The sequence below is a fragment of the Apteryx mantelli genome, chromosome 15, assembly GCF_036417845.1.
Source record: "Apteryx mantelli isolate bAptMan1 chromosome 15, bAptMan1.hap1, whole genome shotgun sequence".
Taxonomy (NCBI): Eukaryota; Metazoa; Chordata; class Aves; order Apterygiformes; family Apterygidae; genus Apteryx; species Apteryx mantelli.
Window position 1 is genome coordinate 19,839,327 of NC_089992.1, and position 144,179 is coordinate 19,983,505.

Consider the following 144,179-nt stretch of genomic DNA (forward strand, 5'->3'; position numbering starts at 1 on the left):
ATGTTTCAAATCCTAAACTAATACTTTTCTGGTTGGTTTCCAATGCAGATTAGAATTTGTCAATAAAAGAATGCAATCTAAGACAGATTTGCAACTCGATATCCATACATTTATATATATACTCCTCTGAGATAGGATTGATTTACTTGCTTGAAGTGAAACACACAGGTGTGACACTTCAAAAGGATTTGCCTTTATTTGCCAGACAAAATTACAGACACATCACATTTGCAGTAGTGGCCCTGATTCCACTTTATGTGAGATATGTTGTCCCTTTGTTTGCTGCTGACAAGCGTAAAGAGCCACTTTCACTGAGGATAATAATGGTTAATTTATCACACAGAGCAGTGCCTGACCTCTGTGCGTCCCTGGCCCTCCATCACCTTCACACCTGCTCAAGCTAATTGTTAGAGCCAAGTGTAAATGAAAATCAACTGGGCTAATAATGAATGGAGGCCATTACTCGCAACAGCACGTTGCTTTACAAAGGTTTATCAAGCTACGTTGTAACTAGTTTCTTAGTCACAGCGCCCTGTTTTATAAATGAGGAGGATCAGGCAAACACTTCAAGTCAGGAAAGAAAATGAGACAGTAAGGCAAACCCCCTATATTTGGCACTGTTTTTGTAGAACCTGAGCACAGGAAATAACACACAGACATTAGAAAATGCAAATTCGAACCCTAGTTCATAACACAACAATAATATAACAATTCTGGAACAGGGGAAAGAATAAAGTCCTTTACCCACTTCACACGATGCTAGTCTGCTAAGATTCATGGGAGCAAGTATACTAATTAATGAACAGGCAAATACATGTGAAAATCCAACCCGTAAGTCCTACATAAATCATAGCAGAGACTTTCCCTGTAAACAGCACAAGGCAACCTAGTACTTTACAAGCTACAATTTCAAGAAACCTTATCTTGCACAGCAATCTTGATCCGACTATCTCAAAACAGAACCTAAAACTCCAAAATGACTTGCTACCTTTTAGCAAATCCAGCCTCCCACATTTCCATCCATTTATCTTGCTACAATAGGAAAAGATAATTACCAAAGTATCCAACCATTTGGTCTCATAAATCAAAATAAATAAAGTAGAAATCAGGGAGGAGGCTGTATATAACTTTTACACTGAGAAATATTTATGCAAGAGCTCCTAGAGTCTCTTTAGTAAAGTCCCACTTCTGTAGGTGTTTGCTCATACAAGAATTGCCAGGATATCAATGGACTTATTTCTCTCCTCCTTCTCCATCAAGAGAAGAGAGAAAATAGTTATACTCAAGGTCATTCAACAGATTAACAAATAAAACACTACTTCCAACTTTTCATCCATGTTCAGATTGCTTTTCAAGCAAAAAAACTCAGGAGCTACAGAAAGTGAACACTGCATAACAAGCTTTAAATACATCTAAACTGGGTACTTCAGTGATTTACTGGAAGAAAAAAAATAGATCTTTTCGTAAGACTCGCCTTATTTTTCTGCACACAACACCACAATTTTGATTTTCACCCACTGCAAGAAATGAAAATCATCTATTAAAATTGACCATAATCTGGTAAAATAATTGTATATACCTAAATGAACAAGTTTTATTAAGGGCAAACTCATATTAGTTCTTCCTGCAGTGTTATTAAAGCTGATCAATTCAAAAGCACTTTACCATAAAAAGTTAATAAAGAGAACTATAATAAGCATAATACCTTCTACCACGCATACTGAATTAAGAATTTACTAGATGCCTTCAAACTAGTTTAAAAAAAAAAGTTTGTTCTTTGCTTGCATGGATCTGCAGACAGAATCAAACATCAATAAAAATAAATAAAAGAGCAGTCAAGAGTTACTGATTACTTGTTGCAGGGCAAAGGCTATGGAAAAATAGAAATGAAGAATTTGAAAGTATGATATTTGAACTGGGGACAGTATTTCAAAACCCAGCAAGGTCAGTAATACTGTTGAAACTGCATGCACACTATTCTGAGAGAAAGCTGTCTGTATTTATACACATTTTACAGGTTCACACAGTTATCCAGATTCTCCAGATTTATTTAGGAAATTTGCTTGATTTGCAATTTTGCTCCCTATTATGAATGTATGTAGTGCAGTACTTCAGCGGAGCTGTACCCCTTTACACTGGAACATACGTGTGTGTGCGCGTGTGTGTGCGTGTATGTGTACTGAAGAAGTGGTGACCTATCTTCAGACCTATCCTTTTAGTTAAAGACTAAAGAAATTTAAGCACATGAACCATTACTGGTTAACAGTGAAGCTCCTATGCCATTTCATATTCCTTTAGAATGGGAGGGTTATGCAGAGCCATCTTATCTGCTTCCTGTGTCACAGAAAGAGGTAATTATCCATTATAGTACTCTAATAAGTGATATTGGATTGTTATCCAGTCTACTCTAAATATTCTCCAGTCTACTCTAAATATTCTTTTTCAGCCTACTTAGAAACCTCATTCCTTTCCCATATTACCACTGTAAGATAAGCTCTCACTGAAACCTCTAACATACACTTTCCATAACAGAGCTTAAGCCCAGTGTTCTTTGTTCAGTGTTAGCTGCCTATTGAAAACAATTTGCTATAGAAAGGCCGAAGGAAAAAAAGAGAACAATCCTGCAGAAAGTTACCAACAAACTTTATCCCAAGCAAACAGTGCATAAGGCCCCATCATCACTGTGACTAGGCCTAAGGTTTCCCCGCATGTAGAAAGCGCTCAATCAAGAGGTAAAGCAAACTCACTCTGTGCAAATAATGGACACGCACAAGGTCATTCCCATACATTTCAAATATGTAAATCCCTAAATATTTTTCAGAGTAAGAACAGACCCACATAAAGAGAATTTAAGCCTTCTGATAATAGACTTGATTCTCTTGGTTACTTTTTGTGGCTCTTTAGAAGTAAATCCATGGACCCTTATTAGCCTACAAACCACATGTTGCAAACTCTGGACTTCAGTTCATCACTATTTTCTCTGTAGTAGTCAAACTAAAGACCTGTTTGGGAACGAGGCAGTGTACCTTCTTGCTCCTCCTCAAGATGCATATATTTGTCTGGAAGGCTGTTCTGATAAACAAAGAGCTTGAGGCCATCTCATCGTCCCTATCTCCACTCACTTCCTCCTCATTTCAATTAAAAATCATGGTCTCTTCTCAGTATTCTGCATCTCCTCTGCTCATACTCTGGCAGCAACGCTGAACATTGAGGCAAATTCTCAGTTCATCTGTGGAAGTAATTTTTCAGACATTTTTCCAGGATAACACACAGGCCAGAGGAGGACCTGCGAGTAGCGTGGAAAAACTCTTCTATACAAGCACTCAGGGCACTGCAGGTGTTACAGCAAGCACTCTAGCTATCAAGGGCTTAAGAAAGAAAAAGACAGGTGCCAGCACTAAGGAATCTGATAAAGCAACTACTACGCTCATATTAATTAACATTTTATATTATATTCCAAAAGCAAGATAATTCTGAATATATAATCTGATTATATTCATAACTTCCCTATTAAAACTTCAAAGTATTTTATGAACAGAAAATTTACCCCATATGTCCCAGTAAGCTGTGCTAAACCTTTGGAGAACTAAGCATACCACTAAAGAGAATTCTTTCCCTTTCACTAATGTGCAGAAAAGTAGAGAGCTTGATTGTGACAGCAAAAATAAGTTTTAGTTGCCTAAAAGAGGAAAAGCAATCAAAAAAAATCCAAGCTTGAGCAGCTATTTTCCTATATAATTAAATTACAAAATAAAGCTTAGAACAAAATCCTATTTAAAGTGTTGTATACTTGTATAATAATGTATAATAGTGTTGTATACTTGTGTAAGGTCATTGTTAGTGAAAAACGAACACTTGCAAGAGGGAATCAAAATGATCATTCAGATTACATATTTCCTGGAGAGATCTATTCATTAACGATTGGGATATTCAGTAAAGCCAAGTCAAGGAAAGCAGCAAAAAACAGTTGATGCAATCAGGAAACTCTACCCATCTATTAGACAGCATTCAAGAAAATTTACAAGCACCAACATTAACTAGCATTCTCAGCCTTTACAATTTGTACAGTAAACTCAGCCTTCCACAGACAGAGTAACTATGCTAATAAAAGAAAAACTTTCAAAAAAAAAAAACAAAAAAACAGGCAAATCTAAGAGACCTGTCAATGCCAGTGTCACCAGTGGAGTGATAACTAGTAAAGAGCGGATATCAAAGGCTGTCTTTTTCTTCCTCTCCATGCTCTGTTCTGTTTGAGCCCATGGTGGTCACAGCTCCTTTAACAATATTTATAATGAAGGAACAACGTTGGAGATGTCAACCCTGATTATTCATAAAGGCTCCTCCTGCCCAGCTCTCCCCTTAGGCTAACTGTAAAAGTACCTGATTCCCAATTCTCAAACACAAAAGAGCACAGAGCTTGAAAGCATAGCTGACTAATAAAGTTTGCATATCCCTAAGAACAAGAGCACACAATGAAGAAGAAAAGGAATGGCAAGATTAAACAAAAACAGTAAGCTTGGATGGGAAATAATAAAAATTTAAAGAGGCAAGAACTTAGATGCCTCCCCCACTCCTGTTCATTTACATTTCAGTATGTCCTAAGAAGCACCCGTTTTATCTCCTGACTGCTGTATCAAGGTGTAATATACACCACAAAACTTAAATCAGATTTTGGAGCTGGAATGATAGGAGGTCATGAGCAATATAACTCCTAGTTCATTGAACTTCAACTCAGGAGGAATCTAGAACAAGGGATAAGATGGATGCAACAAACATTTCTGGCTTACAGTTTCACTTTGGGGCCTTTATTGATATTTAAAATATACATAAATATGGGAAATGCCTTCAAAAAAACAGGAAATTTGGCTTACAATAGGACCCTGAGTAGGATTTTGCTGCTGTAGAGCTTCTATGCATCTCTGAGTACCTGACAAACAATAGGGGCTTGGGACTAGACTGTGACAGATTTTTCTTAATCACACAGGGGAGTAAAACAGAACAAGGCCTTCTTTGTCCCTCTGCTCTGCCTTGCTTACATTATGACTGCTTCCCGGAAAGGGTAGAGCCACCTGCACAGTACAAGCAAGTGGGTAGGAAGGAAATAACAGGAAAGAGTCCCTGCTAGTTGAAGCAGCTAGCTAGCTGCAGAAAGATAAGCCATCTCACAGTTTCTCTGTTTTGGTCCTTTCTTGAGGCTGACTAATGCTACAGTCTCACCTTCCATTTTGAGAGGCCTGTATAGTTAAGAGAGATATAAGAATCATATAAGCTACCACCTCCTTGGAAGAAATATGGAGCTGTTTGCACATAGCAAACTGCTTAAGGCAGGAAGCAATAATGACAAATACTGCAGCTCACTGAAGCTAAGGGGGATTAAAAGAGGAATAATGAAGTTCAGAATCAGTCAGTCTGGAGTTTGATCAAGACAGTGGGATGAACTTTCTAAATCTGGAGGAACTCCCACCTCTAAAGTTTCCTAACTCACATTTATTTCCATGATAGAATGGTTTCAGGGCTCAGAAGTCATGAACTCCCAACATGTGCATGTCAGAACTGCTGACACACACACTTGGGCAGCGGGGCTGCAAGTTATCAACATCCGGGTCCATGTGTCACTTGAAAAAAGAACCCAGTGGACTACACACTTCTCTAACCTCCCTGTCTGCAACTGCTAACTAAGGAAAATGTATCTGCAAAGAATGAGGAGGAACAACATTTATTCTATTCCATCTTTAATAAAAATAGACTTTGTTTTGCCTTACTTAGTTTATTCCCAACATCTATGACTATTTCAATATTAGCAGAATAGCATTTTCAAGAGGCCTATAAAACTAATATCTAAAATATCAACAAAATGGAAACAATGAAGTACAAGTATTTCAGAAAATATATTACAGGATAACATTTTAAAGCAACTGTACCTTGCCACACTGAGATAGAGTGGCAAATACACTGCTCTAACAGAGCTTTTTTTTTTTTTTTGAAACACAAATGCACAAGACAACCTTTTAAACAGCAGTGACACAGAACTAGTGTAGGTACTTCAGCATAGAAGGTAACCACAGTTATATACAAAAGGGGATGGGGTACAATTGATCATATATATGCTTCAGTGCATTAAGAACCAGCTATCCACTCAGTAAAGACAGTCTATATTTGGAGACAAGCTAGGGTAACTGATCTATACATAGACATGTCATCCCAGGGGGTGTGGCAGAATATACAAATTACCACCAACCAGTTTACGCATTGCTGAGAAAAGTGACTTAGCTTTATAAATTAATAAAACAGACAGCTGTGACAATGTAGTCTGAGTTAAAGTTTGTCGCAGCTGTGTAGACTCTCTATATAATTCTAGACAGACAAAAAACCCCAACATTTTTTACAAGAATAAATTCACTTTGTCCATGACAACTGCTGGAGACCAGACTGGAATAGTCTTTTTCTAACAAACAGGGGCAACAACAGACGTTATATCTTCTTAATACAACTGCTGCCACTTCTCCCTATTGTGCAAATTTCCTCTATACTATGAAAGGAAAGAGGGCAGGCCTATCACACCAGATTCTGCCAACAGGCACATGTACCCCTACATGTCTTTCATTGGAAGGAGAAAAAACGGCTAAAATTTCAGACTACCTTAGTCTAGTCTAAGTCTTTTGTTACCCTTGTAGCTCAGGTTATCCCACTTCAGATGACAGGAAAGTCATAATGCTGTCTTTGGGACAAAGAAGTTTTGTCTTTATGCCACAGCTGTGCTGCTTCTATTATTGTAATCACACAACAAGGACAAGCATGCTGCTGTGGGTGGTTTACCTGCAGAGAGCATATCCTGGACACACAGGTTAGCCTTGCAGAAAGGCCAAAGAGAGCCTTCCTTTGAAATCTGGTGCATTTAATTCATTGTTTGAAAATGTGTCAGAAAAAAATTGGTTTTATCTCCAACATATTTGAAAGTTTTGTGCCTTAGAAACATTATTAATAGCTGCTAATTTCAGCCCTTCAAAATCTCCCTGTTGACTCCACCTACGCATGGTGGAAGATGAAGACCAGCAACTCATTCTCAATATAATACTTCTTCTATCAATCACAACAACGCTAACCTAACCTACACAAGAGGTGACCACAGGAATAGCTTAAGCACTGAAAGTCCCTAGAATTTAAAACTGGTGAAACATATTATTTGTACATCTTCCAAATGAAAACATTCCTGTTTGGGTATCAAAATGACCAAAATCCCCAGTTGCTGTTTCTTTTCAACAGTTTTTCCTGAATTACAAGGGCCAGACACCTCCAATTCCTGCAGAAGGTATGGACCTTCGTCTAGCTTGCTAAACAGCTGCCTCATTACTCTAACCTGCATGTACTTCCACTGTCACTGTCCTCCAGAAGAGTTACCACTGCTCAGTTTTATCCAGACATCTTTATCATTTGGTAACATCACAGGACACTTTCATTTCTACTGCCATTCTAGCGACCTCCATGTATTTCTACCAGGGATGCGTTTAGCTCAGTACTCATAATCCGTATCTCCCACCTCAGGCAAGAAGGCAGTGCATGGAGTGGCAAGGGAGACGAGGAACAATACCTGACTCGGATCACTAGCCATGGAGGCATGGTCTTTTTACCGATCAGCATAATTTCAAAAATAATTGGCCTTCTGGACTATGCCACAGTACATCAAAATGAAGTTGAGTGTAAGGAAAGCACAGTAAACTCATTACTGTTTACTCATTCACTGCCAAATTGTTAAAAGAGGTTATTTAAAAGGTCACAAATGATATTAAACTAAATGAGAGCTTTAATCTAAACATATAAGAACAGACAGCAACCTAATTATGAAACTAGAATTAATAGGGATATAGCACAGAACAATACAGTCTGAGAGATGAGTAATTAACCAAAATATTCAAATGTCTTGGGACTAGTCAGCCTTACCTTTCTAGCCATTGCACCATACAGTACATTGATTAAACAAGCTTATTTGCAGATTTGGTAGTGTACCTCACTAGTCCACTAGCCACTCACCAGATTGCTATCTGAATATGTTCACTATTTTCAGTTTCTGCAGCCCAGATGCAGATAAGGGCACTAAACCTCTTTTGAGGTTCTGAGGCACCCGATCTCCTGTCTTCTGTAGTGTAATACGAACTGGTGGTCCAGCTCTCCTGACCTGCCTCTTTAGACTCCCTCCATAGCTCAAAACACTCCTTCACAAAATAGTCCTGAGCTTTTGATATGCAAATGAACTCTTCTGCAAACTCATGGTAGATGTAAGCACCCCATCCTTGCCCATGTTTCTAAACACAAGAAATTATAAATCTTTAGAAAAACTAATTTCCTGGCAAGGACCCCTCACTCTAGGTTGCTTTTGCCTAGGAAGATCCACAAGCCCAACTTTTGTTTATCAAATAGACTTACAAATTTCTTGCTCTCTTACAACCTTCCACTCCCCCTATCCTTAATAAAGCACCATCCAGTGAACACAGGAACGGCCTTTCTTGAGTAGGAGTCAGCTGATTTTCCAGGTGGTTTGTACTTGAACAGACAGCCTATTTAACGTTAACAATCTATTCAACAACCCTTCAGTATTAAATCTGCACCCACCTCAGCTGCTTTTGCAGAATCACAGAATGATTGAGTTTGCAAGAGCCCTTTAGAGATCATCTAGTCCAACTCCTCTGCTCAAGCAGGGTCACCTAGAGAAGGTTGCCCAAGACCCTGTCCAAACAGCTTTTGAACATCTCCGAGGATAGAGACTCCACAACCTCTCTGCTTTGTCTCCATTCCCTCTGAAGTTCAAAGGTAGAAAGTATAATGTCTATGCCCTCAGTAAGAGTTTGCAGCTCAGTAAAGACGTATACAGAAAGTTCAGACATCCTATGAAGTTTTATAGGATTTTCAATCTGTCATTTCATGAAAGTTCTAGAGCTTGTGAACCAAACTCATCTGCAACTTATGACCTTATTCAGTATATTTGACAATGCATCTAGTAAGAATACAAGTGTAAGATAAGCTCAATCTCTCTGGTAAATCTTCCCTGTAAAGATACTATGTCTTACAAGAAATTGGAAGGGAGGGAAAATCATGCAAGAAAAAAATAAAAACCTCATGCAAAGCCTTTAACTTCTCTCTTATAAGCTCCTTGTCCTAGCTGTCAGGAATTATTACCTGTCTTCAACCATCACAACAAAGCAGACGCTTTTTTTGCAAGAGCACTCACTAACTATTACAAGCTTCAACTCCCATTCTGCCAAGATCCAAGTGCTTCTTTGCAGCTGACTACCTAGACCATTTAATCACACCCCTCACTGGTAGCTCAGGACAGAGCAACAAACTGAGAACAAGCTTCATAGTGGGGAAATGAAGTAGCTTTTTTTTTAATCATGAATTTCCTGTCAAATCACTGTTGGGTTATCTTAGCTTCATAGCATCTGCAGCAAAGCATGCAGACATATGTGACTGGAGGAGTCAGCTCTCCATTTTCTAAACCAGGCATTCAATTTAGATTTAATAAGACAGTAATTGCACATTAAGTATTCATTGATTACCTAAAATATATTTATTAAGAAATAACAGCTATGTCACACATCTCTGTTAGATATTCACGTATCTATTACAAAGCTGTTAAACAGCAATAAATGTTTATCTAGAAAATTAGCATTCAGCTGACATAAAATACACATCCTATTAAATCTAAGTGAAATACATGCTGAAGACAATTAGAGCTTCTGTCTGCTTGCCTCAATTTTTCTGAGCAATGCTGTTTTCTCCATGTCTGAAGTCACAGCACCAAACTTCTGAATAGCAGTCTTTTCTACTGCCTTTCAAGAAATCTCTCCTAGAGCCTCTTTTGGTTGGTGACAGCACATCAGCCTTCACAGCTCTTGTATAGACAGGCTCCCAGGCAACTTGCTTCCACAGGCAGCAGGGCTGTGTTCCATTCCAATCTTGAGATTGTTTTATTTTGTGTAAGGACTGCCTAACATAAAAAAACGTAAGTAATCTTTGGGACAGGGAATTCCACCCCCTCTCCCAAAGAAGTGCCCTAACCACAGACTCCTGCCTTGTGGGCAGCATGCAGAGCCTGAAACGCCAAAGGTGGCAGCTTTAAAGGCAAGTGGAAAAGTAGCTGCAGAATTGACAGCAGCTGAGCCGAGGCTCTCAGAATGCTAACTTTGGGTGGAAAAGGAATTTGTGTTGTATTACATCTCTATTTAAGCATCAAGATTAATAAAGAACACACATGACTAGGCTGGGTACAAACCAATGAGAAAAATGCAAATGGAGGTGATATTCAATAAAATGAATAAAATCCCATTTCTAGGAATGAATTTTACAGAAATAAAAATGCTTCAGACCTGTCCAGCCTGGACCAAAGACAATATAGACATCTGACCACAATAGAAACCAAGAGTTGGCAGCAGTCTGAGGAAGGACGCTGAGACAAGCTCCAAAAAGGAAGAGACTGAAAATGGAGTGGAAGGACCCCAGTGAGAAGAGCTCTACACAAATAAGAAATACCAAACTAACACACATACAAAACAGAGACTTCACTCTCAACATTTTCTTTAGGCACATAGAATTGCTTTTTAGATACAAAAGAGCTACTGGAATGAAATGAGGTACATTCTATCCAATGGGCGCTCCCTGAAATCACATCTGAGGCACCTATGTAGGGCAGCATAATGAAACATCTATTTCTGCTGCTCCCAATTTATCAATTTTCTGGGTAAGCCCGAAACTCCTACAGACTCACTGGCCTCCTGCTGCAGCAATTAATTCACTTTTCCTACTAAGCTATTAATTAATTTTAAAAAGCCCTTGTTGTTCTGTAATGCATATACATCATTAACATCAGAGAATTCTTTTACTGCATTATTGTTTACTAAAACACAAACTCAGAAAAAGGAAATTGGAAAGAGTGAAGGTTATAAAGGAAAAAAAAAAGAGATGTGTCTGGAACATAGGCATACTCAGTCATGGAAATTCTGTTTGAAGCCTCACTGTCTGTTTTATTATGGATTCCATAGGCAGCTTCTAATTTAGTGCAGCTGTTAACACTCCTGCTACATCAAAAATTCTCTCTGCTGAACTTTTGTAGAGGTTTTTGTGTTACACAAGTACGAGTTCCAATTTCACAGTTTCCTAATTATAGTATTGCAGTTCTCATTTGTACTGTAAACCTGATCAGATAAAAAAATAGTAGTCATTTATAATTTTTGGTAGTACTGTTTTTATTAGCTACTGCATTTACGCAATGTGACATAAAAGATGTGGAATAGCTGGTCAATATCCAGCTCTGCAAATTGTTTCTAGGCGTATTGCTGTGAAATGCTGTATATTATAGCACCTTCTGTGACAAACCACTCTGTAAAAGCTTTGATATTCAATTGCCATTCAAAGTGTTTATACTCATTTCCTTCAACCACATACTTTAAGAAAATTAAGATAAACAAATACCTCAATTACCAACTAATGAAGGGTAAAAACCTACAAGAAGAATTAACCCACTAAATGAACACTTAAAGATTTTAATAGAAAACTAACCCCAAGTAATTAAGAAAAGGCTTATCGATGAAACATCTCTGATAAAAAGACAGATTTGTTTTTCTTGTATGTTTACAACAGCCACTTTTCCTTTCAACTACATCCACAGTAGCGTTTCCCCTTCCTTTAACATACCTCATTTATTTTAAACAAGACAATTCATACCTTCTTTCAGTGGTTCAGGGCCCCTCTGAAACATTTGCTCTGCAAAGTGACATATTGTGACAAATCCAATGATAATGGGGGAATGGGGGGAATCTGATAGAAATATTTTACGCCTCGTTTTCAATAACGAGAATAAAATAATAAGAGAGACACCTAACAAAAACTGCACTAAGCAATTTATTTGGGTTGAAACACAAGCAGTGCTTTTTCCTTCCCTGTTCCCCCTGCTCTTACTTTTGCTTAGAGCAGGCTTTTTATTTTTTTCTTCATTTTGCTTTATATTGTCAACCAAGAACAGAGTTCCTGAGGAGACAAACAGGGGGTAAAGAAGACAAATCTGTCTCCTTTGTGTGAGAGCTGTAGGCCAGAGTTATCAGCTCCTCTGCTATTCAAGACAGATTTGCATATCCAAGGCCACCCGAGGCAGAGAAGGCATTTGGAGTCTGATTTTTCCACAAGAACACATCAGGGAGCAAAGCAAAATAAGGAAACTCCAAAAAAGATCCAAGTAACTACTCAAAAAAACCCACAAAACTTTGTGGAGGGGAAAAAACTCCCATTCAAAAATTTCTTTCTCAAAAAAGACATTTTATACACAGAATGTCCAAATATCCTTATTAAAGAAACTTCAGGGACAGCAACTTGGCACAAGAACTTCCGATTGGCATCCATGCTGTTTCTGTCTGTATCTTAATACGACACTATTTCTCTGGACACAGGAAACAAGGATGATGGAGTAGCCAGTCTGCAGAACAGGCTGGTTTACTTTGCCAGCTTTCTTGTATCTTAACTACAGTTTGGTGACAGGAAAAAAAAAAAAATCTGAAAACACGGATATAAAGCCAGTACAGTGTATACCTTATGTGTCCACTGTACCATCAATATTTTCTACTCCAAAATACTGGGGAAACATCAATGGTAGGAGGTAGGAGTCCAATAAAGTATTACTGGAGTTCAACATTAGCCAGTATTATCCAATATTCCTATTTACAATACCTGCCTTCCTACAGACATAAGTATAATACTGGAATTAACTGATCACATAAGGTCAGCAAAGTAATTAGTTAAATTACTTTTATATGTGCTCTTAGAAAAGTCACAATTAACACAAATTAAGTTAAAGCTAACCTTTCACTGGGAATATGTATATGACACACATGATGCTACGGAGACATCACATACATCCAGTACTTTTATTGACTAATAAGAATTAGTGGCTAATTAGCTGCTAATCTCTTCTCCTGCCATACAACCCATTTTTCACACACACACACTTGCTTTAACCTAACACAAGGCTGCTCCTAGTCTTGACTTTGTTATATTTCCTCAGAGAAGCATTTTTTTTTTTTTTAATGTAAAAAGCTGTCTCCTAGAATGCCAGAGGAGTACTCTGCCAATCCTGGTACTATTAAACCTGGATAAAGGTAGCAGAATCTAATTCCACAATACACAGTCCAAATATAGGTCTTGATTCTCTTCCATTATGCATAATGAACAGCTCTTATAAAATCTCCTCCTTGATTTCAACATAAGGTAATGTATCATAATTGGTTCCCAATCTATTTAATATTATCTACAGCTATCTACAGACCTGAAATACCACTCAACTGTCCAAAGACAAACAAAAAAGCCTCTTAACATATCATGAAACAGCATACTATGGAATAATACTTAGCAAAAAAGTAATATACAAAACTGAAATTTGTTTCAGCAATTAAAAATAGAAGTTCTGAGACTACAGCTTTTTAACTTGTGAGCTTTGGGGTTAAAAAAAAAAAAAAAAAAAAAGGCTGTGGATGTAACCAATTTCCCTTAACCTAAGCAGTAGCTTCAGAAATTAAACACCTCATAGAAACCATTAGACTTAGTCTTATCCCTATAACTCTCCATGTTGTACGGTAGCAAAATCATATTCCATTAATTTAATAATTTATTTACATATATTTCCCAAAGGAAATGAGGAATTTAAATTTGCTAAAGTGGAAACTGAATTTAATATCTTTACCCATGCTGCCAACATTTCCCATGGATTTAGAAATCCAGCAGTTCAAGTGGAGGATTCATGAGGCATATCAACTGCTTCCTGAAATCTAGAACATTTCCACTCACACCAGCAAGATCTGTGAAGTACTTCACATTAAGCCATATTTGCACACTCACCTGCAAACACTGCCTGCACAATGAAATCACAGCAGGGGTCAAGTTGGTGATGGTTGTGTGTTTGAGCTAAATGATAGTAGGCAGGTACAAAATCTATTAAAAAAACTGTTTCCTGTGAGTTGTTAGTGCCCATTACTACATATGAAGGAGAATATTGCACCTTCAAAATACTTACAGAAAGCTAGAAAAATCAGCTGCTAGAAGTTTTTACTTCTAGTCTTTCAGTTCAACCCAATGAGTCAATCTATCTGTCCTGGGTTTTTTTCAGTTTTAGAGGGTATGCAAAGCATTTTCCTTGTGCTTTCTCTGTACACAATTATTTTCAGGCTTAAGTAGACATAAATAACACACACAAAAAGAATCTCACTTATCTGAGGCAATTTTGCCCAACTCTCTCTTTCAGGAACTGTCCAAATTAAAAGTATCATACTAAGTCTCTGCATTTGATACAATAGATTTTACTTTAGTGTAACATTTAAGGTAGATTACTATCTGTTTGCAACATGTAGTAACAGAATATCGGCTTGCTATTAATATACAAACTTTGCACATAAGTGTTGATTCCAAACTGCCAGCATTAAATTTATCCTTAACAATAACAAAATAAAAAAATCTAAAATTAAAGGCCACAGCATAATTGGAGCAAACATGGATTAAATTACCAAACTTGAACAAAGAAGTTACCATGGTGAACAACAGGATCTGGGTCAGAGAAGCACAAGGTATGCACTACAGTTCAAAAGCTGTAATAGTAGAGTGATGTGAGCCTATTCACAAATAAGCCTGACTTAAAACAAAAAAAAATCTTTTTAAAAACAAATACATTTGTTTCTGTTCATCTGCATTTTGGATTTTAGGTTTTAGTAGACTCTTGAGTCAAAATTTTCAAGTATTTCTCTATAACGAATGAGTTATGAAACATCATTAAAAATAGCCATACATGATAAAGAAAAAGAAAACTATGAGTCTCACAAAATCACTGATCTGCGTGTGACAGAAACTGAAGAAAACAAAGAAAAATACAACAAAATACTCAGAGAACCATGAAAATAAATGCCCTAAGTTTTCACAGTCTGACACAATTTCCATGGTTTCCTATAATCAAAGAAATATTAATGCTGCTAGCTTAGTAACAAATATTCATGTCAATGTAAGATGACAGGTTTGCTGTATGATATACATTGGCTAGTAACAAATGAAGAAAAGGCAGTAGATCTACTGTCTGTAATCTTTCCATTGCCTGTTGCCACAAGGGTAAAAGGCTAGGAAACACGTGCAAGAGGATGAGAAACAGCAGCAGAACAGTGTAGAAACTTCAACCAGCTCAAGCCTTTCCTCACTTTACAACACATTTGCTCTCATAATGGCATTTCACACATGGCACATTAACTATTAACATAGGACTAAAATTAGACCCATTCTCTCTTAGAAGCGCCATAGAGTTGATGTGACTGAAGCCAGATTCCTCCCTGGGTACCCAGACTGGATTCCCCTAACGTGTTTCCTGTCCTCAGGATAGCAATTGCTAGAGAAGCTGTACATGGCCTATAGCTCCTACAACTAGTCAGAGGGCAGGGTAGAAACTGAAATCTAATGTGGGCATTACTTTGCAACCCTACAATGCATTCAAGAGCAGCAAAACAAAAAATCATGTAATTATCATAACTGGTTTTTAAACCTGCAAAATGACTTCAAAGTATCTTCTAGGTCATCAGGGAAACTCTAAGCTCTAATCTCACTCCATCCATTTAATAAGCATTATGACTTTCTGGTTATTACAAGACTCATTATAAATGGCAGAGAGAAAATTCAGCAGCAAATCTTTAACAAAAACAATCAAGCTCCAAATAGGTTGTTTTGCAGGAAAAAAAAGAAACAAAGAACATACATATAACATTTGTTCCATAGATATTAGCACTTGTTTAGGACAAAGGATAGATCACAGTGCCAGATGGTAAAATTGCTCAAGTGCCACTAGCCATACCCTCAGAAGTACTCAAGACTCTCACAAAACAGACAATATTTTGAGGCAATTTGGCACAGTTACAAGCAACCTAGTTCTTGCTATAAATTAAAACAAACTACTTTGTAGGTATAATAATGCAATCTTACTGGTTTTGTCTCTGTTTACTATGCTTAACTTTCAGTGCATCTGATTATATAGCCCAGGACTTCATCAGTGGATTGGTTCCATTCCAGGAAGTCTTCTGTGCTGGAGCTGGAGGAGAAGTTGCAGGAGAATGTGGATCCTGAAAGGCAATATGTGTCTTGGCTTGCTATCAGTGTCACTCTTACGGCTTTTCCAGCCTATCCTTCAAGGAAGAGAAAAGCAATTACTCATCCTTCCTGGCCAAGGGCAACCTATAGTGATTAAGGCAGTCAGTGGCTTAGCAGCTACAGGAAACCATGCAAAACATCAATCAACTATAATGTTTAATTCTTCTTTGAAAATGGGGCTGTGGAGTACAGTTGTGGATGGCTATATGTCATAGGGCGTATCTGCAGAAGTACTAATTCTTATTTTTCTAGAGCCTTTTGAAAAATGAAACTCTGGCTGCTAAATCATTGAAGAGGCTTTTGAAAAACGTTACTAGAAAGCAATACTAACCACCTGAGCTACAAAAGAGTGTACATAATGGACAGTTAAGTCTGATGATAACTGTCTGTTCAGGCTAACTTGAGTTAATCCTTTTCTCTCTGTGTTCAATACTGAATGGATTTCCTTCTGTACAGCCTGTAATTTCTAGAATTGGTCAGTTTTGTGATACCTTTTAAATATCACCAATCAAGTTCCTAAACTAAATACCACTCTTCTCAATGAAAGGAAGTCAAATAATTGGCCATGCCATCATACAATAACGGACAGTTTTTCAGCCAACGTAAATCAATATGCTCTGTTGTGACACACTTTTACACCTATCCTGGATTTAGCCTAATAATTTGTTTGCTAGAATATTCTCCTGTAATATTTGCCAAGTGCTTTTAAACACATTATCTCACCTAGACCAGCAAGCAAGAACTTGGATAGAAAACTGACATGGTGCCTGGAGGTTCTAAAATTCAGTCAAGAAGTTATCTTGTTCAAGAATCAGTGAAATGGTACCATTTTCCCTCCCAGATGCCCTTTTAGAATATAAAAATGCAGGAATTTAATCACTGCTTAATACAGTTTGGATATATATAAAATATTCTTTTCAAGCTAATGCAAACATGCAGTTTCCCTATTTCTTCTCCCCTTTTTTGATTTCTTCCCTTTGTTGAGCCTTGCTCAACAGCAGCACTTGAACATAGTATGGGGAGAGCTTCATGAGAGTTTGAAGATTTGTGTAAAATTAAAATCATTCAGTTGTAATGTTGTTTCAAACATTAAAATGTTTAAAGATATTACAGAGAAGAAAAAAATAATATTTTTTAAGTCATGTCTTTTCTAAGCTCAAATGGATTAGCAGCAGATTTGAGGTAATTAATTATAATTACAAGTTTCCAAGGGAAATAAGGCATAATAGACTCATTAACTGAAATGTTACATTTGTTCTATGTTTGATTCTCAGATTACTGTAGGACAGTAAAACGTTTGTTAAAAATTTTTTGGGGCCAGACACCTTTACTTATGTTGAACAGTTGCTCTCTCCATAAGTAGCTCCAACTAACTTCAAAGAAAACCCCCTTGAGCCCTTAATTAGACATTTTCAGCCCATGGAGGTAAAATTCCTTGCTTCTCGGACAAATTCTGTGGTCTCTATTGAACTTAAGCCAGTGGGAGCTTTTCTCTGGGAACGGCCATAGAATTTGGCCTCACAGTTACTTCCTGATATTCTCTTGACTCCTGAACAAAAGATTTACCACCTAACTGAATACCCAGCTAAATAGCATATATTATTTAAGAATGCACAGTTTTGCAATAGTTATTAAGGGCCTAAATTATGTTTTTAATTTTTCAACTATATTCTATTTGATGCTATTGCTAAGCACAGGAATATTTTACGTCCTCATTTCATTATGGAGACATAAATGTCATTGAACTCCTTATGAACCGAATACACAGAGAACTCACTGTAGCCATTAATATATCGAATACATAGAGAACTCCACATAGCTATTAATAAAACTCTTCACACAAACCTCAGCACTCACACTCTGGAAACACAAAACCTGTCTTTTGGTGCATGCAGAAGATGATACCTGCTCCCCACTTTGATATAGTTGTATCATTGTTCTCCGTTTGAAAATCAAGAGAAACTGAAGATGCAGGTGTGAAAAAAAGTAGCTGCAAAAATGAGGACCTGGCTAATTAAAAAGGGAATGACTATTTTATGGTCCCTTGAGCACTCAGGAAGTTCTGATGCACCGAAAAAGAAATTAAATAACTTTTCACTTTGTCTCTATGCTATAAGAACAATGCCCAGTAAGATTACAGATAGGAGAGTGATAGGTCCAGCAGGAATTTCTACCAATTAAGCTTCTACACTCTGGGGTGCTAGAGGTGATTCTGAACCATGAGTTATTTTTGCACACTCCATGGGCTGCCACAAAAGGACTATATTACGAGCAATACTGCAGGCTTGGCTCAGAAATACCATGCTTTCCTGCAACTCCAAACCTTTAAGAAGATTTCAGTGAGAGAATCGAGAATGCTCAGTTCTATAATACTCTTCTATCAGAAAGACGATAGGAGTGCTTTAACGTACCCAACCTTTATATTTTCTGCAGTCAAGGAGGAGAGCAAAAAAGAGTACAATGTGCAATTAACAACAGATACAGCTCTATGGTGCTAGATTCTGTTCCACTGTATAATCACTGTTTTCTCCTACATGCCACCTAGCGTCCCAAGAAGCTTCAACTCACTATCTGTTAAAAATACCTATAGCTAAAATTCAGCTTTCAGATCACTTTTTTAACTCAAAGGCACTGGTTGTATCTGTACTGCATACAAATAACTATAGTAATTGGGGTGTCTGTATTATACATCTCACTTCCAGTAACATCAGTTCCCCTAATACAGTAAACTAATTTTGATTCTGTATTGGATAGTATTATGAATATCCCATTTTGTAGATTGACAATTCAAACACAGTCATATGCAGATGCAGACAGGTTTCAGCAAAGATTGTTTTCATTGGATAGTTCTACAGGTCTATCAGATTCCACTCCAAGTATCAGTTTATGTACCCACAGACAGAAAGATATAAATTAACCAAGTGTGGCACTTACCTTGAATATTCCAGCTCATCTTCAGAGGACTAGGATCATGAGGCAATTATCTTACTTTTTTTCTTGTAGGGAGCAAAGGCCTGTATTTGCTACAGCAACATTTTGGCTTAAGTTTTAAGCATATTCTGAAGCTCACCTCTTCAGCAAGAAAGTGTAATTCATGATAATATAAAAGCTTGCTATTACAAGCATGAGCTTAAATTATTTTTAGAATCTGGTGTTACATACAAGACCAAAGCGCAATGTCAGTTATTCAGCTTACCAAAAAGGGAAAGACTAATGGAAAAAAAACCAAAAAAGACAAAAACTAAAGCTGCTTTGATGCAAAACTATTTAAAGATGAGAATATTTTCTGTCAAGAGACTACTAATATTGAAGCAAAAAATATACTCAAGATCATAAGATAGATTCAGATAGCTGCCTTTATTGCAAATTTCTATTAGGAAAGGAGGCATGGAATCAGGTATCTGGAAGGAAGCTGAAGGGATCAAGCCAACCAGCCTGTAACTGTCACGTTTTTATCACAAAATACAATTTCAAAATACATGAAAGCATTTATGAATAAAATCATTCCTAAGTTATGCAGAAGAGAGAAAATAATTTTAACCATTCATGCACATTAGTCAGTTATAATTTCCACCTCTCAAAAATGCATCCAAATTAGGATCAATTTAGAAAAAAAGGAGAATCAAACAGAATGTGTCTAAATTTTCCATTTTCCACAGTGTTTTCTAGCTTTATTTTCTCTTTTTTAATGTTAATTGAAATCTTAAAGAGTAATTTAGTCTGTTGCTCAGCCTAAGAATCATTGTCAGGTAAAAACATGCCAAAACCCTACTACCACTAATTCTGGTGTTTTTCCTATTTTCTTTTATTCATATTGAATATTCATATGTAGGCACACCCCTTTTTGCTGTATAATATGATCCTTAAAGCTGGTAAGAGGAATCTGCAGATCTGCTGGCATTCATGTATGGCTTGCTGCCCGAAGAACAAAAGCTACTTCAGTTAGTTTCAGCTCAGGGCACTTTTACTAAGTTGATGCATAAAACTAGGCTTTCCTCCAGTTAAACAACAATAATTTGTTTTAGTTTGATAGGTCCTTCTAAATAATGGTGTCATCAGTAAACATCTGGCTTCTTCCTAGCAGATTAGGCCTCCAGTGAGGAAAGTGTGTTTATAATTCTAATTTGAAACATAGCACATTAATATGCTGATTCTCATAATGTTTGCCTTAACCTGTTTGGAAAAATTATGACTACAAATATCTTGTACACAACACCTCTAAACTACCAGCTTGTACAAACAACACAAGAGCCGATGCAGTCTCATACAGATGATTAGAACCACTTCAGAGGCAATCATGATTAGCGCTTTGGCTTGAAGCCATATTTTACACATAAACAAAGCATCTGTTTCCGAGTTCCTGTCCCAAGCTAATAGACCCACCTCCACTATTACTAATAAGCACATTCAAGAGAGCCAGATGGCCTGTATGAAACAGCCGTGGCTTTTTCCTGAGCTAGGCAAACCAGAGCCATGGAACCAGAGTTGGCTCCAAATCATATTTCCTTGGGCTCTAGGAGCCAATAAGATGACACATAAACTGGCTCCACAAAAGAAGAATATAAATACTGGTGCCATCCATTATTTAGAATTGGTGTGAGGCCAACATCTGTCCCTCCAGATGATCCTTTCATGTAGGCACAAGGAAGGAAGATGAAAAGTACAGTGCACTTCTGCAGAAGCTGGTGTATTGCAATGCAGACTGTCACGATTCCTTGTGGGATTTTTTTGCAGACTTCGCAAATCCCTGCCTGCAGCCAAGCAGTACTGCTCAGCTGTCTTTGCTGTGCGTTGTATGTATTTGACAATTGGGTGGTTTTACATATTTAATAAAAGTGTCATATTTCATTAGTGGAACTGGCATTTAAAACGGATCTTGTGCTCCTTAGTAGCAACTGAAAATGTTGAGAATCAAACAGAGCAGCACTTGGGTGGCTCAGTTCTAAGATCTCTTTCCTCTCCTGTGACCCAAGTTCACATTTAACCAGTGCAGTTTCTAAGTAGATTAGAATCAAGACACTCCACAAACCAAGGAGTTAATGCTGCAGGGAAACCCGTAATTGACCTGACCTAGGAAGACTATTAGAAATCTCTTTATACTTTCTTTAGAAGCAAACAGACAGGTGGCAGTTAGTGACAGGGAGAGAAGGCCATTTAGGTTGCCTGCCCCATCAAACCACATGTATAAAGAGAACTTCAATTTCCCCCTTCCACTATGATGCATAGGGTGCTTTGTTCCACTAAGCTGATGATTGAATTTCAGCAGAATGTATGTTTGCATGAACTATCAAAGACAATTCACTACACCAGGAGCAAATCAACTTCACTCTAAGAGCAGTAGCAGGTCACATCACCCCTGCAGAAGCAAGGAAGTTTGGCAGAGATAAAGGGACTCCATAGGGCTCAGACCCCCTCAGAACAGTGCAGCCGCAGCGAGCATGCTTCTTGTGTCCTACTATCCCTCAGCTACAGACAAAAAAAATTCTTTACTTCTGCCTCATGGGGATACCAGTAGATGTGCAAAGAGATAAACCTCTTCAAATACAGCTATCTTCCCCCCATCCAGCCATCACACACAGAGAAATGAATCACTGTAAGAGGGGGGAAAAAAAAATCACTGAAATGTGCTGAAACAATTGAGGCCTGTCACTCCTCATCATTAAAAGCAGGTTCCACTGTAGTTACTGAAGCTCTCTGGGATTTCTTGTGATAAAAGAATAGAAATGTGTAAAATATTGTTCTTAATATATTTTCCCCATACTGCCAGTCCTGTGAGCTACACATGCAGGACATTCCTTCATTTTAAGGGAAAGCCCTGAAGTACAGTCAAATTTCACACACCAAATCAAGTGCAATCCCGAATCTGTGTCACTGTCCACATTATTGGCTGAGAACTCAGCTAGACATTCCTTCAGAGCATAACTGAATTAGAGGAAAGTGCTTAACAAGTGTTTTCCTGCTACTGCTAGGATTTCAGCTGTTTTCTTTGCTTGAAGGCATTATGTTAGTAAGGGTAAGCAGGAATATAAAACTTGAATCAAAAAAATCCCTTTCTGCATTCCTAGAAATGTAAGAATGGACCACCTTATACATATGGAAGGAATGACAGACATAAGCAATTTCAGGTAGTATTTTTTTCCACTTAATATTTTGAATTTCAAGTACGTGAGTTCTTGCACAACACTAGGGATTTTGTAGGGGGTGAAATGGAGCTTTTGTTTGTTTTTCCTACTAAAGGGTAGAAAGAAGGAGCCAAGGAGAAAAAGGAAGAGGAGAAAAGTGACATGAAGGAAAAATGAACCTCTGATTTCAAGAGGCAAAACAGTTTCCTAGTCCTCGCACAGTTCATATAATTAATAAAATAAAACATATAGCACTGACACCAAGCACTATCTACCTAGACATTATTAAGACTGACATATTCATGGAGCCTTTGCCCAAATAATTTATTTGGAATAATCTTTGGGCTGAATTCTACCCTCTGAGAAAGTTGCTTTAACAGGACAGTTTGGGACAAAGCCTTAATCCAACAAACATTGCCTTTTCCGAAAGATACCAATAGAATTACCAAAGTTCTTGCAATAACACACAGCTACAAGCTTACCTGAATCTGCTACTCATGGAAAGCAAACTGTTCATTTCCATGGAGGATAAAATTCTCTGTGCCCCTACTGGACAATTAGGGTGCAACAAAGATGCTGCCCTCACAGGCCTCTGCCACTGTCCCCTACTCTACCAAAGAGAGGCCCCCTCCTGGTGCCACATTCAGTCCTCATTTCCTCCGAGACTGATCATGGGAACTTACCAGGTTCATTGACAGCATGTGAATTATCCATTTAATGACAAACGGACTCATGTGCCAAACGCAATGCATTGCCGTTTTTTAGAGAGGCCTTCAAACTTTGTTTATTTACCCTATTAATACTTTGGAACAAGAGCACACTAAATATATTCTGAAATAGGGCAGCACCAGGCATTATCTCTCCTTTTTAATTTAACAGTCAAGACCTCCCTATTTGTTTATTATTCCCCACCAAATGCTAATGCACAATTTATTTAATGCCTCAGTTCCGTGTGCGTTAGCTCGCAACACAGCTGAGTGTCCCTTGTGAGCAAGTGCCCCATTTGCACATGTCAAGCATCCTATTCTATTTAGTCCTATCTCAACTGCTTAATGTCTGAAACAGAATCATCCACTATGTTCTTATCTAAACAGCTAATTTAATACCTTCGGACAAAAGGGGCCTGGTGTTTTGGTGAGCTCCCATGGGCCTAACTACCACAAAGAGGGGCTTGTTGAATACACACATAAAAAAGGAAGAGATAGAAGGTAGGCGGTCTGATCTTTATGACCCACTGATTATTCTATCAGTAAGTAGAAGCATAAATCTAGCTCCTGACCTAACAAAATACTATTTTACTTCCCCTTACTCTATATTTTTTCTTTTATAGCCAATAAAACATTAAACATTACAAAAGGTTATGTTCTCACCAATATTTTCATTAAATGACAATAAATTTTGAGTTGAGTTAAGCAGAGGTTTCAGCAGTAGCTACCCTGACAGTTGTTTGACACTCTTCCTGCAATTCACTCTGAATACGCTAGTGCCACTAATACCAAGAAAGCCCATCTGGAAAATGTGACACAATTTGAATCAGTCTAATGACCCTCTTAATGTCCTAATGGCAAATCTATACACTAATGCAAAGCTGAGCTCTTTTTCAATGATCTGGTATAGTATTGGTTGTGGAAGGTAAAATTGCTTCCCCAACCCCTCCTTTCTAAACATCTTATCCCAAAATACCAAAATCAGTTATTAGCCTTCTTGGCCAACTTCCCTGGGTTTTGGACCAGGGCTCTAAAGAGTTGCCCTGATTTTTATTCTACATGAGTTAAGGAGGGAAAAATTAGAAGAATCGGGGGGGGGGGGGCGAGATGAAGGTATTTCAAAAAGATCAGAAAGGCAGCAGAGACTAAGTCTTTTGCCCACTGCAAAGCTAAGGTCTCCATCTACCATGCTATATGTGTATGAAAGACAAGCACGGTGGACAATGGGTCTAAAAAAAATCTACAAATTTTATGGTCCATCAATTTGGGGAAGAATGGCAGAGCGTGCAATTGTTTTGCATCAGATCCATAGATAATCACCCAGAACCACTGACAGCAGACTTGCCAAAGCTTGCAGACAGGACAAAGAGCCCTGTCGGGACAGACATTGCAGGCCAGATCTCCCATCACAACACAAACTTTCCCCAAATGTTCCAGGCTAGAGAGCTCACTCAGTCACCAGCCATTCTGTTCATCCCATCAAGCACTGCAGCTTGAACTGCTCACTCTCAGGTGCCAGGTCTCGAGTTTTCAGAGATACATACTGTCCTAGTACAACACAAATCCAAGATCTGCAGCTCAGACAACTGTAAAAGTACTGGGCCACATGGGAAAATAAGTTCAAATAAATAGGCTATGAAAACTGGATCAAGGCTTCAAAACACATTTCCTAGGCAGCATCTGACCTGAAACACAATCATTAATGGCCATCAGCCATGATGAACTCAACTTGGGAACAGAAAATATTAAGGAAAACAGCTCATTGCCTATTTTAATAGGTTTGATATATCAAGATTTACTTAAGAGATATGTTTTTTTAATACATGAAGAAGAAAATCATCTCTAATTTGAAAGGGAAACTGAGGCACAGGTAAGCTAAATGACTTATCCAATGTCACACAGTAGAGGAAGGACAATGGGGGAACTGCAATCAGCAAGTTCTGTCCCACAGAGTTTTCCTTCTAACAGTAAGTCCAAATTAATTAATTTAAACTCAGAGAACAGCATATCCTAGTAAGACTGCTTTACAAAATGCAATCATGACTACACCTGGAAAACGTAGAAAATGTTAGCTAGCATTATAATTTTGTTGAATTGGGGGGGGGGGAAGACAGCTATATTTATAAACACATTAACTACTGGATTAATCCCAAATCAATGAGCATTTTTAAATGCAATTCATGTCTATTTATAATTGGTGAGGAATCACATGATCCTTTTAGTTATTTTTTCTGAAACAAGGCTTTGTAGTGGCATAGGAATACGTGAAGACAAAGATGAACCTAGCAGACAGAAAATCTGGGATCAAACATTTGACACATCTGCAGGCCAAGTTTCTGTCCTGTTTTAGAGGAGCTCTGGACTGATCAACAAGTTGCATTTGACTATACGTTATAATTTTTCAAGGTGCTAACCCTAAAACTGGAATGTTAATTCATCCTTCAGAGAAATGAGAATAAGCAATATGACATAGAAATACCGTAGAAGCGCATAGTCTAGGTTAGAGCCCGCCCCAAAAAGGATCATAGCTGGTCACAGAGCTGGGAGTGAGCTGGGAGTTGACCATTTTTATTTGCAAATCTGTTTTGTACTATTTCACACTTGATTTTGTAGATGGCAATCCACTGTAGCAGACATTTTAGACGAGAATGTATTCAATCTGCAGTGAAGTTTAGAGACTAGAGGTAAGGGGAAAGTAATTATTTTCTTGTTTATCAAGTATCACAAAAAATCATAGCAGGAACAGTTAATGTGGTTCCTCAATTCATGGTAGTTATAAAAAGGTCTTTAACCTGCCAGCAATGAAAGAAAGCAACCCTTGTTTCTGAATGAGAGACAATTGCTAAAAGGACAGAAGAAGTGCCTGTTAACAGTGAGCATGTCAGCCTGTTTCAGCTGCTTCAAAGATAGCTACCCTTGGGTCTGATTCTGCACGCGCTTTCAGGAGACATTCTTGGAGTCGCCAGTGACATCAATGGGATTAGAAGTAATAAAAAGTATTGCACAGAGTAGTTGAGAGGTAGTTCTACATAAGATTTGCACACCTGTATTTAGCCTGTGAAAATCCTTGTGAGAGCACATTTTGGTTTAAGAGTATTTTCTTCTGGTTTAACCCCTGCATACATCAAAATGAGGTCAATGGAGTACTGTCCTGGCTAAAGGGCCTGCAGAACTTTGAAACACAGTAAAGACCTGGTTAGGAGGCAGTCATACCCTATGAGACTCAGATATCCAAAGGTATGTAGACACCTAATTCCCATTGCTAAAAATTACAGGTCTAGATCTTCAAAGATTTTGAAGTGCCTAATACTCTGCACTGAAGACAGAAAATCGAGACCTGAATTTATAGATGACCCAAGCCAAGCATCTCACATACTTAGACAGCTCAGGCAGGCTGTTACAGCTTAACAGACACATCACACCGAGGACCACAGTATTACTCTTCCACCTCATAAATTTCATTTGTTTGATAAATTACACACAAAATTCCCTTCTTTTCTTTCTAGTATTTAATTATGTCATTTCATATATGTGAATTGTCTGCTACTTTTCTAGTTTTAGGTCCTCTTAAAATTAATTTCTTACAGACAATCAACAGACATATCTCTGCAGTTCATTTATCGAATGCCAAGGTGTTTTCTAAGCTTTGACCTATACTAATCCAAAACACATGTAACATGGACCATTCAAAAAGAGAGAGAGGAAAGCTAAATGCAGCTTCCCTTCATCTGTTCTGTGCTGCTGAGTGTGAGCTCTTGCCTCATGTACACATGGGCAGCTTCTGAGTATTTTGTCAGTTCATCAGTTAGTTTATTGTAGTTCATTATTTTGAGCCTTTTGGCTCTTACTCAGTTGCAATAACTTGTTTTAAAACACTACATTAGTATCATTACCAATTATGTATACAGCAGCTTAATTCTGAAATAACTGCTCTTCTGGTTTCTCTTCGCAATCCTGTCTTTTGTGTACAGCAATACAAATGGGGGGGGGGGGGGGAGAGAACAAGTAAAAAGCCAAATCCTTAATAGGTTTTTATTTTCTTCCACATGACACACACAAAATAATACAGCTTATCATCCATGCAGGTCCTGAACTGACAGGCCAACCCCATTCTCTTGGCAAAATAAAATAAATTAGCTCAAGACAGAAGAGGAACAGAAAAAGGAAAAAAACTGTCCCATCCACTCACTTGAAATGTTTAGCGTGAGATACCTGAATGCAATCAGAAAACAAAAGACAGTTGTTTTGGTGAGATTTTTTTCCCCTTAAAACACACACACACACACACACACACACTCTTCCTCTGCCCCAGATATAATTATAACTTACATCAGCCTCTTCTCAGCTTGATTTATCCCAAAGCCTTTATTAAAGAAAATCCTTTAATATAAAAGACCAACATATTAAAAATTTATAATTCTAAACACATTTACAATTCGCAAGTTTGAAAAGGGCCAGAGAAAAACCCACCTGTAATCCACTATTTGCAACAACATTATGATTTATACATGGCCCAGAACTACTATACAATAAAACCTATTTTCCTACTCACAAGAAAAAAACCTTTCTGCAGTAAGGATGGAAATTCAGAATCTACAGTTCACATTAAAAACTGTAACAGACCTAAAATGCTCCTAATAGCATTTTGGGGAATGGGAAGGAAAGAGAAAAGTGGAAAAGAATTTAGATTCCCTTATATTGTACAATGGCAATTGCTGCTTTACTGATCTATTTAAGGGCACTACTATTAAATATATTTGCAATAAGTTAACTGCAGTACTGTTTCAGAAATAAAAATTTATTGAACTATGGAATCATAGAAAGCTCACAAAGTAATACTCATATTATTATAAAATCTTTTACAAGATATTTTCCAAAATACATTTAGTGCTTTCTAAAACTAAAGGATTTTAGAAAAATTGTTTGCATTTATTTTAAAATCAAACAGTAGTAGAGTTACTTTAAGTAAGCCTTTCTATGTCATGTAGCATCATTTCAAAAACATTTCCTAAGAAAATTCAACAAGACCATTTTAGAGCAGATAATTCATCCTGATTTATTCACTTAAAAGTGACACAAGATATTTAAAAAGTATTCTTTCAATAATAATAAAGCAAATTTTCTTGCAATAGTTAAGATGTTCTGTATATGTTTAGAAACATTCTCACAAGTCGTCCTAAAACTTATTTTCACCTTACAAGTAAACCATTATCTCAAAATAAATAGGTATGGAACATCCTGGTAAGAAGACTTAGCAGAGGGGAGTGGAGGATTGGCCAAATTATTTAATAGCTATTACATCAGGAATTCACAAGCAATATACTCTGTTCCACAATTAACATAGCCGTATATATTCTTTCCAATCAGTCTTCTTAAGTAACGAGACATGAATTTTCTATTAAGCATTAAACAGGTTCTTAAATAAGCCATACTAAGAAAAGAAGCCACACAATGAGTGTCTTTTTTTTTTTCATTATGACACTAAAAATATATAACCTGAACATAAGCAGGTCATTTCACCTAATTAAACAAATTCTTTCTCTATCAAAAAGTTGAAAACCTTCCCTGAGTGTAAACATGTCAGGCTGAGTGAGAAGGAAAAGAACCTTTGTACACATAAACAACTGTAAATATCTCCCTCAGAAAAGCTACTTTGATGGCACATGTGTTTTATTATCAGTAAAGACAGTGGAAATGCAAAGGGTGTGCAACTACTAGGAATTAAATTCCAAAGTGCTAACATGAATATAGCAAAAGATATAGGAATGTATTTAATTTTACACAGAGAAAACGAGAATGAGTAACTTTTCTGAATAACTCTTTTAAATCAGGAAGCAGCAGATAATTTCACAATTAAAACTACTTCATGTTAAAGAAAGGGGAGAGAATTCTTTTATAGTTATTGTCATTAATCACCCATTCTGCAGAAGGTTATTTATAAAACCCGTTTTCTTTTTGAAAATTCATAATATGGTTATCATATAAGGAATTATTTGGGTTTCCTCGGCCAAAAATTTACCATCAGAGAGCAATTATCATGTATTCCAGAGAACATAGCCTATTTACAGATCCAGGAAAAAATACTGAAAATGAAACTGCATTTTTGACATGAAGGTTTAGAATTCTCTGATTGTAAAGGGAATGTAAATGTTTGGAGAGAGCAGAGTTCAAGATATACATATATATATATATATATACACACACACACATATATATATATAAAATTTTTTTTAACTGTAGGAATACTTGAAGCTTTCTCTGAGCTCCCTCTTGTGAGTAGTTGGTGACAGTGCACAAGCATCACCAACAGCGGAACCTGAATAACAGATGAGTTGAAATTCCATATTAAGTTATTTGTTTGTTAATGCACCATGCCCCAAAGAGCCTTGAAAATACCAAGCTTTGGTGCCAAAGATATTATTCATACACGGTTACCTGTCTGTAGAAGGAACAGAATATGAATAAAAAAAAAAAAACAAATCTGCTTCTGTCTGGTGCTTCTGTAGGGCTCATCACTCCTCACTGCAGTGAGGAAAAATTACACTTGAGGAACAGGCTTTAGAGACAGCCATAGCAGTGTGCTGAGAGCAGAAAACCTGGCCCTTCACTAGCATTACTCATTCTGTAAGTAAAACATTACATACTTTTTTTCCATATTAATGAAAAGGTATTTTAAAATCAAGCACTCAAAAAAAGGTTTTACCTTGAAAGAAATTTTCTTTTACTGGAATGTAAATATTGGCTTGATTCTTGACTGAATTATCGTTACTTTTAATTAATCCATTCTAAATCTCAGTTTCTCACTTGCAAAACAGCTTGCATTTCTCTACATCAATGCACTGCAATAATGAAGCATTTGTTTTTGTAAGATGTTTAGATGCTATGCAAATTGAGTCAAAATCAGAAATAAGTTTCTTTGCATCAAGGATCTAACACAGCCTAGTGCAGGTCTGACAGATATTCTGTATTTGCCAGCATTTAGTGATTTTTCTCTGAATTAGACATGCACAAGGAATGAAATTCTGTATAAAAAAGAGTAAAGCCCCCCATATGCATAGCACTAGATACCACACTGAAAAACATCTACGGCCATGCTAGAAACATCACTACCTTCTCAGTAGATGCTTAGGTCCATACTTGCCAAAAGTGTACTTCTTCAGGGCTATTCCAATGTCTGTGTTATACAGCAGGTCTGATAAAGGGAACAGTATGAATCTAGTTAAATCCTACTACTTCTACTACTTTGTTGTGTAATTTGGGATATTCAAAGAAACTGTGCTAATGAAGTGCAAAATACCATTGGAAAACTGCAAAACCATTTGTTGTCTCATGTGTCACTGGAATGGGATTTTCAAAAAGCAAACACAGTAGACTAAACCAAGAACTGACCAAAACCAACCAACCAAAAACCAGACCCTTTCTTCACACACTCGTGAGACAGCAAAGATCCATAGAGGTATATTTTAGATACATATTTTCTTCTTCTTAAGGTAAACAGGTAGAATGACAGTGTAAATCATGTCATTATCAACAGAAACTTTGCTTTTTTTCTTTTTATCATATATTTGTCTTGCCAGGTAGAGAAATACTAGTAAAATGTTCTAACACTGGTAAGCATCTTTATTCCAGGTATTCCTGACTTTCAAAGTCCAGAAGACCTGATTCTTGCAATACATTTACATGGACAGAGATCTGCTTTGCATATTAGTGAGCCTGCAACCAAATAACAGGATCAACACCAGAGCTTACAGATTTGTCCCAGTCTGGAACATCAATAAGACATTACCATAAAAAGGAGAATGGTTTAAAAAAGAAAAAAACGAAAGAAAAAAAAAAAAAAGCTTGAATCACATAAACATGTTTGGAGTAGACACATTCCAGGTCTTTCAAAAGAAAAAAAAAACTTCTATAGATTCCATGGGAACTAATCTGCTTTCTACTCCACATTTAGAGAAAATGGTTCTAGGCTTTGATATCATGCAGGTTTATTCAACTTTGCTTTTAACCACTTACATAGAAATCCCCAAGAAGGAGTGCCTGCAATTCTGAATATGCTGTAGCAGTGAGGCAGAGCATGCTAGCCATCAAATTCTAGTTGTTCATTCCACTGACTGGAAAAATGCCTGCCATTTGATTTCTTTTATAGGGCCACATTTAAGCAAGCAAAGTTTATAGAGATGACTTACCTAATTAGATTCAAAGAGTGATTTGCTATCTCAGCAATAGTTTTTAAATGTACAAATCTAGACAGAGAGGCATTTGGTAAACAGGTGTGAATGACACTGCTCTATCAGGCATTAAATTGGAGCTGCTCCTGAAAAATAGTATCATTTGTGCATTTAAGTTACGGACATTTTATCAACTGCAGTGTTTCCACACCAAGTACTCTTTGCTGTGTAAAGCCAATGATACTTCAGCAAGATACCTCTCCTCTTTAATAGCAACATGAAACAGGCTACTGTTTGCTTCTCATTTCTTTTCAGAAGGGTTGATTAAAAGTCTTACAATCATCTCCTAGGAGTAGATTGGCCTTTGAAACAGGGCTACAAATCAAGTAATGTCTAAGGGAAAACAGCTGACATTTACTGGGGGTCCTGTATTTCCAAAGAAACAACAGCTAGGAAGTGAGGAAATTAGTTTCTCTTATTACAAATATTTAATACTTGTATTACAGTAGTGCCCAAGGCCTATCTGCTAGGCAGTGTATGTACACATGAACACCCAAAGAGCATCCAGGTTTGGGCTTTGCACAGGGACAGTTGCTCCCCTTGCACTTCACACGTGAGGGCCCAAAGGCAACATTCATGGCAGAAAAGTTTGCTCTTCATAACTTTTCCCTCAGTTTGGGTATGACTTTTTAACAGCAGAAGATACTGCTACAGTAAGACAAGCGTGCTTTATACTGGGTGAGCGCACTTTGCTGTGGATACACTTAAAGATTGAAATACTGGTCACCACACAGGCAAAAGAGGTCCCTGAGTACCCCAACACGGTGACAATGGTACGAAGGGTACCTACAGCCTCTGTACTGCTCTCAGCTGCGTTTTGGACAGTTCAAAGTCCCCTTACCTGGGCAAGGGTCAGCACCAGCGCCAGGACGCCAAAGGAGCTGCCTAGAGCAGCACCACAGACGCTGGCCGGCAGCAGCCTGCAGAACCTTCCAGAAGCCGCCTCAGCCCCACCGCCACCACCCTCCCCGCCTCAGCCCAACTGCCGCCTCGCCGCCCCGCCTCAGCCCAACCACCACCCCGCCGCCCCGCCTCAGCCCTCCCCGCCTCAGCCCAACCGCCGCCCCGCCTCAGCCCTCCCCGCCTCAGCCCAACCACCGCCCTGCCTCAGCCCAACCGCCGCCCCGCTCCCCCGCCTCAGCCCTCCCCGCCTCAGCCCAACCGCCGCCTCAGCCCTCCCCGCCTCAGCCCTCCCCACCTCAGCCCAACCGCCGCCCCGCCCCCCCGCCTCAGCCCTCCCCGCCTCAGCCCAACCGCCGCCTCAGCCCTCCCCGCCTCAGCCCAACCGCCGCCCCGCCTCAGCCCAACCGCCGCCCCGCCCCCCCGCCTCAGCCCTCCCCGCCTCAGCCCAACCGCCGCCTCAGCCCTCCCCGCCTCAGCCCAACCGCCGCCCCGCCTCAGCCCTCCCCGCCTCAGCCCAACCGCCGCCCCGCCTCAGCCCTCCCCGCCTCAGCCCAACCGCCGCCCCGCCCCCCCGCCTCAGCCCTCCCCACCTCAGCCCAACCGCCGCCCCGCCTCAGCCCTCCCCGCCTCAGCCCAACCGCCGCCCCGCCCCCCCGCCTCAGCCCTCCCCGCCTCAGCCCAACCGCCGCCTCAGCCCTCCCCGCTTCAGCCCAACCGCCGCCCCGCCCCCCCGCCTCAGCCCTCCTCAAGCAGCAGCTGGGGCCGGGCCCGCTGAGTCCGCACCCTGCTGCCCGGCGAGGGGAGGGGAGGGGAGGCAAAGGCCCTGTTTTCCCCGCCTGCACACCTGCTCTCAAGCAGGGGGAGAAGACGCCCAGAGGGGGAGGGAGTGGAGAAGGAAGGCGGGGAATTCCCCCCTCACGAAAAGGGGCAGCTGCTGTGGCCGCCTTTTCCAGTCCAGTGTGACACGTCCATGCAGTGTGCCACGGCAGCAGGCTTTCTGAAGGAAACACTTATTTTACAGACCGGCTGTTGGAAATGTTTAAGAAAGATTCTGAACTATTCCCTATGACGATTTTCCACTGTAAGACAGTGCATAGGGCCCAGAGAACTTCCTCAGGCGAGGGGCTCTCCGGAAAGCCCCATGTTGAGGGCTGTCGTCACAGCGAGGCCGCGGCGCATGGAGCTGTGCGGAGCTGTACAGCGCTGTGCGGAGCTGCGCCCCCCCGGGAATGGGGAATAGCTGCTCGCAGGGCTGCCGGGCGCCGGGGACCGCCCCAGCACAGAGAGATGCCAGTCTTCAAGCAGCAGCTCTGACCTGGCAGCGAGCGTGGCTCTGCCTTGACTGCTGCGCGACGCTAACCCGGCTGGCGACAACTAACTATGAAAAAAAATTATGATTATTAAAAACTCATTCAAGTTATGTATGTGCATGCTCACACGCATGCTCCTCCTCATCCTACACAGGCAGAGCAAATACAGGTGAGGCTCAGGTTATACTGTCACTTATTTAGAAAAACCAAGATGATGGTTTTGCATCTCATGAGAAACTGGATCATTAAATAGGGGAAGGGTCTCAAGATATGGTTTCAGCCAAGAGTAGTGAATCCTGGGAAGGAAAAAAAGCCACAGAAAATGGACAGTGAAGGCTAAATACATATCAATTGTTTGCACAGTTTTTAAATTAAAGATCTGAAAAAGATCTGTCTTCTTAAAGTAAAAATTCAGTTTTATTTATATATTATTAGAAACATTACACAAAGAGGCGGAGTCTTTCACCAACACTTCAAACCTCTTGTATCTTTGGAATGCAAATTTCTCTGGCTTCATGCTGTTAAGGACTTTGGTAAAGCCAAGCAGAGCACTGCTACTGAGAGAAGTACAAACAGCACCCGAAAGCATACAATATCAGTGGTCTTGTAGATATAGAGGCAAGTCAAGTCAGGGTTAGCTAGGCAAGCCAAATTTTTATAGGATTACAGTAAAATGAAAAGCAAAAAGCATGTCTCTGGATTTGGATTTCTTCCATCACAGTTTTCAGTCCTCTCCACCACACAGGTTCAGCAGTGCCCTCTGGTAATCACCTTTTGTGTCTTGCTGTAAAGCAAGGGGAGAAAAAAAATGCAAAATACATATAAGAGACACAAAATACGAAGGCATATGCATTATATTTTAAACTTGTGAGACAGACTACATTTCATAGTTGGAAGCCTTGTGAGCCTGAAGGAGACTATTAGACAGCTTTACTTACGTGTGAATTGAAATTCTTTATAATTCTTGTGATATAAATGCAAAGCTAAGAAGGGAAATGTTGGTATGAAAACAGTAACATGACAAAGGAAAGCTGAAGGACTTGACTCAGTTCCTTTTCACTGATGACCACAAAAATCAGTAAGTTCACTGCCAACATGGTGTAGATTTGAATAAGTGACAGCACTGAAAAGGTTTCTGTAGGTATTCTATCATCCATCAGCCTCAACACAAAATAGAACTCTAATTTAAAAGTCAAAGGACTTGCAATTGCAATTGCACAGCTCAGTCTTTTCAAAAAATACTGTATTTGTATTCCAAATCAGGCTTGAGCTGCACACACACATTTAAGATGGCCCTTGCCTGTTGTATCTTCCTGTCTCAGAAGCCAAGACCAATACAGGAAAGCAGAAAGGAGGTATTATTCCCAATCCCTAGATGGAGAAGAGAGACACGGGGAAATCAAGTGACCTGCCCAAGGTCACCCAATAAATCTGATGCAGAACTGGCACAGACTAACGCTGATCTGGACTATATTACTGGACTGACTCAGGCAATTATTGACCCATGAGAACTGAAATAAAATGCTATGGTGAGGGTATCATAACGAGGAACATAGCCGTGCGTGTCAAAATTAATAACTGAACAGTGGTTAAAAGTTTTATGGGAAACGAATTAACAGAAAGCTCTGTTTTGTTGCTAACATAATACAGTTTCTAGTACTCCCCAATACACGCTTTTTTTTTTATTTAATCATTTGTGTAGATATAGTAAGTATACAGTATATAGCCTAAATAGGATATTTAGATTAAATGAAATATATTTGCCAAAACAACAGGGAAATTCTACTAGTATATGAAGAGCTGCAGTCAGCTTCTGCCACATTTCTTCCTATGATGCAGAGAAAACCGAGTTAGATGTTGAATGATGCACGACCTAAAACTAATCCCTGTGTCTGCTTGCACCGGCGTTCCAAGCATGGAGCCTGCTCTCAGGTGCCATCCCCAAGGTAGCTAGCACTCGTACTGATTTCAGCTCTACATTTTCTGAGGGACAGTCCAAAAGACTAGCAAATACTTGAAAATGCAAGAACACACCAAGGACAAAGAGAGACAGTCAATTGTTGTATAACAAGAACCATTTTGAAAACTTACTCAAAACCTCAAATTGACATTTTATTTCAGAGTTCATACAGGAGGAAAAGATTTGGGCCTAAGATTTCAGTGCAACTACATCTCCAATAGGAAGAGTGGGGAATGTATTACATGCTGATGTGAGCGTGGGTAGAGCCCACTTTTTGATCAGATGTGTAAGCCCTTTACCTATACCCAATATTAAATAAAACCTAACACTTGTATTTCCTGCCCAATCAAGGAAAATGGACAAAATCACTCTAGCTAAAAAGGTTATTTGTTGACCACTGGCATTGAAGGGAGCAGCAAATTAGATGATCCATTTTCATTCAGCAATCGCATAACAGATCTGCTTTTTTCCTCTTCTGTTCTGGGCATAGAGGCAGGAGAAGAGATTTTTCCTTCATAACACATCAACCTATTGCACAAAACCTGCATATTCAGTCAAACAGCTGCCTAGAATTGCACTGGCTGTAGCCTGCAAAGTTAAGAACAGGCTTTTCAATAGTGCTTACTAATGATCTACTATTCTCACTGCAGCATCTAAAAAAATCTTCCACGAATTCTAATGGTGCAATTAGTTCAAGGAAGAGCACTGTGAAGGTCATACAATTGATATCAAAAGAAACCTGAAAACTTACCTGGATGAAATAATAGAGGGATTTTCCATATTTCCTCTTGAATTCACTCTTAATTTTCAGCATGTCAACCTCACAGCGGGAGACCATAATCCTGATCAGAACCTTGTCCCGGGTTCCCTTGCCCTACAAGCAGATTCACACATAGAACTACAATAGCTGAAATGCATAAAAAGGCCACTGTATCTGATGGAAAGACAGCAAACTACAGGCAACTCAGCTGCAGCAATACAGGGTGCAATGAATTCAACCTTCTAACTAAGGCCATTGTTGTGATCTAGGAGTTTGAGCACAAACATCTCTCTCCCATCATCAGAATTTGATCAACTTCTGGTCACAAATCTAGCTACCTAGACTGTAAAAGCAGCAGTCCTGATTCACAAGGAAGTCTTCCTGGTATTGCCTAATGCCAGTCCCTGAGTGTTTCTCTTTAAAACCCTTCCTCAAGAAGATATTTTGTGGCTAATTTAGTGTCTTATTTTGACTCTTCAACAGACAGATTTTCTCCTATCAGCTTTTGGTCACCTGCAAAGAGATGTGCCTGACTTTGCTAATTATAATCAACTGATTATTATGGTGAGCCCTTTCCCGATAAACCTGAACTAACTATACCTTTAGACAATCAGGGCTATTACTATTTTAAAAGGGAACATTTAAAGTTATCTCTGAATAAATATGAAACCTGAACTATTAACAGGAAGACAATCTAACAGCTCCAGTTCTGAAAGTCCTATGTTAACACTAGCTTAAAATGGCCTATCATAAACTATGTTGGTGTACTTGGAAAGTTTCATGCATCCTTTATCAGATAACGTAATTTTTATAGCTTTTTTGTAAAAAGTAATCATGCACTTTTAATGATTCTTGTTTCACCCTCCTCATCTTACTTCTTATCCACATGCTGTTTTTTGGCAGCACCACAAAATCAGAATCTAAAGGTGTGCTACAGTAGGACAACAGTACATCAAGAATGTTTTTTGTCTGTGCTTCCATACTCCTTCAGGCTGCAGGATTGTGTTTTTCCTGCTATTTAGCCCACATTCTTCTGCAACCTTTCATTTTTCTGTTAAGTATTTAATTTTAAATCTACACTATGTATCTTGTCTTCTGACAACTTTCAACCTTCAGGTCAAACGTCTTTCACTTAAATATGAACTCCACTGGCTATAAACTTACATGTAAAACCTAAGCTTGACATTTCAGGAACTATCCACCCATTCATAATCCCAGACTATACAACAATGATAGTATTAACTTCTTTCTCACTAATATTAACTATAATTTAACCCAGAACCCCAAAATAAGTTTCCTCTGAATAAAGCAAACAGTAGTGATTCAGCAAGGGGTATGGTCCAAAAGGAAACCTGAGAGGAAGGTGTGGCAAAACTGACTGATGAACATTACTTCTCTAACTTTGAAAATAAAAGTAGATTTGAAATAAAATCTGCAGAGAAATTTTGCTGTTACAGTTCTGCTTTACTTCTGTACATACCCCACTTACACCAGTAGCAGTCAACTACCTTGCTATGCTTGTATTTTGACCTTATCCAGACAATAATCAGATGTACTAGAATAGATTGTTTATACCTGTAACTTTTAAAGAATGCTTTTGAACAATATGCAGCCATTGTTAATTTCTTCCCCTGTCAATTAAACATTTTATGAGTAAAAGTGTCTAAGGAATAAAAATTTGATAAAAACATGTAGAGAAAAAAAAAACAATAGAAGAAAGAACAGTCTTCGTTACCTTCATAGAATCATACAGCCTGTCTGCAAAATACAGCTGCTTGTTCTGAATGCACTGGACTGAAGAGACAGAGAGATATGAACAGTTAAACATCCTGCCCACACTTGGATTAACAGAACACTGAATCCTGGAGTCTTTTTAAAGACATGATAAGTAGTCAGAAAAAAAGTTTGCAGCAAAAGTTTCTCCAAAAGGGAACACAGAGAAATGATTTTTACCTGATGCATTTGTAACCTACAAGCTGTTTTGGGAAGCTTGTGAACAACTGGTATTTCCCTCACAGCTAGTATCTTTTCAGAATGCTAGCCCTCCTCCACACACACTAGAATTCATTCTTATGTCCATCTTTCACATATAAACCACCTTTTTTTCTGAAAACATTCATTGTATGCTGATCCCTGAGAAATCCCCCTTCAAAGCTGAGCTTTCTTTGTTGTCCACTTGCCTGAAACACCCCTCGGTTCTCCCTTAGCCTGAAACAGATTTTCCTCTTATAGAATTTCCTCTGAAACCTGGGACATCCTAATCATCTTCATCTCATGCCACAGTAGCAGCTTCATATATACCTATTTCAGATAATTTGGTGCCAAATCAGCTATTTTTATTAGCCTCCAGCATCCTCCACAGCCTGTTTTCTCCTCTCACACACACTGTTCTCTCTCTAGCCTACGTCCATATTTAATACTGCATGTGCCTAGTTAGAGGTCCAACCTCATTTTGTTTGTTTGTTTATAATAAAAGCAAACAGGAATCAAAGATTAAACCTCTGTAACAGACAAAAGTGGAACTAACAACAGATAACAAACCATGTGTACATCTCCTTTGGGAAGCCAGCAATGCAGAAGAAGCTGCATTCTCATCACAGTACACTGCCAGAGCACTGAAAAGATTCTATCTATAGGTACTCTTTACCTCAGGGTAACTCACCGAGATTAAGGAAGGCATTCTCCAGGTCTCCCTTAACTTCCTTCTTGATGCTCTCCAACATATCATATGGGCTGTAGCTCTTGTACCTCTCAAACACTATCATAAGAAAGAAAGGAAGTGAAAACAAAACCAAAGCAAGAACCAGTAAAAGTAACCACCTAAGTCAAAAATGCAGAGTGCAGTGCGGACACATATGATGAAAAAGTATCAGTCCAAGTCCTTCTGAAAACTTTTATTTTCAGTACAGACTAAGCTTGTCAGCTGATGGTAAAGTTCTGATGCTATGGCCTTTTCCTTTTTCTCGAATACCTCAAACATCCGGTAAAATACCATCCTGCGGTTAACATTTTTTGAAACAACTGGATTGTTCAAAGCTAAACAAATTTAGCTCCTGAAAAGAAAATTCTCCAAAATGGCTTTCCCATGTGCTTCTTACAGCAATACCAGAGCCTCTCTTGAGCTACCTCAATATCCAATTTAAGCACATGGCATAGCTGATCTACTCTAGCACAGAGGAAAAAGCTAAAGGAACTCTCAAGGTCTCCTGCAGCCAGTTTTCTAGATTTGTAACATTTTCATTCTCAGTGTAGGTGAAATACCATTGAGTGATTGTTGCACCTGTGTAAAAAAGAGCTATATGCACATTAAAGTTGTGAGATTAACACATTCACAGAAATAAGTGCATTAAAAAAAAGACAGCTTGGTTATGAATTAAGATTTCCATGTTTTATAGCTTTTCACACTCACTCTAATCACATCTGAGATGAAATAATTACCACTTGGGTCTATTTTCCTTCTGTAGGAAAAAAAAAAACCACAACACAAAACTGTCTCTTGAATAGTACCTTTTTGGAGGTGGGGAACACTTCTTTCAGTCATAATGTTGATCCACTTTGGCACATCAGTTCCCTTTCTCTTCACACCAGCATCATAGAGTTCCTGGGGTTAGAATGAAAAGCAAAATCATGGGTTATACAAGAAGCCATCTCAAACATACACAATTTCTTTACTGGAAACCAAGCACTACTGTGTCAGTGGCAGAAACACAAAAGGACACACTGTTGGCCAGACCACCAAGGACAAGATCCATGAATGTAATCTGAAACTGAGCCAGGTTTTACCCTGTATTTACTTCTGTTTACAGGTTTTACTCTGTATTTAGCTGCATTTACCTCAGCAGAGCTGCTCTTGACAAGTACAGATGTAATAAACAAGCAAATCAGCCAGTAAGTTCAGTGATATCTAACTCTTCATCTTTTGGAATTACTCGGCTGCCACCACCAGTCTTTGCAATGCTTCAGTGCTTGCTTTTGTTAAAGCATCTCTCTTTCAATATGCCTAAGGAAAATACCAGAGAGCTACTGTGCAAGTGCTAGTGGGTAAGCAGCCCATGAAAATAGATAATTGAAGATGTCAAGATTACAAGTGGTAGATACCTCGACAGCATGCAAACATTGCTATGCAGGACAATTTGAAATACACATACCTACTTTTATAAATGCTTTTCACATGCACAACATTTGTACTCTAACTGAATATCCCCCAAAATTCATTCAACTTAAGAATATTTAATGGTCATTACTAGCACTTACCCTAGCATCTTGGTCAATCAGCTCATAATCAATCACAGAAGTATCTTCACACCTTTTGCCCTTCAAACAAGGATAGCGGTATTTAGAAGAGGTTTAACAGATAGCAAGCAGTTTGCTGTACACATATTTTTTCTCTTTGGTTTGTTAATCAGTATTTGCTATATGAATAATCATTACAGTATGTTTCATCCCCATTATTAAGCTGCTGCTATGAATGCTGTGCCCCTGTCAAGATACTTTGCCCTTCAACATTTGAATTATTATTTTTTTTTTCAAAAGACAGTAGAAGTACAAGGAAATTCAAAGTTGAATCAGAAATCCAATTGTTTTATTAAAAGGTATCAGTCAACTACCAAAGGGCAGGCACATTAGGAAAAGTAGAAAAATATGGACAGCCATACCTTGGCCAAGGCAACCATTAGCTTGCGAAAGTCACCAGATGTGTCTGATACAATGTCCTTTTCCAGTTCTGTCTTGTACACTAGAAAACAGAAAATTCTTTTCTATTTAATGATGTTCTACAAATTCTCATTTACAAGCACAACAGCTAATCACTGTGTGATTATGTACAAAAGCAACCAGCTACCATCTAAGTCATCTAATTAAAACACACTTGCATACAACAACAACAACATTGCTGCCACCTAGTCATGATAATGGTAGCACGAGTTCCCATGCAGTCAAAGCCTGTCTGCCAAATATGGAAAGATAGTAAGAAAGCCTGAGAACACTAAAAGGAAGAGAATATTGTTTTAAGCTGAATATCCTGCCAGTTCATTTTTCGCTACCAATGACTATTTGCTTGTTTCCCAAACATAGAATTTAGGCCTTCACCACTCATGGACAACTACAATTACAAGTTCAACGCAGAAGACGATAGCTGTTTTGATTAAGCATAAGAATGCTTTGTGCAATCCCGGTGTGGCATCTCAACATTTTCATTGTTTTCTAAGCAGCCATACTCTGCATTGCTACAGAACTGCACACTCTCTTGAGTTCAGCAGCAACCTAGCCAGAGCAGCAGCATTTTACCATTCTTTTTATCGATACATTATTTTGTTCAATATATGCTATTAAGAGTACATTGATTTTGCTTGTCCTTTATGATTCAGACAGTATCCTAAAAGAACTGCTTGACAGCTATTAAACATTAACACACAGCAATTCTCTCCATTTAAGTCTGTTTCTGGTGAAGCTGAAAGTTCAGAGAAACAGGCACTGGACAGCTGCACAACTGATTGTGATGAACCTAACCAGAAAGGCCAATACAAAAATAGCAGGAATATTAAAGGAAAAGGAATATTTCCAAGGGTGAATCTTAGACCTCTTTTATATCTAGTTACAATCAACTAAGAATGATAGCTTAAATCAGATAACATGCTTTAGAAAAGTTGAAAAAGAGACTATATGCTTTTATGGTGTTTTGTTTTTTGTCTTTTCTGGCAGGTCTATCAAATAAGCTCATAAGAATGCTTTGTTAGATTTCAGATTCAACTGCTTATTACATAATTGATCCTGGAATCGCTAAATCTAGTATCATTAATTCTGTCACTATGCACAGAATGCATGTAACATAGAGAACAAACCTACTTAGACACAACTTAGATGACTAGCAAATGCCTTCCAATTTGTTTATTATCAAGCAACGGATGAAACTCTATAGATGCACACTAATATGCGGTATGCCAATACAAAGTAATTTCTTCTGCCCGGCTACCAGGGAATCAAAGCAGATGTGGGGCAAGTGACTCTACCAATCAAACTGACACCGGGGCGAACTTATCCGGGTAAGGCTGTGGACAAGCACAGTACATTGCAACCTTCAGTGTAAACTTACTTTCCCGGTAGACTCTGTTAATTTCATAAAGCTCCTGATTAGTCCGTGAGCAGATGATTTCAATGAGCGTGTCTTCATCAGTTCCCAGACCCTGCAACACATATACAATACAGTTAAGTGTTAGAAATGAACAGACCATGCTTGAAGGCTTTCAAAATATTTTACCGACATTTCGTTCCCTTTTTCCTTTCTCCCACTCTAACAGTTTCACAACGGTTCAGGGATATTTTTGCCAACTGTATACATGTTTTTAATGTGCCTGAGAAATCCCAGATGGAACATTTTTAGTTGCCAAATATTATTCTATTAGTTTTGAGATACAGTAGATAATATCTGTGGGAAATATTTGTTTGCCATAAGTGTTTGTAACACTTACCTGACCTCCCCACCAGCAAAACTGGATGAGGTAAACATATCACTGTCAACGTGTGATTCTTTTCTATCTTTGCATTGAGAGCACAGGAGAAAAAAAATCTCATTTTCAGCATGCAAATGTGCAGAGACTCACATGTTCTTCCCAGCTTTTCCTCCTCACCTCCCTCCATGTACCTCCTCACTATAAATGGGAGGCTGAAGATGACACAGCCATTAGCAATGGCCTTGTCTCCAGTCCAGCAAAGATCCAACCATGTTCTGCATTTCTAGCTCATAAATAGCCCATCCCCCCTTGAACTATGCATATTTTCCATGTACTTCACAATACACAAGCACAGATGAAACCATATTATTATCAGCTATATTGATATTAAGGAATAAAAATATCTTTAGTATGACAGATTAAATATTCAGATTTAAAATGTACATTTTGGTCAAGCTAGATGAATTGAGAGGACTTGTATGTATTCCAAAACAGGTTTTGTGATCAAGGTCAAAATGTAATAATCAGATTTCTGCTTAACTTCCTGTAGAGCTAAAATAAACTTAATGAAGAATCAGTAGTAATGCATCTTAGTTCAAAGTACTATTTAAAGAATAACATAGGTATTAGCAATATAATAAAATTACAAACCACATGAAAATGTATCAGTTATCAATTAAACCTCATAGGAACTCAGCTGCTCTAAAAATAATGTGGCTTGATCGATGTGCTCTAAATCTTGTTCAGTTATTTTATATAGAAAAATAGCCATAATAATTTTTGAATATTTGCTGACAATACTGCAATATTCTTCTTACATCTTAGATGTGGGCAAACCACAAGGGCTTATACTAAATTCTTAACTGAGTCAGAAAAAGTATACTGCATTACAAGACAACAGTTATGTAGATTACTCATTTTATAGATAAAAGAAACCAAAGTGGATTTTGCATTAAATTTAAAGAAATAAAATGACTCAATAGTAGGTATTAAAATGTATTAATTATGTATTAAAATATGATCTTCCAGATTGATCTAATTGGCATAAATCTGTAAAATGCAAAATTAGGCTAGGCCTCATAGAAGCCTGCAACTAGGACAGAATTTCTCTCACGTACCATGTGCAGAGCATTAACAGAATATGTTTCTTGCCATATATGATATATGCCTTATTCAGTGTTAAAATTTCTAGCATAAAGATTTGAGTGCTACTGTACTTTCCATTGCTATCATATGAAATGAACATTTCCAGATAATCAAAACAGTTAAGTAACTGTAAACAATAGGTGTAACTAGACAAGGGACTAGTAAGGTGACATTAAAATGAGACACCTAATTAGGTTAAGGGAATACCTCTCCCAAGGCAACTAGTCTCTATAGGCTTCATTTATAGTTCCTGGAGGGAGACAGGAGCCTCTAAAGGACAGTTTTAGAATAGGAGACTAACTTAGGTGACCTGAAGATGCTGCTCTCTCTAGTGACCACAGATGATATCTAGGTGACTATTTGGTAAAGCCAGCTGGCAGTTACATGCCTCAGTATTATGAGAGAGAAAAAACCAAAACAACCAAAATCCCCCCTTTTCTTTAAATAGATTCCACTGAGAGGTTTGGTTTTTTTTGTTTCGTTTTGTGGGTTTTTTGTTTTGTTTTGTTTCTGCTTTTTACCTACCAGCCAATGAATGATATTCATGCTAATCCAATTACTCTCATTTGCCAGAATAACCAGCAAACAGAAAGAACATTATTAGGACTACTGTTGGGAGGCTGTTTGTTAAGACCCTGGGATGAATTTTGTATGGCATCTGGCAAAAATGGGCATGGTTTGCACAGGACTCCAAGAGGAGCCTGCAGGTTAACATCTCAGGAAAACGTCTCATGCTGTATTCTTTTACGTGTGGAAAATGTAGGTAATTATGTGAAAAACTACCGTCTTGGAAAAAGCGTCTTTAGTAATGGAAAAAAAATGAGAGGACTAAAACCAAGCGATTTCATAAAATGTCTCACAGGTAAGAGAATTAGGAAAGCTCTCCACAGAACAGTTCTAATGGATATCTGGGGAAGAAATGAAGGCTAACAAAATTTAATAATCTCTAAATATTTTTTGAAGTATTTTGCAAGACTATATACCAGAAAAAAATAGCAAATAAAACTTAAGCTCAAGCAAGAACAGCAATATTTTTTAAGCAAACTCAGAACATTAGAATGAATGCTTGGGAGATGGAAACATCTGACCTGTGAAGAGAATATAATACCCTACATCTGTGGCTATCATACTCTAAGGGAATGTCTTGATCTTCTGGCTGTAAGTACAGCCCAAGTGCTAGATAAGTATATGATCATTCTAACATAACACACCATGCATAAAAAACTTCCAAATTTTAAAATTATTGTCTGATTCACAGCAAATTATGGATAGCCTCTACTTAGACCAGAAGAGGGCAGCATCCGATTGCTCGAAGAATGGATTTGGCCCACAATTAAAAGAGCAATCATCTCTCCTTATTTGTTATTGGTGCACTGGTATTACTTTTGTACATTTGTTTCATAGTCTGGAGATAGTAATTAATCAGCTTTTTGTCTTGTTCTGAGTTTTAGTCCACATATTTTAATACTTTTTTTTAATCAATTAAAAAAAACAAAAAAAACCCTAACCTGATCAAGAACATCAGGCGTTTAAGAGATGCTTATAAATACAAACTCCCAAACCTTAGTTTGCTTAGAAAGGTAAAAACATTGGCATGAGCACCTCTCAAAGCCTTGCTTCAGTGGCCAGTGGGGCAGATTCTTCCTAACTAATGATCTGTTCCACGCTTGCCTGTGATTGCAGGGGACTGAACTCTGCGACCCACTGCTGCACTGTTTCTCCAAGACTCCTTTGAACACATGCCCCATCGTCTTCCTCCTCGTGTTCTACAGAGAGAAAGGCCTGGGTACGGGATGTTCTTTCAACATCAGTGATATGACCCAGTAACAGGAAACTACTTTTATTAAGCCTATAAACGCTAGCAAAGGATTTAATGGCTCCAGCTGCTTTCTTATGCTTTTTTTATACTATGAACCTGTTCATTGTTTTTAAAGGCAGTCAGAAGGGCAGCTACCAGCCATAACAGCCTATCAGTCATTCCTGACCTGCCTCACATTACTTTTTCCTAAAGAGAGGATTTAGATAACACTTAAAAAAAAAAAAGAATCATACGGTCAGAATTTCTTTAATTTCAGACTCAAATTTTGGATGCCTTGAAGTTGGATACTTAAACCGTAGTACTGAAAAGTCAGTAGTCATATTTGAAAACTGGATTTGAATATCAAGTCCATACTTATTCTTGAGGTAGTGTCATCAGACTTCAACATATTTAAATTTCAAAGCTCATTTACCTTCATGGCAGCTTTCAATTCAGAGGCATCATACTGTGCTGGTGTCTTCAGCAAGCCCAAGATCACCGCCTCCAAATGACCCGACAGAGCAGACTTGAGTGCTGCTGAAAGTTCCTGTAAAAAAGAAGGGAGGATGGAAGAAGTAATTAAAGCTCACTTCCAATCTCCAGAGAATTTTGCTTGTAGTGCTTTAAATCTCCAAGCCTGCAACAGTCTTTTTTGCACAATTGACACAGAAACAGAACATAAAGAGCTTTTCTTTTGTGAAAGCCTAAGAAAGAAATTAGGGCAAAGGAAATTTTTCTCATCTTTTGAAAATAAGAAAAATCCACTGGTGGCTGACAAAGTGCTGAGAAGCATGGTGCAAAGACATCCAAGTGACTCAGCTCTGGTCTTGAAGCACTGACAGTGTGTTGGAGCTAATAAGTCTGATGGATCTCCCTGTGGTCAGCGCCTCTCCATCAGACTTCATAGTGTTCCCAGTAGCACTATATTATTTGGGTTTTTCCTATTTATCTCAGCCCTAAATTAGCTTAGACACTGGAAAATTGACTGCACAGTGCACTGTACTGGCCCAGTTCCCAAACATCTGGCCAAGAGGAAAAAATGGCCCCTGAGTGCAGGAAAATCAGCCCTATCTTAAGGAAATCATCAGAACTCTGTAGCCAAAATCTCTATTGTTAATTGTCAGTTAATGCTAGAGGAAAAAACAGAGTCAGATATTTTCACTTCACAGGATGCGTGCGGATCTGTAGCAAATAAAGCCTGGCATTTCCTCTTTTATGGGTTTCAGATATAACTTGAATAATGCCAATATCAGCTGCATCGCAGTGTAGTTACAAATTTCAAATCCCTGGAATCAAGTCTGGGATCTAAACAGATCAATATGTTTCCCTAAAGCTGGAGTTAAATCTGTAGCATTCAGAAGAGAGCTGCTGCATGTAAATTGTTGGTTTCTACACAAACAAGTTTGGGGTGGGGGGTGTGGACAAAAAGAAATGGAAAAGAAAATTATCCCAGCAAAATTGCAAAGAAGTTTCTGTCAGAGAGATAAAGAGCCAAGGCACTTGGTGTGTTTCCAGAGCCACCAATTAATCCAGGGCACTACTATATGCTAATACCCTATGCACTTACTCCATAGATCGAGCAAGAGAGTGAACAGAGGTTTTGGAAGTTTAACTGCTTTAGTCTAAGAAATATTTTAGTACACTAACCCAATTTTGGATGCAACATTCCATCATTTGTTTGCGTGAAAACAGGTTCTTTAGACATTAGCTGAAATAGTGAAGATACTGCACGCCTCCATAGTAAATTTTAGGACAATGCCATTAATTCCAATTAGCTGAGTGAAGTCTTTGTAATCTTTGTACTTTGGTGTAAAGGTTGAAGGAAATACAAATCAATACAATAAGATTTACCAAAGTAACTGCAGCAAAACACCCCAAACCAAACCAAACCAAGCATCTGCCCTCATATTAGCAGGCTTCTGGAGAAACGAGCTCTTCCCCTCACACAGGAAAGCAGAAGCTCCACCTTGCTATTCTCTGCCATGGCTAGGAGTGCACTAAAAGAGAAGCAGGAAGCAGATAACTGACGGATACCTTTCTCTTTGCTATTTATAAATTAATGGTTTTTATGAAGTGTTCCAAATGTGCATCTGCATATTAGCATTTCATTTCAAAGTAACTACTAGTGGTGGACAGTAGCAGCTAGAATCAACCAGAGAGGTACAGAGTTTTGGACAGACAAATCCCCAGTAATCACCAGTAGCTCCATTAATGCTGGTGAAGGGCAAATATTTCATAAACTTTTTGGTAGAAACACTGCTCCTCAGGATTAGCAGTGGTTCCTATTAGAGCTCAACTCACAGGAACAAAAATGGAGGTAGATCTGAGACCTTTTTTCCATATAATGATCTGTTGAGAAATCCTGGAACAAGGCTCAACATGAGCAATAAATCACAGCCACCTCAGTAGGGTCTGTAATTGCACAGCATATTGCCAAAGAAATCCATGAGATATTTTCCCTAGAAGATATATTTACATCACTGGACAGGGTATGTCTTTTCATATTCCATTTCTTCCTCTCCTGTCATTCACTTGTTTGTTTCCCTGAGTGGTTTCTACTACACATTTCCATTGTTTCTATAGGTCATTTTACCCTTTGGCACTTGTCATACTTGATAAATTCACTTGGTTCCTGGGTTGCAGTAAGGAAAGAAGGTAAGTGAAGAAATAAACATTTAAATGAAAGAAACTGCGGATTTTCTTGACTGTGCATTTTTGTGCTCATGCAAAACATTTAACAGAGCTTCAAGTGACACATTTTATTATTAGGGTCCAGGTTATATTCACAGTTCTCATGGTGCCCACAGAGAGTGACTGCTGGGACGCAGGCCTGTGTGCAGACACACATGCATCCAACTTGCACGTGTTTCTGTGTGTGCCTTATCAGCCATGCAAAAAGTTGGTGAATTTCCAAAATTTAACTCTAGTTTTACATTTGGTTGCGGATGAGCATTCTGGGCTGCTATTGGAGGATTACCATTTGGGGTCTGGCAAACCTGAAAGAGAGACATTCGTCATAATCTTAAACTGGACTCTATGTAAGCTCTTCTGTGTGGGCATAAAACTTCAATTACTGTAAGATTCTCAAAAGCTCAGAAGACAAGAAAAACATCCCTTGACTTCCGGTTAGCAAGACTCATTATACAGACTGCTCTACCTGTTTTACAGATTTGTTTTCCTTAATAGATCAGTACATCAGATATTTCTGTCAGAAAAATATCTAGTGAAAGTTCAGTTGATTACTTCACTTTGTTCCACACATGCGGCATTTGTAGCACAACTGCCTGCAGTCTTTTCTTATTTAAGCTAGCACTGTACAAAGAAATGAAATACTTTCTTTAGGCTAAGTTATCTTGAAATAAATAAATAAATAAATGACCACCACCCAAAGCCTCTCTCTTTTACCTTTTCCTTCAAATTGAGGCATTTCCTGCCAGAAGCTTTTCACAGGTTTAAGTAGCGATTTTGCCACACTTCAGAAAACACACAATTGATGCTCTTTAGCACATTTCAGCACGTAACCCTGTGGCTGGTTGATGATCTGCTACCCATCTTGATTTCTAGAGGTACTAGGAAACCTCTGTCTCCAACAGATTTCAGTTCCAATTGCGCATACTGAACATATTTGGAAATCCCACCAGTCCTAAACTGTGACAGCAGAGACAAAGTAAATCGATCTTTACTGCCAGTGAAAAGATAAATTAAGTAATATTTATCTCCAGTTTATGCCTAATTACCTGTGAAATATGTGAGCCCCAAAAACCTAACTATGCACAGGAAAAATATTCAATATTTCTTATTCCTTCATATTTTGGTACCTTTTTGGTTCTTCTCTGGTAGGCAAAAGCGATATCCTGCCTCTGTTCATTGCTGCGATTTGTCAGGATGTTGATGATGGTGACCTCATCCACGCCTACAATGACAAAAGACAGAGTCAAAGAAGCTTTCTCGTTTGTATCAATACGCTCTCCTGCATGCAAAACATAGCATATCTGCTATCTGGAGCAGGGCTCAACAGCTCTCTCTAGTGTAGAATCTGTTAAATCCTGGCCTTGCAGAAATTGCAACCAATTACAACACAAATTTTTGATGTGATGCACATCTTGCTGGGTACACTCATGTTCACCTCAGCTAAGGCCAGCCCACAACCAGCTTTGCTACTTCTGTGCTCCATTTCGCATGTGTGTCTCTATGCATGTGTGTCAGTCATGCAGGATTCTGCAAAGAAAGCTGTTCAACTTCAGAACTGACATAAACTTGAGCTTATTACAGCCTGCCCTGTAATTTCAGTAGAGTGATTTCAATTAAGGCTTTTTAATAAAACAGTTATTTTCTAATTTGCCTCTAGGCACTTAACTAACACTCCAAACAAAAATGGGAAGAAAAAGACACTATATTACTTTCTCTCAGCAGCTCAGAGGCTCAGAAGATAGGTGTTCTTGATACTGGGAGGAACTATGTATGTGCACCCTTTTTTTGAAATGACCATTAGAAGATCCATGCTGAGCTTTAACTAAGTTGCCTTGACAATTTGGATGCTCAAACTCCTTACCTATCTTTTTTTAGTAGTTGAAACAGTAAAGGCTTAGGTTTAAATGATGTTTTCTGAATCTGTTGACTTAAATGCAATTGCGGACTGAACACAAGGAGATTGTTTGGTTTTATTACAAGTTGAAAGCCAAGGCACATATCCAGGGTCAGACTCTCTGGCTGGCCATAGCACCTAATGCAGTCCACAGCTTTAGATCCTGCAGGGCAGATATTCATGCTGCTACCAATGCTGGTCAGTACGTATAGAGGAAAAGCTTTTACATTGTACAGGATATTTCTTAGATATCAGCTACTTGCTACTCAAGGTTCTTTCCAGTGCAGGAAGCATCTTGTGGCTCTGCCACTCTTCCTGCCCGTTACTGCCAATCTGCACTTCAAATTCACTCTTTTTTTCCCCACTTGCTGCTTTCAGCCGGATTCTCCCGAACTTGCATTCTTTGGACTGGCACAGTTCTTCCTCTGATCACCGTTCTCATTTGCTGCTTGGTCTTGGGAATTCAAAATATATCCCAGAACCTAGCTCTGTTTCCTGGTCTGACTGAAGGCTTTTGAGCATCTTGATATGAACCCAGATCATCTGACCTATCAATGTATCCTGTGCTAGGGCTCTAACCCATTGGACATACAATTATCATGCCCTGCAGACATCCAGATCTCTCCAGGCATAATCTGCAAAGAGGGCAACTCGCCAAAGACATCCACATCCTCCTGCCTCCAAATCAACACCTTGCAGCACTGCTGGACTTCAGTTCTGAACTTCATTGCTTACATTCTCCTGCTTACATCATGTACAAGACAGATCTATTGGTCTGATCCTATAAACACCAGAGAGAAATGAGTGCCACATCTCCACACTTACCAAATACTTTCATGCTATTAGCTAATACCACTGATTAGTCAAGTATGCAAATAAAAGTTACCCTTTGATTATTCAACATCAACAGAAGAAAAAAACCTGTATTTATATTCTCTTAACTAACTTCTAAAATTATCTCAACTATCCTCTTGCTATGAGAGCTTACAAAACCTGCCCTTGCAATAAGCCAGTCTCTATTAGTCAAAGGAAAATGTTTAGAAGTGTAAGTCCCCGCCACAAGCCAAATCAAAGGAATTGTTAGCAACCAGGATACAGAACAGCCAGGTAAAAAAAGACTTAAGAGTGACAAATAAGAAAAACAGTGTGGTCACATTTTGACATTGCATGTCCTGAACAGAACTGAAGAGGTCCACCCAGGTGTTCTTAAGCAGTATGGTAATTGCTTGAAATTTCACAAAACCTGGTTGAGGACTCATTGCTTGCTCAAGTAAAGTCTTTTTTGAATTTATAATTTTACACCTCCAACTTAATTTTCTTACTTCATCTAATATAGCAGACAGGAATGCACTGTAAAACAATACAACTGAAAGTATTTCTATCCCCTTCCCCAATTCTCCAGTACCAACTTATGCTATACCACTGAATATAGCCTCTAGGTAAAATGTTCCTTTGCAACTCACATACTTTATTGGTTAACCAGAACCATCTGGACCTGCCATTCAAACAGAAATGGAGAATAACACTGCAGCTGGAAGTAATGTCCAGATAATAAATTCTTCCAAACAGAAGAATCAGCATACTGTGTAAATAGATGGACAGAGGCAACAGCTTGAAGAGCTCTCAAACCCTTATGCTCCAAAATCAAGCTAACCTATAGCTGTGCTGTGTAATTGCCTGTTTTGAACTATTTGTCAACTGAGTGGCTGAAGCCTAGAAAAGGCAAAACTATTTCTAAATATTGCATGCCTAATATAGGGCATATTCTTCTGCAATAGGATGATGATGTATAACAAGTCTTTTTTTTAATGGCGAGTTGCATGCCAGGTTTTGAACCCAAATAGGTGGCTTTAATCTAGAGGCCAGTTCAAGCCCAGAGTTTCTACTTAACTTTCTCCATTTATTACAGCAAGCATTATAAATAGCTTCTTTCACATTTGCAAACTAGTATCAATGTGAAATGTGACTAATGTAATCAGCGTGTTAATGATAATTTTGCAATAGAAAACAGAAAGTAAGGAATGGATCAGCCGCTACTAGAAGGACTCAGATCCCCATTAGAATCTTTTTTTATTTGTTTTGCCTTATTACCCAAAAACGACCTCACAGCAGCTCGACACAAAGGAATTTAATCAGATATTACAATACAAATCATAGTAGTATGAATGTTGCAAAAGACCTTGTAGCCCTTAGCTACAGATTCTAAAACAATGAGTCAAATCCAAAATATTCAGATTCCTTTCTCCCTATTGACTACATTTTTCATAAGGGGCAAGAACAAAAATCCAATTCTGATTTGAAGAGATGAAATACTGGACCTGATGGTCTCATGTTCTTAGCTCATATTGAGGCAGACCTACATCAGTGCTCTTATTCACATAGGCTTGGCCTGCAAAAGTCTAGAAGCCCTGGAAAGCATCATATGTCTTAGTTATAAAGCTTGGTTTGAAAACGTGCTGACTGCAGATTTCAGCCATAATCTACTGATAGCGTGTTTTAAAATGTTCCCATTTTAAAGAAAGCAAAATTCCCCAGTCCAGAAATGGCCACATGCAGACAGACACACATACACTGGGTCTTTCAGCCTTTGCAGGGCCACAGTATAAACCAATCTTTAAAATTTTTTAGTAAATTCTAAATTTAAAGCATTCTTGGCATTCAAAATTAGCAAATGACATTTTCAAGTTTTAAAACAATTGTGATAGATTAGAAGCCCGCAAACAACTGCATCCAAGTTTCTTATTCATATGCTTTGTGGATGGAAATATGAGTTAACTCATTGCTCTGGCATTTTGTGGAAAATGAGTGCTTGTATTTCACACTTGGGAATCCTGCTGCCCTGAACAGGATGCTGACTCACATCTGCTGAGGTGGGGTGGAACAGAAGAGCTGCTCTCACATTTTTCTTTGCTGTTCACTAAAAAGCTTGAAAATTGCAAGGTAATGAAATGAAAGTTTATTTCCCAATTTATTCTGGCTGGGCAGATTTTAGTAGTGTACTTTTGTCAATGGGTAACAAAAGCTGACATTATTACTCATGGTGTTATACTGTTTTTCTTGCTTAAAAAAAAAAAAAAAAATTCCTTGCAGAAAGAAATGTATTTGGGAAGGGGAAGGGGGAGAAAGTATGTCTTCAGAAAGAACCCCTTTTGAATAATGTTGAATAATGATTTTTCTTTTTTAAAAAGGCCATCTGTCAAGCTGATAAGTTCACGGTGTTACGGTTCAATCAGCAAGAAAAGAGGAAATGAACATAATGTAAAAATGATCAGATACAGTTATATTCAATTTTTTGGTTTAAAAGGGACTGCACTTGAATTTCCATGGGCCTCAGCAACAGCACTAACACTGTGCTGAACAAGACAGATGATATGGACAACCTCTTGGTTTCCTGGGAGGAGGCGAGAACAGAGCTAACATACCTTTATTCTGCAAGAAGTGGTGTATCTCTGTTCAGCTTGTTTGCTAGAAATCTGTTGCCTTCATTTTTATTTTCAAAGTCAGCATGGAGAATAGCAGAAGCTATCTCTGTCCTAACAGCATTTAGATACTACAGAGATCATCACCCTACATGAACAAATGAGAGAAGATAGCAGCTGGCCTCCAGTTATTAGTGGGACATGAGAATGTAAATGTAGGTGATTAGCCCTTGCGAGACCTTGGTACTTTTGTGTGTCTGGCACTAACACAGTCCTAGGACTATTTGACTGGGTTTGTGATCTACAGTGTCTTATTATCCTTGGATAAAAACCCAATCCCACTGGAGTTAAAGGGAAAAAAACTCAGATAAAATACAACTAAAATTTCAGCTCTGGAATTTTGCTTAGCAAAATTTTGCCAATTTGTGTTGCAATGAGATATTTCTTCACTGATAATATTCTGCATATATGAGTTATGCAGTGTGGTGGATTTCAGGCACTACCCCTTCCCCACCAACATGCTGGCTGATTTCCTCTAGTCTTTTACTTCCAAGCATTAAAAACTCTATTAAAAGGTACGGGCATATTGAATATACCACAAAGTCAATTCAATCTTCTATAAGACCCGTACTATGGATTACACCTCATTGTTGGTTTACTGATTTCTGAATATAATGAATTTATAATAAATGTATGTTGTAAGCACTTTCCTAAAAGAACCTGTATTTCAACTCTGCCAGTCATGGAACAGAAAACACTATCATGAGACCTCAATAAAAGGTTGCACAGTTTGAGCTGCAAGTATACAACTATTCACAAATTAGTCGAACAATAAAATTATTTAACAAACTATGAGATGCACATAAGAAAACCACAACGTTAGGGAATAACTCTCAAACAGCAGGGAAGCACTTCAGCAGTCATCTTTCCTATAAAGAAATAAAGGAATAAAGGAAGCCTAGTGAATGCTGTACTAATACTTGATTTCTTGCATTTAAGCTCATATACTTGAGCTAATCTATATAACACAGAGCACAATGGAGCATTATACAAATATTAAATGGCCTCTTGTCCTAGAGAACAAAAAGCCAATATTTACCAAGACCATGCTAAGACACCAAATGGATTCACAACAGAAAAACTAAATAGCATAGAAATAAATCTGGTTTAGCAATGGCATATTTATTACACAGGAACAAGCTGGAACTGTAACAATTTATTGGCATTACAAAAACTCTGGTTTGAACTATTGCTAACTGCAAACTGTTTTGCATAATCTAGAGCCATTCTTGCATGCTTCCCTTTCTAGGCTGTTGGATATGTCTAAGCTCTCTGCATTTAACTCAACCACAGTCAAAGCCTAGCAAAGCCTTACTTGTGCAGTATAGATTTTGCAGATTGCATTAAAGTCACATTAAACACATTACAGTATTTCTTACAGATCCCACACTGGATAAATAGATGACTAAATATTGAGGAATTAATCTAAAAAGCATCAATAGAGTTGGAGTATTTAGACATTATAAATAACAGAGCAGTCAGACATTTTATTGGCTAAGCAACAGATGTATTTGCTTTAGGGCAAAGATCTGGGGTAAAGTAAATTTTACCAATTTTGCACACAACCACTGAACTAGAGAACTGGGACTTTGTACTGCTAGGAACAAATGGATAATTACATGGTAACTTTTCTAAACTGGCCCACCCTGACCACCAGTACTGTACTTGCATATTGCTTATATAAAATTGAAGCAGGTATACCCAAACGATTTTTCCCAGAGATAAGACTCTATGGGATACAACTTCTATAGCATTGCTATAAGAGATGTAGTTTCAAAAAAGTGTTCTGAGGATTGTAGAATACAGACCCATTACAGCATGTATAAACCTAGATTTTGGAAACAAAGAAGAGGCGTGGGTTTCAGGTGCCAGAATTCCTTATCCTGTACAGAGTCAAGCCCCTAAAAAGCTTGGCTTCTCTCTTATGTCCATGTTTGTTTGAAACTTAGCACCTCAACCACCAAATGAACTTGTGTTTGAATCTGTAAGCTATTGCATCTCTCTGATCACCTTAAAATAAAATGAGCAAGTCATATTATTCTTTACAATTCTATAATCACTTACATTGCACATTTCTACTTTCAACATACAATGCAAACTAATTGCTAAAGAATCACTGATACTTCATAGAAGGTAGTGCTCATGAGTATGTACCATTTGTTCATTGAGGGCCGTGTTTTTAATACAAAAATCTATGAAGTCCCTAACCAGAAATATTTTCAAATGTCTTCTTGAAGAAGAATTTCCTTGTATAGCTGTTTACATTAGTTTTTGTAGCAAACCAATTCTTGTCTGCATGATTCAGAATTTTCATTTGGGGAAAAAAAGCATATTTAAGTGAGTTCACATTCTAGTACATTCTCCTCAAGTAGTTAATGAAAATATCCTGTAACCAAGCATTTGAAATACAAGGAAACAGTAGCTGGAAGAAGGGTTCTAACACTTTTTTGCTTTATTTCCCCTAGAAATACTTTCTTGAGAGATAGCCTTTATGGTGTAAGAGTCAGTATTAAAACCATAAAGAGATTCTCCACTTAAAAGTCACCTTTCAGAAAAAGCTCCTGGATAACAAGCTAATAAGCAGAGACAAGCCCAATCCTACAAACATGCAAGTTCATGAATAGCTTTTGCTATTATTTGTTTGAAGGATCAGGCACCATTTCTCTTTAAAAATGTTTCCACACATCTTAAAACCAAACTCAGCAAATTGCTCATCTTTGTTGGAAGAAAGTGAAATAACTACATTAGCCTGACTTTCCTGACAGGAAAAGCTTTTGTACTGCCTGGGACACTGCAATTTCCATTTGCACTAATTAACAGCTTGAGTGTTAAAATGTGCAAATTTGTCCCTATCCTGAAAACCTGATGGTATATTTGACATGTTTAGATTTGCCCTATAATCAGTGCTGTAAAATATAATTAAGTCTAGACAAAACTCTACATATACACAAAGCACTTCCTGCCAAGCACAATGACACTTACTCCTCTCTTGTAAGAAGATTATTTTAAAAATAAAACAAACCCTAAAATGATTCAAAATCTGAGCTGAACCTACTTTAGTGAGTAGGCCAGGGATTTCTCCAGTTAAATTAAGAAACCTTGTGAAAGTGAGCCTTATGCCTGCTAGGGAGGAGCAACATTTTATAGTCAACATTTTACATGTTACATTTTCAAGTCAAACATTTGCTTCGTTGGCACTGACAGAATGCAGTGTCGGCATTTCTTTCAGATGAGAAATTGTTTGGCTTTTAAATTTCTCCCTCTCCTGACATGCAGGCAAAAGACTGGGCAGTTCCAGCTACGCCCAGCTGTTGCTTTTGGGGCCTGGAGGAGGAGTCCAGGCCAGGCACACCCTTTCCTGCTACCGAGCGGGACCAGGATCGCTGCCCCAGAACCGCAGTGGCTGCTTTCTGTAACCGCACTGTGATTACCTGCTCTGAGCTGGCTCAACAAACGAAGCCAAGTGATGTTGATGTGGTGGTTCTTTTTCCCCTCGAGATAACCAAGGTGTAAAATAGCATTTCTTAAGTGAAATGAAAGGCAGTTATCCCAACTCACTCTCATGGGACATAAGAGTGAGTTCAAGACCCATGAAAAAGACAGCATAATGTTTGAAAGAGTTCATTCCTCATCCTTTTCCTCAAAGGTGGATGTTATTAGTGGCAAAAAATCTTGGAAGAAGTACTTTGTATGTGTTTTCATACTGAAATACCACCCAGGTATTACTCTGGTGTTGTAGTTCGTGCACCCTGTACTCCTGCTTGTTTCAGTACACCACGCTTTTCAAAGGGGCCGCATCTGCCCTGCTCTCTCATGGTCTCCCAGTGAAAGTGGTGCATCCTGGTTTGGATAAATACCTGGGAGCCTGGTCCAGAGAAGCAGGGGACTCCCACGTTGCCCTCCCATGAAATAATGCAATATCATTTCAGAAACTAGATACTGTTGTTTCTAGGATCTTCTCTGACCTCAAAATAATCCAAGACACATGAGCATTTAGTTCAAAACACAGGAGAAAATGTTCAAATTTTTCTCATGCCAGCATTCTAGCTTACAAGTAGAATCAAAGCCACAGCCCGCACTCCTCACCTTTGGTCTTGATGGCTGTTTCCAGGGCTGCAGCATCCCGGTCAGCATCAAAGTTTGAGTAGGCCTTAACTGTGGCATATGCGCTTGGAGGGAGAGAATGCTAGAAGAAGAAGGAGAGAGAGGAAAAAAAAAAGGGCAAAATTAAATCCTGTACCTCGCTGCAGTTAGTACAACATGTGCCTCCTTCAGGGGCTGACATTTTGCCTTATTTTTCCAAATACAAGAACTACCAGCGGGTGTTTGTGAAACTGGAATTCTGCTGAGAGCTACCAAACTTTGTTCTCCAAATGTGTATTGTTCCAGAGATGCACTCACAGCCATGTTTATTATGAGAAAGAATAGGTGCAAATGGATATCATATGTTATTGTGGCAAAAACCTAACACATTCCAAATTTTCTCACTAAGCCTGAATTTGCTAAAATCTGGAATTGCCTGGCTAGATCTCAAGGAAATTGACTACAGAAAGCTAATTCAAAGAAGATATATACACATATATATCTGTTGTGAAAAGTCTAAAATAGTTTAGATTTGAAGCCAATACTTCACTTTGGATTACAAGTTACAATTAAAAAAAAGTAGAGGAACATGGAAGATTAACAACAAGTAAATTATAATGGAACAAGTTCTGTGCTCTATCTCATGGACTTTAAAGATAACAATAAATGTATCTTGTTGAGCCTATAGTTTTTGAAAGCAAGAGAAGTTACCTTCTCCTTTTGAAACTCTGTGCCTGCAGATACTTGGTTTAAGCAGCAGGAGGCCAATAAAACTAAATGACATTTCAAATTACTTCCACTAAAGATACAGAGGAGTTGGAGATACAGCCACTTAGCAAACAGTTGCAATGTTTTAAGTTAACTGATCTTGCTGGCTGTTTATTATTGTCCTGTACTGAGGATTATAGCCTCAAACAGGAGGTCAACACAAGAGAGATCAAGCTCTTGCTTCAGTGCAAGCTAACAGTTTAGCTCATATCACCTCCCACGGGCAGGTTAAACTAAACCACAGATTTCCATAGAAATAGCTGAGAAATATTCACATATTCCATTCTGCTGAGTCCAATTTAGAGATGTAAACCGCTGGCAGAGAGGTGCAGGGATGACCATCTGAAACTGCTGCAGCTGTTTGCTAAGTGAGTGCGTGACTAAGCTTTTTTGGTAAGGATCCCCAGAAACATTCAAGTCCCTAACTCCACCAGAAACCAGGCTTCCTAAACTGGACTAAGTTATCTTAATATCTCTTGAGGGCCTTTTTACAGGCAAATTGTTTAAGAGAGGACAAATTTTAACTACAAAATTCCACTTTTTTTGGTTACATTTACACCTTCCTGCAGAGATCACACTGTCCTGAACAGATTCCTCTGGCAGCAGCCACTGTGCCACCTCCTGAAGGTCTGGGTTATGCGGCAGAGATGGGGAGTCAAAAAAACACTGATAAACTGAACTATCCTTTTTTTTTGGCTCTTACCATCAGCTCAATCTAGCTAAGTGGCTGCAGTTTGACCCATAGCCACACCACAAGATGCAACCTTTCATGTTAGCAAATTGAAGTACTAACAAAAACAGTAAATGGAGATGTGCAATGCAGTTTCAGAGAAATCTGCGTGCCTGAAAGATTCCTGAAGCAAAGTCGGTGAGTCTACACCGTCATGTGGCTGTCCTATTTAACCAGTATTGCTGGTTAATCTGACACAAATCCGCTGGCGAGCTTAGAGTCAGGTATCTCTCTGGCATCACCCTGCTCTAAGTATTTCATGAGCCATTTGGACAGAATATTCTACTGTAAGACCATATTAGGTACTGAGAAAATACATAGCAGATTTGCAGTTTGGGAGCCAACTCTTCCTCTGTCCTTCCACCTCATGCATGTAACAAATTGGATCCAGATCCCCTGACACTGGTCAAAAGACCCAGGGAGCGCCACATCTCTACATGCAGGAAAGACAAAAGCCTTCTGCTGGCTACTCTGCCGGTAAATGGAGCGTATCCAAATTCAGCATCCGCACAGATGATGCTCTCTTAAGTACTTTGGAGGAGTGGACACGCGTTTCATCAGGCTGATTATTCTGCCTATGAAAAACAGCCATTTAAATTCCAGACAATAGGGATCTGTCCCAAATTACTGTGGTACACTAAAGAGTACTGTACATTTTCAGACAGGAAAGTTTTTCCAACCAACTTTCCATTTGGTTCTGTACAAAATTTTCCAGGATGTGGCTGTAAAAGTTCAGCCTAATGTGTAAATGCACAAACAGTTTGGGCAAGGCTAAAGCAGAGAAAGATTTTTTTTTCTCCCACATATATATTATGTTTCACACATCCTCCAACTGCTTTACTTCCTCTGAGCTTGAGGAAGCAAACCCTATTTGGAAGGAAGGATTCAACGCTGCAGAGGGGCATACTTCACTAACAGGAAAGCTAACAAGGCTTAACTTCTTCTAAACACAGGACCCTTTCAAGATATCTAGATTTGGGTATTCCTCGCCCTGAAAAAAATCACCAATCATCTTTGAAAACCAACTTCCCTGACGCCATCCTGCAAGTAACCTGTGCAGCCTTGACTACATTTCACATTTCCAACTGCCCGTGCAAAGGTCGAGTACATGATCAAGCACACAAGTAAGATCTTTGTCACAGAATCTTTCCACCTTCTCTTGTGCAAAGCTGCAGAAACTGCAAGCACAGAGTTAACTTCAGCTCAACCCCCTCCTCTCCTTAGAGGACGGAGGAGGCAGTCCCAGGCTGAAGCAAGCAGCTCAGTCTATAAAGGCAGTTTCTTGGTCTCGAAGGAAATTGCTCACTATGCTGCTGAAGCAGAATGCACAAATGCCTTATTGCACAAGACAGGATTTGGGTTCAGCTGTCACCATTCTATGCCCTCAACATTAAAAACACTGTTGAAAAAAACGGGTGCCTGAAACACTGTGCTTGACATTAGTTAACTTGCTGAATCACTGCTTAGGGGAACTGGGCAAATTATTTATGCGAACTATCTACTCAACAATTCTGGCTTCCAAATTAAAATCTGCAGAATATCAACATAAACATGTCTTCAACTGCACTGAGGTCTGAAATGGTTTCACTTGCATTGTTGTTGACATGAGCAACAACAATCTCTCTTCATTTAAGATCCAAGCTTTGAAATTCTGACATCTACAGAACAAATAAGCTGCCTGTTATTTCTTACATTTTATGACAGAATTTCTGATGAAAATGTTGCCATGCAACACTATTCAAATTTGACTTTTGCAACTATTCATATGTATCATGGAATAAATATTTATACCCGTGAGACTAAATTGCTCAAATGTTTGTCCAAAAGGAATTCTCCATTGAAATGAACATGGCCAAGAAATCTAAAGAGTTGACTGCTTTTGCAATACAAGATCAGCTTTGCTACTTACCTGCAGTACACTAACCAGTTCTTTGCAACAGCTCTTTCACAAAGATCAGATAGTGTAATTTATTTCATAACAAGTAACAAAAATAAGCAAAAAGTTTGCTTTTACCAAGCTCAGCTCTGCAGTTACCAGTTTTAAAATTTGAAAGTACAGTAAGCTTATTAGCAATATGATGAGATGATGCCATAGATGGGATTCACTTCCTCTTCAGTGATAAATCACAGAGCCACAAATTCACAGCACAATATCCTGACATTACACTCGTAACCCTACCAAGTAATGTTGCAACATAAGAAATCAAACAAAGAGAGTGTGGCTTTGTGGTATTTCAGTAACACAATCACAGAAGTGTAAATGTGGTGAAAAATACTCCAACAAAAAGGAGACTCTTTAGGCTTTTCAAAATAGAAAATGAGAAAATAATTTTTCAAGAGCTAGTTTTTGTTGAAAGTGTTTGTCTTTTGGTGAAAAATATTACATGAATAAGATTCTCAGTATTATCATTCCCATTAACTAATGTTCTCCATGTTTTGATTGAAAAAAGTGAAACTCAGAAGGTGTCAGTAAAAGTGAACACATTTCCATTTCCATCTCCTCTTACCATCCTCAACTCATTTGTGCCTTGAGAAGAAACGGGGATCACAGATCTGAACTACCCATTCGGTTTGCCCTCTGATCTCTTTCACATGGCCCAGCACACGAGTACTGCTCACGCTGCTGCCCAGTTAGAAGAACTTCCATTAAACCTAGCCATCTCATAACTGTCCCATGGTTCCCAGCGGCTTCATGGCTGAAGACTGACCACAGCAGACTAAGCTTTTAGTTAAGATCAGTTTAAGTAGAAGAGATGTGTGGAAAATTATAAACTCTACAGCTCAGTACAATTGTTAGTAGAGAGTCCTGTAAAGGAAACAAGACATGGCATTTAAGAAAAACAAACAAACAACTATTCTGGTTTGAATAATAATACTTACATCTCCTTCAAGGCTGAGCTTGCTTAGAATTTCATGGACTGTAGACATCTTGAAAGAAAGCTGGAAGAGAGGGGGGAAAAAACAAACAAACAAACAAGTAGACTTAAATAAATACATTTACAGTTATAGTAGCACGTTAGATAATCCTGAATCCCTGTATTACAGAAGCTGGGACAACCCAATAAGACTGCTAATCTTAAGCAAGAAAATTGATTTAAGAGCATTCAAGTCACAGCACCACTGATAATGCAACAGTGAGAGGTCTTCTTTCTATTGTACAATAAAAATTTATCTTCATTCCTTAAGAAACCACTTCTACTGCATTTTAAATATTTAAACTTAGAAACTGGAGCATCTCTATCTTAGAGAGAAGATCAACTGAACCTAAAATTCAGTACCAGAAAAATCATGGAGGAGTACTATAACCCAGTCCAGCTCCAAGCCAAAAAGGAACAACTAATAGCATTTAAATCAGAGGCTAAATTCCTCAAGTGCTAAAGGAATACACTGGAACTATTTATATTCATGCAGACATTTTATAAAATCGTAATTGCTGTTCGATCTTTAATCCTGGCCGCAGGCCACAAATGCCTCTACTGTCATATGGTGTTGTAGTGGCTCCCCAGTATCCAGCAATAAGAATCACAGGACACGCTACAAATACCGATTAATAACGTGATTGTCAGATGATAGGCAACAAGAACTCTTTCAAAATGACAGTTCCAAAAGGAATAGCCAATGAGACAAGATAACGAACAACACCGCTCCATTGACACAAAGTTCATGAGATCTTGCTTACATATATAAAGAAAAACAGAAAAAAAAACCCTGCTGGAGAAATCATAAACATTGCAAAAAGGAACATCGATGTGATGTGCTTATGTTACAACACCCTGCTTTTTTCCCAGCCCTGGTTTCTTGTCAGGGAAGTTTGCCAGAGCTGTAATACTGTTTTACTGAAAGAGTCTCTTAACTAAGGAGGAATTTTTTTCTAAAGGTTATAAGCCAGAGGCAATATTTAAGCTGCTTGATGCATTCCTAAAACTCAGCTCCCAAATTCCTCTGCTGAAGGGAGAGATATTGCCACTCATATTACCTTCTAGTTACTCAGGCTGGCAACTGCAGCGAACATTATTTTATCTGCTCAGTCTACAGCTTGCTTCTCAGGAACTGCAGAAATAGCCTTATCTAACAGGGAATAGAGTTGGCTGTTGAGAGGCAGGAGAGAAGGAGCGGCAACGCCTCAAGATCAGCGATACTCATTTAATCCCATAACGGGACCCGGCATCGAAATTCCAGCATGTGCAGGCTCCCCGGGGCTCCGCCTGTCACCGCGATGCCGGCACCAGCCCCCGTCCGCCCCAGGTACCCTGGCCTGGCACTAACTGCTCGGGCAAGTTTCCCGGACAGAGCAAGCAAGCGTCTCACCACCTAACGGTCAGGCCCGAAACCAAGAGCTCACAGGAGGAGTAAGAAGCAAGTCTACAAGTGTTTCTAAATAGCAGAGACCTGGTTAAAATTCTAAAGCAAGTGTTTATTCTTCATTTTAGCTCCTGGAAACCTTCCCTGCTTCTCCATCAAGCCTTTTACAACAGTTACAAGAGAGGTACTCAAGTCCAAGTTGGGGGGGGGGGGGGGGGGAAGAGCCCCCTCTGTCATTCAGGAGCATCAAGGGGGAGTCTGAGAAAACGTAAGCCCTGAGGCGATACTAAGGAACACAATGAGCTTATACAAAAGCTGTAAAATGAAATTAAGATTTGGTTGGTAGATATCACTGTAGCAGTATATGGCTGAAAAAGCAATTACTGTGAAAGTGCTTAAGAACTGCAGCACCATATGTTTTAAAGACTAAAATGAAACATGCTGCTCTTCTCACATGCTCTGAGCATATTTGTAATGCTTTTCTATACATATTCATCCAGCTATTAAAGCGATAACACTGTTCATTACTTACAGAGCAAATAAAGATTATTTATTCAAATTTTCTCCTTGTTCTATTTTGATTCATTTAAATATTGCCCAACCTGGTCACAATTTTTTGAACTAATGACTCTTCCCCCTCCCCCCTCTCATGAGTTAGTCAAATTCAAGGGAGAAACAACAGAAACACCTCAGCTGGACTAGATTTACTTCTCATCTAATTTCTAATTTTGAAAATGGAGGATTCTTTTATTTTCTAGCGACCGAGACTGGGTTCCATAAGTATTTTTTAACAAAATAGAAAAATAAATTGGATTGCTGTACAAAACGTCTGGTAAAGCATGTAAGTCCTTACTTTTAGAAAACTTAGCAAATATTATATATTACAGAAACATTGCTTTTAAAATGAAACACAGAACAATGTTTTTGTAGTATAAGCGTTGTAATCACACCTTTCCTCACTTCGAACACAGCAAGAAAACCTTTCATCTTCTGAAGCAATCTAGGTACAAGAGTAACAAAAGTACCTCCACTTAAGGAAGCATTAAGAATCGGGGAGGAAAAGAGACACAGAGTAAAAAGCACAGTCAAAAGCTCCCCACATCAACTTATTATTTGAGAACAAATATTTTTATAGCAAAAAATTCAACCCTGCCTTTTAAAGATAGGCGGCAGAAGTTGTAATAAGCTGCTGCCTGCTATTGGTACTATTATCTGAGCTGGTTAAAGGGGGATGATACATTACTTACTTATGAGATTCTTAATGTTTACTCTTAATAAAATGAAGCGCCTAACAATGAGACCTTTGTACGCTGAAAGCTTTACAACCAATATCAGAGACAAGCAACCAAAGTCTTTTAGTCTTGCTTGCCACAAAGAACTAACACACACCAGTGAAAGCAGAAGCCAAGCAATTGCAGTATAATCTTTCACAAAGCAATCACTGAACAGCTTTTTGGAAGACTCCTATTTCTAAATGAAATAAAAACCACATTGAATCAGGCTTGTTGGAACAGAAAACTTGAGTAGCGTCCAGGAGCAGAACTAACACACCCTCGCGCAGGGCTGGAGCTGGAGGGTTCGTGTCGTCGGCACACAACAAGGCTATAGCAACCGTCCGCCAGTCAGCAGCGGCCTGGCAAAGGAAAAGAGCAGCAAAATGGGAATTTTTGCAAAAAACTTTGCAGGGAAAGATCTTCGCTTGGAGAACAAACGCATCTCTTGTCACGCTCGACTTAGTAAGGCTCTCGTATTTGTGAACAGACTCATTGTTTTCTAATGGACTGATTTTATCTGATGCAGTTTTGACAAGGTCTGGTTGGGTTTGAGTATGTAAATAGAAGATACATGCACTAACTTGCTCTTCCCTACACTGGAAAGAATCAACTTCTACTTTCCAGCTGTAAACTAATAAATGCTTCAATACCTTAAGGCAAGTTTCAACAACCAGTTTTTCCTCCTAAGCCCACACTGTGTAATTCTGAATCACAATGTTATTCTACTAAAGAGATTAACATCTAGCTTTGACCCCAGCTCTCCCCTCCCCAAAGGGTAATAACTGGCTTGCAAGCCTGTTAGACTGGGCCTAGTCTATATTCAACACCCTGTCCTCCTAACAGTTTGGTGACAGAAGTATGTTCAAAAGTAGCCCCATACCATGATTTCCAGGTGCAGCTCGGGTATATGAGAGCAGAAAAAAAAAAAAAAAACCCAAACACGAGACCGATCAGTGGAAAAAGTGCCAGGTATGCACAAAGAACTATGTTGCTCAATAAGCAGAGTTAGCATTTTAAGAAGAACTTAATCTGCTCTTGTAGGCAGAGATTGCGCGAAGGGTGTTCCCAGACATACAAGCCAAGGAAACGGCATCCCCAGAATGAGAGAATGGAAACTCTCCCACTGGGAGCAGATTTGTGTTGGGTCTCCGGACTAGGGCGAGGCACAGCAACGGCGGGGGTGAGAGGGAGAGCAGGGAGAACCAAGAAGGACCAGAACGGCTGCTGCAAGCGAAACATGGACTCAAAATATTCCCTGATACGCAGTGGTAACTGCAAGTACAGATGGGCCAGGCTATCTCCCTCAAACTATCCCATAATGCTTGGCAGATCATTTGAAGTCACTGGTTGGAGAAAAAATAGCTTTAAAGAAAAGGATCCCAAAAATCATACTTCAAACCATAAAACTATACTATGGATAATGTATTTCTTTCAACAGTTTCTTCCACAGACACTGCTAATGACCCAGCAGATGTTCCATTCCAGGAAGATACTAGACATATACAAACTTAAGGAACTTTATTTCCCGGAATTAATGTTATTCTTGCTCCTGAGACTTGATGGGGGTGGGGGGTATGACCTTTTTAAACCAAGAAAAAACATTCCATACATTAGTTAATGGAAAACTGTACCCACCAGGGATGTTTATTGCAACTAGTTCCACCAGCACAAAGAATACAGATGAACAGCACAACGGCACTGAAGTTCCCAAAGATTCCTTCACTCTTTTGCTTACCTGTAGGGGATCTAAGTATTTGCGCACAGACGCAGCACTCGAACAACTAATCTTAAACGGAATCAAACCCGCCATGCGTAAGAAAGCAACTCACTGCTGCATGACTGCCCCGAAAACATTTCACTCTTCTCCCAGCCAAAGCAGGCAGCAACCGCCCTCCCTCGCCCTGCCTCGCCCCGGCTGCGGGCGACGGGGGAGCCGCCGCCGCCGCCGCCGGGCTGACTCACGGGCCAGAAGGCAGCGGGCGCCCGCAGCCGGCGACGGCGGGGCCGGCGGCAGAGACGCCCCAGCGGGCGCGGCTCCGCGCGGGGATCGGCGCTGCGCGGCGCTCGGCTCCGCGGCGGGGCGCGCGGCTCGGCGCTCGGCTCCGCGAGGGGGCTCGGGCGCGGCTGGGCGCTGCGCGGGGCTCCGCGAGGGGGCTCGGGCGCGCGGCTCGGCGCGGCTCGGGCGCGACTGCCGGGCACCGCCCAGGGCTCCGCGCCGCAGCCGCAGCCCCGCGCCGACGGGAGGAGCCCGCGGCCCCGCGCGGCTCCGGGCGAGCGGCGCCTTCTCGCTGTCGCCGCTAGCTGCGAGGCGGCGCCGCGGACCGCAGCCCGGAGAAGCAGCGGCCGCCGCAGCGGATCGCTCGGGGAAGCTGGGCGAAGCGCGGCCGCCGCGGGGCGCCCGGGGCCGCCTCTCCGGCCCGACGGGACGGGGCGGGGGGGGAGGCGGAGAGCCCGCAGCGGCCGCCCCGCTCCGGCCCGGGGGCTGCCGGCCCGGGGGCTGCCGGCCCCGGCGCCCCGCGGGGACTCACCTGGCCGGCGGGCGCGGCGCGGCGGCTCTGGCGGCGGCTCCGGCGGCGGCTGGGCGCGGCGGCGGCCCGGGCGGGGTTTTGTAGGGCCGGGCGGGCCCTGCCCGCGCCTCCCCGCCCCGGCGCCCCCCGCCCCCGGCGGCGCTGACTCAGCGGCCGCGCCTGCCTCCCGCAGCCGGAGCGGGGGGAGCGCGGGGGGGGAGGGCAGGGAGGTCTCGCCCCGCTGCCCCGGGGCTGCCCGGCTGCCCTCGGGGCGCCTGCCTCATCGCTGCCCCCGAGGAGCTGCCCGGTGCCCCAGGGCAGGGCAGCGCAGCGCAGCGCAGCGCAGCCCGCCCAGGCTTCTCGTCCCCAGCGCTCCTGCGACAGCGGCTTGTGTCACTGCAGCCTGTACTGTGGCTTCGCCAAACCGCACTTGCTGGGGCAGGACTCGGGCTCGTCCTGGGGAAGCGGCATCTCCTTCCCCGGCAGGCCGGGGACAGCGCCCGCGGCGCAGCAGAGGCCTGGACACGTCACCCCAGATTTCCCCTCTGAGCAGGGCACTCACTGCGACCGAGTCATCGCCGCCTGGGCTGCGCCCTCCTGCTCCGGGCTCGAGCCATCGCCAAGTCGCCCGCCGCACTGCTTGCAGCCCTGGCCAAGCCTGCTTTAGACCAACAATATTGAAAAAAAATCAGCTCTCGAAGTTCGGTGTGTAAATCCCAGTACATTTCAGCCGCAAGAAGTTTAAAGCACATGTGCTGCAAGCAATAAACACGAGAAGAACAAGGCGCTGCCACTGCCCCAAGGCTCGGCAGAGACAAAGCCTGAAGTTTGATTACGCTCAGATGATCCAAACAGGCCTACCGCAGCAAGAAAAAGAGCACAAAAAAGCCTCTGCCAGTCTGACTGGTTATCTGAGCCCAGACACCACCACCACCACCACCACCAAAGTGAGATCCAGTAAAGAAGCTACAAGCAGTGAAGATACAGAAGATCTTTTGGGATCACCTCAGATTACTGTTTCAGCACAGTGAAGTGGCCAGTTTCCTGGTGACCAACAGGTTGTCATTTAGGCAGTCATTTTGAGAATATGTCATCACAGACTGGATTTGCTTATGCAAAGAGATATTTGCCTCTGCTATAAAGGATTTTTCTAGGCTTAAAGATAGAGGGGTCCTCTGGTAGACAGAGAGAGCAAGAAAGTTTTAAGCTTGACCAGGAGCATAAAAACAGGGGTGGCAAAAGCAAGCAAGAACAAGAGAGACAAGAACATTGGCTTAGAGACAAAGTAACTGTTGGGATAAAACAAGATCACAGATACAAAAAGGAAGAAATATTACACTGGACTTCCAACATCACATGGAAGCAAAAGAGTGCAGAGGGATGAACTGGTCATTGCAGCAGGAGAAAATGATTTTAATAGCCCTTTTCTGAATAAACCAAAATGAGTTGAAGAGGATGGCTACAGGAGAAGCATGTCACAGCACAGCATTTTTTCAAACTGATAGGACATCAGTGACAGTCTTGCATTAGCTTAACACGTTAGTTTTCTTTTAGGCAAGGCTACTGGGGTTATTTCTGTGTATTACTGAATCTGTCTTTAAAAATTAATTCCTGGGTATCCCAGTTATACCAGTGTCTGTTACTAGCTACTTAATTAAACAGTTAATTTCCCCCCGCTTTTCAGGTTTCTTAGAAAAATCACTGAAGGCCTGAAAAGGTGATTACAGATCAAAAATACTTACAGTCCAAGAAGCAACAGCCATTCTGTGTTGCAACATTCATTAGGGGGTTTAAGTAGGGATAAGCATCTGAAAGAAGCCAGACAGCCAGCTTGCCTACTAATGGATGCACAGTCCCTCAGGGATGATTTCTTCCCCTCTTCTCTTTCCAAGCATTCTCAAAGCAAAGCAGTGGAAAAGCTGAATATGCTGAGCTTAAAAAAAAAAAAAAAAAAAAAAAAAGTTTTCACATATGTAACGTATTTCTAAGATGCAGGATGTATGCTGCATTGTGCATTGTTGTATAAAATCTACTGAGCCATATGTTAATGAGTTCATTCAATCTCAGAGATGAGCACATTCACTCTTGCAACTGAAGGTCCATTTACCTTTCAATACTTTACTGTAGTCTGTTGCAATGACACTATAATCCATTTCCTTAGAAAACTGTTCTAATAATACTTCTTAAAATATGAAATAGTGTAGCTCATACACCATCTTTGATTGTAGTTAACTAGATCTTAATATGAACAGTTTGCAAAAGCTTTGATACCAAGTGAATTATTGTTATATCTACATTAACTACAGCATAAAAAGATTTTCCAGCAATTCCAACAACTCCCAGAAAGGGAATCAAGATGTTGTCTCTAATACCTGACTTAACTATCAATTATCCAGTCTCAGAATCACACATGCACCTCAGTGAAGGGGTATCTAGTCTTCAGTTTAAAACGGACAGACATGGATTCAACTGCCTCTCTGAAGTTAAAGCAGGGACTGTTGAAGTGATTAAATAAAAAGAAAAAAAAAGAGAGAGTGACAATAAAAAAAAAGAGCAACTGTTATTCATAGTCATGAAAACATGAAAAAATATATTAAGTATATTAAATATATTGAATATGATGAATTCCCTCAATTGGTCTCTGCTTATGTAGGCCAACTGACATCAAAGGCACTCATACCAGTGGGGGAATCTGAGTGGCATGAACAGCAGAAAACACATTAATGCTTCTGGCAAAACAACCAGCCACGTCCTAATACCAAGGCCTGGTGTTCCTGCCCATGGAAATACTACACATTCTTCATATTGTTGAGAAAAAAACACTCTGCAACACCCACGAGCTGAAGAAGGCAGCAGCCAGACTGTGCAAATAGGAAAGACTACTGCTATCTGCCAGAGAGGAAATTAATTCAATAGGAGAACAGCAGCCAAGTGCCTGAATCACTTTTAAAAATGAGACTTTTAAGTCACATGGATTATTTCTGAAGATGTAACCAAAGCTTCGAGGGTTTGTACAGCACCAATCACAAGGGGTTCTGGTCCATGACCACCACTCCCGAGCATTGCATCAGAGTAACTACCATTAGCAAGAGGCTGTGACCCAGCCTGCGGTTATCACAAGCCCAGGGTGTTTCTGTGCCTGCCTCATAGCTGAGTTCCTGAAAGAAACATGCTGCAACTGGCTTGCAGGCAAGGCAGTGCCCGGAAAGGTTTGCAGTTAGCTCCCACATTACTTAGTCCCCCACAACCTCTTAAAAATATCTGCATAGAAGGCCATATTTCAAATAACCTGCAACTACTTCAGTTGCAATTATCTGTGATCTCTCGCTTGCAGCATGCTGACCACAGACATCGTCGAGAGAGCACTTTTGTCAAATGGAGCTCCCCAGAGTCCTGAGGATGGGAAAACAGATGCATTTGTACTAATTTCTCATTCCTCCTTTCCGGCAGCTTACTGTGAACGTGGTTCATAGCACACTCTTCAGTGTGTGCCTGTAGGTCCATTTACTCCATCTCCTCAGACCTCAGTGACCTTACCATTGCTGAATCTCCCATTGTTTTGTTACTGCTTAATATTGTTTGATATTATTTTTTTCTTTGTTTACTTTCAATGTAATATACCTACACTCTCCCACCTCACCAACACCTTTACTTGTTCTTCTCATTATCGTCTTATTGTGTTACACTACTAGAAACTTGATGTGTTTAACTAGAGCATTTAATTTAAGTTCTCCCTCTGACCCAAGCTTTTTCTCTGTAATTACATTAATGGAAATGGGCTCACTGGCTCTCAAAAGATCTTTACTCTCTCTCACTTTGGTCCCTGATTGTTTGGCTCCTTCATCTACACAGATCTTGCTTATGCTCTTTCAGGATGCCTGCTACAAAGAATCAAAGACAGGTTAAAACTGTAGTTATGAAGGTCACAATTCTGTCAATGTTTATTGCCTGCCTACTTAAACTTTTTTCTTCAATGATCCCCCCCCCCAAAAAAAAAAAAAAAAAAAAAAGAGAGACAGAGAGAGATCAGGACAAAGGACTTTCTGGTTTAGGTGTGGCTGAGCCCGTATGTACAACGTTGCCTCACTGAGTGTATTATGTTGCAAGAGGATAATATAAATTCCATTTTGCTTAACATATGATCAGGCAGGCCTCTGGGTATTATTTTTGCACCTTGGTTATTTGGTCTAATTTGGAAACTCCAATGATATAAATAAAGCTACTGCAGTAGCCCCCACGTAGAATGAAAGTCATGATAGATCTGCAGAGCAGGAGAATCGATGGATCAGAAGGTGGAGCTGAGTCCAAGCTATCTTGGGGCAGACCTAAAACATTAGATCTGGAAAGGCAGAAACAAAAAATGTCTCGCAGAAGTGCAGTGGAACAGTATGTGGATCTGTTACTAGCAATTGAAATGATCACAGGTTACAAACAAAGTTAATAATATGTAGCTAACCAGGTTCCCAGGATAGTAAGCTGGCAAGGTTATGTCTACAGCTAGCGCAAAAAGTACTCCTGAAAAATACTGCTCACTAGATTGCATTAGTAAAACCCTGTAAACATTCAAAGTGTTTAACTTCTTTTTTTGGAAATGCAACATTTTTCATTAACATCTGTTACAAATTACCTGCAGTTTTGCAGAACTGTAATTCTGCTGTATATTTTTGAATACACATTGCATACCAAAGCCATCTTTTGTCTAACAAAGTACCAGAGAACCAGACCTCTTGATAAGTGCTCCACCTAACAAGCTAATCCCTGGGATCAATTCCATTCTCTGCAATTTAATTCCTACACATACATAAACATTCCTGTACACACATTATTCAACACTCAAAATTTCATTTATTTGAAACAAACCCTTTTAAAGAGCTAGACTTATCTCTGGAATGATCTTGTATATTAGAGATATTGCATATATTTTGTTATATGTGTATTTTACAAATGAAGCATTATAGTAAGTAAGTAGTGTAGGTGGTATGCAGTTTGTGCCACAGAAGTTCTCGCTGGGCACAGGGGCAGGTGGTGTGCTTAGAAAGAGGAAATCTGGATTGTAAGCCTTGCAGAGCTACGGTTTGCTGGGTGATCTCAGCCAAATCACTGCCTTCTCACCAGTTCATAACTTTTATATTTTGACTGTTAACTCTTCAGAGCAAAGCCTAAGTATTGTATCTGCTAATGAAAATGCATACATACATGCAAAAGTATACATTTTAGCAGCCACTTTAACTGAAGAAGAGGTGACAGGTTTTATGGCCTACAGTTAGCCTCCCATGCAGAATCTCAAAGTGCTTTGTACATTGCATTCGGACCTGACAGCAAAAAATTTTCATGGGTAGTAACACATCTACTTCTCTCCCATACCAAGGTTGTATCTTGCTTGTGACTTCCAAAAGTCTCCTTTTACCTTCCAACACCCTTTTATCACTGGACTTGTCTTCAGCTACTTTTCTATTTTGTATATTTGCAAATTCACTTCTGTCTGCTGCTCATTAACCCTTCTCTGAGACTTCCTCATGTGTTTGACCATAACATAGCTTGAACTCTGATTTCCTTCCAATGACTTTCCCTATCATTACACCATTGTTATCCTCAGATCTCACAACTTCAGTGGATCACCCTAAGTCTATGGGCAACAGGGAGCTAGCCTAGATCAAGACCAAGACGTCTGGGTGATAATGGATCTGATTCAAGAAAAGGGAGCAGCAAAGCAGAATACCAGCTGAAACTACAATTAAGAGAATTCAGTCAGAAAGGAACTCATTTACATACGCACACAAGCTAATGATAAAAAAGCCTACTTTTATATATGTATGTATGTATGTATGTATGTATACACACACACAGCCTAGTTAAAGTCACCACCAATAGCCAAAGAACACATCAAGGTTGAATGACCACAGTGAAATCTCATTGTGCTGGTTGTCCACTGTTAACAGAAGACAATGTGAAATCACCTACACTCCAGTCAAGATGTTCAAAAGGAAGGAAGATCCTTCATTACTCTCACTTAGCTGACGCAAATAACAAGTGTTCTTGAAGACAGGCCAGCAACTTCAGCAGGTACCCTGTGACCAAATCCAGGCTATCGCATTTTCCTGCCAGCCAATAGCCAAGCCAGCAGATGTATGCATACTCATGTGGCAAAGAGAGAGCCAGTGAGCGATATGCATCATGAACAAATGATAACCAAGCAATTCAGACACTCTTCTGTTTTTTAGTACATATATAACAGCTCTGGCACACATTTATCAGAAATATTTATAGCATCCGGAAATACTAAAGCTCAGTTTGTTTTCTAAACTAAAATGCTAATCACTAGCATTTTGGAGTTTCAGTGCGCAGCAGGGAAGTAATAATCTAGTGTCTGACTATGAGAGGTTGCCTAGATACGTACACAAACAGAAGTGAAACACACTTGCCAAGTTCCTTGCACTGGTATTGGCAGCATGAATAAGCTCAGCATCTTTGCAGTGAATGGAACAGCCACAGGATGTACAAACAAACAGTCACTTTGTGTGTAACCATGTTTCAGTGAATTTGCTTAATTCCAAGGGGATTTCCTCATGCCCTGCTCGATAGCCGATTGCCTTTTTATCCTAAGATCATGCAATCTATGATACCACAATGGCTGTAAAGTGTAGCTCAGACATCACTTCTAATTCAACCTCACTGTCTATTCTCATCTTATTATGAGTAACTTCAATCACCATTTAGTCTGCTCAGGGGCCAGAGAGTTGCAATTCCATCTGAAACTAGATACCAACCTGCCTTTGGTGCTACGTACATTAATAGGTTAAAAAGACACATCTCCCAAAACTGCTATGATGAGCTCAGTTTTCCCAGCAGTATCAGCATAATGCTGGTAGTATATACACAGACTACCAGTATATTACAGCATGAAGAGAGATTTTGAACACATTTAGATGACACTACTTAAAATGATCATAGCTGCCAGCTCTACAATAGCATTCCCCAGACTGCCAACACACTGGAAAACACTGTAGGAAATATTACTGGTGCACACAGAGTCCCTGACATCATCGGGAACAGAACAGCAGGAATAACCACTACAGAGCTTGGTCTCTCTTGCCAAAGGGATGGAACCAGCTAAAAAAAAAAGGAAGCTGCCAAAAATCCTCAGGGGAGTTTTTCCTAGGAATAGGGTTAAAAGGTTTCATTTAAAAATCAGGTCTGCTCTGTTCTATTGTCTCCCATTATTCTGTGCTTTTTCCACTTCGGTGACTCACAACACAAACAGTCCCATGTTTTGGATAAACTTCTGGCCTCTGCCAAAATGTAGGGGAGGCTGTCACACCTTAAATAAGTTGCCAAGAACGTAGGGAATAATTTTGAAAGTCTCAAGGAGTCTAATTAGGCACCATCTTAAAACAAATTCTAAACAATCCTTAAACAGTTTATTCCTATGCCAAAATTGTAGCCTGGTAACTGCGTTCTGCAAGTAATTGCTCCTTTTTAGTTAGCAACATGTAACCTTTGAAATGGACCATGGAAATTAATTAAAAAATAAAATCACTTGCCAATTAAAGTTCACTGACAAAAATCTGCATATTATTACTACAGCAGTATGGAACACATCTGTAAGTCTCAGTTAAAATTAACAATTCTTTGAAATAGCAGAAAAGTTGGGGGGGTTAAATATATCAACTCTGTTTTAGTACAGAATAGCACAGAACACTTAGGATTTTGAGCCAGTTCTTACATGATCTGAACTTCATTATCTAATTAGGGCCAGCTTTGACTGCATTAGCTGAGGAACAAATGGTGTCTTGCGACACAAAGGAATGTCACAAATTCAAATATGGTAGCTTTCTTGATTAAATCTGACTATGTACGCTGACGTCTTTTTTGTTCTTTCAAGTAGCATCTTATAACTTTGGATCAAATTTAAGGCAAATTAAGTTGATTAAAAGAAAAAAAAAAAGATGTTGATTCAGTGAGAGGGAAGGGCAGTTGTGAAGAGATTCACTTCTGCTAGGCAGGCTAAGACTTGCTTTTCCAGGCAGAAGCACAGGTTTGAATTCTAAAACCAGAGACTTCTGCCTTTAAAGGATCAGAAAAACGTATCAGTAGCCTGTAGTTTTAGTGTGAAGGAGTGCACGTAATGCTTAACATTTTCATTAATATTTGCTTTCACGTAAGCCTCCAATAAGCACTTCTAGAGGAGCTGGACAATTTCTTACTGCTGTGTCCTGCATACTAGTGGCTAGTGCTCCCAAAGGGACCAGCTCTATAACCTTAAGGAAATGAAGGGAAAGGCTGTAGTGACAGCAAAACTAAAGATGGTTTTTAAACAGGTCTTCAACACTAAGGTTTACTTTCCTGATACTACTACCATCCAGGAAGTCATTAACACATCAATAACCATCAACCCTCAGTCTGTATAGAACAACTGAGTTTAAAGCAGCAGAGAAAAGGTCGGCAAGACTTGCTAACCAATCTACAAGACATGGAGAGACAGACAGCTGTCTTCCTGTGGAGTTGGAGGCTGCACCAAAGAAAGCCTTCAGGATAGTTTTTACAAGAATAGGAAAGATAGAAGTTCAAGGTATAGTCTGATGTGTGCACACAGAGTAACATGAAACCACAAGAAATTCATTTGGTATTTAAAAGCCAAAGAATTTTGTACAATATTTTGTCTTCTCAATCTGTCTATTTGGGCTCAAGGGAACCTTCTACAATTGCAAGATAATGCATCCTTTTGATAAATATGATGAGATACCATGCAACATTCTTATCTTCACTGGAGAAGGCAGGAGACAAACTTGCTTATTCATGCACCCGCATATAAATCTATTGCTTGTTATTAAAAAAAAAAAAAAAAAAAAAGGCAACAATGACAGGTCTATTGACCTATTAGTTTCTTTTCCCCCATGGCCACTGATATCATCAGTGCAATATGCTCTCCAGATTTCTTGACCTAAATACACTGGCCTTTGGATTAAACAAGTCAGTCTGATCAAACTTATGGAGCATTCTGATTAGGTTATCCACAAAGATGCCAAAGAACTTCAATTATGATATGAGCACTTCCTAATTTTTGACTACAAAATCCCCTCAAAGTACCATCTATAGCTATCCAGCAATTATACTTCTGTTTTATTTTATTTCATTACTCAGATATTAACAGAGAACACCCAGATATTTACAGTAAACTACTGTGCTCCTTTTGTGAGCCAAGGGAACCGAACTGCACAACTGCAGTACTGGATGCATTACCTACGCAGTTCTGAAATGGGTTTTGACTATTCAGGTAATTTTTAATTGTTTAATTAATTTAATTACCAGGCTATACAGTCTGCTTGGTGGAGAGGGTAAGAATGTGATACTGACAACTTCTTTCTTCACTCTTTTAATGCTTGAATTTGACTGGACTTGTAAAACATTTACTAAAGTGCTCTGTCTGCTAGGCAGTATATCCCAGAAAAGACAGACTGAAAGTGACTGGGTTCAGTAGAAATTATTTTTGCTTTCTTCCTGTTTTTTTTACTCTGAAATGCTTGTGCAAAGATTTGGTAGGTGGAGGTTTGCAAGTAGTGACACATCAATTACAGGAGGACTGGCACAGAGCTGTTCACTCAGCTATGGGATGAACAAGTCTCAAAGTCCACATTAAGATAAGAGCCATGACTTCATGAACAGACTTGAATTATTTTTCAACTTGCATCAACACTCTAAATGCAATTTTCAGTGATGAACTTCTAAACAAACATTCTCACTTTATTCTGTAGATGTTTTTAAATGGTTTCTGAAAAAAATACTGTAGAAGCATTTATCATAGAGTAAATTTGGCTACATTCCCTATTAACATGGATATTTACAAATTTGTTTTATCCACAGAAAATCCTCATGTCCTTCCCTCTATATTAAATATACCAGAAGGGAGAATTAACATGGGAGGCACTACCGGATCTCAGTGAGTTCAACTATGCTGCATCATTCCTTTAAAAACATGGCATGGATACACTGAAGACAGTAGTGGCAGTGGTAGCAGCAAACTTCAGGTGAGGCAAGATTAACAGAGACAAGACTTCTTTAGATGTATTTGGGAAAACAGACAAGTTCTCAGTTATACAGGTGTTTCTTTAAGTCAGAAAGTAAAGGTAGAAACAGCAAGCTAAATACAAATTGGAAAAAACTGCTCCCAACAACTGGATCTGTTCCGAGATGTTCTTGGATACTTGCTTGGGTAAAAGCTTGTCTATTTTTCTCATTTTTTTCAGCTGATCATCTAAAGATACCTGTATATAGAACTCTGCATAAACTCTGGGAGGAACAAAGAAGCAGGGACTATAGGATCACAAAAGATCTTCATAAGGAAATGCCCAAACTCTCAGACTGTGGCTGTGCAGAGGATGGGCAGTTATACTACTGTGACCTCCTTATCAACATTATTAGTGCATTTTGGTTGAATAACCATGTTGCCAATGCATTCCTATTCATGACCATACTAGTGTGCACCAGCTAAAGTTAGATAACAATCAATCTTCATCCAGCCTTACTTTCTTATTTTTGATGTTGTTTTGTTGGGGAATTCACCAGCTTCTTTTCCACCTAGACATCCAAATCTTTCTATTCTCATGGTGCTCACACAGGCAGTTGCTACCAAAGGACTGACTGCATTAACACAGCAGTATCAGTATCACTAGCTGCGCAAGTCTCTGTTGTTTTTCTGAAGGTACTGGTTCCTAAAACCCAGCAATTATGTGAGAATTTAGGATTCCTTGAAAAACATGGTGGTCGGGAATGGAAGGGGAGTGTATAGCTCTCAGCTTAGAGTTAAACTGAGTAATAACCCAAGTCATCTGACTTTTAGTATTAAAAGGCTTGAAACATCCTTGAAACACTCAAAAGGCTCTCAAAAGTATGTCAAGGTTTATTAAAACTCATAATTATTTAGGTTTTTTTGAGTTAGAGTCATTATCTTTGTGTAAACAATACTGACTGTCTGGGGTGGTAGAGCTTGCTCTACTTCCTTCTTCATGAATTATATTCATTTGGCAGCAATTAAGAAATGAGAAGCACTGATGGTGTACACGCTTATTTTTGAGGCACAGGCAGGTAACATCATCCTAGCCATTCACACCACTTTACAACAGAAAATCTTATGCATATGTGGAAAACTGTTTAGATAAGTACCCCTGAATAAGTTTTAGTGAAACCAAGATGCATTCACACATCTTTTGAAAAAGTTGCTTTGAATGTATCCATGTAACTATGATGCGGACACCCTAAAGCTAAAGGAAGCTGGCTTGTTTGATCGGATTGTATTGCTTTGCTCAACAATATTAGTATGCTTTTCCTTTTGGCTCTTCTGAACAAGGATACTGCCCAATAGAAAATTAAACAAATGGTCATCCTCTGTTAGGGCAGTCGTAAGAAACGTACACTCTAAAAACATGCTGTGAATAAACAGAAGTATGTGACTGCTATATTTTGTTTAAGGAACCAGGGAATGTGCTGCCAGGTTTGGTAATAGCCCCATCTTTCCTCTACAAATTATATTATTTCTCCCCTCCCCCCCTTTTTTTTTTAAACTCCCCCAATTTGGGAGTTAAAAATTGCAATGTACTTTGAATATCTTTTGACATCTTTTCATCATGAACAATAAAAAGAAAGATTAAATTTTCTTTGAATTACCTTTACTGTTATACTTCATACAAAACTACCATGATGCCTTGAGAAACAATGGAGCTTTCATGTCCTTTTTTTGCTCACTGGGTAAGCGTACTACGCCACAGAAGAGCTAAGCATCAATACTGACAAACACCCTGCAGCCTCCACTAAGACTGATACTGTTTAGTATTTATTACACTAAATTATTCTACAAACCACTTAGAAATTGGCAACTTATTGTTGCAGTTTTGTAAGGATTAAAAAGAAAAACAAACAAAAAAAACACTGCAAGGTATAGGGCAATGGTGTCTTGGCAGTCTTATGGCTAGGGACAAGTTTGCCTTGAAGACTTAGTTGTAAGATAGAGTAGCCTTGAGATTATCTAGGATCCCCAGAAGGCTGAGATCAGCTTTTTGTCAATGACAATCCTTCATCTGCAAAGTAGGTAGGGTATAATTCAAATGTTCTCTGCCTAAATAGATTGTCACCTGGCCACCAAAACTTGTTCTGCAGCATTGCAAAGGAAATTTAAGTTGGGATATATAATATAGCAGCGCATATTTGAAAACATTTTTATCAAATATTTTTGGCATAGAGAAATGGAATTTGAACTTGCTAACAAAATTTAAGAATCTCTGCAGATAAATATAGCTTAACAGCAACTAAAAAACCCAGCAAACATGCTTTTAGCATAGAAAATTTGAAGACACATGAAGCAATGGTAGCACTTCTGGGAAGGACTGTGCCCTTCCTTTTAGGAAAGGCTGTACTTAGTTTAAGAAAGAGGGAGCTTAGTTATGCGTAGTTATAGTTATAACACAATAGTTTTAAGTATTTGAGAAAGTTATATATCCAGTCAAGCTTAGATAGGGCTAGAGATCAAAAAATGGTCTAATTTATTCTGCTATTAGAACTAAAGGCAACTTAAATGGAGACCAGCATTAAGCATTCTGAAAGACCAAGTCTGAAATGATTTTTATCTTCTTTTGGAGATTAGCTGTGATTTAAAACACAGGGCAAAGCAAATAAGAAGCAAAAGTAGTACCTCTTCAAATGGTTCAATGTTTGCTATTAAACTTCACTGCATGGGGCTGATAGAGTCACTTGCTGTTAGTTGGTAGCTTCCACGTGCCAACACAGGAATAGATGTTTGGTCACATAGTACCAGTTCTTCTCTGTACTTCCAGCTGCTAGGCTACATTACAAGACAGTGAAAAAAACATAATAAATATTTTCCTAACTTTTTTTTTTTAATAAACAATGTTTATTGTATCCCTAGAATGTTTTGCAGTCAAAAAGAGAAGGTGAGGAGGTCTAGCCAGTCACACATAGGAATGAAAGCTGTTTGTAAGTGATCCATTAATACTTAGCACAAATAATTTTGAAAACCACTTATTACAGCAGAAATAAAGAGAGGAAGTTAGATTTCACAACCAACACGCCACTGCAGTTACTCATGCTAAGATAAGGAACTGATAAAGTTTCATGCTTTTGGATTTATGTCAACCAATAACGTTAAATGCCAGGTAAAAATTCCCCTTAGCTGCTTCTGGGGAAAATTTTTCTGAATATAAGCAAAAAACCCCCAAAAAACAAAAAAACCCTTCAGCATGAGAACAATTAGACATTGGAATATTCAGGATTTGGCTTGACAAGGCCCTGAATAACCTCCTCTAAGGCCCTGCTTTCAACGGAAGGTCGGACCAGATGATCTCCACAGATCTCTTCCAGCCCAGACTTCTCTGCAATTCTATACAATGATTCCATAAAAGAAGACAAGACCTGAAGCTTTTAACTAATCACAAGATCCTTCCCAAAACAATCAAAGGACAAATATTTCACCTATTACTCTATTTCAAGCAATAAGCTTGATAACAGTGTGGCCATTTTTTTGTTTCCTTATACTTCAGCAAGGATAAATTCCGCTTGTCCAAAATGAAACGTACAGAGCTTTGAGACAGTCCTTGAAAAGACTGCAAATCAAATGACATTTCTGAAACTCAGCTATTTTAAACATCTAAAGAATCCAGTGGTCACAGCATTTATGAGAAGTGCTAGGATGGAAGCACACCACTGTTCTTCACTTTATTAGATACCCTGATTGCAACAGTTGTTCAATTTCCCTTACATTAACACCGGACTAGAAAAATATGCTCTGAAAATCTAACAGATAACTGCATACAGAGATCATTTTGAAATCAGTTTGATCAATTTTACAGCAGTTAGGACTTCCAGCTCAGAGACAGGACAGCATGCACTTCCCCCTTCATATCCAGATAAATCTGCATAAAGAAAAAAAAATCTAATCAGGAAAAAATATACCTAGAAGGGTTCATAGACTGGAAAAGCAACATCTAACTACATAGTCCAAGTACTTACGTATATATATACAGATTGTTATAATACAGATTGACAAAAAGTAGTAGTTACATTTAAACACAAACGAGTCATATAAATAGCAACATAAATGCACACAATTCATCCCAAACACAAAGCTGAAGATTGAAATTACAGAACAGGATTGTGGGAACTGCAAAAACTTCTTCCTGGTTTCAATGGATTGAGGCCATAAATGTCATTAGTATTGGTTAGCTGTAGAGCAACAGTTATCTGGGAAGCAAGATACTCACTCTTCTTCAGCTGTATTTCCCAGTTTTGCACAAGCTTTATCATCTGGGCTACATGTAGGAATTTATATTTTGGTGGTATCACAACAGAATCAGACTTTTCAGTATTTCTTCCTCCAGGTAACTGTCACCGTGGAAACAATCTATACAGAACTGGTGACTCAGCAACTGGTATCCAGTAAATTTTCTGGTTTTATTGAAAAATTTCTACCAATTATTTTGTTTTGCCATTTCTCTAAACAGACTGGTCTGAACTAGTGAAATAAGAACCTAAATTTGAAAGCAGAAATATATACAGATGTTCAGTCACCACAATTGGCACTTTTCTTGGGCTAGCTTTAATAATTTTGTGCAAAATTTTCTAAAACTAGAACAGTAGTATTATTTCAGAGACCTCTATTGTGCAATCCTTCACAGGATTATGAATTTATGAACTGACAATAAGGCTATTTCAAAGTTCAAACATTGTTTGAAATAAACATGTTACTCCTCTTCCCTCCTCCTCTCTTTCCAAACTCCTCTTAGATGCAAATACAGATGGAGGATACTTTGGTTCAACAGTTGCCCCAAACTGATGAGGGGCCATCAGCATTCAATAACATGTTCTGCTTCAGAACCATTTCACTGAGTGGAATTTCGCTGAAACTGTTGTTAGAGAAAATAATTATATAATTTGTTTTTCAATATAGACACCACATTGAATCACAAAGCTGCTTTTTAGGCAAAGTAACAAACATTAGATTTTACTCTATGATGCCTCATAATCCTCCATTTTTATTTCACTAATTACAGGATGTTGAAAAGCAAGTCAATCTTTTGGGGAAAGGGGATATGCAGCCACAAGATTATCAAGGGCATATTGTCTTAATGCTGCATCAGGCTCCTACCTAAAAGGAGGAGTTTTGCTCTTCATATGGCATTAGAACTTGCACTGCTCTTCCCGCAGAATCTCGTGCGACAAGACCTTACACCAGGATTTGGCAGACTATGAAGACAAATTATACTAAGAATTTTTTCCCCCGCTACTACTGCTGTTCAGACACAGGGAAAGGCTGTGAGCTAGGAGGAGGTACCAGCCCTCAGCAGAAGCAAACTGTTTCTGTATCTGAAGGGAGGGTGTCAAGAGGATGGAACCAGACTCTTTTCAGTGGTGCCCAGTGACAGGACGCGAGGCAACGGGCACAAACTGAAACTCAGACGCTTCCATCTGAACATGAGGAAAAACTTCTTCACTGTGAGGGTGACAGAGCACTGGAAGAGGTTGCCCAGAGAGGTTGTGGAGTCTCCTTCTCTGGAGATATTCAAAACACGCCGGGACGCAATCCTGTGCAACGTGCTCTAGGTGACCCTGCTTGAGCAGGGGGGTTGGACTAGATGATCTCCAGAGGTCCCTTCCAACCTCAGCGATTCTGTTTACTTCCCCTGTCCATGCAGATCTGGAATGCATCCATGAGCATACTAAGACACAATCCCCCCTACTGTTACAACCAACACTGACCCAAGCGACATTGTCCTGTGCCAGTATTTCGAATCACTCCTCTTGGGCAACATCCCCAAGATCCTTTTTGGCATCTTCAAAGTCAGGGAGAACAGCAATTTCCTCTTGTGCATTAGAAAGCTTCTTATGCCATACCTAGCTTGTAAATGAATTGTGTATGTGTATGAACTTCTTGAATGTAAGCGCTGTATAGCCATGACAAAATGAACAAACCACAGTTCTCAGTAGCGTGTATTCCACAAACCTAATGACAGATTCAAAAAACTGTGACATATGAACAAAACCAGAGGCTTTGGAACAGCTAATCCTCCCTAGAGCACATTATGACAGTCCCAGATAATCCAGAAGAGAACAAATCAAATAAAAACAGCAAATGGAAAACCCATCTCATGTATTGTATACAAATCCCAGATTCCCAATCCTAAATAAATAGATAATAAAATACAGTTTTAATGTCATTATTATACTGTTAAAAGATAGAAATAAGTCTTTTAGGCACCTAGATATAAGGGCAAATAGCACATACCTTTCTAACATGTGAAACTGCATCTAGAGATTGAATTCCATATTTGTCTGGCTACAGTTTTTATATATACACACTGAAAACTCTGCTTTGAATCCCCACATGCAGAAATGACTCACAGCTAAAATATTCCTATTATGGGAACTCAGTAGAAGGATTTAGAATTTTTCATCAGGAATACTTATAATTTACATCAGCTCTAAGCTAATCCAGCCCATTGTTAACATATCACCACAACTAAAAGAAGCGGAGGCTAAAAAATTAACAGAGTGAATGAATGGATCTAACAGTGGGGAAAAAAAGAAAAAAAAAAACAGGAAATGTTTTATATTTCACAGAGAATAGTTTTTAATGTACATTCATTGCTTAAGCCTAAAGAACTTGTCCTCAGAATTTTATAAAACATATAACTCAGTAAACAAATTAAATATTTCATTTATATTTCTGTAATACTAAAATGTGTCATGTCAAGACCAGAGGAGTAGAACTCTGATCAGATGTGTAGACTTTTAAACTTATTTAGTCCAAATAAAAGACGTGGAAGAAAGTCTTTGTTAAGGCGCTTGTTTTTCATGTTAGCAGTTTAAGCATACATATGAACAGCTCACCAGAATATCATCCAAACCAAAATTGGTTCAGACATTCAAAACCGGTTGTGTGGTTTACAATGGGAAACAGAAAATAATTTATTGGGTTCATTCTTGAAGCTTTCAAGAATACAAGAGCCCCTCTAAAAACAATACCCAAGGAAGTTACAGGCAGAAATCCAGAAAACACAAAACAAAACCTATGATAGAGAATATAATTTTGCAGCCTTAATTTCAAGTATTGTTTCTGCTGAAATTTACTATCTGATAAAACACTGGAAGTATGTACTGTAAAACAGCTGTAACGCACAGAACTCTTCCCTAACAAGCGATTCATGTTAAGTTACAAATGTGTCATGGATTACGATGCATTCTGTCAGTAACATTCATAAAAATTTTAATTCTTCTACACAACTGCTATTCACTAGGAAGCAATATGCCATCATGCTGCTTGGCCTTTTGCAGGACCTAAGTATTCTCTTCTCCTAACTTCATTCTGTCAGTTTGGCTCCAAATTTCAAGTGAACTGCTGAAGCACAGCTTAGGTAGATTGGGTTTTTGGAATGATGACTAAGGCCTTGACCCTATCATTTGTTCCTTCACGCAAACTTTGAGTAAGCACACTGCTATGCAGTCTGATATGAGGTTTAGGTTCTAGTCATTTAGTAATGCAGTAAATAATGTCTGCAATATTCAGTTTTGAAGATATGTCAGAATCCAATCAATTTTTGGAAACTGTTTTTCCAAAGTATAAAAATAATTTAAAACTGTTTCATACTTTGCTGTATTCCTAAGTTTCCTAGTGAAAATTTATGGCACATACTTTTCAAATATGCACAGCTTTTGTTCCCCAAACCTCATTTGCTACATCATCCTAAAAATAAACAGCTTTTTGTAAGTGATATGACTTCCTTAAAAAAAAAAAAAAAAAGGCAGAACACTGTGTTAAAATGATAAACTAATTAACTCCAAGTTATTCACTTTACGTACATTACCTATGACACAAAATTTCATTTAAAAATCTATCAGAATGCAAATCTGTAGTAACCCTGGAAGAAGAATTAAAAAAGCTGAAAAGGTGTTTTTCTTATTGTACTGATAGCAGATATTGCTGTCAACCACTGCTTTATTTTTCAAGATGAAGTTTTTCTATGAGACCTGCAGAAGGTACTACTGTCCCCTAACCTCAGCTGCAGACACCTGCTTTTTTTTCCCTCTACAGCTAAATTAGAGATTTGCACTTGAAATGCATCTACCAAGGTAAGAAAGAGTTAAAGGTTTGTAGAATGTTTCAGTCTTCCTAAACATGGTTTTGTAGCTCTCTCCTCTGCCAGGTTGTTCTGGCTCCTTTGATGCTGCAAGAAAGTCCCAGATATTTTGTTTTGTCTTGTCCTTCTCCAGTCCATATTTACCTCAGCAAGGCTTAACTATTCCTACTTCACTTGAGTTTTCTTTTATGTCATTTTCGACTTTTTCATCTTCATTCTTTGTTTGCAGTAGTTCTTCGGTTTCTTTGCAGCCACACCTCCATTTCCAGCAGGCTTGGCTGGATTGCCTTTTGTTTCCATGGCTACTGGCCGTCCCTCGCTGGGTGTGTCCAGCTGTGCTTTTGCCCCAGCCATCTAGACACATATTAGTAGAGAATAAAAAAGAACTAGAATTAAAAATCTTAAATCTGTATTAAGCATAAATATACACAACTACCTTCAGAAAACTGCCTTCTAGTTCTTGTCGATCAAGCCAGACTCGGAGGCTAGGTCTGGACTGCCTGACAGGCACATGTGGTCCTCCCGTCCCGTCACCCGGGGATCTGACCGCTCCCGCTCCTTTCTCGCCCACAGGCCTGGATTTCCTTCCGGCAGAAACCAAACTGCACAAGGGAAGTAGAAACTGATGTGCACCTCAATTGTGCCCTCGTATGAAGTCAGGATGCAGCCAAAACATACAACCAGGCCTAAAAAGCATTTCATAGTCCACTAAATGAGGCAGTTAGCATGCAGCTTTTACATAAATCAATAAATCTACACTGAAGAAAAAATAATGCTTGAAAATTTTCTTACTTTAAACATGTCATACTACCTGTTCAAAACATTAGAGCTAGGAGTGTGACCTTAAGGAAGTTTTCAAAGCATGATATGCATCATTTATTCACCAGCTTCAATTACAAAGCACGTTGGGATCCTAAAAATTTTTCTACAGGACTTCTATCAAAAGTTTCTTTAGATGCAGACAATTAATTTTGCTTCTCATACTAAATTCTACACTGTTAAAAAAAAAAAAAAAAAAAAAGACACCCAACAACAAAAAACAGATCTTAGTGACCTAGGATATATGCATGTTTACTTAACCTAATAAGGTCTGGAATGAAGCTCATGTTCAAACATTTAAAACGATGCACTTCTTTAGATTAAACTGCTCTTGTGAAGAAATGCAGAATACACATGCTCTGTGAGGTTGCTCATTTTCAGTAAAAAGGCACAAGATGGCCACACACAATTGTATGTTTACGCCTGAGACACAAAAATTGTATTTTCCTAAATTAAAGTACTCCCATACCTCCAGATACAAACTAACATACTGCTCTTGTTTTAGAAACAGTACTATATACAAATTGTTATGATTGTCTTATTGTGTAAGGAACAGCATAGCAATGAGAATTCAATTTTCTGTATGTCAGGGAAGCCATCTGAACTGCAGTGAAAGCTTCCTCGAGAGTGAAAGAGTTCAGCGCAGAGCCAGGTGATTAATGGCAATTAACATACTTTAGAGGGCCAAAAGGAAAGCCTATTTTTGGTGCAGAGAATCACTGTTATTCCTAAATGAGCTTTACATAAAATTACAAACAAGGCCAGACTCGAGATACTCCACTATCTGCTGAAATCAGATATCAGTTTGTTTGTTTTTTTTTTAAAAGAGTACTTTCTTCTGACTTTCTGTCTTGTTCTATGATTATCCCACACCTAATAATGCAAAAGCTCTGACATTTTTTTTTCTTGGGGCTGATTTGCTCACCACCTCTCCCCCGCATGGGTTCTCTGATAAAAGTACTATGATTCAATGCTCACTGCAGCCCTTCTCAGAGCAGCACCCTCTCCCTCTACCTACTTATTTTCACAAAACCATTTAGATTTTAATATCTTTGAGGCCTCCAAGACATGTCAGTTTTGGCTGAAATAGCCCAATAAGTTCAAGATTTTGAGATCTGGGGGTAAGAGGGAAAAGGGGCAGAACTGGGACTGAAAAACAGGAAACCAGGCTAAAAGGTCCTTCCTGAAATTGTTTGAGAAAAAGGTAAATGAACAAAAAAATACTACCATAGAGACAAAATTAGGAGAAAATCCTTGTAAATGCAAGTATTATCTCTGTGCAGCTGTACTGCAAACCCATATATTACACAGCTTTTAATAAACCCATTCACCACCTTCTTTTGCTGTCCAAAAGTATTATTAGTCCACATAAATTTAAGATGCAAAACTCCATTTTGAAAGAATTTTGCCACCAAATGGGGAAAAAGTGTATTTCTAAAAAAACACGTCATGTACACTAGAGAACTGGAGTAAGAGCTCAATATAGTTACTCATGGAATAGACAGTGAAAATAAGATTCAGCTTACCTAGTTTCTACCTGTCTACCACTGAGTTAATCATCTAGACTCCTTCTGTAGTCATTAGAGAGAAAACAAAAAGTCTACAGCATGAGTCATATAATCTGCTTAAGAGGCCCATCCTGGTGTGGAGATGGATCTCTATAAAACACACCTTTTCTCTCTGTTAATAATAAACAGAGTCCAGCACAACAAGCTTAAATGTTGTCTTCCTACTGTAAACATTTAGGTCTAGGTGAGAGAAATCCTTTTTCCTGAAACTCTTTTTAAGTAGGCCTTCCTATTCCTGCAGCAGACCCAGTACTCTAAAGAGTCTTTCTTACCCACAAAGGCGACAGACAAATACAGTAGCTATACCCAATGGACTGAACTAGATTATTTCGAAACAATTAACCTGATCTTCCACCACGCATGCTACTGACCTTCTGTTTCCGCACGGCCTCTTGGGGTGCGGGTGGAAAGGTGCATGGGACTCTCCCATGGCTCATGTGATAGGGTAAAGGGAGGCCGGGATCTAGAGGCACCCAGGGGACTGACAGACTGGCAGGTACAGCAGGCAGATCGCAGTGAGCCTTATGCAAGTTATAGGATGCTCTGGTCGCCTTGTCAAGAGAACTCTTATAGATTGCAACTGATGAATCTCCTGCAGCATGAGTCAATAAATAGGAGCCCTCCTGCAAACTGAAGTGATATAGATCAAAATTTAAGTCTTAAAATACTCCTTAAGTTGTTTTGTTTCATCTGACCATTTGATTAGGATAGTTATTAATTTCTTAATGGCAAGGAAACCATCTTTATATATTTACACATCAGTCCCCATTTCATAAAAAGACTACAGTCAAAAATGCATGAATTAAAGTGTATTGATAAATACATACTAATTTATGTATTTATAGTGTATATATTTACAATGTACTAATTTATCACCAACGTATGGCTTGTCATCATCAGTTATTTGTGCTCCAGTTCAACAAAACATTTAAGCAAGTCCTGAAAACTACCCATAAGCAGAAAAATATAGAATTCTTTACCTAATCAATGCCTGAGGACACCTAATGCACATATGCATATCAACACAAAGAACAGAAGTGCTTTAATCCATACAAGATTAAGCAGGTTTTCAGAAACATAAATTTCAACCAACTCCCCATATAAAAAAATCTTAGTCACAAATCATAAAGCTACAGAGATTAAAAAGCACAAGAAAATTTATGTAATGCAAAATAACATGCTTCACATACAGTGCAAGAAACTTGCTTCACAAAAAATTACACACACACGAGGTGACATGACAAGGCTACTTGCAGTCTGAAAGCCGCTAAATAAAGAGAAGGAAGCAGCAAGAGAAAGGCTGCAACTTTTTTTATACATATATATACACACAGACACAGACACACACACACATATATAAAAACCCTGCTGTAATAAGCTAAGCAGAAGGGAACAAACAAAAGTCAGTATCATTGCTACATACTAAGCAAAAGACTATCAAAAACCAAAAGGACAAGTTTTAAATGTTAGCCTACGTATGTAATAGTACAACTCACTCCTTGAACTGTTTAATCAGTTCCAAGGTATCAAGTCTCATCTCTTGAGGAAGATGTTCATAAAAATCAAGTTCTTTTTCTTTTGCATCTTTTATTCAAAACCTGTAATCCTAAGTGCATTTTTACATGCTACTGCATTACGCTATGCTAGACCTGAAAGAATCTGTAAAACTTTTAGGGTACCTGAAGCAACAACAATCAGAGTAGACAACCGTTCTACAGAAGAAATAGGACCACCTGGGTAACGCTGCAAATAGATACAATGAACAATAATGGAGTACTTACTCAGACACTTTCTTTAAGATGTGATGAAGTATATTTAATGAATTTGCAGGCCTGTAAGTAGGAAAAAAACCCACAAATATTACAAAAGCAGTAACTTGCAAGGCTTGTTACGGTCTCAAATTCATTGTTAAAAAGCTATTGAAAAATACTCACTTAATCAGTCCAAGTTTTTCTCTTAAAATTTCTGGAGATATCTTTTCTAGCATAATAAGCTTTGATGTAAAAGCATCAATACGTCCTGAAAAAAATATTCAATTAATACATTAAAAAATAAAAGAGAACAAATAAATACTAAGAGCATCATTTAATATTTGTAGACATAATGCAATTGAAAGAAATAAAAATTTTGCTCATTTACAGATTAGTACAGTAAAAAGTATTTGCGAATGGTGCAAAATAACTGACATGTAGTTACTTTATTTATCAGGATGACTAGTTTCTTTTAGGCACTGTATATTTGTTACTCTTCTTAATATCAGTATTTTGTGCAAGACTAACTGGCTACGTTCAACATTTTGCATTGCTGTCTATATGAAAAAAACTTGAAGTCATTATAACCCCCCCCCCCAAACTGCTTGTACTCTCCATTCCCTGTCAACCTCTTCTCAAATAACAATCTTCTCCATTTCTAAATTCATGGACAGCATAGCAGGAAAACTCTATGAACTACTCGAATCTATTTTGCATTATTGTATCTTATACTCATTGACTGATAAAAAACACTTCTCATTCAGTAAGTTATGCATACAGTAAGTACTTCTTTCCAACCAGTTTTTAAATCTTCTTTATTTAAAAGCCAATATTATTCTATTCAGGTGAAAGTAAACTAGTTTTTTGTAATAGGTTTCACCTAGGCACTTAATGCAAATAAAGAAATAATGGTTGGGGTAAAATGTTCCCATTTTAAATCAGCAAAGCATATCACAACTTTATTTACTACTTAAGCATGATTGCCTTCTTCTGGAAACACGTCACAGAGTTTATTTCCTTTGCAGATGCAGGATTTCTTACTTGAGCAGCAAGGGGTCTCAAAGCAGCAACTGAGCAACATGCTTTACCAGCAACAGAAGGAGAGCGCTCTTAAGTTTGTTTCATGATAACATCTCTGCTTTTGTGCACACTCTCAGTTCATTCTTTGAGAACATGAAAATCACAAATTTGCCGTAATAGCACACTTTGCAATTTATGAAGGAGGCCACAGTCACACATCCGTTTTCCTTCTCATCTGGTGAGCTGGCAGCACTGCTGAGTCACTGGGCCGAGCTCCGAGATTCTTCCCTTGGCCACACACATCTGTGCAGCGCCGAACCACAACGCGGGACAGTTACGGGGCACGGACCAAGGTCCAAAGAACTTTCCACCCACTCTTACTTGGCAATGCAAGAGATTGTTATCATCAGGATTTGAGGTTCTTTCAAGATCAAAGACCTCCCAAGCAATTTAACAGTGACACTTACTGCGCTCTCAAAACTTCAATTTAAAAGGCTTCCCTTAAAACCCATACAGTCTCAGAACAGTCTGAATGATGATGTAAGTTGTCAAGGTACTGCATTATTAGTGGTAAGATCACAGTTTTGACATGGTTGTTTCATACCTTCACACTCATACTATGGGGTAAATTTAAGAAAGTCTGTTGCTCTACTGTTACTGATTTAAACATTTAATTTATTACACGACATAATATTTCACTCAAAATAATTTAAATTATAGCATGCTCTAAGAGGATGACTAGCACAAATCTGCCTTTCTGCTTACACCAAAAGCATGATGGCAGTAGCCTTTTTACTTTCAGGTATTAGAGTAATGAATTGAAAAGCACAAATTAAAGAATGAGATATTCACCCTATTTTGTCTGTAATACATACAAACATTCTCACCATCAGGGAATTGTCAGTTGCACTTCAGGAAAAGGCTCTCTGTTGTAAAGACCTCTCTAACTAAATGGACACTAACATTATATTTTTCAAAGCTACCCAGAAACAAACTGGAAGGCAGAATTTCACAGCTACCTTTTAATATTTCTCAAGGATAGCACAAAGAATCCTAAAGTATGATATGGCAACAGTTTCCCCAAAAAGATTGTGATAAATGACCAATTTTGTGGAAGAACATTTATATACTCGCATCTGTTTTTTTTTTTTTTTTAAATCTTTTTCTACTAGAAACCAGTGGTACCAAAAATCACCAATTTGTCTACTTAAATAAACCACATACTCTGCCAGTATCGAAGGCTGGTTACGTGCTGCGAGTCCTCCTCCCTATCTGTAACAGACACTTTATAACAGTGATAGGAGGAGGCCCACCCTCGTGCTGGGAGTGCCGATTTACCGTGCAGGACAGCGAGAACGTACAGTAATCCCCTGCTTCCCAGGAGCACACAAAGGAAAACCCTTATGCACCTCAGGGCTTGCTGCAGGAAAGAGTGCATCCAAGAGCTGACAACCGTCACAGGAACAACCAGAATTTCTCAGTCTCGCTGACATTTTTCCCCCGAGCACAGCACACGAACAAAGAGAGCCCAGTGGAGGGCAGCTCAGGGAAGCCTGCCCGCCTGGGGCTCTGCACCATTTCATGGCCAGGACGTGTCCGCACGCTCCGGGAGACGGGGGAACCTCTCTACCGGAAGGGGTGAGGGTGGTGACTGTTAATGCCAGAGCAACTCCTGCCGCCCACAACCTGCTTTCTCCTATACTCTCGAGCCTCTATAAAAGGGGCGTTGGCTGGATGAGCTGTCCTCAAGCTTCTGCACTCAAGCCATATGTTAAGTATCCTGCTGCTGATGGAAGATTAGACAGAAGTGCATTCTTTTAGATTGTTACTTTATAAGCAGATTAGCCCTCTCTCTACAGTTTCACTATTTCCCCACACTGCTTGTGACTCTGCAAATGCTAATAATGAGCAAGGTTTTCTAGAAGAGTTAAGCTGCAGTGAAATTCAGCCTTTCTTCTACCCGTTCTAAAATTCTATTCCTTCCATATAAATATACTGCTTAAATAAAGTATATTAATATACAATTGCAAAATCGTGTGCATAATTATTTTAACTGTGCAAAGATTTTTTAGAGGGGAAAAAACAGCAAACTTTACTTTTAAGTTACATTTATACTTTCATGCTTTAAATTTGGACAGTAGACAAAAAGGTAGATGCAATCAACAAAACCAGTGTTCCAAACGTATCAGATTTCACATAAACCTTATATTTTTAAGGTAGGAAAACTCTGTAAGTAAAAATTAGAATAGAAATAACTCAGCATTTCTAAAACAGTATTTTCATGTGAGCTGCTAAGAAATAAGAGAAAATACTTAGAAGAGTAAAAATGGTAATTCAGTGCATAACTGGAAAGGTTAGGCAACCACAGGCCGCAACTGCTGCCATAACAACCATAAAAACAAGACAAATCTTTCTACAACAGGAAAGTGAGACAGTTCCAACCGTAGAACATTCATCTACTGTACAAACAGGATTGCCCTCACTCTGTACCAAGCGCCAAATACATTTTAAATGCATTTTGACTAACCACTTTAACTGCTGCAAATTTTGGCTTTTAAAATCTTGCTAACTACCAGATTATTGATATCAAACAGGTCTTTAAAAAAGTCTCTTAGAATAATCTGGCCACATTCTTTATATGTATGATTTCAATTTCTTTGCTATGTAAACAGAACAAGTGTACTCATGGACTTAAGCTTCTGTAGTTCTGGACTTTTTAAAAAGTCATTGTACAAACATCAGTACAGAAATTTTAATGGAAATTTGTTAGTGAAATTCTCCATATACTGCTAGCATGCTTGGGCTTGTGTCTTGCTTCTGGACAAAATAGCATTTACAATAAGATACCTTTCTGTTAACATTTCCATGCTTTTTATCCCTGCTTTATTGACTTTTTATTTTCTGTGCTCTGATTTACAGCTGTCTTCTCTTTCACCCAATATTTGTACTTTCCTGCTTCATTCCTACTGAATGCAAAACCACTTCCCATTCATAGATTCCATTTCATTCTCTCGTTTCCATCTGCTGCATGATACAGGACAAAGGCTACCAAGGCCATGTCTTTGACAGGGATGTTCCAAGTCATATCATATATTAGAAAATAATATTTCATGGATCAGTTAGATATGGAAACTGGAGAACCTGGAAAATGCATGGTTATTGAAGATTATCCTGTGCTCAGAGCTCTTGAGGAATATTACAGCTATCAAAATCAAAGATACTTCAAGTTCTAAAGATTGCTTCTGGGCATCAGTGATGCTATTTCATGCTAAAGCATCTAGTAGCAGTTATTTTCAAGAACTGCATTTATTTGCTTTTCAAAGACAAATATATCTGTAAGCTTGAATTTAGTTCTTCGAAGTTAGCAATCTTAGACACAGTACAAACTTAAGAGAAAAGTGAAAAACAAGTTTAGAAAACTAAAAGAAATAAGGATGACATATGGAATACACCTGTAATAAGTATCTCTCTTCTGTTATTCTCCGAGTATTCATATATACGTATTTTTTAAACAAAAATTGACACATGCTTACCAATATAAAATGAGCATTCAGAATGCAACATGCTCTCTGTCCACAGTTGACATACTTCACTTTCTGTAAGAGCTTCAACACCATAATAGGCTTGATATTCTAGTTTTGGCAATAGGAATAGTGGTATAGGCTATAAAAGTGAAAAAACAAGTGAAATGACCACTCAATGTCCAAGAATAAATACCACACTGGAATTACATTTTGTAATTCATAATCATCATGATCTTCCACTACAGCTAAAGCAGCACAGACTTTTCACAGATCATGTACAATGGTCACTTTATATGAAATCTATAAGATGAATTTAAGACTACACAGACTCTATATAAGGGAGGACAAAAGAGAAAAAAATGTATGTGTGTATACAGATGTGTGTGTATTTTTTTATACATATATATATATGTGTGTGTGTGTGCGTGCGCCTCAGCAAACTTTTACATATAATAAAATTTTAAAGCTAAAGTAATTTCTCCATAAGAATACATTATTTTGAAGTTCACATTTCTATGCTCTACTGCCCTCTTCAGGAATTTTGGAAGAAACAGGTAGTATATTTTGAGTTACTTATTACTTTAGTGGCATCCTGCCATGTATGCTCAACGTCAGAATTTCAAATCAGAACTTAATATTTGGAATCTCATTTGAAATCAGAAATTAACATTTGTAACAGACAAAAACTTAAGACTCTTCTCACTGAAAGTCTGGAGTTCAACTTTCATCAGGTATTTTTAAAAATAAACAAACAACAGCGTTCCATTTCTGCCTGTCCATAAAAGCATAGGCCAGTGGGAACGACAAAACGCAAACAGGATTTCTCTTGCACCTCTACAGGTCTTCATTCTCTCTCATTTTCTTTTTAATCTACATGTCAGTCTTTCCTAGAAAAGCTATTCTCCTGCTAGTAAAAAAGAACAGTTATTGTTTTACTTTTGCATAGCACTTTAAAAGTTAGAAGTGGTATGCAAATATTAAAATCTTACAACACCACTGGAGGTATTATCTTAACAAATATAGCTTTTAATACCACCTCCCCCATCAGTGCTGAGAAAGACATCAAATAAATCAGAAATATTGAAAAGCAACATAGAAGTGTGATTTACGAAACAAACTAAGTAGCTATTCACAGGCATTTATAAGCAATGGATCAGTATTAAAGTGAGGATATTTCTTCAAAATAAAGTTCTGAGCAGGAAATCTTAGCAAACAATCAAAGAGTTATAAAGATACATTTCTATTTTAATAAAGAAGAAATACTTCACAAAGTGTATGCATGCCTACCACAATTCTGATTTTTTGGGGGAAGGAGATACCAAACCAGATTTGTCAAATCATTCAGAAGACTCCTGACAAAATAAATGAATTCTTCAGGATTCCAGAATAAGCTTTCCTTCTCCAGACATAATGAGGAATAGCTCAATTTCATTTAAAGCTTTTTATTCCTTAAGACAAATAATTTCTGAGGATGTATTCCATACAGTCTCCTAAAGCGGGACGAAGGGGACCTATTACCCTCTTTGAAATGTATCCTCTGCAGTTCATTCTATCCTATATCCCTCTGCTTATCTAAGTATAATATCAAGGTTCAGTTCTGCTTTGAAGTACTTACAGGCATGAAGAATCTCAAAGCCTTAGGCCGCAAACCTAATTACTGCATTAAGTTTTAGGAATAGTTCAAATTGGCATTAGTATAATTACCCATGCTTATTATTGTAATGTGGTCGTTGTAAGAAATGCGGAATCACACCTGCTTATCCGTTCTAATCAAGTGGGGCTAAAGAAATCACAAGTTATTCTTGCCTCCCTTCCTGCAGCAAATATTTACTTAAGAAGGTGTACACTGAAATGTTACAATTCAAATGCATTAATTATCTGAGGGACAATACAAATGGTATTAAGGACTGGAAATGCATTATGCCCCCTCTTTAATTCCAGAGATACTCAGTACACCTTAAATGATGACAGTTTGTTAAAGGAACAAGTTCCAGTTGAGCACACCAGTTAAAAATAAATAAAAGAATAAATAGATAGATAAAGGCTGACAGCAAGATCTGTACCTTTTGGGCTGTTTTCTTTTTATGAGATCGTGGCCTTGTCTTTACTTTTTGCACATTGCAACGCACAAGTAACAACAGATCATCCAAACTGAATAGCTTATATACGAGGTTGCCATCCTGAGGTGCTGTATACTCTGAAGGGTCTTCAACAAGCATTTCAAGTTCATTCGGCAGCTTTCCTATAGAAAATACATAAAACAGAAAATTAAAAATTTGTAGTGCTCACCATAAAACTAACTAGCTTTTTTTTCCTGTTGAAGTAGAGAGAACTTCTTAAAAAAGCAATTTGTTTGATAAGGGTTTAGCGGGGGGAAAAGCCCTATCCTATCAGGCACAAGGTCACTTGTTATGTATTTCAAACTAAATTAAAATGGAAAATGTCCACTCTAAGATTATATTATTAAATATTCCCACATATTTTATCTTAATCATTATATTTCTGCATATGCAAATGGAGCTGTGGGACTCCATGCCTGTACAGAGTTCAAAGGCTGGAGTTTAAGTCACAGTGAGGTTATGCTCAGCACAAAGGAAACAAAAATTCTATTTACAATGAATGTCTCCTGAGAGCTACAATCCCATTAATAGATGCCTAAATGGCTCAGCTCTGCATTCCAAGCTGAATTTGCTTCAATACTAGCACATTCAAAGGAAACACTTCACTCTAGATCTTGAAATGCAACTTTCAGGTGGGTAAACAAACATCCCTGCATCCTACAGATGTACTTTAATGAAGCATTTTAAAAATATATAATGAATACACACCAACCTATTTAACTTTTTGTATTAATAATTTATCCTATTCTGCTTTTTTGTCCTGCAGGTATGCGGAAATGTGTGCCAAAACTACAACTACAAATAGATATTGCTGTAGTGCTATGAATAAAATTAAGTACATTTTAACATGAACCTTAGAGCTTATGAACATCTCTGAATAAATATATATACCCTGTATGAGAGATTATCATCCAAATGACTGAAAATAATTTTCTATTAGTAAAATTTTTAACTTAATTCTGGCTTTCTGCCAAAAAAATGCTTTTTTTTATTAACTTGCTATGCAACTTTCACTCTGTTGAACAATTTATGCTTACTATTCTTTCACACAGTTACACTTTAGCTTCTCAGCAATATTGGTTTCACCACCTCTATCAAAAAAACACAATTATCAATTGTCAAATGCTTGAATTCCACACTCTGGCTTTCTAAAAGGAGGAGAATATCACAACTCAATCCCTCAAATTGAGGGGGGGAGGAGACAAGTATATTTTAATGACTGTTAAAATTCAATTAAAATCAACTTAAAGGTAGGTAAAGATAAGACAATTTCAGCTGAAACAGAGCAAGCTGTATTAAATGAAATTTTTACAATTATCTTTTACATTTCCATCTCTGCTAACAGCACATTTCCCTACACTTTACTCTCCTTTGCCCCAGCCACCACAACACAAACACTAATTTAAAGGATCATCCTGTCCCTTCCTCTTTCTGATGACCTAACCACACACAACAACCAGATCAGACAGGTTCACTGGCTCTATGCTCCTAAAAACCACGAGCAGAAAAGGAAATGGAAAGACAAGCCTGTGTCCTTACCGGGAGGCAGGAATGCCTCAGAGCCCCCTGCAGCCCCGCTGCTGCTCCTCTGCAGCGCCCAGGGGCTCCTCACCCCCCGCCCCCCCCCCCCCCAGCTGCAGCTAGTTCTCACACCACAGCAGGGATGCAGCCAAGGCTTACACTACGCCTCTACATTGAAATGATGTGTTGTTTAAAAGCCTATAGAGTGGCCACCTTTTTCTTAAATCAGAAAAACCCAAACTTCAATCTCCAATTATCTCCATTACAGACAGATTAATTCCTATGTGATCGAATGGATAGCTGGTCAGAACATCCCAGTGAGACATGTTTTCCACCAGAAAACAGAGATTCACTTGAATTAAAAGCTTGCGAAAAGAGAATCTGTGCTGACGCAACCTGCCTGGTTTCCTGCGGGCTTACCCGAGACGACACAGGCTTTGTACGTTCAGCTGCGCAGAGCCCAGAAGCAACTCGGGCATGCGGGAAGGTCTCAAACTTCATGACCCCTAGGATATTCAAGGCTTAGTTCTGGGTGGAGATCTGGGTATAGCACAGGTTCAATTTCCAGCTAAACGCTGGAAAACTTGGAGAGGTGACTTGTAGGGTGTCCTCCTCAGCCTGCTGCAACCGCTTGCTGGGGCTAAGGAACAGTAACTGAATTGGGAGTCTCAGAACTTAGACACACAAATTTAAAGATTTCTTAAAATTTTTAATTGTGTAATTTGATTAATTTTTCCTCCTACAGAAAATGTAAATAGTTTCTTGTCATTCAAAAAATGGGACTATTTTTGCAGACTTCCTCACAGACCAGACTACTAAAAAGTTGGAATTTCTGAGGAAAAGCAACTCATTTGAGTATCAAATGACTTCTTTTCCTCTATTTTGCTTTAAACAGAATGCTAACAGACTGATTCTCATTTGTCTTAGGCACTAGCTACTCAGTAGCACTGTAAAAGTACCCATTTCTTTTTTGTTGAAATAGTCATAACACATTCACTTTAATGGACTGAAAATTATAGTACATAACACCTAGAGCTCCCAGACTCTCCTTTTTTCCCCCCACCAACAGGTACTTGTCCTTGCTCAAAATCCTTGCATATAACAACATTACATTTCTCTGTAGTAAAATAAGATAACATTTCATGTACAACTCTGCAGATGAACAGCTACAAAAATGTTCTTTTTCTTACACATACAAAACAGTATTTTTCACATAGAAAAGGTATTATTAAAAAAAAAAAACCCCTAAGTCACATCTCTAAACAAACATAGAAGAGGTACTATTAGGATGTTTTCCAGGGGAGAGAATTAAAATGGGTTTCTCTTAAGTTTTACAGAAAATTTAAAATTTTACTCCTTACACAACAAACAATGTTACTTACTCTTTGGAGGTCCCTGGAAAAGCCATGTCCAGGTATTTCTAGACGAGCTGTTGGGATTTGAGGCAGGGCCTGGTGCAGTTTCCGTGCTGGAGATCACCGATGATTTTGGAGATTGAGGCACATGGGTTAGTGCAGAGTTAGAATTATCACAGCTCACTAGTGGCTGCACAAGAGCTTTTTGGGACGGTGACTTGAGGAGCTCAGTTTGCATTTTCAAAATCTGTCCAACAGGATCAAATTCTTTGGACAACCTTTTTGTAGGCTTTCTGGAAGCATTTTTCTCCTGATCCACGTTATCTGAGGAATCAGCTATGCTTTCTGATGGAATACGGATGGAGGAAGGCAATTTGGAAGTCTCTGCTGAGGTACTGGAAATAGTATTTGGTACAGCTGATTTGCAATAATCAATATTTTTACATTCTGTATCAATTATCAAACGATCTTCATCGGTGTCACTACTGCACAAAGAAGCACAACTCTTATCTTTTTGTGCAGCATCAGACTCTTTCTTGAAAGTAACAGCATTAGATAAAGTATTTAATTTCGTTTCATTTTCTGATACTTCCTTTGTCATGATGTGCTGTGCTTTGTTCAATTCTACCTCCTCTGAATGAAAGCTTTTATGAGATGAATTTTCTTCAAGGTTGGAGCACAGAATGCTAAATGATGGAAGCTGCACTTTGCTGGCTGAAAATCCTTGCTCAGAAACTGTGTTTCTTCCTTCTTCGCCTCCATTGTCTATGGTAGATGTCAAATTTTTGTCCATTTTTAGCTCACGTGACAAAACTGGACCAGTGTTACCAACTTTAGGAAAAGTATTTTCTGTTTTAGAAGTCTTTGAGAGTTTGACTGCTGCTCCAAAAGTTTCTAGTTCTGTAACATCATCATCAAAATCCATCCCTGAGTCATCTGGAACAGGAACCTTCCTGCACTGGTAGGTGTCAGAAGGTATCTTAACACAGGGAGGGGAGAGGACAATAGAACATATTAACCGCAAATAAAATACTTAAATTTGAAACATGCAAGAAATGTTCTATTATCCACATTTGGACTGTTGAGGGACAGAGGAAGTAATTGGAAAATGAATGAACAAACAAACCACACCACATTTAAAGTGGAGTATCTTAAACCTCAGGAGTTAAAAGGTCTTTCAACATAGAAATGAAATTTGTAAAGCCTTTTCCATCTAAATAAAGCAGTTGAAAATATATTTTAATGATGTAAACATTAAAGCTGAGATAAAGATGTTGTAGAAGCATTTCAAGAAACTAGATAGACTTTTTAAGAAATAGAGTCTGTAACTCAAAAGTAGAAAAGCTATCAGGGAGAAACCTAAATATCTGTTTATTATCACAGAATATATAAAGCTCAAGGACTGTAAACTTAAGGAAAAATAAAAAAGAGGTGAAGCTACATACATCCCACTGAAAATTATTCTCCTCAGCTGGTTTGTCCATCAATACATCAGAAATCGATACGTAAGACTTTTTAGTTGCTAGGAAGTCCATTGGAATTTCATGGAAGATTTGGTTCCTCTCTCTTACTGTCATTTCCTTTTTCAGGAGAGGTGAGTCAACATAAACTACTTTAGCTGGTTTGCCATCTTTTAAAGAATGGAAAGAGAGTTAATAATACAGGAAAGAAAAAAAATCATTGTATAATTTAAATAATAAATTACTCTTTCAAATTCCAATTACATTCAAATCCTCATTAACTACAGAAAATGTCTAGATACAGTGTGAATTATTATGATTCTGCAGCAGCAAAACAGAACCGATTAACAGACAATCACATTTTAAATGCAGTTCCAAATAGAGAATTTATAAAATAATTTAGGATTCAACATTCCTTGTATTCAGTCAAAAAAAAAAAAAAAAAGATATTTTCTTTTTCCTTTGCATGCATTGAACCTCAGATCCATGAGTTTATTTTGGGGGGTTTTGTTTGATTTATTTATTTTTAAGTCTCATTGCCTGCTATCCAGTAGTTTGCTATCTGCAAATCTTACAATTAAAAAAAAAAATAATAAAGGGGAAATAGGAGAAGAAATCTATACTACGATTCCTGACAGGGTGCTTGACAAAAGTAGAATATTCAGATGAGCTAATCAATTTATTCAAAATATTTTTTGCTGCAATTGGGAAGAGCATCCTCCACCAACTTTCAATATGAATTTGTTACTCTATGACATAAATTGGTCCTTCAGTTCCAGAAAAAATTTTGCTACTTCATTACTTTATTAATTCTTTTTTCATAAAACTTCAGAATTTTTCTCTTTAGCTTATTGAAATCAGTTCATCTGACAGCTTTAACAGCTTCACATGATTTTTTTATTTTCAAGGAGTAGAGCTTACAGTTTTAAAAAGCAAAAGGGCATTTAACTGACTCGTCTTTCTGCCCCCCCCAACAGAAAATAGCTGTGTGTCTAAACACAATGTTAATGGCAATACCTCTAGAGGTTGTTACTATTCTCAGTAATAAGGTGAAATAGTGTGTAGAAAAATAGGAAATGACTTTGCTATCAGCTTTCCTCACTGAGGATAGAGCACAAACCTCAGCAATGGATTTTTAACGTGTATTTGTTAGGATAACTGCAATTAAACATTTTTCTTTAAATAACAAAAGTTCTCTGACTCTTTACTAGATTAATGCTAAAAAACATAACTTCAGTTTTTCGCCCTTCAAGATGTGCGAACTAAATCAGTCAAATTTTATTACTTCATTTGATTTTTAAGATTAAAGAACATGGAAGTACTTAAGAGAAATTGTTTTCCAATAGCTGCATTCTAAAAGGCTGCTTCTTTGAAAAGCATGAGAATCTGAAGTTATATTGCAACTAGGATTTTCATTTACCTTTAGCTTCTTCTTCTTCCTGAATAAAACCAAAAGTAAACTATTTTATTGTTGTACAAGCTAAACCAGGCTATCTCCTACCTTCTCTCAGCAGTTTTTACTGTTTGACTTAGGCTCTTCAGTCAACTGAAAGGGATTATGAGAATACACAAAAGACTTCACGGACAAAAATACAATTTCTATAACACAAAAGCATACTGTACCTGCAACAGGGATCATTTTAATACAAACTGGAATTTCCCACTGTTCTTTGTAGTTTAGTCCATGATTATTCAGTAAAGCAAATAATGACTGATTACTTAGAACAACTTGAGGACAGTATTTCAAAGCAAGTTTTTCTGCATTTGAATCTGAACTAATATCCTAAACCAGAAAAAAAAAAAAGATTTTTAAAAGATTTTTTAAGAAAAAGGCTCTTATAGCCTGACATATATAAATCTAAATTCATAGAAGAAAACATGAATTAAAAAGCTCCAAACCTACAAATGCCCAAATATCATCATTCTGTCAGGGTTCAGAATCAAAAGAAAAAGCAAAAAGTCTCCCTTAAGGATTTTGTCTGCATCTACCTTGCAGCATATTTTATCTTTCAATTCATTCCTACTAATTTGAATTACCGGGCTGAACAGGAATATGGATGATAGAGGAATATGGGACTGCATTACAGCAGAAGTGGGGGAAGGAGATTCACTCACACATATTACAGATCTTACAGGTTAAGTAGTAAACTAAAAAGAGGCCTAACATTGAAGTGTGGTTAAAACTGAACAGCTCTTTAAATATAGATTACCTAGCAGGAATCTTAAAACAAATACAAAAACATGAAAAATACAAATTCAGAGTTGAAATTATAAGAGTATTTAAAATAATGTGTACATGGTTTCCATGAGCAGAGGAAGTTGGACAAGGACTGAGAAGAAAACAGAAGCCCAGGAGCACTTGGGACCATGACAGAAAAGAAAAAAACAAAACAAAACAAAAAACTAGCTATGTTTTTTATTTTGCCACCTCAGACAACATCAGTAATATTCTTTGCTTATAGCTTTAACACCTCTTGTGATGCATCATTCTCCTCTTGGACCTCTGCTACTTTCTTAAGCAACAACCTCCTTTCTAGTCACAGTCTCTCTGTTGAAAGGTTGGTCTCTAATATATGAACAAACTCCTTAACCTAACAGACAACAAACAAGCTCTACAGAATGAGAAAACTAATTGATATGATTTTCTCTGTGGAAGAACACAGACAGCAACACTGGATATTTAACAATAAAATGGAGTAGAACCTAAAAATTATTCAAGTCAGAAATGCAGTCTATGCCATTTAGCAAGAAAATTCCCAGGGTAAGTTAACATAAGGAGTTTAAAATATTTCTTACTATCATTAGGACTTCTTTCTTAAACAGAAACTTTTACATGGACATGCATGTATATGTGTGTATACATATATATACACACACACAGGCCAGCTTTGGCCTTTGCTTTAAAGCAAAATTTAAAAGGAACAATATTATGATAAACAATTCTAGATAGATTTCACAGACAGTCTGTTCTAATTAAAGGACCTCTCTAATGTTTCATCGAGAGAACAGAGGAAGTCCAATCTAGAGACACTGGCTCAAAAATTTAATGATATTCCAATTTTTGAAGAAGGCAGTGTGATTGTTATGCATGACATTAAATAAAAATAATACAAAAAATAAAACAAGAAAACCTTAGCATTGCCACATAAAAAGAAAGAAAGAAAAAAACCACCTCACACACTCTTCTCTACAATATATGACATAATAATGACAACAAAAAAGGTTACTCACACTGTGCATAATAGAAGCCTTTTTTTCCGGAGTTATAATAGATGCAACAGTTTTATAATCTACAGGTAGTTGAACAGGCATGGTAGGAAATTGTGTTTCACCACGTCTTGCTGTACCCTTGAACAAAATAAAGCAGTACCAGAAAACACCTTCAGCTGGAATCACACTGACCCCAAAATTCCACTTTTCATAATGAAAAATATGAAGAACTAGGCAGGCACATTATAAAATTGATGTTGATGTTATAGTTAAAAAAAGTTAATGTAATCTTTTTTTGCTGGAAACACGTAACATAACAGATTTACAGCCTTACTGCCAAATACTTTAACTAATTCTACTCAAACAATTTTCATTATAAATTGTAACCCCTAACCCAAGCACTGAATAATGCACATTATATATATATAAAAAAGTTCTGCATAATGCAATCCATATGTAATCCTTATTTGAAAATAATCCCCAAACAAAAGGTATATGTAAGGTATTACCATTACAAGAAGATTTTTTTCCAGCCTAAAGGTCAACTGTGTGTTAAATTTTCCTCCCATGATACTTATGATTTCCTGAAGCGTGTAAAATTCAGGATACTTTTGCACATGTCCAATACAAGCACTTAATAATTTCTAATGAAAAAGAAAGGAAAAAAAAACAGTTTATGCATTGCTATCTTCCATAATAATTTCATTAAAAAAAAATCTGCAAGTTACATTTGCATATACTTTCTGTAAAAAATACTGACCTGTTTCCCAGATTACTGCTAACATACGAGTTCAAATTCTCAGATTTTGGGTAGCATTTAAATTAAAGACTTAAGAGATAACAATGCAATAAGACTTCATAATAATCTTACAATCACCAGTATCAGAATTGAAGCGTATTCTAAATTCTCCTCAACCCCTTACATGCAAGGTTCACAAAGTATACACAGAGGCTTAGACCAATCATAAAAAGATTGTTCAGTACAGTTTGAATCCAATTGTGCTGAACTGGTTATTGTTACCTTTCCAGTTCGTTTACTTAGCCAGGCTTTTAGATAGTAACACAAAGAAATAGTAGTCTATTTCATTTATACTAGTCCAGGTAAAAGCTGTAAAAGGTAAAAACATATTAAGAGTCTATATTTGCTGAAGTTTGCTCTCATGTCAACTCTAGATCCTGAGCTAGATTTTACTGATATCTGAATTGTGCATTCAAGTATTTCATTTTTATTTAGTAGCTATAATGAGCTGTTTCTGCAAGTACTGTTTAAAAATGAAATGGAAGCACATATTTAGATGTAATTCAAGAGCTTAACTATGAACAAGACAAAGATTGGAGACATTTTCCTAACCAGAAGATAAGATCACTGCCTTAGAAAAACAGATGCACAGTGTAAGATATAAAACAATGAAGACAATCCCAATTTTTTTTAAACAAAAAAGCAGGATTCTTTTCATCCCATGTGTGATAACACAACAACATTTGTGTCAAACTGTGTTATTAGGAGAGCAAATTTATCTTGTGCTTTAAAAAGCATATAATAAAATGTTATGGTGAAATAAAAGCAATCTTTCTGATTTTAACTAAAGCCCCTACTCTGTAATATTTGCAATTATTTTTCCACTTTATTCTGTAAAACAGAAAATAATGTGGCACTTACTAGAAAAGACTGAAATTTTAGCAAAAAGTATTTAACTAGGTCACTTCAGTTAAGGTAAGACACTATTAGAAAATATTTACATAAATTATATACTAAACAAATATTTTAATTATTTTTTTTGTTCTCTGATCAAAAGAAGCTTGGAATTCAAACAAATCTAAAACTGTTTTAGTAAGCCCTCTTCTACTTAAATGAAGACAGAATACAACAGAAACATAGCTCTAGCCATTCGTATTCTTGGTGTTATGAATAAGACATGGCAGACCACTTTTTTTTACTGACTGTTCAAGATGTACCATTGTAAGTGAGAAGATGCAGGAATTAGGAAAAGGTTGTCTTCGCCTTGCTTCATGTAAGCAACAGAAAGTCAACCCAATGATGCAAAAGTTTAATGAACTTGTATTCTGGAATTCTTTTCCCAAAATATATTAATCCAAACTGGAAGAATGAGGTCTAAAGTTTCATTCACTGTTGATTTTAGAATCATCAAACTGGATATTTAAGAAAGCATGAACTTGCAGATTATTCTGATTAAGGCCTGAATAGCCTCTGACAAAAAGTAACTTCATAACATACTAGTTTAGAGGAAAGCTTAGCATTCTTCCCAATACATGGCCCAGAAGCTTGCCAATGTCAATTCATGCTTAAAATGTAATTTCTTCCTTGCCAAATGTAAACAATGCTGTCATATCCTTTACTGGTGGCTAACTAAACCTTTGTACAGTATTGCATTCAATGACCTCACTTATATCTTATTAGCTACATCTGAACTGTGGGGCCAGCCACGCTGGAGAGCATACGCGGTTAGGAGACTTCTCACATTTCATCTCAAGACAGAATCAGCAAAAGTTCTGGGAACATCAGCTCCCACGAGCAGTGTATGTGTATCTTTCAATACGATTGTTTCAAAAGGGAAGGAATTAAACACGGTGTTGCCATTTACCTCAGTATAAAGTTGCGCATCTTCAGAGATGGTATCATAGTCTTGGGCGCAGCTTTTTGCAGCATTTTGGGCAAATTTCATAAATTCTGCAATTTCAGTGTTTACTAATTCTTTCATTTGCTGGGGAAAAGAAATAGTTTTTAAGATATGTTTTTAAGATAAATTTTTAAGACATAGTTTTACTTGGTATCCCCTATACTGGGTAGGCAAACAGCAAAATTTCCAGAGTAATAGTACAGGAAATGGTATGAGGAAGGGCACAGATCCCATTTGCTGCTCAATTTGGCAAATCTTTGAAAGTGTTCAGAGTTTCACCAAATTCAACACAGAATTTTACGAGATTAGGTTTACTTCCTTAAAAATAAATACATAAAATAAAAAGTTTCTTTTGATTATGCGTTGGTGGTTTAAACAAAGGAAACGTTACAAGACATTGCCGGAGCAAGTTTACATGACAGAGCAACAAAGCCACTGAGCCCTGATTTCATAAGCAACGACACTGTTAGTAACAACAACGCAACAGGTACTGATTTGCCTGGGATAGATATTCCCACTGTTACAGCAGAAAAGAAAGGAATTAACATTAGCGAGGAAGCATGGGATACCTAACGCAGTGGCTCAAAAACATTTGCTAATTAATTACCATATACAGCAGTCAACTAAAATGATACAGCCAACCAACACGAAACATAGTCTTTCACTATTTAAACAATTTTGCTGAGACTAAGCAGCAAGAGTGAGCTTGTGCCTTTCTACTCCAACGAGCTCGGATGTGGCAAGCGTAGAAGGTCAACATGCAGGTCTCCTCACGCGCTAATGAGGAAAGTTCCCATTAGGGTGATGTCAAAGATCACATTAAAATTTATTCACCTTCTAACATAATAAGACTGCTACGTGCCATTATGAAAGGCTACAATCATAGTATTAGTTTAGGGTAAATTTTTAAACTTTCTTCTCATTAATTTGTTTTAAATCAGCCATTAAAGAGCTACAGCTGCTACAGTTACTGTAAGCTGTTTAGAATACTACTGCTGGAAAAAAAAAGAAAAACCACTTTTAAATAGCAATACACACTTTCCACCTATATGAAAAATGCTATCCTGAATACTTTAAACATTATTATCATTCGTAAGAATATAGGTCAAAAGGCAAACAGGACAAACTGAATTTTAAAACAATTTTTGCTACATTTCCATTACTCTTTGCAACAATAACAAAAAATGTGTAATTCTTTTCTGTGATGTTTGTGTGTATATACATGTACACATAACACTTACCATATATGTGAATAGTTCTCTTTGACTTGCTGCATTAACTTGAAAATGGTTTGGTTTCTTAGAGTACTTAGTCATCAGATATAAATATGTTTTTTGCTCCTTCTCACTCAAACAAGAGGTAAATGGATAGGGGAGTCTAGGTTCTGGAAAAGGTTGATCATCAGCTGTAGTTTTAGCCTTCACCTCAACCGGATCTGCAGCCTGCACGTTACAAGTCTGTTTGTCTTCTAAAGCGTTTGCCAACACCTCTACGTTTTTCTTTGTCTGTCTGAAAGAAAAGTAATAAATGAAAAGAACTTACACTTTTGATGTGTGATGATGAATATTTATCAGAATAACGGCACTCATGCAAGCTCTTAAACTTCAAATCCAGCAAAATGCACTGTAAGGGAGATAGTAATTTTCCAACCCCTACCCTATGTCATAGGAATTTTCATATTCTGAAACTTTACCTAGACAATGACACTAACCCTTAGTGCCAACAGCAGGTTTGCCACTGATTTCAAGGGGTGGGGGGAGACATAGGATTACTGAACTTGATTAGAAAACTTTTGTTTAAAGAAAAAAAAGCCTATATAGTAGTCTGCATACTGAATATTGAGGTGACAAGCCAACGAAACTCAAATTCTTTGCTCCGGAACACCCTCCTTATTAACCACTGATTGTTTGTATTCAGAAGCAATTTGTACTTAGAAAGGGCTAACTTACAAAACAAAGTTATGATAGTAAACAATAACCCCTTAACTAGCAAGCCTTTATTTCACTGTAAAAGAAGTAAATTAAAATTATTCAATTCTTACAATTTAAGTTTTAGGTTTTGGTGAAGATTTTTCCTAAGAATAGTGTACACAGCTCAGAGTTCCATTTTCAATTCTAAACAATGCCAAAATCAGTTCCCCTAAATAACACTGGGCTAAGGCAAGGTGAGGTAGCAGCCCTAAAAACAAAGGAGTCACATTATAATGCTGATTCTTAAAACAACTCCAGGATATGAAGACCAGCTTATCTCTTCTCTATATAAAATAACCGTTCTTAAAAGAGAAAATATTTAAGGTTAACAAAATGACCATTAACTGCTGATTTTGGAAAAAATATATTTTTAAGATATGATTTCAGCAGTAGAAAACGTCTCAAGTGTTATTCAAACCCAACAGTATCACGTCCACAGTTCTTAATAATACTTCACAGCTGTCTCTCTGAATATGAGAATATGTCCATCCTTGTGGCACAAACTGGCAAATTTAATTAAGCTGCAGCAGCAACAAGATGCTGACTCAGATGTGCCAATGTAGGAATGTCAAGGAATTCTAGCAGCTTAAATTGGCTGTATTCAGCACAGAATGAAATGGCAGCACATCGAGATCATTCCAGTATGCAGTGCTGTCACAACCTTCATCAGGGTGCAAACCAAAATAATCTGACAGAGCTTTTCTGTCCATATTTACAGCATTATCCTTTATTTGAGCTGACGGCTTAAATTTTTCTCCTTCATTTTATCAGCAACCTGTCTTCACAGCTTCTATGGTGAGAGAACATTCACTTTAGTAAATATTTATCAGAAATCCCAATATACAAGTTGACAAACTTCCTGCAGCTTTTACTTTCATATTTGCCCCAACAGTTTCCATTTCTCTTCCTCTGATTACGGCCAGTCAACCCAATTCCAGCATTTTCTAACTTATTCTAGTCGCAACCCCACTTCAAACTATAAATCCGCTTTTATCATACGCAACTGAACATAACCCCACTCCTAACTGCAGTCATGCAGTCTAGAAATTCTCTGTTGTACATATCTAGAGGAAGAATCCTGCAGGAATATCCAGTCTGCCCGCAGCAAGCTATGAGGATCGTGTCCCTCTGCCAGTTCAGGGAAAGTTACTCTGACAGAGATGAACCAGGAAAACTACTTTAATCCTTTTCTCTAGCTAAAGGTGTGAGATAGGCAGAGCCATGTGATGTAGACCGCTATTTCCCTAAAAATCCCATTCTCGGTGTTAGCTCAGAAAACCAGGGCAATTCCCCTTTGGAACAGATTACTTCTGCACACACAGAACTTCCCCACACACAGCACAGTTGCTATCTCGGTCTCCATCCCCATTCTTCAATCCCATGAATGCTGGTCCACCAGAAGCAGCTTGTTAGCTGTACCTCCCTATGCTAGCTTAACGACTTCTTAAAAAAAAAAAAAAAAAAAAAAAAAAAAAAAAGCCTAAAACCAATATTCCAGTTTTGCAATCCAGTAGCATGTGAACTACACTTTTTCACTATGCCAAAAAAATGTTGATTCTATCTAATAGACATTAAGAAAGTAAGATATCAAGAGTGTGCCATCAATACTATCTGTACCAAAATCATTTTTGTCTACAGCATTCCATTTTCCATTCTTCAGGCAATAATCTACATAGTTTACTCATTAGTCAGGGAACTAATCATGTCTCCACTGTAGCTAACACACGGTTGGGTCTATGTAAATAGTGTCAGCGTCTTCCCAAAGGTATGAGTAAAGAGGATTTCAGTGTAGACAGTACTGGCAGCCTTCTACAAAGCCAGGTAAGTCAGAGACAGACAGCAGGACACAGATTTCTAAAAAGAATTAGAACTAGTTCATGGGTTACAGAATCTTTAACGTGGCTAGCTAAGAGTGTTTGTCAAACTTGTTCCCTCTTTGGCACGCAAAAAGAAAGCCAAAAAAAAAAAAAGAAAGAAAAGAAAATCCACCCCAAATCCTAACTCCACCAAAAAACACAGAAGACCAGAGGCCCCAACCCACTCTCCTGCCTCCGGAGGTCTCCTGTGCAGCCAGGCACAGACTGGCCCGCAGACTACGTCCGGAACCAGCCGGATAACGGTATCTCCCGGGATAACAGGAGATTTTCTTTTCATAAACTGAAAGGAAACCAAACCCAGAACAAGTAAGAGTATGCATCAAAAGGGTGATGAGAAACAGCATGGAATTATAATGTAACAGCATATACCTGTTTGACAGAGTCCATAGCTCAGAGAGGCTTGGAGCCAATGAGTATTTTTCATAAGTTTCTCGTGAGAAAAATACCTCAGTACCATTTTTTGGTAAAATATCCCTGATAAGGAAAATGAAACAAAATAAGAACATTGCAATGCACAATGAATTAAAGGCCAAATTTTGACCCTGAGAAACACAAAACAGAATCATATATAAAAAACTGGAGACTATCTACAGTGTTTACACATTCCCTCCTACACATGCTACATAAATATTGTCTAATCCCTTGTTGGTCTTCAGTACTAAAATAAAACCCCTTACTGGTTTTTCACTGGAAAGATTTCATTAATAGATGGGTATAAAATCTAGATGTGGCTAGAGAAAACTGCTGTAGTTACACGCTTTCAGAAGATGCAGCTAAATCAAAACCAAACATCGGGTTGAACTTGCTGAAATTTTGGAAAAAAAAAACCCACAACAATCCTCTTTTTAATTTTTCAGAAAAGAGGCTCTATCTTCCATATAACCCTAAGGACTTCTTGCCCTCTAAACTGCTCTAAAAAAAATAAATAATCAGGCATCTGTGCGGTAGCGCTCCCTACGCTCGGGATTATACAACGCAAACTATCTTCCAAGGCATGAGGAAAGATTTATTCCCGTCTTTCTCACAAATTAACTAAGTGACGTACAACTCGCCCTCCAGGCTTAAGAATGAGCTACCCCCCTGCGGGACCTCGCCTGCCCACTCGCTTCAGCAGCCCGCGCCCGCAGCCCGCCTCCCGCCGCGTCTCGCTCGCGGCCCCTCAGCGCCGGGCGCCGCCCCTCTCCCCGCCAACGGCCCAAGATGGCGGCCCCTCCCCCCCGCCCGCAGCCGCGGGGCGGGCCGGGCGCGGGGACCCGGGGCCGCCCCGCAGGGGCACCGCCCCGCTCCCTGGCGCATGCGCGCCCCGGCCGCGCGCCGGAGCGGAGCGGGAGGCAGGGGCACCTCCGCGGCCCGCCGCGCTCCCCGGACGCGCCCCGCCGGTTAGGGGGAGAAGGGGGGAGGAGGCGCACTCACCAGCTCAGCACCGGCGCTTTGGCCGCCATCTTGGCCGCCGTTCTGCCCCTCAGGGAAAGGCAGCCGCCGGCTCCCTGCGGCTTCCCCGCCGGCGCTGCCAGGCCGGGCTGCCCTCACGGCAGTGGCCATTCAGCGCAGCGTACCTGATCAGGTGCTCTGGGGCGGCCAATCAGAGCGCGGCCTCGGGCTGCCGCTGAAGCTGCCGCGGCGGCCATCTTGGGGCGGGGGCGAGGGCGGCCCGGGGCCGCCGGGGGAGGGAGCCGCTGTCCGAGCGGCAGCTTCCGCCCCTGCCGGCGGGGCGGGGCGGGGCAGCGCTGGGCCGCGGCGGGCGCACGCGTGGGGCGCTCGGGGGTGCTGGGCGACCCCGCGGAGGACGCGGCTGGGTTTGGTTGCGCCCCGCGCTGCCGCGCGCACGGAAGCGGCTCGTTGCCGGGCGGTGCCGCTGCGCCTCGTGCCGCGGGGTCGCGGGCCGGGCGGGGCCGGGCAGCTCCCGAGAGCGGGGCGCTGGACGGCCGCCGCCGCCTCCTGAGCAGGCGACAGCTCAGCCGGGGTTTTCCACCTCTTGGAGGGTTTCCTGACCGCGGAGCTGCCGTGCAGCAAGTGCCGTTACTCGGCACTACAGGTCTAACAACGCCATGACTTCCACAGCCTTTTTTCCCCCTTTTTTTTCTCTTTTTTGGCAACCTTATCCAGCAGGTGAAAGCCGCTTCCAGAGGCAGTGCTTAACAGCCAAACGCTTATTTCTGGACCGCGGTGAGGCAAAGAAATAGCGGGCTGCTCTGCAGCGCTAACTTGGGGAGCCGCTGCGTGCGGCAGCGCCCCGCTTCCTCCCTGCGGCCGGGCCACGCGCAGCTCCGCCTCGGCACCGAGCCCGTCGCGGCCGCCTCGCGCCCCGCCGGCCGGGAGCGGAGCTCGAAGGGCCCCGGGGGGGGGGGGGGGCGGCCTGTTGCTGCCCCGGCGCCGGTGCTGGCCAGCGCTGACGCACCTGCCTGCAAGCAGGGCCCAGTTCCCTGACGGCACCTTTCTTAAGGAATAAACCCAAGGCATGCGGCAATTCAAAAAAATAAACGATGCTACTGACAAAAGAAGATTAAGACAGATTTTTTTCCATTAGAAGCTGAAGTTTTATTACAGGATAACAGTACATAAAGCACATCTAAAATCGATGTGTTCAATGCACTTAATAAAGGTAATGTAATATTAAAGGTACAGTTTCTAAGTACAATATAACAACATTCATATTAGAATGAAAATTGGAGTATTTAAAAGACAACATTAAATCTCTTATTTTTACAGTTGTATTTACAAAATGAATCAAAATACTTTTTTCGGGACTGAATAAAATAACAAACTTGAATATAAGCAGGCTATTGTAAGAGTGAGTTGGAAAGAAGATCCATGAAAGTGGAAAGTTAAGTGATTGGGTAAAGATCATTAGCAAAGGTTTAGTACAATACCACTTTAGTATTCCTCTTGATGGCTTACATTTTATTGTGGCTAGAAAAGGAATTTATACATACTGTACACATAACAGACAGCATATATTTACATGTACAGTATAATTTCATTTAAAGTTGCGCATATTTACAGAAATCTGAGTATATCACTCAACGAGGTTTTTGAAGTTTATGTGCTTAATCCTCAAACCGACATATATTTGTAATCAGCATTTATTCTGGTCTCTTTACGTTGAACATTTAGTCAACAGGGAGAATATGTTAACTAAATGGTTTTGCATAAATATATCAAACTATTAAACTTAAAACAATAGGTAGAACATGTTCCTAGCATCATGTATAAGTTAATACATACAAATTTAACAGTGACTTTTTTTTTTTTTTGAAAATATCAAAAAGTGGCTTAAATCAACAGGGGAAAAGAAAATTGTCATGGCTTATATTTAAATAAGATTGTAGCTTCAAGAGGTTTTTATAATTATCCTGATAGTGTTTGCAATTAAACATTCTACTTATGAAAATATACCCATGGTGCAGTAAAGTTTGTATTTATTTTTAGGACAACAGTATCTTTGCTGTTTAAAAAAAATTATTTATATATATATATTCCTTGGATTGAGGGTATAAAAGCAGTGCATGGAAGCCAAGAACCATGGCTTTAAAATTCACTACCTTCTATTATCAAAAAGTGCAGTAAACAGAAACATTGTATTTAATAAATTGCTCAAAAATCTTTGCTAAAGATCTTATAAATTCAGTAATATTACAGAAAAATTCTAATAAATATTTAAAAGGTTAATTACCTCCTTAGTTAGATATTTGATATCCATCAGTTTTTAAGAATTAAAATGAAAACAATATCTAGAACCAAAGGAAGAGGGCATAGGAATACTTTTAAGGGTACATGACTATGTAAATTAAGGTATACATGAAAAATAAAACCCCAAGACCTGACAAAATGTTGCAAATTCCACTTCTTAATTAACTTCAGTTGCTAATGGCTGTCCTTAGATATGTATGCATGGCTTATAAAGCATATCCAAGGATTGAATTTAGCCATCGATTTAGTGTGGAAGATTTACAGAAAATTCCTATTTACAGTAGCTGAAGTTAAGTGTGTAGGTGTGGCCTAGTAACATCCGCAGTTCGAGTGTGTACAGATCCCATTTAAAGTGAAGAGGGAGGAAGGCACCCAGCAGAATAACATCTATAAATATCAGATGCAACAACAGGATAGAGCTTTCGCAACCAGCCAGATAACGACCTCCCTTTCAGATAGACAGCATATTGTAAATACTTTATACCGGTAGATTAGACGCTTTTCTTTTTTTCTGATACAATACAGACTGATAGTTTTAGTAACCCAAAGGATAACAATCTGGACAGAACATTTTTAATAATGTTAAAAATTAATAAATTTAATAATGTAGAAAAAAATTCTACATTTGATATCAAGTATCTGTACTGGTGAAGTAATTTTCTCCTTATTAAATATACTATAGAATAATTTATATAATGACACTATGCATTTAAAGAGAAAACCATGTCCCAAATCTTGTACTCTGATACAGGTACTTGTTGGGCATATGTAGGTGTATATATATATATATACACAAATATATATATATTTATATATAGTTATACTCAGTGAAATTAACAAGACCCAAAGGTGGTATTGTCTAGGAATAAAAGGGGTTTGTTTGCTTTTGTTCACAAAAGTAACTTATCTAGCACCACACATCAGAAAAACACAAAAATAGCACACTCTAGTTCTAAACAGCTATGTCTAAAATAGATTATATAGTAAAACAGATATTATACAGCATAATGTGGTATTTGATAAACAGATAAATATTTGCACTGTGTAGGCTGTTTATAGGATAACTTTATCTATACAGGATGAAAGCAAAAAGCTAACTGTATAGAGGTGAGCAGAACAACATTAAATATTATGACTCCAAAGCAGAGACAAAGTTAGAGTTGAAAGAATAGAGCAAGATAAAATGTTTACAGGCCATTACAAGTCCTTAAATTAGTAGTAAAATAAGGAATCAGTTGCTCAAGTTTAAGAAAGCAGTAAACAAGAGATTGCATTTACATGCAGATGTCTAAAACTTGTATTTCTTTTAAATCTATGCACAAAAAGTCATTTGTTTTTATTGCTTGACATTCAGTTATGGCTAGAGTATTTTTAACCTTTTTTGTACTTTGGAAACAAGAATATTGTTAAAGGTGCCATAAAAATGGACAACATTGAAAACAGTTTGCAAATAAACCACCTAACACTGCAGTTCTTTATACATTTTAAAAAGCCTTGTCTGGGGTTTGTCGTATGTTAAATATATTTAAACTGGGAAAATACATTGTAGCTTGAAGCCTCCCATTGGCCCAAACATCCAATACAAAAACACATCTCCAGAAAAGGAGCAGGCAGACAATACAGTTACATATAAAGAAGCAGCCAGTTAATGTCCTAATATTTCAAATATTCACCACTGTTCCGTAACTTATTTCTAAATCAAAGTAGAAATGAGGAACATTTTGGATCTAGAAAGGTGTACAGTACGTATGCCTTTTTGTGAAATAAAATTCACTGTATTGCTTATGAATTCTCTGCATTAGCTACGACAGCGTTACAGATTGCAAGTTCCTGTAAAGTTTACGCCTCCACACGAAGACTTTACGGGGGTAATTCAGGGTAGCGTTTCTCAAACTGAAAGTCACAACCCTTTGGAGAGGTACGAAGGCGGGGGCCAGCGTGCCGGCGGCGGGCGCCGCTGTGCAGCTCTGCTGCCAGCGCGGCCTGACGCCTGGCAGCAGCTCAGTTCCTTCGGTTCGGAAACGTGGCCAGCGCTTAGAGCTGGTTCTCGCTCCCTGCGCCAGCGAAACTAAGTTAATGCCAATACAGAGCCCTGCGAGGAAATACAGCCCAGAGGGACCGTGCTTTCACAAAGCTTGAGAAACGCTGACTTACAGGAAAACAAGTACACAAAGGACATATGAACACTGAGAACATGCAGGTGTTAAGAAAAAAGTGTGTTGTCACACGTCGAGTTAAACAGCTTGATTGTGAAATTAGGCTCCAAGAAGTAATGAGATTATGAGGGAAGACATACAAGTGAATATTATGGCAAAAGAACTGAATTTAGGAATATCGATCTGAAGCCTTTATCATGTTTTATTTCTTATTTGGATAGCCTACTTATTGCTATTAAGTGTTATTGCTATATTCTACCAATGATAAAGGCAAAACAAGATAAATGACAATGTCACATACGGAGAAGGTAGAATACAGCTTTTATTTTGATGTTAAAATTCTATTTAGTACCTGAATAAAGTTCCAAAATTGGACTATATATTAAATGTTACCTACTTTTCCCCTCAAGTCCGGTGATTTAGCATTATTTAGTCAGCTGCTATTATCACAGTACTAGGATTAAAGCACATACTGCAATTATTTTAATAAATACTCATTTAAATTTTAAAACATTTTCTTTTCTGTTGTATTTGGTTTCCTTATGCATTTGCCCTCATTTCCACCAAATGATTTACTGGCAGGAATAATTTAAGCAAACAGACAATACAAAGCTAATATTCAAACATGTTCATGGAATGCAACTTTTAAAATAATAAATATTAGTATCAATAATAAAAATTTAATTCTAATAGGTACATTTCTCCAGCTAAGGAAAATAAATACAGATATTTCCTCTGTGCAATCTAAATCAGCTAGCACAGGTAGAATTTCAGATACTGAATACTCAAGAGCAAATTGCTTATTATTTTTGGATATTGGCTATTCAAAGCTGTTTCTGAAGTTTATATTAATAAATTTATCTACTTTGGAGACTTTGAATTTGTAAAGAAAAAAAAAAATCACACACTGTTTGCACAGCTTATAGCGTACAGAGCGGGGAAGGTCTATGCCAGTCCTAAGAGTCCCCCAAAACCCCTGTAATGTCTGGATCACCCAACTACATGGTTAAAACATATCTTATGGATTGCACATATTAACAGAATGTTTAATTGATCTGCATATATGGAAAGGATGTAATGTAACTTAGTTTCTATTGAGACTTGGCCATAGGGATTTTCTTCTAATGAAGATGCCAGAATGCAAAGTGATCAAGAGGCCATACTTGCTAAGCAATTGTCCACCGTGGAAGTCCACCCCAAGCTTCACTGGACTGTCTAGCTTGTAATACGTTAAGAAAGATTTCCCTATTTATTAGCTACATAAAGTGAACAACTGGAAGCCATACATCCAGTGGAAAAAAACCCAGTAACCTAAGATACTGGAGAACTGATGCTTTCTCAAGAAAAAAAAAAAGACATTTGACGGAGAAATTCATGATCTGCCTGATCTAACTGAAGTCTCAGATTCTTGCTTGTTTTGTTTGGAGTTGCTTATTTACTTTTCTACTTGCATGTTAAAAAAAAGGGGAAGCCACAAACAAGACCAACTGCGGTAGGCTTCCAGAATCCTACAATTTGGCACTTAGAGACTTAGTAGACATTGCTGGGTTTTGTTACTGTTGTCGTCACTTATAATTGCTGCAATTGTTGTACTAGATATGAAAAGAATGTCTTCAGCTTCAGTGTTTTTTTCCAGTCAGGTTTTTTGCTTCACTGTGAAGCATCTGCAACAATGACAGCCAAGGTCTGAACTCTTGTTCTCCTATTCGTACAGATTTATGCTCCTTAGTACGCAACTTTATTGTCAAGACCTAATTATCACCTTTTCATTCATATTGTACAACCTATCATAAACTGATTTGTTTTCTTTAACAATAACTTAAAGACTGAAAACTCATCTTTTATTGCAAAACACTGAAATTCAGCTTGAAAATATAGTCCTATGATTATAAAAATATCCAGAAGGTATTGAAATTAAATTTCAATCATGTTCTATTAATGGATCAGCATTAGTTTATTTTCTAAAGTGTAACTCCAAAACCTTTGAGCTGTTTGGAGTACTTTGTTTTGAACAAAATAAAGACCAATGAGTAGATATACTGAAAAACTGAGTAACAGAATGAGGCACACACAGAGCATTTAGATTAAAAAAAAAAAAGAATCTATCCAGTTCACTTGTGCCTGGGGGGAGGGGAAAGGGGAAGAAATACTAGTATTTTTTTAAAAAGTAATTTGTCCCACCAGTAGTACTGGCCACCCTGTTGAAGAGTTTTAGAAGATCCCTGAGCACATTAGTTTCTGACTCTTATCCCCAACTCCAAAACGATAGGGCTTCTGTTGTTGATAGCAAGATGGATTGTCATTCACAGTTAAGTCAATCATAAGGTGCTTATCTACTTACCCTTTTTTCACCAATCAGCACAAAGAACTGTCAGAAAATAACTTTTATTTTTCTTTTTAAATAATAAAAGGGCACAAAATGATTAAGCAATCAATGTTTTGTGACAGTGGTTTAGGATTATTATCTGGCTGCCCCTCAACAACAGACAAGTGATTCAATCGACATTCCTTAGCAAAAAAAAAAAAAAAAAAGAAGAAAAATCCTGTACAAATATGTATTTTTCCCTGAGGGATCAAGGTTACACCCGCAAGTGCTCTATGTACATATTGCACTGTAGAGGAATGAAGAACATGTGCAAAAAAAGCAACAATGATCGAAGCTTACTAATCAATCCTTTTAATCATGACTGCTATGTCATCTTGCATTTTGGAATGTCGTAACACAGCTATTCCTTTAATCTAAAATGTAAAAAACAAAGAAAGAAAAAGAAAAACACACATCTACTATGGCACATTCAATGAAATAAAAAGTTTTCCAAAGACAAATAGACAAATTCCATCAAGAAAATAATACAAAGTTCGTTCGTTTGTTTTTTTTGTTTTTTAGAAAAATTACATTACTTTCTTTCATTGTTTCACATTACAAAATCTTTTTTTTTTAATGTTTACACAAATCACATTTTATTGCAGGAATATTTCAAGTGCCATCAAATATTTATAGAAGGGTTAAAAAAATAGAAGTCTCTCTAAAGTGGTCCAGACAAGGCTTTGTATAGAATAAATCTTTTTTCCACCTTCTATTTTTGACTTAAGTATTTTGAATACATTTTCTTTATTCCATTGACACTTAACAGCCTAGAAGCAGCCACTCACACATACCCACGCATCTATTCATGTGCGCACACAAATGTACTCTCTCTCACACACGCACGCATATACACACAGATATCTTGGTATCCGTACTAAGATAGATAAGCTTTAATAAAGAACAACCAAACTTAAAAACAGCCTCCCATTTCACCTAATCCCATAGTTTTTAAAAAGCTGAACAATGTCGGAGATGCTGAAGTACTTTAGGGTGGTTTACATGACAGTGTACGATAGTATCTCTTTCCTAGAAAGCCAGAAAATATCTCTGTGGATAGATGCAACATCCTATGAAAATTTCTTTGCAGGTTTTAAGGAACAGCTCATTCGAAAGCAATATATTATTACTTTATCTTCAGCTACATTATTCCTTTATCTTCTATTCTCACATTTTTGTTTGTAGTGAACTGGGCAGACAATGAAAATGTTTGTGTGAATATCCACTGATACCAAATGTTTCCAGCTGACTAGTGTACTGGCGGCCTGCCCTGGGCCGCGCCGCCGGGTCCGGGTCCCGGGTCCCGGGTCCCGGGTCCGGGGCGCGTGTGCGCTGGCCTGCCTGCTGCTCGCCCGGCACCCTTCCAGGCCAGCCGCTCGGGCAACGACTCCACGTCCCCTGTCAGAACAACCTCCTCGGCAACGTAGGTCTTTTCAGTACACCTGCCACGCTGTGCTCCCTTTTCTCCTCTCAACAAAGAGCAAAAGAAAAAATAATTAATATTCTGCTGCCAGCGGTGGCTGCCTGTGGCCAGGAAAGGCCGCTGTGGCGGGGTACGCACGCCAGCCCGAGCTGAGGAGGCGCGAGGACGCCGGAGCTCCCGCTGAAGGCAGTGACAGCAGGTGGGTGCCCCACAGCCTGGAAGATCACGCCACAAGCTGCTTTTAGACACAAAGGGCTTTCAGCTAAGACCCTGTTTGGAACCTCTTTATAGTTATGTATTTTATCAGTAAAGGCTCCAAAATTTTGTGTTTTCAATAACTTCAGGTGAAAACACTGTGAACTAGATGCCAAACAAAACCATTGGCACCTAGAGGCCTGGTAAAGTACTAATATTCATCAGGAAAAAAAAAAGAAAGGGACATGACTGAAAATTAATCCCAAAATATTTTGCCTGATAATCTACTTACTGTCAGAAGCAGGAGTTGTGTCTCACGCTAAAAAAGTACAAGTCTTACCTCATTATTCATTAGTTGACACTGAGATTAAGTTTAGTTGATCTTTAAAGGACTAGCACCTAAGGCTGGTCACATTCAGAAAAGATTTGTTAGTTAAAAAGGTTGTTTTAAAAATAAGAATACGCTATTAGACTAAAAGTACCATATCATGCCAGTCGCTCCAATATGGTAAACAAGGGCTCTAGGAGAGCGCAGCGGTGCGAGTGGGGGCAGCGAGGTGCGGGCTGCGGCCGGCTCCGCTCGGCTCCGCTTAGCTCGGCTCGGCTCGGCTTGGCTCCGGCGCCCGCAGGCCGGGGCAGCAGGGGCTGGGGCTCCAGGCTGGCCCTGAAGCCCGCTGCGGCCCCCGTCCTGCGCGCCAGCGGCCTGCCTCGACCCGCCCTGCACAGCGCCGGCGGCCTGCTCTCGTGGGGACCTCTCCCCTGGCTTTAACAGGTGTCACAAGCTAAACGGCTCCATTTGACCCCAAATGAAGCATGTTCAAATCACAAAAACCACTTTATTTTGGCATAAGAATCCACTGTCCTAATTCTCCTTTTAAAGTAGACTTCAGTGTGCTTCTATTCACTTCATTACTTTTCCATGACTACAGAATATGATAGAGATTCTTTATCTCTAGAAATTAAAGCAGGAGAGCACATTCTGCCTTTCCCTTTTCTTTTCTAAGTTCTTTGCTTTTTCTTAGGTACCTCATCAGAAACTGTGTTTGTATTGGCCTACAAGGCAGCTGGTTGTTATACATCCTCATCTCATCCAAAGCAATTACGCACCTCTGGCTCAAATAGCCACAGTTTATTTTCTGATGTTGTTTACTGTGGATCTGTTCCCTTCAGAACTGGGCTTAATTTCTAAATCTTGCCAAATTTACTCAGACACAGTGCTTTTCCTCAAGGGAATGGTAATTTGTATTAATAAAGATTGCAAGATCCAGCTTATTGGTTGTTTATGCAATGCATGGATCACAATTTGAGAATTACAGAATGCAGATTTATGGTACTAACGATTTCCAGGCTTCATAATACAAAACAGTGCTTTTTAGCAACAGTGTGCCTTTACTTTGTTAGTCTATCTTCATCTGATAGACTTTAAAGTGCATTTTCTACTACTATTTTTTTCTCTTACTATTTCTATTACTATTCTATTACTTTTCTATTAAGCTACCTTAAATTGAGCTGCTGGATTTTGGAAAATGGGTCAGTATTTGATCTCACTGAAGTCAAAGATGAACCGCCTGTGGATTTTGATAGGACAGAGTTTGGGGGTGGCAGGCATTGTTTACCATACGGAGCATAAAAGTATGTAATATTATGTATAAAAATTAATTTTCCACATACATATCATACACACATACTTTTACTGTAGATACAGACTTGAGTCAGTAACTTCAAACCTGGATTTAAGGTGGGGAGAAATATACTTTATTAATAGCTTGATTTTCAAGGATGCTGTATGTCTCTAGCTGTAAGTGATCTGTGATTGCTTAGCTAAACCTTGACCCTGGAAGCTCAGCGCCTTTGAAAATGAGGCTTTTTATTTGTGTGCCTAAATGTAGATTTAGGCTTGCAATTTTAAATATCCAGGTTTGAAAGATTTGAAAATAAAAGTACCATTTAAAGTAACAGCTGAGAAGTGAATTTTAATTTAGAAAATTTTCATTATTTTCAAACTGTTTAAAAAAATCTGTGTAACCATTTCAGGATATGACCAGCCCCTCTTTAAAAGTAACATGGAAAACAGCAGCATAAATACCTCCCAATGTACCAGTACCTGCCAAACCTTTTTCAGTTAAACTTGAATTTCTGGTGCACATGCAACACAACAATGAACACGCTAGCATTTAATTTAAAGAAAAAGGTGCAAAATGAAAGTGCCTTATCAATTCAACAAGAAAAGCTATACCAGTAACTACATTTTATATTAATTAAAACAATATATAAACAATATCTCTTTTGCTATATATAGTCTTCATGCCCATTTACCCTGTAATATATTATAATGCTATTGTTGCTATTGCTATGGACCCTTTTCATGCCATTCTGTCTACTGGCAAACAGTGGTAGGTGAAAAAAAATCGTCCTTCATGAAACAATGAGCAAGTTGTGCAAACTGATGCTGAAATCTCTGCAATGCACACCAATCGCTGATTACTAGCAGGACTCTCTGTTCTGATCAACAAATTGATTGTTCTGTCAAAAGTCTGGGCAGTGAACTATGAGAGAAAACAACCTTCTGACATTAGTACCCTCAGTCTGTGTAAACAGAGGTCAAGGATTGAGAAGTTGAGACAGAAAAAGGGTCCATATTTGTAGGCATAATGGAAATCATATGCATGAGAAAAACAAGTTCAACTTTGTTTCATTGTTTCCCATCCTTCGCCTGACCCCCACCGCCAAGAGATGTGCAGTGTGTTGGCTCCCTAGGTCTGTGCAGGGCCATATAAAGTGTCTTGGTTTTCTTTTTTTTTTTTCTTTTCCTTTCTTTTGTTTTAATGTTTGTACTTCAGACATTCTAGAAGTGCTCAGATGACACGTTTACCCATCAATTTGCATCGCTGGCTCAAATTCTGAAGTGAACAACTCCTTGTAAAGTGGAGGAAAATGAAGTCGTACAATGTCTGGGTATATTGCTTTAAATGCCATAAGCTTTTCTGTATGTCGTCCACACAGTGCTCTTAAAGTAGACACTTTGCATATTAACTGCAAAAAAACGAACAGAAGTCATATGGTCATATATGAAACCAGGCCTCCCAATCTTGCTTTTAGGATTAAAGCTCTCTCAAACACTTCTAGTAAAAAGCTCTCTCAGACACTTCTAGTTCACTTCAGTTGTTTACCTCAACAATGGTATTTCAGATGCTTAGGTTTGTTAGATTAAAAAAAAAAGCCATTTAAAAGGTATTAAGTAATGTATTATTGCTATTTGTGAAAGAATCTCTTCTTTAAGATCCTAGGAATATGAATCATTAGATTTCTTCATTTGCCTACCAGGTAAGCAATACCACAAGCACCAAATTGATACAATACTATTTCATGACTGCATCCTCTTTCATACAATTTAGCAATTTTCTTGGAAGAAAGCATTCCTGATTACTTTTAAATCCACTGTGAATATTACGGAGGGAATTGGAAATGCAATAGATCATGCTGTTTTCATTTATGCCAAATAAAGGAGAAAAGTTAAATTTTCATAAAGGAACAGATCTGAAAAATGTGTACGTCTAAGATACCACTACTACTAAGAACTTTCTGACTACATATTTGTATCTAAGTACATGGAAGAAACGGCCTTCTTCCAACAAAGGCATCCAAAGTATGTGCTGAGAAAAGAATTATATGAGCTAGGATTTGAAATGAGGACACTCTGAAAAGCCTTTTATACTAGGCTGTACCATCCTGCTTCTATTGTAATTAATCTCTGTGGTGTGAAACTAAGCATGAACTTTCCAGCTGTGTAGAGGTATAAAAGGAACTACGTCTGTAAGGAAGCGCCTCTCCTTCCCCAGTCATTCAGTGCAGATTTTCTTATCACACCGTCTTTGCATTTTTGAAAACTTAAGTGAAGATGCTTTAGATTAGCATAATAGTATTCAGTATCTTCTTTTTCTTCCCTGGCCACCAATATTTGGAAGAACTGCTGAGAAAAAGGCTGTGGGGGAAACTTCTCACAGAACAGTAAAAACCATGGTTAGCTAAGATATTGCATGTCATCTCAATTTAACTGTCAGGCAGGGAGATATTTCATAAGGATTAAGGCATGCATGTTGTAGAACTGAAATAGTATTCTGTGTGGCAGAAATGTTGCATAGCAGGAAAAATCGGACAAAACCTTGATGGCTTTTCATGAAGTTCAACATTAAAATTCTTCTTTTCAGACCACTGTCATTCTTGTCTTTACATCATCTTTTCACTCCTCCTCATTTTCAGCAAATGATTTCATCTAAGCAGCTAGATTTTGAACAAAGAATTCTGAGATTACATAGTATAAATTAACTGCATAAAAGCTGTCACACAATAATTATGACATTGCTGATATGAAAGAGTGTGCTTTAGCATTCACGTGACATGGCACGCTTGGTGAGTCTCACCTTTGTTAGAATTCCGTCTTCTCGGTGGTTCTTCTGCAGGACGTGCTGAAGTGCTAGCTGGATCTTCTGTTGGAGTTTCTCAATTTTTACCTTCTCTTGAAGCCATGAACGATCTAAATATAAATGGAGTGAACACCTCTAGTACTACATACATCCAGCACAGTGCACCAGGAAATATTCTTAAGAGTCTGTTACAGATTCATCTTTCCTATTTGCAACCTTCCTTCCACTTCAACAGTCTTATACAGGAAATGAATTTCAAAAGCAATATGTTTTAGAATACATCTATTACTTACATTTAAAATCAGTTTTATAAAGCTCTCAGTTAGAAGAGTCCAGCAAATATGAATATTATTAATAATTTGCTGATAGGATTCTGTAAAATTCAGGATATTTACAAAATTCAGAGTATTTACAAAATGAAGGTAGCAACTTTTTGTCGGGAAATGAAAGATTATATAATGAACAACTAGCTGGAGTGTATCATCTTGCTAAGATCTACAGTGACATACAGAAAAATCAGAAGTGAATATTCATCTGTTAAGAAGAAAAGTGGTCCTAAACCTCCTGGCAGCAAAGCAGTATTACCAGCTACATCCTCTTCGGGGCAGAACGGAGGAATTCTGTGGTTCACATATTAAGATACGGCACTGACAAACTTCTGATCTGGCAAATGGCATGGGGATGTATTTATGATACAGTCAACTCTGGTGCATGGACAAATGCAGAAGCCAGTCTGGACCTGAGCAGCCCACACGCAGATGGAGCCAGTGTACCCACTGTTGCTAACAGACCTTTCCACCACCACTCCTGTGTCCACTACGCTCCAACCTAAAGCGCGTGTTTATGTCCTTGAGCAGTATGCCAGATGCAAACTGGCTTTCTGCACTGATGCCTTGCTTCCCCCAACTTAATAAGCCTTACCAGAACTTGGTACTGTGCACATCTGTTTGATATTATTAAGTTATTTTACCAGTGGATATACTGGACCCAGACTGGTTCTTGGGAGCCACTTATGTGCCTGCACAGTACTTTCCAGTGCATTCAGTTTCAGGACAGTGATGTGAAGTTATCTAAGCTAGCCTGGTACACAACTGCCTTGGCACCTTTGTAGCACGCTGAAATGGCTACCCTGCTTAACAGACCTGAGCTGCCACTGGAAGCGCTCATCAGATGGGTGGCATTGTGCTAGAGATGCTCTGCTACAGCTGCAAGCCCACACAGTTGAAAGTTGACTATAAATTCAGTGGCTGCCTTCTGCCTCTCTTCCTTAGATTGACCTAGCCGTCTCATTCGCATGCATTTCAGCTTTTACAAAGAAGCAGTGTCCTCAGCAAGGAGAAAAATTGGAAAACATGGGCTTAGATTCAGGTTTACAATTTCAGCAGATTTATTTCTAAATTCATAGTTGTAATATATATATTAAAATAAAATAAAAATATCGGTTAGGAAGGAGGCACTCAACATTTTACACTGATAGTCTTAGCATTATCATTGAAAAAGACTTCAAAATAAAAATAACCTCTACCAAATAAACCTAGAGCAATACTTTATCTCTTACCTGCAGACATTAAAACAAATGCAGAAAACAAAGCTATCTCATCTTCTGTCAGGTGCATAGAACATAAACTTTTTCCAAATTCAAACACAAAACTGATGAAGTCTTCACAACCTGCCAAAAAGAAGGTACATGCCAAATTGTTTACAACTACTTCAAAGCTACTGAAAAATTTATTTATTCTGATGGAGGTGAAAGATGGATGTAGAATACTTTGTAGGTGAATGCTTTTCTCCTTAAAGGATCACTGAGTAATGGCAGTGAGATCTCACTCATAGTAGAGGCTATTACCTCATTCCCACAAGTCCACAATTTCCACACTCTGACAGCCAAATTTTTGGATTTTTTTACACACTATTTTTCCCAGATTCTGTTCTTTTTTGGGTAAATATGGATAAAAAAACAAGCCATTTGCAAACTCAGAACTCTTCTGTAGAAATAAAGTATGGTTAGATTTTCCCCAAATTTCTGAACATTTTATGTAGATTAGATCTTTATATGACTTGGCTAGAAAACTCAATGTTGGTTTAGCTTTGTTGTTGTTCTTGTCACTGGAGACTGGGTGTTTGAAACGTGTACTGGTGAAGTGCTGGTTTTTAAGAGTACTGAGCACACAGAAGAGGGAGGGGGGAGAGAGGCACACAAGGTACATGCAGGAGCAAAGGGAGACGCCAAGGTCTGAAAGCTTTTCATGTGGATAAAGAACTCTGTCTTCTTTCGTATGCACATCCAGGCTCTTGGTCACCCAGGTGTAAATGAGGCTACTACTGCTGCTACACATGCTTCTCCTAATTCGCAAAAGCCCTGCTTTGGAGGGGACTGCAACATGTGTTGGAATAGGGCTCTCCTCTGCAGATCTCAGCCCCCAACACAACTTAAATTTCTGGGTCTAGTTGGAAAAAGATGAAAATATGTTTCATTAGAAGCCGGGTCGAAGCCCACATCTGATATTGCACTCTGAATTATTTGCATTCAGAGTGCATTCATTTATACTTTGTGGTGTTTTAAAAAGGCAGAGTATACTTCGGTAATTGTACAGCATTCTTCACTGCCATATTGTCACTGCCATTTTTCATTGCCCTCCAAAACAGGTTATATACCAAATCCTAAACACAACTAAATGCATCCTTTTAAAATAAGCAAAAATACACAGAAAATCTCAATATGATAAAGTGTGGGTTAATAAAAAATTGATCTATTTATAGTAATTTAACTGTAAATAACTACATTTTAAAGATTATTAAACAATTTAAAACAAAATTAACATCTTCAAAGCAGTAACATCAGTATACCCAAAATTAGCTTAAAACCTGCCTTCTCATCCAACAGGATATATATAGCATTATTTTGGATATGAAATCTGGGCTTCTATTCTTGACAAGTATATCCAAACTGCTCTACCCTGACCAAAGGCAAGTGCTGAAGTGCTGACTTTCAAAACCAGGAGTCCTTTAGTGTAAGGAGTTAAGCTATTTAAGCTCCTGGGATCAGCTTGGCCTCAAACATAGCCAGCATGGTTGTTTACAAAGTAAGCAATTTGAGCTTTTGAACTTTTTTTTAATTTGCATATAATAGTCTTTTTTTTTTTCAAAGCGGCTGTCCTCTAGCTTTTCCACCTTATTATTTTTATTCTGTTGTTTTAAAATACAACGCTTGAAATTTCTTACCTAAGGACTTGAAAACCTCAGGGCTAGCATACTTGCCATCAAAGTAGACTGTGTTGTTTTGGGAGTCAAAGGCACGGCACATTCTGATGAACACAACCTCTAAAGACCCTAAAACAGAAACAATGCAAGTTTGACTGTTTAAGTAGGGACTTCAGTTGCAAAGAGCCAGTGAGTATTTAGAAATGTCCTATGCTCTCAATTCAGTACAGATTGAGTGGAGTAGTAGGATTTGTGTGTTTGATTTGCGAGTAGAATTAATATAATTCCCAAAGACTCCTTTAGGGCCATTTCCTAAAGTAACTTTAGTTAATGCTAGTAAATAATAATTATCTGTTAGAGTAACTTCTCTGAAGTCAAAACAGTTCATCTGAATGAAACTCATGAGCATTTATACTCATGAGCTTTGAAGACTTTGTCCAGTATTTGTAAACCGCATTAATTCTACAACATGTTGCATAGAACAATCTAGATTTTTATCTTAAAATGTTATTTGCTGTTACAAAGCCAAATTTTAAATTTGAGTCCAACTCTGCCCTCTTTACACACTCATTGCTCTCATTGTTCATAATGAAAATCTCATACAGACTTGAACTTTTCTACCCAGAGTAGCTAATATAAGCATATTACTTCACAAAGAAGCACAAAATTTGTTATTTTTTCTCGTATTATTTTAAAAGATCATTGTCCAACATATATGTATGTACACAATCACTGTATACAGGTTGCACTTTCCTTAGTGAAAATGAACTGAAACAAATCTTAAAATTCACCAGCGTACCTGCTTTTAAAAGCACAATTTGATCGTTTTGACACAGTTCCATAAAGCCATCAATGCGTTTGGCAAATTCCACTACATACTGTATAGCTTCTGTTATTTTGACTGCACATAACTGCCACATTACCTCCCTTTGCTGTTTGAGAGAAAAGAAAAGTTATTAATCAAGGTTAGGAAAGCCCATTTTCATAAAGTAAAACTAAGCTGAAAAACAAGCAGAGCAAATTTTCTCCTGCAACCTGCCTACAGTCTGCTAATAAGACAAGGGGAATTAACCTCAAAAACAAAGCCTCACATGGATGACTGAAAATGCAAACACGTAAGACTTCTTCAGTGGCGTCAGAGAGATCCAGGTTGGAATATTTTGTCTCATGAGCCAAAAATGTCCAAGCATAATGATTCTCATGATTTCAGTGGGAGTTTTACTTGCTGCCTCAAAAGAAAATACCAAGTCACACTAGCAGACCTAAGTTCTCAATGCATAATCACATTCTTCCTGTCAACCTCTGTTTCCTACTGAATGTAAATTATTTAACAAGCATCTCTTTATAAGGATACATATAAAGATATATATATATATGAAGATCAGCTTGTAACTACCATAAATAAGGCATGCAATTAGTCATTTTTCATATGTTTATTAATCATTCACAATGAAACTATCTAAAGAGTAAAAAATGATATTCTTAAAAGCTAAGTATTTTTTGTAGAAATTAAAATTATATTTAAAAAACAGTGTGCTTTAATAGCGTTTTCCAAGGTAGTTTTGAAAAAGCAGTTGTTTTGTAAGTAGTTTGCGGATAGAAGGCATAACGGAAATACAAATAGTGATTAAATCTTATAATACCCGCTGGAGGTACGGCAGCACTGTGCTGCCCATGCTACAGCTAGACTCAAACACTGAGTAACAATTGCAGAATGAATCAAGGTTACAAGCAGGCACTGAAAGCAGGAAACCTGACACAGTTCTATGTTTATAATCTCAAAACAGAAGAAATCTTGTAAAATTGCAAAACATGAAACAGCTGTTGGGCTTTCTGGCCAGCTCATATCCAGGTTCTCTATTACTGGACTGGAATGGAAACAGAGTAAGACATTCCCATCCAAGACTGATATTCACAATAGGAATGGTAAACTACTGTCCTGAGTTGCTTCCTTCTTTACTTTGACAATATAGAGAGCATATATGGCTAGTTTTAAAAGGAATACAGTTAGGCGAGATAAATTCCATCAAAGTGCACCAACAAAAAGTAAATTATAAAACTGATTAGCACACAAACAAAATGCAAAATAATTAAAAACCTCATGGAAGCAGCAACTCTGCAACAGACTTCAACTGCAAATCTATTTGCAAAGAGTCTTTGGTTTGAGCTCATTCAGTAAACTTCCTATCCATGCCTCACTTTCATTAATAGCAATGTCAGATTTCCTAGTTTTATTTAAAAAAAAAAAAAGTGTAACAAAAAAATGCTTATCATATACTTCCAGATTTTAGTAGCTGATTATGAGAGATCAGTTTCCTATATATATAGTATTTTTCAACCCTACAGACTCCAGATACAAAAATAAAATAGTAAGAATAAACTTCTTTTACTTAAAATTTTACAGGTTTTAAGTCAGGATTTTGGGAATCTTATTCATGTCAGAAATAGTTGGATTTGAAATACAGTGTTATACACTAGGCTATTTGCTAACATCAGCTGATGTTAACCAAGAGAGGACACAACAGGACACGTGCTCATATTGAAGTTTCACAAGTCAACTGTAGAGAATCCTATAGTTACAATTTGGTGGTTTCAAGAGTTTTTTCGGTGATTGGAGGTTTGCAAATTAGTCCACAGAAATGTAAACAGCACACAGGTCTAAGAGCATCAGGCACCTCACAACGCTGGAGCATTATCCAGCCATTTAGGAGAGAAAACCTTTTCTATGGCTTTCATATTTCTGTTTATCAATCACAGAGAAGTAGATTTGAAGAGTATGACTTTATCTTTTAATATACCTGTAAAAATTACAAATGCGAAGGATATCCTAACCATCTTTCTGCCTTTGATTCTAGCCTATGACTATTTATTTTTTGAAAACACATGTAAATACACATTTCTAATTGTACATCTAAAGCAATGAAAAAAGTGAATCTTGCAGTGTGTTATTAAAATACCATGCTTAAAAAAAAAGAAAAAAAAAAAGCATGCCATAGTTTGACATGCTTTTATACCTTGTTCTGGTAGTTCTCAATTTCTTCCTGCAGAAAAGTCTGCCATGTTATCTGCTGTAGCTCCTCTCGCAAGTATTGGCAAGTTTCCATGTGTGACTTGGAAATATTCTGTGCAAGATGTTCTAAGAGAAAGACCAAAACATGGTTATTTATATATATATATACATATACATACACACATATATAAAACAAAGCTATACCTTTAGATATGATAAAACTAACACATTACAGTTGCAATTTTGCCAGGGGAGGGTTTGGCTGTTAGAAAAAATACTTTAATTTCAGATCTCCTTGGATTTTGCTTCATAAAAATGAGCCAATGCGATGCAAATAGTTAACCGAGTGGAGGAGACAAGGCAGGCGGCTGGTTCCGACGGCAGCTGGCCGGCTCCTGGGGGCCGGCGCCCCGTTAGAGGGCAGTCTGCACACACATACCTCCCTCGCCTTCTCACACTGCTGTCCTCAGAAACCTTCATCCCTGGATTTTAATACAGGCACACAAAGCAGAGTCCTTCACTTGTTTATAAGATGTTTGGGTGAACAGGGGTTTATTTCTGAATAACTAAAATTATATTTGGGACAAACTTCTTTCTCACACTGAAGTGGGTACCAAAGGTACCAAAGAAAGCATGTGAGATGGGAAAGCTTGCAAAATGAAAGCAAAACTCAGTGAAATCTAGGGGACCGTGCAACCTATTGCAAATTCAGTAAGTGGCCTTGCTGCTTTTAGTGAGATAAAGTCAGTTTTAAAACCTGGGCTGAGAATTAAGCTGTTAATCAGAGCCATAGAAAAAAATACCAATGCGTGAGGTGATGGACTCCTCAAGCTAGAGTGCAAGAATCGCAGTGGGGGAGCCTTGCTGAACACACGCCACCACGTTTCATGTGCAGTGAATACACAGCGCTGTCAGCCAGAATGTAAATCTTCGAAAGATTTGTTTGCATTTGATACAACAGACGCTTCCTCCTGAAGAACTGCAGATATTGAGAATCCAGCCAGTACTCTACCAAGCAGGACACTATCACATGAAGGCTCCTCTGAAGGAAAAAAAAGTTTCTTTTTTTTCCTACTATCATATGATTTAAAAAGTATTAAGAAAATAGACTCATTAGAGAATCCAGATAACTATTATTATCTGAAGACACAGGTTCTGGCAGACTCAGACACTGAAGACTCAGGTTCTTTTCTCAGCTTTAAAGGGTCAGGTCTCCTGGGAAACTTGCCTTGTTCAAACACAACCAAATCCAACTCTGGACAAATTGGACTGCTGGACCGATCCATCTGCTCACTATCACAGTTACTGCACTAATAGTTCGATTTGAGATACTACCTGAAAAGTCTTTAAGATACAGGATACTTAAGTAAAATCAGATTATATGTGCCACCTAAACAACCAACAATGTTGGACACAAAGTAGTTAATATTTTTGTTGTCATCACAGCTTTCATGTATTTCAGAGCAATCTGTTTACAAGCACGTATTTAAAAGCAACTTTTGCTCTCCCTAGCAGCATCTGACAGCCTCAGACCCATGCCCTTGGAGGATACAGGGGTGAAATATGACCATGGTATTCACAAACCCAGGCCTCAGCTCTGGACCATATTTAAGCACACACCTAAATACTTTCATTGAACAACCACACCTTCTAAATTGGAACCTCCGTCTGGAAGACAAACATTCTTCAAACATTGTTTGGCAACGTCAGTGCTGGGCACCCAGCACACGTTCCATAGGGTTTTAAGGCAAGCACTATGTAAATAAAGGTAAGTAATATCACAAACTTATTTTATGCCAGTGCTCCAAACTCAACACCTGGCCTAGGAAGGAAAAGGCCCTTCTTTTTTCTGTGAGTTTAATTTAGATCTATTAATAGCTCCCATGGAAACATTAACAACCATTTGATTGAGATAAAGTTTGTAGCAGAGCCTTTATCCTCATTTTTTCTTCTCATTTCTACTCATCTGTAACTGAAGTTATTTGAACTCAAGCCAGACACAATATTTTGGCTGTCACAACAAATTCTATTGCAGAGAACTGCATTCTGCAACATGAGGACATTAAAAAGGAAGCCTTCTTTTCCCTTTCCTCTCTGCAAAATTTCTCAAAAAAACATAAATTAAAACAAAACTAGCAAAATTTCATATCACATATTAGCCTCTAATTCAAAAAATTTAACTTGAAATATTTGATTTTTCAAACTATTTTTAGGTTGTTTTCATAATGGAATAATTAGCAAAAATGTTGTCTAAGCAAGCAAAATTGATGTTTTAAACTCCTGAGTGCTTAAATACGTAGCAGAATCTTAAAGTCACTTCTCTAATGTCCTGTTCCAGTCTGCTTATCAGAGGTTCACACAGCGCACTCTAACTCAAGCCATGGATGTTGACAAAAGTCATTGTTGTGGACTTCAGCCCTAGCGTAATCATTCAGGAAACAGTGCAAACTCAGATGTGGTAACTACAGTGGGCATTATAAGGATCTTAGGGAAATTTTCAGAACTTGCTACATTTAAAAATTTTCCAAAGTATCTGGGGCAAGATCTCCTCCTCGACCAGTGGAGAGGAGAACTGCCCCCAAATTAGATTGTTTTTTTGGTTTCCATTTTCCCAGGTACAAGTAAAGAGCAGAAGAAAATCAATTTCATCACTTTGTGTTAGAAAATAGAATACAACTAATGAAAAAAATGATAAAATATTAAAAAATTATCTGCAAATGAAGAAATACTCTGTATGCTCATTAATCAGTATTCAGAGGTTCTATTACAAAGATTTAACACAAGGGCAATACTACTAGATCTGATTAACTGCAAGCTCCTGGGATTTTTAGCTCAGTTCTGTAAGGTGTTCACCATGTACCACCGTTACGGCATCATGCACTTTGCAGAAGGATGCCTGGACGTGCTCACAGCTATACTGATGCAGTGTTCTCGCTATCACCTGCCTGAACGTGTCAATTTAATCCAAAGGGTACTATTAAGACAGTTACAATGGAAGCTTTTTTCTCTCATTACCTAATTCTGCCATGGACACAGTTGGAGAGGTCTCCCCATTTGTAAAAGAACAATAAGGGAAGAAGCCCGATGCTGGTGTGTAGTCACATATTGGTTCTGGTTTGATTCCATTAATATCAAGACCCGACTGATCTGGAGAAGGCTGTATGTCTAAGTAGAAGCTGCTAACTGCAGAGTCTGCTTTGCTACCTTCAGGGGTATGCCCATCAATGTAATTACTGAGGTCGTCGTGGAGCTCTGTTAGCCCATTGGTGGTGATATTGTATGTTGGTGTTAGTGGTTCTGCCTCTCCTGGCTGCTGCTGATGGTCTCGCTGCTGCTGCTGCATTCGATGTTTCTGCACCTCCGCATACAAGCTGTCCCTCTGCTTTTTTGACATTCGACCAAACTTTACAGCTGAAATACAGACACACAATACATTTCATTTCTATAAACTGCTACTGTGTTGTGATTGTCTTGGGTCTTTAAATACTACAGCGAAGGACAAGGTATAAAAGCTAAAAAAGCAAGATGAGCAGACCTAAAAATCACATCTGTCAGTTACACGTGACTGAACTCCAGCATCTACCTTTAAAAGACAGTTTTAACATCCTATCTACACTAGATGTTATTGTTTTAGCTTAATTCATTAGCTTTCCACTTCTGTACCTAAAAGATTTTCTCTTATATATCCACTGAAGTTGACAGATACATCTCTTAGGCATTCAAATCCCACGTATAAAATTATTACTGGATGACAATTAAAAAATAATATGCCGGTCTGAGATGAACAGCCCAATTCCTACTAGTTGTATATCCATGCTACAAAGTGAACATACAGTTAGGTATAAACATGTAGGGTCTATCTCAAAAAGGATCAAAAGCAAGCTTTATTGATATTAGGACCAAAGCACAGGGGGAAAACCACAGAAACCGCTTTCAGTGCAGCTTACTGTGACAAGTAAACATTTTTGTGGGCTAAAATGTTTACCAAGTAAGTTATTGAAAAAAAAAATATATGTACATATACACCCAAAATTATTAATACTTTAAAAAATGTAACTCAGAAACTTGCATATTAAGTGTAAGCCAGAAGCAACTGGTTTGGCATATCCATTGAATTCTTAAGAATATGGTATGTGACTTCTGGGACCTTTGTCAGCTCCAAAAGCTTCGTAGTTTAGGAAGATGACTATCAACCTGTACTTTTCTATAGGAAAGCAAATGCTTCAGAGGAACTGGTTATTACATGATCAACCATTTCAGGTTTTTAGTTTCACGCCCAATAAAAAAACCCTGAGACAATGCAATTTAAGAAGTAAATGTAATCTGAAAACTGTCTCCTTAAACAGGCTTCATGAGCATAGAGTAATGCATATGTATTGCAGAACATGTAATGTTGCTGTCACTACTGCAGGGGAAAAGACTGAGTCAGATCTTAGGTAAGTGATGGCAGCTTCATTAAATCTATGGAGGTGTGCAAATATCAGCTGCAAATCCAGTTCTAATTGTGTTATATAAGCTTCCATTTTACAGCGAGGTAGATTTTCATCATTATACTAGGTGTAATTTTGAGCTTAATATTAACAGCACTGGAACACATTTTCTTCAGGATCTTGTCTTCAGAAAAAAAAAAAAACCACAGGGGTTTGAGAAAACACTGCATCATTTTCTCTTTATAGTTTTCCATTATTCATTATACACACATTTGACTTCTATATATATCGTAAAACAATTCTGATCTCTACCGATATGGCAATTAGACTGTTACCTGCAACTACACTATATCATTTAAGTTGGAATGAACACATAGAGAAAGTATTAACATGAGACTAAAAACTGCACCTTCAAGAAGTGACTAGAAGCAAAGCTCTTCATTGAGAACTATAGTAGATGAGTGGAAAAATATCAAGAACTTTATACATGTCCTGATTTATATATGTTTATGTAAATGTATAACACAACATATAAAAGCTACTCAGTGATCTCAATTGTCGGCTTGATGCACAATAACTTTTAAATGCAATGTTGTTTCAGTTGAACACACAGTATACTAAATATTATTTTACTTTTTGCAATTAAACAAGGGGTAGCAGAGCTTACCATCTCGAGACATCCCCACAGCGAGGCATTTCTGTAATCGACAGTGTTGGCAGCGGTTTCTACTAGTTCGGTCAATCAAACAGTTCTTCTGACGAGGACAGGAGTAGGTAGCATTGCTTTGCTGACTCCTTCTGAAAAAGCCCTATGGTAGAATTGCAAAATATAAGTCAAGAAGCTGTTAATAGATGGAGTGAAGAAAGACTGAAAGGTAGCATGCCAAATAGAAAGTGAACTTCAAGTACAGTATAAGCAACTAAAGGAAATTAAGTATTTTTTTTTTCTCTTGGAAACAAATAAAGAGCAGTAACTTGTAGAAAACAATTCATAAAAAAGTGTTATGACACACAAAGGAATTATGCATTTTTCTCTGATTTTACAGATCCTGTATTATATATGGTAACACTGTATACTGATTCTTTCCAAAGGAGATAAAACTAATTAGAAACCTAGATTTCCTTGATTTCCTTGTCCTTGCTGGGTCAGCATGGTTAGGGCAGCTGCCAGAGCCAGTGTGGGCAGCAGTGGGCATCACGCCCTGCTCCAGGCGGTGCTGGCAGCCGGCAGGGAGGTGCAGCCTTGCGGGGTGCCTGTGCTTCCATGTGCACGGAGCAGGGGGCTCAGCAGCCCCTCTACCAAGAACAGCATTTGTTATGGGAGAGGGCTAAAAAGTTTGATGCCAACAACTGAGTTTTTGTTCAACTCAGTTGTGATTATTGGGGAGGAAGAAGGCGAAACATTTAATTCATTTATTTATTTTCTCTTTTCCGAGTCAACAGCAATGGGTAGTCCTATCTGCAAAGAAAACAGCTCTGGAAGGTTATGCAGCAGTTACAACTCAGTTCTCTCCATCGGAGTGGGGCATTTTACTAACCACTAGGCCAGCTGTTTGCTTTGAAGTTCATTTCATCTTTTTGCCCCAGACTGCCCAAGCCTAGGCTGCTGCGTGCCTAACGCCGACTTCACAGAGATGCTGGGAAGATGGAGTCATTCTAAAGAGGCATTTGTGAGCACTGAACACAGTATTTTAGTTTTATGTTGCCACATAATGGATTAATTAACACTGTTGCAAAGAAAATACTTCCTCAGAAAGGCTGGGCACCCTTTAATTAAAGTTGGACTTTTACCAATTTTTTATTTATTCGAAGGCCTCACTCTGGAGTGCCTTGGCACATGCACCCTCTGTCCAGACACTCGCTGAAATAAACAACAGGAATGGCTGCGTGACAAGTAAAAGACGTCCTCGCAAACCTCCTGCCGCCCAAAGCACCACAAAACCACCCTGAAATACAGCCAGATGCACCGTCTTACGAGGAGGGCACCAGCCTTCAGCAGTTATTCCCCCTTCATTAAAGCTTTAATGGGGAAACATGGAGTACAACAAACAGGGAAACGGAAATGCCTTTAATCCTGTTTGCCTGCACACTGTTTCTTTTCTCTTTTATTCTGATCTTTTTCACTGTGAGGGTGACAGAGCGCTGGAACAGGTTGCCCAGAGAGGTTGTGGAGTCTCCTTCTCTGGAGATATTCAAAACCCGCCTGGACGCGATCCTGTGCAACGTGCTCTAGGTGACCCTGCTTGAGCAGGGGGGTTGGACTAGATGATCTCCAGAGGTCCCTTCCAACCTCAGCGATTCTGTGATTCTGTGATCTTTGTTTCTATAGGATTAATTTGAACTGTCTTTTAGTATTTGTCAATAGGGAGATGGGATTGAAAGCACTGCATACACTGAGTTTTGATGGAGTGCATTTCACCCTGAAGAACCGACCCATGCGGGGCACCAGCGCTGGGGTAAGTAGATAGCTTGACTTCCAGCTCTGTTGGCACCTCAGTGGAAGAGCTCACTCCAACACAAGTGTGCATGCAGGTCCGATGTGATTCTCTAGACAAGCAGATTAGAGACCAGCTCCACCTGTGACTTACTGGTGATAAAGGTTCTGCAGCTCCCCAGTGTCAGCCCCTTAAAATATACAGTTCTCCAAACTGTTGCACTGACTGACATGGCTGTACATGAACTTTATTAAATCTTCTGCCAGCACTGGGATCCCAAAAGCCAGCTTGATCAAGAGCTAAACGAGTCTGGCCCAGGACCTCAAAGGTCTATACAGTTTCCTTTAGCTGGGACCCTATTTTGTACTAGATGCCTATATTGCAAATTAAGCATATTTCTCTTTATTAAGAATATTCTTGTCAAGAGGAGGAGTATTTTTAGTATTATAATAGAGAAACTACTGGGCTTTTTGCTTCTTCCAGATTTTCCCTAGAGACACAGCTGCTCAATACATTTTAGTGTACAATATATCAGCTAAGTTACAGCTTGAAGCTAAATCTTCAATAGAGCAGAACTGCCTAAAACTGGGGCCTTTAAAAGCACTTGCACTTTACAAACCAGGAGATGTAGTGGAGTGCTTTTAAAAACAAACTACAGTATGATGTGGGCATGTTGAAAACAGCAGCAGCAGTTAAAGCAGATGAAAAAAAAGCCAAGACTCAAATTTTAGAAATGAACGTAAATTTGTCTACAGCTCAGAAATACTCATATCTGAGATTTGGGATTGAACTGGTGATGAAATCAAAACAATTTTTTTTTTTTAAATTGCAGAATTCTTCCACATTGTTGTCATTTTTTTATGAGTTTTCTAACCTTTTGGTTGTCCTTAGTCTCTCATATCATTAGAAAGACATGTGGGAAACCCCTATTACAGGAATCTTTTGTAAGTAAATATCATTTCTTACTAGGATGGTTTTTTTATTAGAAGGAGAGAAGAGAGACTATATTCTGCTGTGCTATTTTCTCCCTCTTGCTGGAGGCGCAGGGCTAGCTCTTGCTTTTCCGGCAGGAAGGCAGCAGCGGGTGCCAGCGCGGCACACACGCGGCCACCCAGCCCTCTCGCAGCCCCGCAGGGGCCACGCGCTCTCGGGCGCATGGACGGCCGACGGTGGCGGCGGGGGCCACCGACAGCCTGGAGCCTCCTCATCAAACCCACGTAGGAAGCCCCTCCTGTGCCGGAACAGCATAGCGCGGTAGGGGGCTCTGGCCGAGCGCGGGCAGCGTACGGAGCCAGCCCATTTCGATGAGGCCTCACTGAGCTCTGCCCGTCTCCATTTTATACAGATGTATTAACACAGGGCCCGAGCAAGGAGCAGATCACAAGCCCTGGCTTCATCTCTGCATTTCAAACTCCCACTATCTGGGTTTTCATATGCTGCCAAAAAATCAAGTTTGGGAAAAAAGGGCACAAGAACTTTTTATCTGCTAGTGAGTTTGAATAACAACTTGTTAAAAAAGAACTTTGAAATGCAAATAGCAGTTTTCACGAAGCCTGCGGACAGCTTCAGCAGCTGCCCCAGGGAAGGGCCCCAGCCCCGGCCCCGGCCGCCGCGCGGGCGCCTCTCCGGCGAGGCGCGCCTCCAACGCTCATCTCGTGTTTGGTCTTTTGATAAATTTTCATTTAATGAATTGATTCCTACAGTTCATTAACATAGCCACTTCCACTTCTGTATACACATATGTCTTAATTAGCTGCTCATTGGCTGTTTAATTACAAGAAAACAGCTGACAGCTGCCTCGCTGCATCCGAATGGCAGCCGCTTTGGAATGACTGTACACACGCCCGTGACAACAAAGCCTTATTCATAATCCTGTGATTTATGGCTAATACTTAAAAACTTCCACGTATCATTAAGTTTTGCAATATTCTCAGCAATGAACAATTAGTTGGGGGGGCTCATTCTTTTCCTTTTTTCTAAACCAAACTCTCAAATTTTCTTCAAAGAAACATTGGAAAAATACATTGTCACATGTAAGAAATTAAAACATTCAAATCAGACTCTTAGCCCTTTTATGACAATGAGCACATTTTAGTTTTACAGGAAGGAGAGCAATGAGGCAATATTTGTTAATAAACTTTGTTAATAAAGTATTTGATGACAAAGGTGTAGCACCACAGAAACATGCAAAACCCCCAGTTGTTTTACATATGTAATAAATACAGGAGAGAGATTTACAGTGTGTTTACCAGGTTTTTACAAGGCTTCTTCCTAGCTGTTTTTGTAACATGGCTCGTCTCTTTTGTATCATGTGTTGCTTAAAATTGGTTAGCCAGAAAATAATTTAAAAAAAACGTCAAAAGCATGAATTGGAGGTAAATGTCTACAGAGCCAACGTGACACTCCGAATTAAATAAAAAGCAATGAAAGACTGAGTAACAAACCAACTGGATGTACACACAGTCTAAATTTAAAAAGTCCTGCAAGACAGGAAATGACGATACCAAGTACTGTGTTCTGAAGTGACAACAGAGCCATTCCCCTTGTATCTACAACGAACAAGACAATCTCCATCCTTAAAAGGCACAGGAGACAGAGCGGCCAGTACCTACAAACCTCTGAAATATGAGAAATGCCCAGAAATATCCTGCACGAATAGTTTTATGAGACCAGCTGCATACATTCAAGTAAAGAGAGTGGTTGTACCAATGCATTTGTGACACAACTGGGCATGAACTGACACTGTTGACAGCAAAAGCAAATAGTTACATCTGTAAGTTTAATGACATAGTTCAATAACAGAAACTTTGATTTCAAACTAAATGCTTTGCTGTATGTCCTTATGAAGCATTCAGGTATTTTCTGACAATAATTTCTCCTTGTAGAGCCAAAGCTGGAGTTGATGTCTTTGTTAAAAAAAAATAAAAAATCTGTCTAGCAGATTTTAGAGAAGGGACTCCCCATTCGGGGAGGGAACTGAACATTTGGCTACAAGGAAAGACGATGGATGTATACACATTGATCTGCTTTCCCACCAGGATCCCTAGTATGGAGCAAGAAGCTTTTAGTGGCATCCACAACTGGTGGTTAAAGAACTGCTCTGTACAGATAGAAACATTGAATTTATTTCTAATTTTAAAAATAAGCATAAAATTTTACTTCTGAGTCCTGCTACGATGTTTGTGTCATTCTTTATCCCTGCTTCTGAGTAGAAGTCTTAATGGACTAACCTCATCTTCCCTTCCTCCCCATTGTACGTTGTATACTAGATGTCAGCAACAGTCAGACAGAGAAAAAGTATTGTTTTAAATGTATTTAATTAAAAAAAGCCATAAAACCCCTCTTAGATAAAGTATAAAAAAGTGCTCAGCTATAAACTTCATTTTTTGGGTAGGTGAAAAAAGGGGGGGGAGGTTAGTTCTTATTTTTTTTAAAGAAAAATTCAAATTCAGATAAATAGGTTGATGGGTTGGGAGTGCTCAGTGATGTTTGTGCAAGATACAAATCTAAGTTTCTACATTAAAAAAGCCACTAACATCATAACAAGGTAGGAAATGAAAGCTTCTCGAGAAAGACTAATTGGCTTTATTAGACATCTTCTTCACTTTAGGTTTTAAATAAATGTTGTTTCCAGTGGCTGTTTGTATTTAAACAGTAATATTTAAGTTAGCATTATGATTAAGTAATGTTAAAGCTCATATTAAACTGGAGTGAGAAACGGTGAGGGCTGCAAGCACCACCCTTGGCTGCTGCTAGTGCTGCCCGTAGATCATTGCTGACAGCCCGGGCCGGGTGGCCACGGCCCAGCTGTTCCCTCCTGGTGACGGAGGCCGCGATCCTGCTGCCAGATGCACATGGCTGGGCCAGCAGCATCTGTGCAGAACCCGACTCACCTCTCGGGGACTTTGTGCTGGTGTGAGCCATTAGCCCATGAATCTGAGTGCAGGACTGGGAACTAGGTCTTCAAAGCGAGAAAAATTTGAAGTACTTTTTACAAAAGAAGGTTTAGCATAACATGAAGAGTGCTGTAAGCATGCTCAAACCTGCAGAGATCATAGCCACAGAAAAGCTGGGAAACGCACTTCAGGGGAAAAAAAAACATACCAATACACACCTGGCTCATTCGGCAGAAGCCAAGTTATGCCAGCTTTTCCACCAGCCAAAATAGTTCTGTTGGGTGAGACTTTGTTGATATTACTATGGAAGAGCACAGCACAAACAAAATCCATCTGCTACAGCACGGTATTTTAAATGCTCTCTAGACCATGATCATCTCTTCCTGTGACTTGTCCCCACTAGCACTCCCCTATCTGTCACTCCTTGCAGGTCATCTGGGCTCTAGCGTTAAAGAAATGTGAACTTCAGAGTTATTTCTCTCCTAAATTTCTCTCATCCAGGCCCGCTTGTCAGCCCTCGTGCCCTTGCACACCCACTGCCTGGTCTAGGCGATTCCCCAGGGCAGACCAAGGCTTGCACCGGCCTCCAGGGAATGCCATTAGAGAGAGTTCAAAGGGAAACTGTTTGCTCTGAAACATAGGGGACTGCATATGCATTTCTTGCTATCAGGCTAACATCTGCTGTTCTGACTATTGGAGGTACAAAAAGGATCTGTCTCTTGATAATTCACATTTATGTTTATTCCCAGCAAAGCCCAGTCATTCTGATGGAGGAATTCTCAATGGATATTTCTGTCTCCTACCTGCAGTGCCAAGTACCTACCTGGCTAGGTATTAACTGATGTGACTGTGAATATGGTTCACACTGTTATTTCCTTTTGTATGTAGCCATCCTACTGCTTTTGTTGGGGGTTTTCTCACACACAAGACTTAAGAGACTGCAAGCTAGAAGAAATGCATGAAGATGAAGTAAAAGATAATACAGTTGGCAACTTTCCTTTGCTTTGGCAGTCTGTTCCTGTTCTGCAGCAAGCCGTGTGAAGAAAGCCCTGTTTTCTGCATAGACAAGCTTTGGCATTATCCTAGCCTCAGTCTCTTGACAATGATGTTCGTCATGGGTCTTGAGGCAGTCTTTCTGGTATACCGGGCCCAGACCACTTAAGGATTAAAGAGGTCTCAGACCTTAAACATAACTTGATATTCTTTGATAAGATAGCTGTGGAGCAGAATTGTCAGTGTTAATGTTTGCCATCTCACAAGAAAGAAGTTTGATAAATGTTGTTCTGCATAAAACTGAAAAAAGCAACCGCTTTATTATCAATGTTTTTTTAGTGGATTTCTTGTATTTTCCATAGCAACAGCAGAGTTACAATGGGCAGGAGGTGCAGTCCTGTATCATTCTAACATTTTTGCTTCCTTTTTACCAATACTTCCATGAGACTGAGAGGATGTGAGAATGAAAATGCAAAAATCCTCTTCAGAAAAACACAAAGGAAATCTCAAGAATACAAAGGCAAAGAAGTTTATTTTTTGAAGCTGGAAGGCAGTATCAAACATGTCAGGAGAGCAGATTAAAAACAACAATAAAAACAATTTCTTCAATTCTGAAGTGCAGATCAGTAGTAGAAAACCTATCAGCACTGGATTGCAACACATACTTACGTGAGAAAAGCAACAAGCTACAGCACAGATGTGCACACCGTGTCATTCCCAAGCTAGCACTGTAATTCTGTACTAGTGATAAAAAGGAGTGATTAGCTTCACAGCACACCCTGGGCTAGTGTTAGCATTGTCTGATTTAATTCTCAGTTGTGAGAGACAAACTAAATGAAACATTAATGCTCATAATGTAATCCTTGCTCACCAAAGTTACTGAAGGTACAAATCCAGAAAAAAATTCAAAGCCTGAACTTTCCAGAGCAACAAGAGACACTGCAAGGAAAAGGCACTACTCACAGGAAGACTTGAGCAGGTTTAGCACCAGTAATGTGCTATTTGTGCAACAACATCTTCTACAGCTATACCTATACCTTCTATATCTTCTAAGTAAGAGAGATGTGTAACTGTAGCAGTTTAGAAATGAAAGTTGAGAAGTCTGCGAGTACTCACCTTATTTCAACACAGCTTCTTAGCAATTTACAAAACAAAAAATGGAGAGGGAGAATCGAGAAAGCCACAGACTCCCTCTCAAGTGAATCCACAGACCAAATTCTTTGGGACATGCTGTCAGTGGTTCATGTTTCTATACCTCTTCTGCTTATTCATAGTGAGACAGTATACAGCGCACACAGCACAACTGCTGCGAGTCCTATGATGTTTAAAGCCTATCCTGAAAGTTTGGGGGGCGGGGAGAGGGGTCACAAAAATGCTCTATTTAAAACTCAAATAAAGATAGTACTTTAGAATTGCCAATTGATTTCATAATCTACTGATTTCACTTCCCTGCAATATTTGCTTTTTAAAAAACAAAGGAAGGAAAAGAATCACTATCAAAAGGCCAAATGCAGATGTTTTAAGACTTAATTTTTTAGATGCTTACCTTGCAGCCTTCACATGTAATGACACCATAATGGATTCCTGATGATTTGTCTCCACAGATCTTGCATGGAATAATTTCAATTTGAGCTGCAACAGAAGCACACAACCAGTTAATTACATTTTCTTTTAAACACCTTATAAAAGCATTCCCTGATCAGCATTTGTACAGTGAAAACTAA

The 144,179-nt window shown here is 38.7% G+C and overlaps 3 protein-coding genes across 8 annotated transcripts in view; all 3 read right to left on the reverse strand.

Moving 5' to 3' along the window:
• Positions 1-33,817: 33,817 nt before the first annotated feature.
• ANXA2 (annexin A2) lies at positions 33,818-67,314 on the reverse strand. Of its 3 annotated transcripts, none has more exons than XM_067305906.1 (14): positions 67,285-67,314; positions 62,061-62,120; positions 57,686-57,785; positions 49,354-49,448; positions 48,469-48,531; positions 45,969-46,082; positions 42,234-42,324; positions 40,798-40,877; positions 40,397-40,456; positions 39,650-39,743; positions 38,805-38,900; positions 37,878-37,936; positions 36,134-36,256; positions 33,818-34,206 (listed from the first exon to the last, which is right to left on the reverse strand). In XM_067305906.1, exons 2-14 carry the CDS (start codon positions 62,106-62,108, stop codon positions 34,147-34,149), a joined length of 1,083 nt encoding a protein of 360 aa, XP_067162007.1. In that variant the 5' UTR covers positions 62,109-62,120; positions 67,285-67,314; the 3' UTR covers positions 33,818-34,146. The 3 variants fall into 3 exon arrangements, with proteins under 3 accessions (XP_067162007.1, XP_067162005.1, XP_067162006.1); XM_067305904.1 differs by lacking the exon at positions 67,285-67,314 and adding an exon at positions 66,492-66,569; XM_067305905.1 differs by lacking the exons at positions 48,469-48,531; positions 67,285-67,314 and adding an exon at positions 66,492-66,569.
• Positions 67,315-83,871: 16,557 nt separating this feature from the next.
• On the reverse strand, positions 83,872-111,761 carry ICE2 (interactor of little elongation complex ELL subunit 2). Of its 4 annotated transcripts, none has more exons than XM_067305555.1 (15): positions 111,651-111,761; positions 110,607-110,711; positions 107,632-107,899; positions 106,355-106,474; positions 104,261-104,395; positions 103,773-103,889; positions 102,165-102,324; positions 100,527-100,711; positions 99,109-100,060; positions 96,149-96,327; positions 94,095-94,224; positions 89,725-89,809; positions 89,572-89,622; positions 88,162-88,420; positions 83,872-85,757 (listed from the first exon to the last, which is right to left on the reverse strand). In XM_067305555.1, the coding sequence occupies exons 1-15, from the start codon at positions 111,677-111,679 to the stop codon at positions 85,590-85,592; spliced, it is 2,943 nt and encodes a 980-aa protein (XP_067161656.1). In that variant the 5' UTR covers positions 111,680-111,761; the 3' UTR covers positions 83,872-85,589. The 4 variants fall into 4 exon arrangements, with proteins under 4 accessions (XP_067161656.1, XP_067161658.1, XP_013812764.2 ...); XM_067305557.1 differs by lacking the exon at positions 111,651-111,761 and adding an exon at positions 111,283-111,321; XM_013957310.2 differs by lacking the exon at positions 111,651-111,761 and having other exon boundaries at positions 107,632-107,895; positions 110,607-110,701.
• A 10,618-nt stretch (positions 111,762-122,379) lies between these two features.
• The window catches only part of RORA (RAR related orphan receptor A), a 66,950-nt gene continuing 45,150 nt past the window's right edge, over positions 122,380-144,179 (reverse strand). Inside the window, exons 2-10 of the mRNA XM_067305537.1 lie at positions 144,002-144,087; positions 135,799-135,940; positions 133,717-134,112; positions 130,706-130,827; positions 128,491-128,623; positions 127,713-127,820; positions 126,049-126,159; positions 124,488-124,600; positions 122,380-123,099 (exon numbers count right to left, since the gene is read on the reverse strand). Coding sequence (XP_067161638.1) covers positions 122,935-123,099; positions 124,488-124,600; positions 126,049-126,159; positions 127,713-127,820; positions 128,491-128,623; positions 130,706-130,827; positions 133,717-134,112; positions 135,799-135,940; positions 144,002-144,087 — 1,376 coding nt within the window. The 3' untranslated portion in view covers positions 122,380-122,934. The remainder of the gene's footprint in view (positions 123,100-124,487; positions 124,601-126,048; positions 126,160-127,712; positions 127,821-128,490; positions 128,624-130,705; positions 130,828-133,716; positions 134,113-135,798; positions 135,941-144,001; positions 144,088-144,179) is intronic.

What these genes read in the sequence shown, in the direction of transcription:
- ICE2 (XM_067305555.1), bottom strand. Translation starts at nt 111,679, where the DNA reads ATGGCGGCCAAAGCGCCGGTGCTGAGCTG. An exon ending in AAAAAAATCTTCTTGTAATG is followed by an intron (nt 103,890 to 104,260) that starts GTAATACCTTAC and finishes ATTTTGTTCAAG; the next exon opens with GGTACAGCAAGACGTGGTGA. An exon ending in AAAAGAAAACAGCCCAAAAG is followed by an intron (nt 94,225 to 96,148) that starts GTACAGATCTTG and finishes TCACTTTTATAG; the next exon opens with CCTATACCACTATTCCTATT.
- ANXA2 (XM_067305904.1), bottom strand. Translation starts at nt 66,566, where the DNA reads ATGGCGGGTTTGATTCCGTTTAAGATTAGTTGTTCGAGTGCTGCGTCT. An exon ending in AACAGCCATCAAGACCAAAG is followed by an intron (nt 49,449 to 57,685) that starts GTGAGGAGTGCG and finishes TTGTCATTGTAG; the next exon opens with GCGTGGATGAGGTCACCATC. An exon ending in TAATGGTTGCCTTGGCCAAG is followed by an intron (nt 40,457 to 40,797) that starts GTATGGCTGTCC and finishes CCTTGTTTGAAG; the next exon opens with GGCAAAAGGTGTGAAGATAC.